We start from the raw sequence: 135,909 nt of genomic DNA, 5'->3' as shown, positions 1-135,909 counted from the left end.
AGGCCAGTAGGAAAGACTCCAGCAGAGCCAAGAGGAAAAGAAGGGCTGGTCTCCAGAGCCCCAGAGTCAGTCCAAGGCTCTGTGGGCTGCCAGGACGGGAAGCCAGCTGCCCCGCACCTAAGCACGCCACACATGCATGGCCACCCAGCCCTGGCCCTCCCCAGGGAGGAAGAGTGGCCCATCTGCAGGAGTGAGCAGCACCGCACCCAGCCCAGAAGGCCTACTGCTATGGTCTGTTCTGCTGACAGAGTTGCCCACAGAGAGGACACTTGGGCAGCTGTTCACAGAGGTGTCGCTGTGCAGGCTGGAGGAAGCACCTGCAGCCGTGTGCTGACCACAGGCTGGCACCTCCCCTGGCACACCTGCGCTCCACAGACACAGCTGGTTCCTCACCTGCCCCACCCCTCAGAGTCCCTCTCGGGGTGTCCTGTCGAGGGCTGGGCAGTGCTGGCAGGACAGGTGAGGGAACAGCTTGGCCACTGTGGTCCCCAGGACTCTCAGCAGTGTGGAGGCTGCGTGAAGGGCCTATGCACTGGCTATCCCATGCCTGTCTGACCACAGGCCATCCTACAGAGGGCTGCATGGACACGGGTGAACCCAGACAGAGGCGACTGGAGGGAACTCCCACCACTCCTGCTTCCAGGACACTGTACGGGGCACCTACTGTCCCTTCACTCTGAGGCCCTGCCCACACATGCATCCGAAGCTCCTCAGCAAGCCCAGGATGACAGTCCCTGACAGTCCCTGGCCAGGGGAGGAAGCCCTGGGCCTGCAGACCTCCAGGGCCTAGCAAAAGCCAACAAGTGAGAGAACCAGGAGGGCAGAGTGCTGACCTGTTGTCCCCCAGGGCGGCCTCTGAGCCCTGGTGCTCACCTGTGCACACATGGACGGCTGCCCTCGGATTAGAGGAGTTTCTGAGCTCCCAATGTTCATCTAGAATGTCTGCCTCCCCCCACCCCGAAAGGACCAGCTGTCAGAGACTGCCCAGTGTCTACATCTGGCCCCGGGCCTCCCTGGACCTGGATCCTGGAGGCTGCAGGCGCGGAGAGAGGGAGTGCCCAGGAAGTGTGGTGGGTGTGGAGAGCAAAAGCTGTCTGGGGCTGACAGTGGCTCTGCTAAGGAAGACAGGGTGCTGAACAGGCAGCTCCCTGGTGAGACTTAGACAGACGGGGACTCCCAGGGGTCACTGCCCAGGCCAGCAGCTGTCAAGGGCCACGTGTCAGCTGAGGGACAGGCACGGCCTGGCTGAGGGCTCAGGGCAGATGCCTGTGGCCTTCCCAATGTCATCTTCCCTCAGCTGGGCCACACTGCTGCCATGGAATCCCCAGTCGTGCTGAGGACGCCGTGAGGGGAGGAGTGGGGGTCAGCTCACCTGCCCCTCGCACTGGCCTGGGCTGCTGAGATGCTGGTGTCCACCACGGTGTGGGGGGTGGAGGCACCAGTGGTCTTTGCTTGGCCCTGGGGCTGGTGCTCCTGGAAGCCTTGCCCTGCTTCTGGGGAAAGGGCTTGAAAGGGCTGGGCTGCAGGTCAGCAGCACACCCTCAGGCCCTGGCCTGCTGCTGTATGCAGTTGGCACCATGCTGCTCATCACATGAGTGGTCACATGGAGCGGACGCAGACTCAGCAGTGGAAGCTTGTTCATAAGAGGTACCCACTCAAGATCCCTTTCACGTGGTCCCAGCATCGTTCCTGCCCCAGGCCCCCGCACTTCCCTTGCTCTGTTCACTGAGACCTCACCTCTCCTCCCCCTGGCTGTGGATGCACACCGGGTTGGAGATGCTGAGGCCCAGTGGGCAGCTCCTGACATGGCTCCCCGTCTCTCTCCTTCCCACGCTGGCCCACGTTTCCTGATGACCCCTCTTGTCTGAAAGGAAACCAAAGTGTCTTCTGCAGCATGTGTAACTGCAACGGAACCAGGTCTGGGTGCAGCCTGCTCTGTCCTAAGCTGTTTGACTGGGGTGGAGACCGGGATTTAACAGGCAGGTGTCACGTGTCAAGCCTAAAGGAGCCAGCAGGCTGGGGTAGCAGCCTGCTCTTTGGGGACTGACCCAGGCTGCCCTCAGGGAGCCTGCATTCATGAAGAACACAGTGGTGCTGGGAAGCCAAAGGCGCTGACTGCCCAGCAGTGGGAGTTTTGCCCCTAGAGAGGGATTCCATCTTGACTATGATTTCCATCATGATGTTTCCAATTTATGGACTCAACGAAGCAGCTGCCTCTCAGGGTCTTTAGGCCAACACACATGGAGAATCTGGGCTGCTGCTGTGTCTCTCATGGGCCTGTCCCGTGGCCGCCTGCATCTGGCCAGCAGGGCAGCTGTGAAGCGGGGGTGCCCAGTGCCTCACGCACACCAGCTCTTCAGACTTGGTGAGCACAGAAGGAGCCCATGCTGCAGATTCACAGCACCTGACGTGAATTCAGGCCACCAGCCCACACCGCACACCCAGACACGCCACGAGCACGTGCACACACCTGCCTGGCACACGCATACCTGCTGCAAGGAAGCCTCTGGAAGCCTGTTCCCTGCTGCCCAGCCCCACTTTCACGTCCCTGACCCTGTTTGGAGCCATCACAGGTATGTGGCTGGCTCCTGTGTTTTCTAGAAGCGCATTCATGGGTGCTGATGGACTGCAGAACATGGTCCCCTGTGGCCTTTCTAGGCATGTGTGTGTCTCGATGTCCATGGCCACCTCTCTGCCCACCTGGGCCACCTCTCCGTTCCCTACTAGTCCCTCTTTGACCTTCAGGTCATCTTTTTTCAGTTCCACATATGAGAGCAAACAGATGACACTTGCCGTTCTATGTCTGGCTTACTGCTCCACCGCTTTCCTGCCCCTGACGGGAATGTCGCTCCCTGTGTGGAGGGAGGCTCCACCAGCTCTCAGGCCTCACGCCCTTCACCCAGCGTCAGCATCTAGATGGTGCCCGGTTGACCTGGGGCTCAGTTGCAGTGGCAGAGCCACCCTCCACAGGGTGTCTCTTGTGTGCCACTTGGCCACTTCTGCAGTGTGCCCAGAGTGGGAAGGCTGGCTCTGTCCTCAGGCTGAGCTGATTTCCATCCCACCCACAGCTCTACGTGTTCCTCACCAGCATTTGTAAATTTTGCTTTGCTTTGTTTTTGGATATTAGCCATTCTGATTGGGGTGATATGGAATCTCAATGTAGTTTTGATTTGCACTTTCATAATAGCTGAAGGCATTGCTCAATTTTCATGTTTATTTTCCACCAGAGCCTCTCCTGTTCAGATCATTTGCCACTTACTGACGGGGCTGCTTGTTTTTTTGTCATTTTGTGTGCCTCTCTCTCTCCCCCCCGCCCCCCCAGGAATTGAACCCAGGAGCCCTCTACCACTGAGCTGCATCCCCAGCCCTTTGTGCTTTTATTTTGAGACAGGGTCTCGATAAGTTGCCCAGCCTGGCCTTTAACTTGCCATCCTCCTGCCTCAGCCTCTGGGTCACTGGGAGTACAGGTGTGGCCACTGTGCTTGGCCAGTTCTTTGTTTACTCTGGATATCAATCCTCTGTCAGGTGAGTAGCTGACAAAGATCTATCCCTCACTTTGTTGTGTCTACATGTGGGTACCCATTCTGTGAAGAACGTCATTGATGCGTTGACAGGGTCTGCATTGAATTATAGATTGCTTTTAGTATTGTCGCCATTTAATAGGGTCAATTCTCCCCATCCATGAACATGGGAGTCATTTCCTGTCCTCCTCAGTCTCTTCAGCATTTCTTAGTTTTAGTTGCAGAGGTTTTTCACCTCCTTGGCTAATTTCGTTTCATTCTGGGTATCTTGTTTGAATGGAATTGTTTTCCTGACTTCTTCCTCAGTAAGCTCATTATTGATATCTAGAAAAGCTACTGGTTTTTTTGTATGTTGATTTCGTATCTTGCTACTTTGGTGATTTGTAAGTTCTGATAGCTTTTTAAATTTTTTTTGGTGGCATTTTTACTGTCTTCTAAGTATAAAATTATCATCTGCAAATAGATAATCTGACTCACTGCTTTCTTATTTGTGTTCCTGGCATTTCTTTCTCTTGTCTGGTTGCTCTAGATAAGACTTCAAACACTACCTTGAATAAGAGTGGAGGGAGTGCATGCCCTTACCTTGCCCCTGCTTTCAGAGGACATGCCCTCGGTCTCCCCCATTCAGTGGGACATTGGCTTTGGATTTGACACACATCGCTTTTTATTGTATTGAGGTGTGATCTTCCTAGACCTACTTTATTTAGGGCTTTTATCATGATGGGATATTGAATTTTTAAAAAAAATTTTCTTAGGTGTAGTTGGAACAATACCTTTATTTTATTTACTTATTTTCATGTGGTGCTGAGGATCAAACCCAGAACCTCGCATGTGCTAGGTGAGCGCTCTACCATTGAGCCACAACCCCAGCCCCTGGGATGTTGAATTTTATCAAAAGCTTTTTCTGCATCTACTAAGATGATCAGGTGGCTTTTATCCTTGGTTTTATTTATGTCTCTGTTATCTCATATGCTGAACAACAACTTGCATCCTTGGAATGAAACCAGATTGATCATGGGGTATGATCTTTTCATTGTGTTGTTGAATTCAATTTATAAATATTTTATTGAGGATTTTTGCATCAGTGTTCATCAAGGACATTGGATTACAGATTTCCTTTTTGGTGTGTCCCTATGAGGTGTTGGAGGATAACACTGGCTTTGTATGATGAGCTTGCAAGGGTTCCTTCCCTTCCTAGTTTATGAAACAGTTTGAAAAGCACGGGTGTTGTTTCTTTAAAAGTCTGATAAAACTCAGCAGTGACCCCTTCCATTTCTAAGTGTCTTTGTTGGGAGTATATTATTTAATCTTTATGTGTTTATATAATTTAATCTTGCTTTTGACTTCTAGTTTCATTATAAGATGCCTTGGAATTATTTAGATTTTCAAAAATTGCTACAACTTGCTTTATGGTGTGATATATGATCTATATAGGAAAATGCTCCATAAGCTGATGAACAGAATGTATAGTTTGCCGCCATTGGGAGAAATAGTCTGTTAAGTACATTTGATCTGTAGTGGGATTTCACTCTGATGTTTCCTTGTTGATTTTTCGTCTGGATGGTCTCTCTGCTGGTAACCCCCTATTATTGTTTTGGGGGCCTATTCTCCCTTTATGTCCAGTAGCATTTGTTTTATAAAGTTGGGAGCTTTGACATTTGGTGCATATATACTTATAATTGTTGTAAATGTTTTTGATGAATTGTTTTCAATTATGTAATGACTTTCTTCTTCTTTTCTGACTGAGTTCAGCTAAAGTCTGTTTTTGCAGTGAGTGAGGACACTCTCACTTGCTTTGAGATTCCTTTTGCTTGGATCTGCATTCATCCTTTCGATCTGTGTGTGTCTTTACCAATGAAGGGCGTTCCCTGAAGGCATCATATTGTTGGTCTTGTTTTAATCCAGTCAGCTTACCAGGTCTTCTAATGGAGAAGTAAACCACTTACATCCATAGCTCTTGTTGAAAGGTAAAGAGTTGTTTCTATCATGTGCAACCTTTCATTGTTCTTCTGGTTGCTTTGAATATTCTATGTTTGCTTCTCCTTCTCTTCCTCATCTTAGAGGTCTGACTCTTTCCTGATTCTCACCTGCTCTTTTAGTGAGGTTTGTCTTTTCCTGCACTCTCCTGGCTGTGGGGTTGTTCTTCCTCTTCTGGGTGTAGGAGTCTCTTAAGTATCTTCTATAATGCTGATTCAGTGATCATGAATTATGCTTGCCTTCAAAGTCTGTATTTCTTCTCAATTTCAAAGATATACTTGCTGGGTAGAATAATATTAGCAGGCAGTTATTTTCTTTAATTACTTGAAATACATCATTCCATGTGCTGCTGGCCTTTAGAGTTTCTTCTCAGAAATATGCTGTTATTCTGATGGGTTTCCCTTTATATGTGAATCTGTGCTTTTCCTGATGGCCTTTAATATTCCTTCTTTGTTCTATATTTTCGGCAGTTTAAAGAGGTTCTTTTCTAGTCATGTCTATTTGGGGTTCTAAATGCCTCTTCTTCCTGGATGTCCATGTCTTTCCCAAGACAGCTTTGGAACGTGTTCTGCGATTATTTTGATAAATAAGTTTTCTGGGCTTTGTAGTTCTTCTCCCTCATCTATTCCAATTTTCCATATGTGTGGTCTTTGGATGGTGTCCCAGATTCCTGTGTGTTCTTTATTTTTCCTTCTTTACTGCCTGCAGGTGATAGTTCCTCAGTTTGTCTTCAAGTCTTGACATTCTTTTTTTCTGCTTGATCTAATCTATTGCTGAGACTTTCAACTAGGTGTGTTTTTTAATCTGACATATTGATCTCTTCATTCCCAATATTTCTGTTTGCTTTCTTTTAAAAATCTGTGTTATTAGTGAATTTCTTATTTCATATCCTACATTGTCTTCCCTAATTCATTCAATTATTTTCTTGGAATTCCTTCTGAATTCTCTATCTGGCATTTCATTCCCTCTGATATCTTGGGTGTTTGTTGCTATAAAATCATGAACTTTAGGAGGTGTCACATTGTCTTGTTTTTTGCCTATTTCTCCTGTTTCTGTGCTAACATTTGGGCATCTGCTGGATAAATATCTCTTCCACTTTTACGTGTGGGACTTCTTAGTGAGCTGTCTTCTCTTGGTGATACGTCTTTGGTGTATTGCTTTGTTGTCTTAATTCTGATTGGACTTATACTGTAATCTTCTGTGATTTTTTTGACATAATCTGTACTGTATCAGAGCCTGTGACCTGCTTTCTTGGTAGATCTTGCAAAATGAGGTCCCTCCACCATGGCACAAGCCTATAATCCCAGTGACTCGGGAGGCTGAGGCAGAAGGATCTCAAGTCAGCCTCAGCAACTTAGCAAGAACTTCAGTAACTTATTAAGAACATTTCTCAAAATATAAAATAAAAAGGACTGGGAATGTAGCTCAGTGGTAAAGTGTCCCTGGATTTAATCCCCAGTACCAGAGAGAGAGAGAGAGAGATCCCTCCAATGAATCCTGCTATTATGTATAACTACAATGCACTGATAAAAATATTAATAATAAAATAACTATCTTATTTGACTAAAAAAATAAGAATAGGGTCCCTCTGGAAGTTCTGCAGATATGTTGCACACAGCAGAACAGGGGGGTGCATCCCATGGTTGCTTCTTCGGTGGGAGTGGGAGCCCCCATCAGGGGTGGGAGCTGTGCACAGGCACTGGTGAGATGCTTGGTCACTTGGAAGCAGTTTTGATGTTGGCCATTCCAATCATGGAGAAGGCCCTGAAACAGACTGGGAGCTGACATCTCTCCTTTTCTTTGAGTAGACGTGTCCTTCAGGGTTCAAGCAAGACTAGGTTGTGGCCAGACTGGACTTAATTCCTCTCAACTGAACTCAGAGGAAGACTTGTGTGAAACCCTGTGCTTAATCCCCAGCACCAGGAAAAGAGAGAGAAAAGAGTCATTAAAAAAAATAAAGACTAAAAGTAGATAAGTAAAAAGGGGGAAATGAGAAAAGAGAGAAATAAAAGCTAGGATGATGGAGAAAAAGGGGTCACAGCTTCTCCCTAGATGCTGTGCTTGGAAGTCCTTCTCTCCAGCCTCCTCGGGGACCCAGCAGTGTGAGGGGGATGGCTACTGCTTGCTGTGCCTCCTCCCAGGTCTCCTTCAGGTCTCACCATCAGGCTGCTTTGTGCCTCTCTCACCAAACAAAACAGCTCAAGGGGGTGTGGATCCCATGTCGGAGGTGACTCTGCACGGAGGCCTGTGCTAACTACAGAGCCCTTTCTGCTCACCATGCTTTGGAGAAACGCTGACCCCTCTGGGCAGTCACATGTTCACTCTGGAGGTTTAAAGACTGCCTGGAGAGCAGGGCCAAGTCTGGAGTGCCTCCAAGGGGGCAGCAGAAGTGAGCACCATGTTCCTGCTGGAAAGGGCAAGGAGCAGGCCGGGGGGTGGGGTGGTACCCACCCCAGTGCCGCCAGATCCCACCTCTGCACCAAGCAGACCTCGGCTGGTATCTTCATGTCTCAGGGGGACAGCTGCTGGTTCACGCAGCATGTGCCTCTGTCAGCCATGCCCCAAGCTGACCCTCTCTTATGACTGCTACCTGCCAGTCGGGTTCAGGCTAACAGAGCAGGCCCTGAGACACGATGACGCCGGGCTTTCTGACCCCAGAGCAGGCTAGTCCCTAACTACAGGAGTCTTCTGAAGGTGGCTCACAGCCACAGGTGGTGTGCAGACCCCAGACCCCCATTCGTCCGGGCTGTGTGTCCCCAGGTGCAGCCTGCTGCCCAGCCCACTGCTCTTGCCTGGTGTTCTCCCTCACCTCTGAGCCCAGCAGCGCTGGCCTTCTGTGCCATCCATTTCCAGGCTCACTGTGGCCTCTCACCTCTGGGCAGTCGCATCTGTCCCTGGTGTATGTCCTGTGGAGGAGCCGTCTCGCTCCATCCTTAGACAGTCCCCTGCTGCTCCGAGTTGCCTCCTCAATTCCTACCCCCTGAGACCCACCTATGGATCCTGAGCCACCACAGGGTCCACAACCAGTTGTTTGTGACCCCACAGGAAGGATTTCAGGTGAGTCATACGTAGTGGCCAGTAGGAATCTGTTAGAGGAGAAAAGAAAAGGAGAGGGAGACTCCGTGGAGAAGGACAAGGGGCATCCTCAGAGGAGAGGGAAAGCGTGCCCTTCCTGCCCTCCAGGTTTTTATTAATTCTTTGTTGACAAACCTTTTCTTACTCTAGAGCAGTTTTTTTTTCACCAGCTTTTCTCACTTTTAATATTTTAATTCTTAACTGAAACATGTCCACTATTCATGCTCTTGGGGTGTCATGTGCTGTTGCCATCCATGTGTACCTCATGCATGTTAATCAATCAAGCACGCTGACCTCCCCCGTTAACACTCCTGCATGGTGAAAACACCCAGGCCTGCTCTGCTGGCTTTAGGAAACACATATGTACCAACAGCTATCCTTGTCCTCCAGATACCTCCTGTGCAGTAAAGCACAAGAGATTCCTTCTTCCAGCCGATTGTAACTTGGCACCCACTGGCCAAGCCTCCCTGTCCTTCTCTCCCCATGCCCTCCAGTTTCATTATGGGTCCAAGGGCAGTTTTGAGGGAGTCCCACCTAGGGCCACCTCTCAACTTCTGGCTGACAGCAGAGTGACATCAGAGTGACATCAGACTTCCGAGTCACCACAGAGCATGGTCTACCCCAGGAAGGGGGTGTCTTATTGTCACAATGACTACTGAAGATCCAAGGTCACTCCAGGGACTTTGGCCCATACTCACCAGCTTTAATTGGAACTGTTCTTACAGACTTTATGGTTGGGTACTTGCTTCCAAGTACACTGACCCCTTGAGCTCTGGAATCTGGTCTGTGTAAAGGTCTCAAAAGTCCCCCTCGGGTAACCCAGGTCCCATGGCAGGGAGGAGATGGAGCCTCTTTCCCCCGCAGACAGAAGTTGTTTGCTGAGGATGTAGCATGTCCTGTGACTTAAACCTGGCAGAGTGGCCTTGGCAAGTGGCTTTTTAGAATAAAACAGTCAGCACATCAGGCCCCACCTATAAAGGCCTCCCTTGGCCTCCTGCACCAGTGCCCCATCTGCCTGCACCTGTCAGTAATGCGTCTCTCCTCCAGCACATGGTGCTGATGCCAGAAGCCGTGGGGGTGGGGAGTCTTCCTGATGCGCTCTCCTCGGGCTCACCAACACAACCACGGGCAGGGATCCAGAGCTGGCTTAGTGTGCTGGCTTAGTGTCCCCGCCTCCTATGGGAGGGCCCTCGCCATCAGTGGGAGGAGCATGGCCCTTCCCCTCTTTCCCAGAGCTGCCTCTCCCTCCAACCTCTTCAAAGTCAGACCAGCCTGGACTGCTGTCCCTCGCCCTCAGTGACCTCATGTCAGAACAAGCACTGCACGGCCATGGGCCTGCTGGTAGGGTGGACAGGACTCCCTGGGCCCCACCAGTTCCCTTAGAGGAGCCTCGGCTCCACACTTGGTGCCAGGTGAGGGCCCAGGAGCCTTTCTCCACATCCTGTCGGCCACAGGGACAGCCAGAGAAGGCCAATCCACCTGGATGGTTCTGATGGCCTTGCACACAGCCTGTGCTCCACACAGCTCTTCTCACACAGCTAAGGTCCCTCGCTGACTAGTGAGGTCGGTGCATGCAGGGTGATGTGAGGACACGCAGCCTGGATTGAGCAGAGGTCAAGGGAGGGCCTTTTGGAGCAGGGAGCTGCCTGTGAGTGGTGGGACAGGGAACACCTCTGTCTGCTCCCTCCCTTTGGTGGCTTGAATTTGCTACAAGCTTGTATGGTATTTGTAGGCAAAAAGCAAACTTAAGGAAAAGTCAAAGAAAGGAGGGAAATGAATCTGTTCCTGCCTAACTCCACCTGTTTAGGCCTCTAGCTCTTGGAAAAATGTGATATTCCTGTGGAAACTCCAGAGATGAAAGACATGCCCAAGAGGAGCAGGAAGGGGCAGGAAGGAATGGCCAGTGAGCCACAGTCTGCCAGGCATTTGGCCTGGTGTGAGCCACAGCCTGTGACAGCCTAGCACCCAGGGGGCCTGAAGTGCTTGGCCCAAGGAAGCCCTGAACATGGCCTCCATGCTGCAGAGGGAGGAGGTCCAAGCCATCAGGGGAGAGTCAGGAAACTTCCCTATCTTTGGGCACACCCACAGTTGGCTGCACAACGGTATGAACACTGTGTGGAGGAGATGGAAGAGGAGGGTCAGGGAGGGCTGGCCACATTGGACAGCAGCTGCCAGTGGAGAGTCCTTGTCAGCCTGCCAGGTCCCCACCCTGCTGAGCCCAGGGTGCATGTCCCTGCCCCCACACCCAGGTTCTCTGAGCCAAGGCTCCAGTGAAGAGCACCAACTTCCCTCAGATCAGGCCTCGAGACCAGGGAAGGGACTGAGGGGCTCAGGAGCTAGGCAGTCACCAAGAGGAGGGTCTCCAGAGTGGGGCTCCAGGGGACCCATGGCTGGGGTGGTCTGGAGCCCGGATCCCAGCTCTGCTCTTCCACAAGGTATTGACTCTCAACCTTGGTGTGCTTGGCTAGGAAAGGGGTGCCAGTGGGGCTGTGCTGTGGGTCAGTGGCACCCAGAGATGCCCACCAGTGCTGGTGTGCAGGGAGGTCACCGCAGTGCTGGTCTTCCCCTGGTTCAGCAGGTCCCTGTTGTGACTCAGAGTGAGGAACCAAAGCCAGATGTCACTGTGTGATAGGGGACCCAAAGTGGGAGGGGCCTGAGAGGGCCCCCAGGGGCTTTCATTAGCAGAGAGACCTGCACCCAGCCCACTTCCCACAGCCAGGCCAACACTACACCCTCGCCATCTTTTTGGTGTCAAAACGAGCTTCATGAAGGAATATGGTGATGTGCTGATGTGACACAGGGAAAGTGGCCTCCAGGCCCATCGGGCACTGAGGTGGCTTTAGCACTGCCCCCCAGATGCCCTAACAGACCTGCCGAGAGCACGGGTCTTCCTTGCCACGGTGGGATGTGCAGCTGGTGAATCCAGTGGACTCCAGCACCGCCTGTCGGTGCTCCTGTAGCTGGCCTCGCGGCCTGAGTGTGCCTCTGTGTCAGTCTACACCTGACCGCTGCTGCGGAGCCAGGCCAGACGTGGGTTTCTGTTCTCCACGTGGCCTTTCCCCATGGAGCAGCAGTCGCAAGGGTGAATTTGGGGGTTTCCCAGGCAGGCGCTGGGCCACCTCCCTTCAGCCCAGAGCTGAAGCTTGCAGGAACTCTTTGGAAGACCCTTGGCACCATGAACTTTCCCTCTGGAGAGTCCCTGGGCTTCTGAGGAGGCAACATCCCTGCCCTCTCCTGGGATAGAGAGCAGGGCCATTGCCACCCACAGCCACCAGCTAGCCCAGCTTGCATGGGAGAAAGATTGGGTACCCTCCTCACCTCTGGCCACCAGCCCCAAGTCCTCAGAGCAAGTGCCATTGCTGCCACAACAGCTCCTCCACTTTTTTTGTAAATGAAGCCAGCCAGGCTCTGGAAAGTAGGTCTGCTGACCCCAAGGGTGCAGGTGCCTGGAGGCACCAGGCAGGCAGCTCCTAGAACAAGCCTGGCTAAGGGGAGCTGCAGCACAGATGGGGGGTGTTTCAGGTGGCATCTGTGTGCTGGCCGCTGACTTTGTTCCAGCAAGACCAAGCCAGATGACCTGGCTGGGAAAGGGCAGTACAGGACCGACACTGGGCCAGGTGATGCCTGCACTGCTTCAGTTCCACCCCACCTTGGGCATCTTCCTAAGCACCTGTAGTAGGAGCACAGAGATTTGGTGGCTTGGCTTTCTGTGCATCAGAACCACCAGGAGGACTGGGTTAAAACACAACATGGGCCACCCAGGTACCTGTGATCTGCCAGGACCTCAGGAGCCCATGGTTGGCTGCGGGCGTAGGCCTGCCCTGAAAGCCCTCGTACTCTACTGTTGGCAACGTTCAGTTCCAGTCATGAGAACAAGTTAAAGATGTGAGGCCTTTTTCTGGCTAGCACTAGAGGGCAGGAAAGTGAGTGGAGGCAGGAAAATGAGTTAGTTGGGGAAAGCAATGCTCCTCAACAGGAGTATGTGTGGCTTTTGCTTGGGAAGACAGGAAAATACACATGCTGACCCAGGAGGTCACCTTGAACAGGTGTGAGAAGCAGAGTGGCAGGCACCATGAATAAAATTCACAGGATGGGGCAGGACCGTAAGACCCCTCAATTGGGACCTTCCCTGGAGGGCAACCAAACAGAACCCTGACCAGGGAGGAGTGACCAATTCTGAGCTACAAGACAGAGTTGGATCTCCTGCTGTCCCATGGCCCCCTGCTGTCCTGGGGTCTCCTGCTGTCCTGAGGTCTCCTAATGTCCTGAGGTCTCCTAATGTCCTGAGGTCTCCTGCTGTCCTGGGGTCTCCTGATGTCCCGTGGCCCCCTGCTGTCCCGTGGCCCCCTGCTGTCCTGGGGTCTCCTGCTGTCCTGAGGTCTCCTGCTGTCCTGGGGTCTCCTGCTGTCCTGAGGTCTCCTGTTGTCCCGTGGCCCACTGCTGTCCTGGGGTCTCCTGATGTCCTGAGGTCTCCTGCTGTCCTGAGGTCTCCTGCTGTCCTGGGGTCTCCTGCTGTCCTGGGGTCTCCTGCTGTCCTGAGGTCTCCTAATGTCCTGGGGTCTCCTGCTGTCCTGGGGTCTCCTGCTGTCCCGTGGCCCCCTGCTGTCCTGAGGTCTCCTGCTGTCCGGAGGTCTCCTAATGTCCTGAAGTCTTCTGCTGTCCTGAGGTCTCCTAATGTCCTGAGGTCTTCTGCTGTCCTGGGGTCTCCTGCTGTCCTGAGGTCTCCTGCTGTCCTGAGGTCTCCTAATGTCCTGAGGTCTCCTAATGTCCTGAGGTCTCCTGCTGTCCTGAGGTCTCCTAATGTCCTGAGGTCTCCTGCTGTCCTGAGGTCTCCTAATGTCCTGAGGTCTCCTGCTGTCCTGGGGTCTCCTGCTGTCCTGAGGTCTCCTGCTGTCCTGGGGTCTCCTGCTGTCCTGGGGTCTCCTGCTGTCCTGAGGTCTCCTGCTGTCCTGGGGTCTCCTGCTGTCCTGGGGTCTCCTGCTGTCCTGGGGTCTCCTAATGTCCTGAGGTCTCCTGCTGTCCTGGGGTCTCCTGCTGTCCTGGGGTCTCCTGCTGTCCTGAGGTCTCCTAATGTCCTGAGGTCTCCTAATGTCCTGAGGTCTCCTGCTGTCCTGAGGTCTCCTAATGTCCTGGGGTCTCCTGCTGTCCTGAGGTCTCCTAATGTCCTGGGGTCTCCTGCTGTCCCAGGGTCTCCTACCCTGAGGTCCTCTAATGTCTCAAGGTCTCCTGCTGTCTGGGGTTTCCTCCTCTGAGGTTCCCGAGGTTTCTTGCTGTCCTGAGGTCTCCTAATGTCCTGAGGTCTCCTGCTGTCCTGAGGTCTCCTAATGTCCTGGGGTCTCCTGCTGTCCTGAGGTCTCCTAATGTCCTGAGGTCTCCTGCTGTTCTGAGGTCTCCTAATGTCCTGAGGTCTCCTGCTGTCCCGAGGTCTCCTAATGTCCCGAGGTCTCCTGCTGTCCCGGGGTCTCCTGCTGTCCCGAGGTCTCCTAATGTCCCGAGGTCTCCTGCTGTCCTGGGGTCTCCTGCTGTCCTGGGGTCTCCTGCTGTCCTGAGGTCTCCTGCTGTCCTGGGGTCTCCTGCTGTCCTGGGGTCTCCTGCTGTCCTGGGGTCTCCTAATGTCCTGAGGTCTCCTGCTGTCCTGGGGTCTCCTGCTGTCCTGGGGTCTCCTGCTGTCCTGAGGTCTCCTAATGTCCTGAGGTCTCCTAATGTCCTGAGGTCTCCTGCTGTCCTGAGGTCTCCTAATGTCCTGGGGTCTCCTGCTGTCCTGAGGTCTCCTAATGTCCTGGGGTCTCCTGCTGTCCCAGGGTCTCCTACCCTGAGGTCCTCTAATGTCTCAAGGTCTCCTGCTGTCTGGGGTTTCCTCCCCTGAGGTTCCCGAGGTTTCTTGCTGTCCTGAGGTCTCCTAATGTCCTGAGGTCTCCTGCTGTCCTGAGGTCTCCTAATGTCCTGAGGTCTCCTGCTGTCCTGGGGTCTCCTGCTGTCCTGAGGTCTCCTAATGTCCTGAGGTCTCCTGCTGTCCTGAGGTCTCCTAATGTCCTGGGGTCTCCTGCTGTCCTGAGGTCTCCTAATGTCCTGAGGTCTCCTGCTGTCCTGAGGTATCCTAATGTCCTGAGGTCTCCTGCTGTCCTGAGGTCTCCTAATGTCCTGAGGTCTCCTGCTGTCCTGGGGTCTCCTGCTGTCCTGTGGTCTCCTGCTGTCCTGGGGTCTCCTGCTGTCCTGAGGTCTCCTGCTGTCCTGGGGTCTCCTGCTGTCCTGGGGTCTCCTGCTGTCCTGTGGTCTCCTGCTGTCCTGGGGTCTCCTAATGTCCTGAGGTCTCCTGCTGTCCTGGGGTCTCCTGCTGTCCTGGGGTCTCCTGCTGTCCTGAGGTCTCCTAATGTCCTGAGGTCTCCTAATGTCCTGAGGTCTCCTGCTGTCCTGGGGTCTCCTGCTGTCCTGAGGTCTCCTAATGTCCTGGGGTCTCCTGCTGTCCTGAGGTCTCCTAATGTCCTGAGGTCTCCTAATATCCTGAGGTCTCCTGCTGTCCTGAGGTCTCCTAATGTCCTGAGGTCTCCTGCTGTCCTGAGGTCTCCTAATGTCCTGAGGTCTCCTAATGTCCTGAGGTCTCCTGCTGTCCTGGGGTCTCCTGCTGTCCTGAGGTCTCCTGCTGTCCTGAGGTCTCCTAATGTCCTGAGGTCTCCTAATGTCCTGAGGTCTCCTGCCGTCCTGTGGTCTCCTGCTATCCTGAGGTCTCCTAATGTCCTGAGGTCTCCTAATGTCCTGAGGTCTTCTGCTGTCCTGTGGTCTCCTAATGTCCTGGGGTCTCCTGCTGTCCTGAGGTCTCCTAATGTCCTGAGGTCTCCTAATGTCCTGGGGTATCCTGCTGTCCTGAGGTCTCCTGCTGTCCTGAGGTCTCCTAATGTCCTGAGGTCTCCTGCTGTCCTGTGGTCTCCTGCTGTCCTGAGGTCTCCTAATGTCCTGAGGTCTCCTGCTGTCCTGGGGTCTCCTGCTGTCCTGATAATCTGCTTGTGTCTTAAGAGTCTCTGGCCTCACTATATTGTCCATGAAAAAGGAATTAGGTAATGACACAGACAATTCTCAAGCCATCAGTGAGAAAACACAGGGATAAACTATGCACTTGTTTCCCAGGTAGCTTTTGAAACAGTTGCATTTCTGTCCTCTGGACACTGGAGCTTGAAACCCTCAGGTCTAGAACCTCTCACAGGCTGTCCCTCAAGACCAGTGATCTGTCACCAGAGGTTGACACAGGATCTGGCTCTTCCCAAACTCCCTCAGCTGCCTCCTGTATACGCAGGGATTCCTTCTCCTGGCCCATCCCAGGTGTGGAGTCAAGTGACCAGCACCAGTCTTGGTGGCCAGCCTCTGGAGTCCCCCATGGCCCTCCTCACTGCCTCTTAAGCATCCTTGGATCTGCACACTGTCCAACTCACAGCCAGGTGGGCATCCCTCATCCACCGAGGGAGTGCAGGCAGAACTCAGGACCCTCAGACAAGGTCTGGATGGTGAAGAAGAGGGGTCTGACCCAGAAGTGGCCACAGTTCTCAAACTGGCTCTCCCACGGGAGCTGTCCCGTGAGGACGTGGGGTGGGGGTGTATTCTGCTCCAACAGCTGCCATCAAGACTGACACAGAGCAGAGGCCCAGCAGGGACAGCTGCTTCAACTGTCTCAAGAGGTAGTGAGCCAGTACCCTGCAGGACAGTGGGTAGCAGAGGATGCTCTCCAGCCCTGGCCCAGATGCACCTCCTGGATTCCTGCAGGAGCCCTGGGGACCCCACCACCACAGAGATGCATACCCCATCTTGGCTGGAATCTCCTGGTATCCAGGGACTCAGGGTCTCTGGCCTCTTGGGCCAGGAGTTCCATGTTGCCAGGACCCTGACCACATTGGGGGAGTTTGCCCCTTCCTGACAGGCAGCTCTCAGCCTTCTGGTCCTGGTGTTCTGGACACGCCTCAGAGTGGAGACTCTCTGGAGAGTCAGCCCTGTGTGGTTGGAGCAGCACTGGCCATTCAACCCTGGATGGCACGAGGCCCCAGTTCATCCAGGTGAGGAGGAATGAGTGTGGTCAGGGCGCCATGGACTGGGCTGAGACCCCTGGCATTCCATCCTATTTTCAGTATAGCTTCCACCTCTCGTTGCCTTGGATGCTTCTGAAACACAGCCAGGGAGAGGCACCAGCGCCTCATCCCAGAACCGTCCTGCTAGCGTAGTCCAAAGATGCAGATGGGTGCTGTGGCACTCAGTCCCGGTGGCAGTCCCTGCTGCCCTCCCATCCACTCATTCCCTGTGTGCACTGGTACCTCGCCCAGGAGCTTGTGGCCAGGCCTGCCATGCTCTCACATTCAAACACACCCTCTCTGCACCTGAGCCCAGGGATCTTCTCAAAGTCCTGAGACTTTTGGAGGCCAACTTTCAAAATCCCCACTGCTGAAGAAGCAGGGTACCATGAGAAGCAGCCCAGAACGAGCGAGGGCCGACATAGGGCCCTCAGCACACCGCTGTTCCAGGGCAGCCCCAGGGTGGCCAGAGGTTCAGCAGCACCAACAGAGGCATAAGAACTGGCTGAGCCGAGATTCAGATGGAGAAAAGGCTTCCTCAACACAGGTCTTCCCAGGCAGTGTGTGGGACAGGCTTGCCCTAAAAAGTACCGCTGCTGCTTACCTGAAATTCAAATTTAACACTTTAGCTGCACACCTGCATGTTATCTGGCCGAGCTTCCAGATGGCTCCTGGGAGCGGGGTCCCCTTCCCCCAGGACAGGGTGTGACTTGGCCCCTCCTCCACCACCAGCACCAGTTTACCCCATTCTGCTGACCTTCTCACTTCTCCCAGGGCTTCCCTCTGCTAGCTGCGGGGAAGTCCTTGCTGTGCAAACTCTTCAGTTTTATATCACAGCCGTGAAGGTTCAGGGCAGGCCTGGCTTTGTGACTGGTCACATTTAACAAGGATGTGGGAATTGTCCCCAGGTGTCAGGGCCCCTGGAGCAGAAGGTCCAGGGCAGCTTTGAGCCAGGCGTCTCCTGGAGGCTGGCAGTCCTCCACGAAGGCACATGTGACAAGGGCCTTGGGGTCCCTTCAGAAGAGCAGAGTTGCAACATCCCTCTGTGACTTCGACACTTCAACCACCAACTTCACTCAACTTGGTGGCTGCCCGTGGTTTCTTTTCTCTGCCTGTATCTTTTCTTGATGCATGGAGGTCGTGTGTGGCTGTGGATCTGGGCCAAAGCTGCAAACCTGGGGAAAACTCGTATTTTAAAAAGTGAGGTTCCTGCATGACAGCCACCTGGCACCCAGGCTCCACTCCAGGAAAGAGCCCTGGCAGAGAGGCCCTCAGAGTGCCTGGTGGGCAGCAGGGGGAGGAGGGGCCAAGTGCCAGGGTCTCCAGCCCCAAGCCTGGAGCTGCCACGGGAGGTTTCTACTGATTGGGTGTCAGCATGGCCACTGGGGGCTTGCTGGTCAAGGGGTAGGGTCTGTAGAACCCATGTCCCCAGGCCAGGTCTTGGCTAAGGACAGAGGCCAAGAGGAGCTTCAGGGATTGTGGGTGGGCTCCTGAGGCGGGGCATTTTAGAAGCAAGTGGAAGGTGACCTGCCCTGGAAGTGACCCACCTCTGGAAAAGCCTGAACTAAGAAAGAAGGGCTGCACGCATGTTGGTCCCCGAGAAAGCCTGCACAACCAGTCTCTGTGCCACACACTGGGAAACCAAAGGAAAACAAGATGCCTCCTGCCCTCAGGAAGTGGTGTCCAGGGGGCAGACACGGAGCAATGAGCTCCTGTGAGATGCTCAAGGCCCCCTGGGAAATGCTGCAGCAGACGAACATGGCTGGTGGGGAGCAGTGAGGACAAGTGTGGTCTCCACCAGGTGGCACAGGTGCAGACCCAGAGGGTGGAGAGGCAGACAGAGCCCCATGGTGGAAACGTGAGACACCAAACCATGCAGACGAGGACCTCCCAGATGGGGGAGATGCAGACCTTCTGGACAGTAGAAAAGCTCTCAGACATAAAAATAAAAATCCAGACTAGCACATATTTACATATCACAGGGAATTTTAATGACAGCTTTTAAAATAAGGAACAAAGTTGTTTACTGACATAAGAGAATTTAGACTGGATTAGTGAAACAGATCTGAGGCAGACAGACGCCACAGGGGGACATTACTTTTAAAATAAAGTAACCCCTGGCTTCATTTTTCTGGGTAGTTCAACCGTTGTAATTCCTGAATGCCCATGTGTCGTGGTGTAACATGCAAGCAGTGTTTCTCAGGAGCACACCAGTGACCACCCTGGGACCAAGAGGGAACATCCCAGGTGCCCCAAGAGGCTCCCCACATTTTTACTGGAAAAAAAAAAAAAAGGATACAGAAAAATACAAAGAAACACACCAAAACTCACAAGGCGTTTGAAGTGACCCTTGGGTCTCATTGGACCCTGCAGAGCCACTAATGCCCGTGCATGGCATAAGGTGAGGGACAGGAAGGGTCACGCTCTCAGGTCCTGCTCTCAATCTGCATGGCAGTGCCCGCCCAAGCCCCATGCTGCCTAGCAGGAGATGCTCCTGCCTTGCTGCACCGTCACAGGCACCTGCACCACACACACACACACACACAGGTGCACGCACACGCACACAGGAAAATGCTGCTCAGGCACCCACCCCCTTGCGCAGGCACAGGCATAGGCACACGGGGACGTGCTGCTCAGGCACCCACCCCCTTACACAGGTACACGCACTCGGGGACATGCTACTTAGGCACCCACCCCCTTACACAGGTACACGCACACGGGGACATGCTGCTCAGGCACCCACCCCCTTACACAGGTACACGCACACGGGGACATGCTGCTCAGGCACCCACCCCCTTACACAGGCACATGCACTCGGGGACATGCTACTTAGGCACCCACCCCCTTACACAGGCACAGGCATAGGCATAGGCACACGGGGACATGCTGCTCAGGCACCCACCCTCTTACACAGGCACAGGCACAGGCATAGGCACACGGGGACATGCTGCTCAGGCACCCACCCCCTTACACAGGCACAGGCACAGGCATAGGCACACGGGGACATGCTGCTCAGGCACCCACCCCCTTACACAGGTACACGCACACGGGGACATGCTGCTCAGGCACCCACCCCGTTACACAGGCACATGCACTCGGAGACATGCTACTTAGGCACCCACCCCCTTACACAGGCACAGGCATAGGCATAGGCACACGGGGACGTGCTGCTCAGGCACCCACCCTCTTACATAGGCACATGCACATGGGGACATGCTATTCAGGCACCCACAGCCCTTACGCAGGCACATTCACACACACACGGGGTCATATTGCTCAGGGACCCACCCCCTTACACAGGCCCTTCTTGCAACATGCACATAAAATATATGTTTGTACACATGCATGTGCACACCCACCCATAAATGCTTGCACATATGTGCACACCATGTGCACAAGTTGCACATACACAATATGCAAGTGCATACCCACACATGCACATGGTGTGTGCACACGTGTGCAGGCCCCAAACTCTTGCACATTTGTGTATGACATGCACTCATATTTTTCCAATGATGAGGTCAAATGTATCCACTGGGTTGGTTTTGGCTCTGAATGCCACTGGCAAAACCACTTCTGGGCACCCAGAGAGCACTCTGCTCCTCAGCTTGTGTAATGTGCAGGGTGCAGATAAGCACTGGGCTTCTTGTAGTGCATTCCACGTGCTAATTAAATAAATAAGTGAAATTAAAAAGTGATAATAGGCCTAAGCAATGTCAATAGGCGATTATGGGCCATTGCTAAGGGCAACAATCTGGTGCCACACAGTGTTGGAGTGAAGACCTGGCCCTGTCACAGTCCAGAGAGATGGCAGCTCAGCATACCGGCTCCTGTGGACACTTGAGGAGGCTTTGTGTCCCATGGCAGCACAGTCTCCTCTCTCCTGCCGACTGCTGAAGCTGGCTCCAGAATCAGAGTTGGCATGTGGATGGGGCTCCCTGCTGCTCAGAGGGAGGGCGCTGCTGGGGGGGCCAGGGGCAAGACAGGAAGAAGGAAGTAGAGGCCTGGTCCTCAGATACTGCCAGCAAGGGCCTTCTAGAGAAGGCAGGAGGCTGGGGCAGGAGGCACAGACTGGCCTTGCAATGTGTCCTGGAGGATACATGGTGCGTCTTCCCTGCCACCTGGGCACACAGGCTGTCTCTGGCTGAAGGACAAAATCAGTTCACAGTGACCAATGCCCTGACCAGAGAGGGTGGCCAGAGGAGAGCAGATGTGAGCTTCTCTGCATTACTCTGCCTACCCACAGCCAGCCTTGGAGAAGGACTCAGCCTTCCTCCTTGATAAGGTCTGGCTCCTGGGGTGATTGCCCTGACCCAGACGTCAAGTTGAAGCTCAGCAGTGTGGACTCTGCAGGAAAGGTGGCTGCATACTGCAGGGGGCCTGGGAAGACCCTAAGCAGGCCCTGGGGACCTGGGGAAGGATCTAAGGGCAGGGCGAGCACAGGAACCTGCCCAGGGGTGTTCACCGTCAGACCCCTGAGAGGCAAGCTCTGTGTCCTCATCCTCGCTGACCCTGGCCCACAGAATTAGGGACCCTGAAGTCCAGAGCTGTGGCTGCCTGCCCTCTCTGGGGAAGGCTGGTGATTCCCCTGACAAGGCCCCAGCCCCTGAGAACTGAGGGATTAGGTGGAGCCCCCTGCTCACAAACAGCCCTCCAGGGTGCTGGAGATCAAGGGCCGGCTGGGCTGGGCCCCACCCCAGGAGGGTAGCTGGCAGGGGTGGGGTGAAGCTACCTCTCCCTCCCCACGGGGGGGTGGTCTAAGTATCCATGTCCAGCTGGCCTGGCTGGCTCTGCACGCCAGCCTCCCTGCTGCAGCCCTCAGGCCCTCCAGAGCACCCAGGCTGGCATCACACGTCACCAGAGGGAGCCAGGACTTGAAAGACAAAGACAGCTGGGCAGGGAGGGCGGTGAGGCTGGCCCAGATGCACCAGTGCAAGAGAGGTCCAGGGCAGAGGGGCTCAAGGGGATTTCCTGAGACACCGGTTTCCTGAAATTTTCCACCGAATGATCGTCGCTTCAATAAGAACAAGCAAAAGGGCCACTGAGTGAGCTGCCATGCCCTTGACGGGGGCAAGAGGGCAGTGCCAAGTGCTGGTCTGCTGGCTGTGCACTCAGAGCTCCACGCATGGAGTGTGGTGGTGACTGGGGAGCGACTTCCCGTCCTCGGCTGCTGTCTTGGCCACCTCCACCTCAGCTCTTTGTGGTTCTGCTCAGTTTGGCCGATGTTCTTGCAGTGGTGATGGACGAGCAGGTCTCTGTCCCACCCTCAGCTGTGGGAACAATGGGCTGCACGTGCCTGAGCTGCCCAAGGCCTGGAGAAAACACCCTGGCAGAAGCGAGTGGCCTGCAGTCTGTGCGTCATCTGAACAACTGGTCTGTACCCAGGAACCAGTGAGATAGTTGTCAGTGGGAAACTCTATTTCTATTAGAGAATTTGCCCACATAAAACTGTCCACAGCAGGGCTGGGGATGTAGCTCAGCGGTAGGGTGCTTGCCTTGCAAGCATGAGGTACTAGGTTCAATCCTTGGCACCACATAAAAAAAATATACAAAAATAAAGATATTGTGTCCATCCACAACTAAAAAACATTAAAAACAAAACAAAAAACAACTGTCCACAGCATAGCGGGGCCACCACTTCCCAGGAGCCTGGATAAAGCCAGACTGACACTTCATCCCTTATCTTTGCTCAATGCCTCCTTAGTGGTCCAAGATATGGTGACGAAACTTACAGTAAATCTACTCCTTCAAGCAGACACAACAATATACACAAATATACATGTTAGAATTATCCAGAAAACACCAGGGACAAGAAACTGTCTAGGTTCCAGAGCCTGCAGTGGGCTTCACTTCAGGAAGGAGAAAGTGCAGCTGGTTTACAAAATAGGCACAATTTGATGTGCACACAAAAAACTCCATTCTGCTGCAGCCTTGCAAATGTACACTGAGGGCTCCAGGCCATTCCCAGTATTGGAATCTGACTCCATCCTGCTGCCTTCTTGCAAATCTGCAACTGAGGACTGCAGGCCACTCCTGGAGCTCCATCCTGCTGCAGCCTTGTTCTTCTATCTGTCCCTTTTGGTGCCCAGCACAGTGCTTTGCTCAGAGTAGTTGTTTAGCAACAGAGCATATGAAAAAAATGGATGAATTAGTAAGTCATTAACTAGAATAGCCATACTGGACCTGGGCCCCTTGACTGATTCTGTCAACAGAAGTGCCACCCAAGAGAGAGGGCTCAGCCTGTCACACCTGTCCCTCTGGGCATTAAAAAGAGGCTAGACTCTTTTCATATCCCCCACCAAGCAGCTGTCAGGCGATAGGGGCTTTGGTCTCCATACCTGGTGAGGCAGATTCAAACAGGTGGTCTACACAGGGTAAAAATTCCCCTCTCTCATTACAGGTTCCCAGAGATATCCAGTTGCCCCTTCTTTCTTCTTGTGAACATTGTTTTGAATAGAAACCTTGAACCTGAAGGTGCTTCCTCTTCCCCTCCCTCCTCAGCTGCTGCTTAGCCTGTAGAAAGACCCCCAGATCTGACCCAGAAGGAGGGCTCCATTTACCCTGATCCCAGGAAGCCTCCGAGGAGGCCAAGAGAATAACACACTCCTGCTCTTCAGCTCTGCTTGTTGCCCTTGTGCCAAATACTGGGACCTTCTGCCTCGAGGCCCAGGAGTGGCTGCTGGCTGACCTCTGGTTGTCATGTGTGTGCCAGTGAGATCACTCTGGAGACTCGACCCTTACCTCTGCACCAAGTCCCCTGCAGCTTTATTCATTTAAATCAATTTAAACTATCTTCTGGAGAAGTTTTAACACAGACAAGACTGTTGGAGTTGGAAGAGAACATGAAGACCACCCGGTGTTCCTCCAGCGAGCCCAGAGGTCCCCTGTGCACCCTGAAAGCATCTGTGCCATGTGCTCCTGTGTGGTGACACAGGCCGGGAGGGACCTGGCAGTGTTTCAGGTGGATGGCCACCAGCATTGTGTGCAGCACCTGAGCTCAGCGCTATCCCACAGAGGGAAGGCCAGAGCCCTGTGCACAGTAGGTGTGCTGGGGGTTTAGTGGATCCCCACAGGCAGAAGGTGTTGCCCCAGTCCTGCGGTCCCCCAGGCTCTGCTGATTGTCCCCCAGTAGCGTGAAACCCACTCGTTGCCTGACTGTGCTAGTGGTCCTGTGCAACGTGAGCCATGCATGTCCAGTGATTTCATGCCCGACCCTGGACAATACAATGTGAAGGAAGGCCTCCTCCTCAGGAAGGATCTCAGGCAAGCGGACCCAGGATGGGGAAGCCCGTGGCACCAGACCACCGTCCTTGGTACAGTCAGCAAGTTCATGATGGGTGAGAAGAAGGGACTGAAAAGGGCCTGATGGACCCAGAGGACCTTCAGTTCTAAAGCTCTGTTACCTCCTCAGGTTAAATTGGTTCAGTACCCCCACATTCCCCAAAACCTCCAGGCTCTTCAAGGTGCGGAGTTGAGGGAACTCAGGGCCTGGGCATGAGCAGGCACCAGCTGTGTGACCTTGGACAAATTACTTACCCTCTCTGATCCTCAGTGTCCTACTCCCCAAAAGAGAGCTAAAGATGCTGACCTCCTGAGAAATCATTAGTGCCCTGGAGGGCTTGTCCTTCCAGCTGTCAGTTTTCCTTCATTCCTGGGTGAGTTTGTCATCTCCCCAGGTGTAGCAAAATCCATTGAACTCCAGAAACATGAAGCTCCTGCTGCCTCATTCAGAAAACACAAGTGGTGATTTTGAAACACCCTGCAGGTGCTTTTGTGGCCTGGATGGGACTGTTAAAAGCTTTGGACCTCTGGGGTGGGGCATGAATACCAGGGCCTTGTGGGCCTGCAGGGAGGGCAGTGCCACTCTCTGACAGCTGTGGGGAGAACGGGTGTTTGACCCGGCGTTTCTTTGTGTTTTTGCCTGTGGCAGCTTGTGTTTGGGGTCTCTCTTCCTCGCTGCCTTTTCTGAGCTCTGAGTGAGCCACGTCAGGGATATCTGGGTATCTGGGGACTAGGGGGGTGCGGAATCCACTGGCAGCAACTGCCAGCCAGGCAGGGCACGGGACCACTGCTCCAAGCTCAGCCCAGCTCTCCCCTGCGTGTCCTGACCCAGGGGCCCAGCTGACCCCTCTGTGACTGCTGGCCTGAGGCCCAAGACGGCAGGTATCAGAGAGGCTTCCTCTACCTCATGCCCCCAGAAAGGCCTAGGGAGGCTGGCGGCAGCACAGGTGGGCCTTTTGGGAGACTCCAGCTGGCCATCAGGACAGCAGCCTCAGACACACCTCTTGCTGCCCCTCTTCCAGGTAGGGCTGTGTTGCTGGCCCCCAACTCTAGCTAAGGCTTGAAAAAAGCCCCGCTCTGCCCACAGAAAGGGAAATGCCAGGACAAGCAAGGCTAGCCTGGGCCTCAGGCTGAGCGTGTCCTTGGTGGTGTGTCTGAATGCAGTGACTGCATCCCCCAAGACTCATGGGCAGAGAAGGCAGGAACCAAGGGCACAGTGACCCCTGGCCTCCCTCTGGCCTCCTGCTCAGCACCCGTGTGCACCTGCCTTCTTGTTATCTCCCTGAAAAACAGAGGGCAGCACTGCGCCCAGAGTTGGTGGCCCCACTGCGCTCCTCAGACCTGGGGCCTCCTCTGCACGGCTCCCTTGGCTCCAATCCAGAGCCAGGACACAGCACCTGGGCCAGAGCATCCTCAGCCTCACAGCTGCCCAGAGGAAACCGAGGGCCAGCTCAACTGATGACCTTGACGCTGAGTGGAATTCATGACCGCTGGGGGCACAGGAGGCTCTGGGTGAGTGGGGCCATCCCACCCTGACCCCAGAGGGCTGCACTCAGAGACCTGGAGAAGCACTGGCCAGTCAGGAGGCACCAAGGAGCCAGCCCACACCTTCCCCGGGCCCGCAAGACCCACTCAGCCTCAGACGCCAACAGCGCACGCATGTGGACGCATTCACGGTGCCGGCTGGGTGAGGTTAGGTGCCCGGTGACCGTGGGCAGTCACACTGGTCTGCATTCTACTCCAGTTACCAGGCCATTCTTCAGTGTCTCCATGAAATGGACATCTATCACATTAGGACCACGGTCACCCCCAGTGGCCAGGCAGTGAGGGAGGAGCCACTGGACAGGCACTGTGAGACCAGAGGCCGCTGGGAGGCTCAGAGGGACTGAGCTCTGCTGTCTATGCTCACTCTGTACCTGGACATGCTGCTGCTTACTCGCAGCCTGCAGCACACCAGGCCATCTACCTGCGGAGCCCAGCAAGTCCCCAGGATCAGTCCCTCTGCCAGCAGTCCTAGGGTAGGGCTCCTCAGGCCAGGTGTGCACTGTCCATAGGTCTCTGGACGCCTGGTGTCCTGGTCCTGAAGAGCAGCACAGCACTCTGCTCAGTCCCCACCCCCGCCACTCGTCCCCTGTAGCCTCCTGCTGGCCCCAGGCCCCTGCTGACTGGCACCTCTGGTCTGATCCACGGCCCCTGCTGACACCCTGGCCACATAGCAGTGCTGGAGTATTTCCAGCGAGGGACAGGAGGCTGCTGCGGTGCTGCAGAGGGTGCGTGGGCTCCCCCAGTGCTGCAGGGGGCCCTGGAAGCCTGGGGCAACTTCTCTTACCACAAAGGCTTTGGAGAAGGAAAACAACAGGAAACACTAATAGACACACTCTGAGTGTTGGTCATGTGCCACACTTAGACCTGCAGATTGCCTGGGACCCCACCTACAGTGGTTCCCCCCACCTGCCCACACTTGTCCACCTCACCTGCCCATACCTGTTCACTTCACTTGCCCACTTCACCTGTCCACCTCACCTGCCCACTTTACCTATCCACCTCATCTGCCCACACTTGCCCACCACACCTGTTCACCTCACCTGCTCACCACACTTGCCCACTTCACCTGCCCAGCTCTCCTGCCTACTTTCTGGCCAGCCTGGCAAGTCACAGCTAGGGTTGTACCTGCTCCTTGGTTTGGGTGTCCAGTTTTTCTGGTGTCATCTACAGCTTGGTCCCTGCTCCTGATGCCAATTTAATGAGGACACAGTTTGAGAAAAAGGAAGAAGGTTTATTGTTTTGCTAGCAAAGGAGAAGCACAGGGGACTCCTGTCCTGGAAGCTGTGGTTCTGCCCACAAGGGAGAGCAGAGGGCTTTTAAAGAAGCTCTTTGAAGGCTGTGCTCTGCCAAGTCCTAGGTGTGCCCTGAATTCACTTGTTAACTTGGGAAAGTTTCACTTCCTAAGTCCTCTGGTGACATCTCCTTCCTGTGGTGAGTGTGTGCTCAAGGACAGATAAACTCTGCCTGGGGTGAGAAAAGGTAATCCTGTCCCTGCCCCAGGTGAGGGAGGGTGAGAGAGAAGAGGAAAAGAAACCCCCGCTGAGCAGCATCAGCATCAAGAGGCCACCCGGGCCTCTGCCACCAGGAGTCTCCACCAGAGCCGGCCTCTGCTAGGCAGGATGGCTGCCTCATCACAGTGCTCTTAGACTGGCCAGAGCCACTTATCCCCTGCTTTATGGTCCCCCGTCTGCCATCCTCAGTGCTGGGCCTCTTTCCTTCCCTCTCTAAGAGGCCACGCCACCTGCAGCTGCTGCTCCCTGCTTTGCTTCCACCAGAGGTGGTGATTCCAGGGCAGGTGCTCGGCTCCAAGAGGAGGAGGAGTGAGGCCGGTGCTCATAGGAAATTTTGCACATAGGGAACTGCAAAACAGGAAGAGGACGAAAAAAGCAAGTCCCAAATCTCAGGGCTGTTTGTCACAAAGTGACCCCCAGACCTTGGGGAGTAGCCAGGGGCTGGCAGCCAGCTCTAAGGCGGCTGACAGGGCATCAAGCCAGACATGGGCAAAGCATTGAGGCCAATAGCAAGGCCCTGGTCAGCTGCACAGCGCTGTCCCAGTCCTCCCTGGCAGCTGCTGCTTCCTAAGCTCAGAAAAGAAACCCTTACCATGGAGACCAAGCTCCCACTGGGTGGGAAGGAGGAGCCAGCTCAGCAGTCCCTCAAGCTACCCCGAGAACTCTTTTTATCTCTTCTACCCCACTCCTATTGCACATTTGGAAAGTTTATTTTGCAAAACCGCATCTAGTATAGCAACACCTTCTTCAAGAAGCAAAGTCATTTATAACAGCCAGCCAAAGTTTTAGTCACAAAAAGACTACTGAATTAATCATAACAAGTAATTATTAAGCAATAATGGTAGCTGTGGAGCTAGCGTATGGAGGTAGTGAGGCCGTTGCCCTCTGGGGAATATGAGCACAGAGTGAATGTGCAGGGGTAGGGTCGGGAAAGGAGCAGGAGGCACAGGGAGGTGCCCCACAGACAGGTGCCAGGAGCTACTGTCTGAAGATGAGCAGTTTCCAGGCAGCTGGCTCATGGACGTGGTTTTCCCAGAGGCAGGGCTAGCACTCCAGGCTTGGTAGGAATGCCTGGCCCACCAAGAGCCTCCAGTCTATCTGACAAAGGCCCATTCCAGGATGCCCAGCTCTGGGGCAACACCACACAGGTGGCATGTGGGGTGCTTCCACCAAGCACACTGGATTCGAGGCAGCTTGGTTCTGCAAGAAACGTGACCGTCAGAAGACAAAGCAAGGGGACATCTAGCCCCAGTCCCCCTGGGCTCATCTCCAGGACCCTGGGTCGTGGAGACAGTGGAGTTGACTGCTGGCCTGTGCAGCCGTGCTCTGACTCAGGGTGACATTTCTCCAGTCCTCTCCTTTTAAGGCCACTGGGGATCTGAGACACAGGCAGGGAGCTGGCCAGGCAGCTGGAGCTTGGGAGTCATCACTAAGAATAGCTTGACTCTGAAGTTTCTAAAAGGAAACCTGGACCACCTGAATCTCCAGAGACTCCTGAGTCACAGTTACCCTGCTGCTGCCACTTACGTCAGGCAGAGCTGTCTGCATGGCTGAAGCACAAAGGGTCCCATGTGAGCCTTCAGTTGCAGGTTAAATGTGGGCCACAGCTGTCACTGGGATGCACCACCAGAAATAGTCTCAGCGCAGCAATAATGAAGATGATGGCCACAGGGGCAAGGACACAGACAGGGTGCATCATTGCTGCTGTCCCTTGGAGAAGACATGTCAATCAGGCTGCCAGCCAGTTAGGAGCATAGAAAATAGTGCTGATGCAGGGGCTTCATGAGCTGTAAGGGCAACCACAAGGACGAGAGAAACAGTCCTTAACTAATGGACCAGAAAATCTGGGAGATTTGTTGCTAGAGAAAGCCAGTGATATTTATACTAATGCAGAGTGGGGTAACACAAAGAGTAGAAAACATAGCCTTGAGGAGAAGCTGAGATGGGGAGAGGAGCTTCCCAGCCACTGTGACCCATCGGCAGGTGTGGGGATTCTTGTCCTAAGCTGTCTGCGTGAAGGTAGGTGCCACCTTGCAGGCAGGAAGGGCCCTAGAGAGGACAGCCAGCCCTGCTGCATCTGATTGGATGATCTAAAGTGCAGCTTCGGCTCTTCGTAAAAAATGGAGTCTGTGTCAGATTGGCAAACTCAAGACTCAGTGATAACACATCACAAAAAGATTTCTGTCTCCATACACTGTTATCTAACTAGTAGAAGCAGTTCTAATTTGCTCACTTAACCAGTGAGACTTATATGAACATAAAGTACTGCTGATGAGAAACTGAAGCCTCAAAATCTACTGACCTATGGGAAGATGGAGAAGAGACCACAGGACTACCATTGGTGACATCCAGTGTGGGGACTCACAAGTCATCTTGCTTCCTTAGCAAGTGGACTTCAAGTGAACTTGGCAAGCAATGAGAGAGAGGGAGAGACTGCTCCAGCTGTCAACACACTGTTCATGGATAGTTGAGACAAGATTTTAACATGGACTGGATATTTGATGTTTAGGAGTTAAGAGTTACTCCTGTGATTAATTAGGATTATGATACTGTGATTTCATTAAAATACGATCAGTGTCTTTTAGAGGCACTAAAATACTTGCAGATGGAATTACAGAAATTGGAGATTTGCTTCAAAATAGTCTGTGGGGAGGTAGTAGGTTGGGGAACACTGCAAGGTGGCTGTGGGTAGTTACTGTTAGGGCAAGGGGCACACAGGGGCCCTTGTGCTGGCCTCTCAGCTTCGTTTGTGTGCATGCAGCCATGCTTCATGGTGAAACACCAGAGTGAAGGAATGGAGTGATAGAGGAATTCAAGATGACAGTGGCTTGTGCTCCGCCAGGCACATCGGGCACCTTACATGAAGGGGAGATGGTGCCCTCTTGTCCCCTTGCTCAGGAGAACACGTGGCGGACCCTTGCCCATACAGACAAGTGGGTGGACTGGAACCTCAAGCTACTGAAGAAGCCACTCACACTCCAGATCTACTTTCCACCAGATTGATGAGGGACACGGGACAAGGCACACTTAAGAAAGGAGGTCTGTCCCAAACCCACACCAACATGTGACACGAGTTGGTGACAACCCCTTCAGGCTGTGAAGCCAGCACCCCTCTGTGGGGGGCTGCATGGCCTCACCGTCTCCAGTGGAGTGAAGAAGGCATCAGCTGTTTTCCATTTGCGTCTTTTTTTGGCCAGCTCTGTTTTCTGCCAGAGTTCCACGCCCCAGGTATCATCTGCTTTATTAGAGCTGTGCAATGTGCGCTATAGGTTAAAACTCCTCTTCAGCTTCACAAAATCTGAGAAGTCAATTCTCTATGGTTTTCTCCAGGCAACCGATCAAGTCTGTCTGAGAAGCCTAGGGCTATCCTTGTGAGTCACGTAGCTGTGGTGTCTTCTGCACCAAGAAACCACTCTCATCATCCCCAAACCATGCCTGTGCCCACCCTGTGCAGCTCAGAGGCAAGTCCACAGCCTCCTGGCAGCAGCCAGGAGGTCAGTACCAGTTAGATGATCAGATGAAGTGCTGATGGTGACGCGGGGCTAAAAGGAAAGAGCTGATCCTTTAAATGACTTCATATCAACTCCAACCAAGCTACCAGTTACATTTTTTCGTTGATTGCTAGACTGCAGGCACAATCAAAAGAAAATTTCATGAAATTTGGCTCATACTTTTGGAATCATACAAAAGTTTGAGTTATTAAATGTAGAATTCTAAATCTATGGTTTTGTCCTAAAATCTAAAAAATGATAAAACTCCATCACATGAGGCCTACAAAATAAGGAAAACCACCCATATCAGGCCACACCACGGTAGATTCGCTTTCAAAACCTGCATCCCTGTGAAGGGCTGGCCTTCTGTGGATCTCCTCGTTCTACCCTGCCCTCGTGCCACATTGCTGTGGGTGTTCCAGCTGCCTTCTGGGAGTGCTAGCTCACAGACCTCTCCACCATTTCCACTGTTGGTCCTTGGGGAATGTTAGCAGACACTGCTCTGTGATAGGCGTCTGTTTTATAGATGTACTCATATCACCCAGTAGCAAGGACTCTGTGAAGCGGTGTCCCAAGCCTGTGCACCAAGGAGCCAGAGACAGGCCTGTGAGGCAGCGCAGGCGCAGTGATTCCCTCCTGCTTGGAGGCACCCACAGCAGCACTGGCATGGTCATGGGCAGACAGTGCAGGCCCCACTGCTGCCCACCTGCAGGAGGATGCCCCAGGCCCTCACCATCCCAGGGGCCCTCTGCTCCCCACCCCTGGTGGTTGTCACATCTAACCTACATCATTGAACATTCACCCTGCTGCTCACCTGACTTCCCATGCAGTGAGACACAAGCTTGGAGTGAAGTGGGAGGGGTCTGCTTCCTCTGCTGCTATCTCCCGCTGCCCTACACAGAGCTGGCCAAGACCTCGACCACACTCTGGCTGTGGGGGGCCACTCGGGTCTTGCAGCCATGGAGATGGCCCACAGAGGAAACATACCTGCTCTGTGCATCTCACAACTCTCCCCAGGCCCAGGGGTATTCTGGTGTGCTTGACTGCTGTCTACCTCCAGAAATCAGGATTTAATCTCTTACTGGTGTGTCCCCAGAATTTGGGAAGTGTCTAAATACACCCTGCTCCTATTTCCAACTGAACATCAGAAATGAGCACATTCTGGTTTCCTGGAAAAGCACATCTCAGTCCCTAAGGTTCTCATAGCACAGCAAGGCCAGCCAGCTTCATGTCCTGTCCTTTCAGAGCCTCCAGGAATGGCTCAGTGAGCCCATGATTCTGACTCCAGTCGCCTCCTGCTCTGATCCTTCCTCTGTTCTGCACTGGCCCCTCGGGGCGCTGACCTGGAGGAGCTGCTGCAGGCAGCTTTTAAGAACTCTTCTCTGAGTAACTAAGAACAGAGTAGGGAGGAAGAGCAGGAGAAGAAGATTAACATTAAACAGGGATGAGAGGTGGGAGGGAAAGGGAGAGAGAAGGGAAATTGCATGGAAATGGAAGGAGACCCTCAGGGTTATACAAAAGTACATACAAGAGGAAGTGAGGGGAAAGGGAAAAATAATACAAGGGGGAGAAATGAATGACAGTAGAGGGGGTAGAGAGAGAAGAGGGGAGGGGAGGGGAGGGGAGGGGGGATAGTAGAGAATAGGAAAGGCAGCAGAACACAACAGACACTAGTATGGCAATATGTAAATCAATGGACGTGTAACTGATGTGATTCTGCAATCTGTATATGGGGTAAAAATGGGAGTTCATAACCCACTTGAATCAAAGTGTGAAATATGATATGTCAAGAACTATGTAATGTTTTGAACAACCAACAATAAAAAATTAAAAAAAAAAAAAATCTCCAAAAAAAAAAAAAGAACTCTTCTCTGAAGGGTTCACCAGGGTGGCACAGCTTCCCTGAGGCTTCAAAACCGGAGTGAGATGTTGGCAGGTCTCATTCCCCAAGCCTGAGAAGGGCCAGAGATCTGCAAGCAGCACTTCCAGGCCACGCTGGGAACAGGCTGGTGCAGCCCACAGCACGACTTCCGTGGAAGCTGGACAGTATTCAGGTTTTGTAGATGCGTGTTCTTCACATTTTTTAAAATTAGAGCATTTAACTGGATTCATTTTAACAACACCATACAGGCAAGGAATGTACTTTCCATCCTCATCTCCCTACCTCTGCTCTTGATGTCTTTAGAGAGGAAAAATGGTCTAACCATATGACAAAGTAGTAGCCACTTCCCTTTCCAGGTGCCTCAGAGATGCTCCACAGTCAAATCTAAGAAGCTAACAAAAGCTGCTAAAATAAGAGAGTCAGGGCAGAAAAAGAAAACAGTCTTCAGCTATAGCTATTAAGATAATGATAATATTAAAACAAAAACTAAATTAAATGAGGACTCTTGAATAAATATACTACAAGGGCTGGCGTTTCAGAGTCTTAGGTTCAATTGTTTGATCAGCCAACAACTCAATTCTGGTCCAGAAGATGGTGTCACACACACGTGGTTGGCCATGCATCCAAACTCTGGTTCAGGAGATGGTGTCACACACACAGTCACATTTGGCCTCTACTTAGGACATGGTATCACATATGTGATTGACCCCATATTCAGCCTCTGGTTTAGTAGTTATGATTACTATACTTCCCTTTTACTCCATATATGGCAGATTCACCTTGTACTTGACTTCTCTGAGCAAAAAATAGCAAAAGCAAAAGCACCGGTGATGTCCATGTCACTGTTTAAATATGCAGTGGCAGATCAGGGCAGCATTGCCCAACCCCAGGAAGCCAAAGGCATAAGTTCTACATGAGGAAAAAAAGACCTTTCTTGTACTTTCCTGAAGTTGCATGCCACATAGGACACCAGCCTGTCCCCTGGAACATATATCCTGGCTGGTCAGACTCTGCTTCTTGAGGGTGTGAGTGTTTTCTAGTATACCACGCAGACAAACTGCTCAACCAAGAAATCTCAGGGCACTTTTATAGACATGGGCCCTCCTATCATCTTAGCATAGGGTTTCATCTGACAGGATTTTATCAAAGTTCTAGATATTAAAAGAACATGGTAGCACAAAACAAAACCAAGAGAGAAAATGAGAATGAAACAAATACCGAGTCTTTATCTCTGTTCTGCCACTAGTCAGTTGGCTGGAAATAACATTTTAAAAATATTTTAAATTATAGATGGACACAATATTTTTATTTTTTTAATGTGGTGCTAGGAATTGAATCCAGTGCCTCACACATGGTGCAAGTGCTCTACCACTGAGCCACAACCCCAGCCCTGAAAAAGAATTTTAATGTATCTTATGATCAGTCATTCCCGCTTATGAAAGTGTACGGTTCAAAAATAAAATCCTGCTGGTTTTTGTCTCTCCAAACCATTACTAATCTCCTCCCCCTTCTCCTTCTTCTTCCTCTTTCCTTGGCACCTCTCAGGAACCCAGGATTCCTCTAATGCAGGCTATGCTAGATTCATCTTCGGCCCTCTGCACTCTGATGAGGGTGTCCACAAAAATGTCCCATCTTAAGTTATGAACGAGAGTTTTGGTTTGGCCCAGAGACACCTCCTAGAAACTCAGCTATTGAGCTCTAGAGAAGTGTGGGTAGCAGACTGCAGTCCTGAGGTGAGTGGTTAGATGAGTCCACACTGCCATCTGGAGGCCGCTGGGAGAGTGACATGGAGCCCTGGCGTTCCTTGAAGAGCGAGGGTCTCCCTTCCCATGCTTTCTGGGACCTCACCAAGTCTCCACAAACCTCAGGGAAGAGTTCTGCACTTGTCTAGTCAGGCCAAGATGCAGCCCACTCCTCAGATCACCCATGGTTCCTAAGCCTTCTTTATGGACATCAATCCACATTCCATATTTTAAAAAATTTTCCTAGCACAGAAGAAACGTTTTTCAGGATGATTCACAATCAGGAGACAGAACAATGTGGCTGCTGAACTCATGCCCAAGTGGTCAGAGGTAATGTGATGCCCCCGCTGGGCGTAAGGGTCCCAGGCCTGGAGTGCTCATGGCCAAATGGTCAGGCCTTTCCTTTCATCTGAGGCAGTGATGAAATCTGCCACCTCGAAAGGCACACACATCCACTAGGAAAGGAACTCGAATGCAGAGATGTGGCAATGACCCACAGAAGTCCTATGAGACCACATTCCCATACCCGTGCCTGATAAGGCCAGAGTGCCCCGACTTGTGCTGGCCTGTGGCCTTCGGCCCCACACACTCCGGACTATACATGGACATGGCTGCCACCCTCCCCAAGAGTGAAGCTCCTTCCTGTTGAGTCCACACCTGCTGCTAGAAACCCAGGGAGTGGGGAAGGAGTTTGAGCTACACCAGGTCTCAGTCTTTTTTTTCACAACTAGAAGCAGACAGCAGCACCTGATGGCAACATATTGTCCAGGTTCAAAGAATCCCTGAAGCAATTCATGAGGAGGTGTCAGTAGAGACAATAAAACTTCACCTAGATTCCAAATGGGATGAGTTCAAGTAGACATAAAACTAGACAGTATTAAAACTAATGATGTCACACCTACTTGGTAAAGCAGCCCAGCTACTCAAGGAAGCTTGGTAGGGAGGCAGGGTTTACTTGTGGAAGAACTGCAAGATATGAATATGAGGTGGCATGAAAACCATGGGTGGGTGCTGAGCAACTACATGGGCTGCACATGCAAAGTGTTTAGGCACCAGCCATCTTTTAGGTTCAGGTGGACAGCATTTGGTTGTGAGGTGTCCCCCGCAAAAGCTCATGTGTGAGACAATGTTAAGAAGGTTCAGAGAAAGCCTTAACCAAATCAGTGAATTAATCACCCAATGGGATTGACTTGAGTGGTTAACTGCAGGCGGGGGGTGGGGGTGGTGGTTGGAGGTAAGGCATTGGAGGCCTGGCTTTGGTGTATGCATTTTATATCTGGTGAATGCTTCCTGATCATCTTGTGAGCTGCTTCCCTCTGCCATGCTCTTGCGCCATGATGTTCTGCCTCACCTCGAGCCCCAAGGAATGGAGCCTACCTTCTATGGACCAAGACCTCTGAAACCATGAGCTCTCAAATAAGCTTTTCTCTTCTATAATTGTTCTGATTGGGTCTCTTAGTCCTAAAACAGCTGACTAAACCACAGGATGATGGGCTGTCACAGCTCCTTATGTTCTTTATCTTTTGGCTTACCTGGTGGTGTGATCATACCTGGGCTCCCAGTTCCCTCAGCTTCTAGGCCCTTTGTGTCTAGCCCACAGCACAGGAGTCTGGTATCTATTCACTAGAGGGAGGTCAGAACAGGTGAGACTGACTCAGGAAACTCAGTAGCGGCAGGCTCTAGTCCCATCTGTCCTTGTGTCCCCACCTCCATCCCATGGCCCATGCTGTGGATTTCAGCTCTAATACCAAACACAGAAAACACAGGCCTCACAGATTAACCCAGGCCCTCTTAATTTGGTAAGATCAAATTCTACAAGAGACCCATCTTATGTCTCCCAGGTGGCTTCTCTGGTGGAATCTGTCTGCTGAAGATGTGGACTTTCTCCAGCTGTGTCCACAGTGAGCACTTGTGTATCAGGTGGTTTTTCACTGCTGGGATCATAATACCTGATGAGAGGAATGAAGAGGAGAAAAAGCTCATCTTGGCTCACAGAGATTTTCTAGTTTTAGAGTTCTAGTCCCTGGTTGGCAGACTCCATAGCTTTGGACCCAAGGTGAGGTAGAACATCATAGCAGAAGGGTATGGTGGAAGAAAGCTGCCTAGCTTACCGCAGCCTGGAAGCAGAGGGAAGGGAAGGAGCTTCAGGGAAGATGCGTTCTTCCAAGGTCCCTTGTGGGCAGTTTAAAGGTTCCTGCAGGGGCTGGGGATATAGCCTAGAGGTACAGTGCTTGCCTTGTACTCATGAGGCCCTAAAAAAACTGCCTTAAAGGTCCCTTCAGGTGAGCAAAATAAATACCAAGAGCTCTATTCCTAAGATAAGCTGGCCAAGATAGATTTATCCAAATTCCTTGAAAGAATGCATTTTCCCTGCACATCCCCAGTGACCCACCTCCTCCAGCCATGTCCAACCTGCCTAGTTACCACCCAGTTAGTTCATTCAAATTAGGATGGACTACTGGGTTAAAACTATCATTATCCAATCATTTTGCCTCTGAATATGCCTCCATTAATAGGAACTTTTGGGGGCGCTTTCATCCAAATCGTTACACCTGAGTATTTCATTTTAAAAATGTAGATTTTCATGCCCTAACCCCATGGCAGGGATAGCCCAGGACCTGGTTCTGAGCAAGCACCCTTGTAACTGGTGTGAATTTAGGGAAGGAAGACTGAGAGTCAAAGCGCATTAACATATATATACTCCTGGGTCATGAAGGTCTCACCTGGGTAACAGGTACAGGAAAGCAGGAAGAAAACCTACCAGGGTAATTACTGAGACCCTTGGTAAAAAGACCATTTTCTGGGGCTGAGGATGTTGCTCAAGTGGTAGCGCGCTCAGCTGGGATGCGCGGGGCACTGGGTTCCATTCTCAACACCACATAAAAATAAAGATATTGTGTCCACCTAAAACTAATATATATATATATTTTAAAAGACCATTTTCCTGCTGACTTGTCATATTCTGCTCAGCTGTGCTGTGGGCCCCTGCACAGATCAGGCCTGCAGTTGTAAGAAATATCCAGGCTCAAGAGCAGTACATCTGAGCATCACAGGCTCAGCTCATCTTAAGATCTAGAGAGTACATTTCTATTCTGCTTGATAATCAGACATACATCTATGTATCCAAAGTCAGCCTGGAAGCAAGGAGTAATGACTACAAATTCCCACAATGAGCAGAGAGTAAGGGTAACACCTCCCATAGTGAGCAGTGGGCAGGGAGCAAGGCTAAGACCTCCCATGGTGGACAGCATCCCTCAGCAGTTCTCACATTGCCTCTGGTTGGCAGACCAGCCTCTGCATGACCACAGCATTGGCTATAGGTGAACTGCCCTTCTCATCTTCACTCAAGGCTACAAGGCCTCCCTTTTCAAGTAGGGAATGAGGCTGAGTCACCAAAAGGTCACCCAAATCATCTGGGCTTGGGAACCTCTACCAGCACCCATGAACTGCAGCATGGCAGCCATCTAGAGGCTACAAGACAGCTAGGTGAGTGTGACCTGGGAAGGTGGAAAAAAGACATCAACAAGCACAATTATACGCCACTGATCCCACTCAATTCATAGAACTCCCCTGGCAATATGGGTAGGTGAGGATCTTACAGAAATTTCTAGACATACAGATTAATGGAATTTAAGTTAGTGAAAAACCGAATCATGAACAATGGGAAATACTTTGGACAAAGAATAAAATAGATCTAGTTTATATAAAGATGACAATTATGTATTTTGCATGTAAGTCCACTGTTTTTAACTGTGATCTTGAATGCTGATATCAGGTGCCAACCTGAAAGTTTAACGGGAATCTGCAGGGCTGGCAAAGCACTGCTCTGTGTAGGCTGGGTATGGAAGATCCACCATGGATGCAGGCGCACCATCCTATGGGGCCCTGAGGGAACAAGAAGGCGGCAAGGGGAAATATGCCTCTCCGGGGCTGGAACGTCAGACTCCCAAGCTCTCAGGCTTTCAGATGGACTGGGTGAGCTTGGCGCCCCAGCCTTCTCCAGCATGCAAAATGCCTATTGTGGGACTTTCCCAGGCTCTGTAACCAAGTGCCAGTTCCCCTAGTAAGTCTCCATGTACATCCATCCCACTGCTCTGTCTCTCTGGAGAGCTACAATATGATGGAAGAGAAATGCAAACAAAACCTTCCTGCTGTATGCCAGTACTTGTGCAGACCAGTCCAGACCTGTTTGTAGGTTGAATGTTTATAATATGCATCTACCAAGAGTTTTTGGTAATCTGAATCAAATTCTATTTAGCAAAAGGTAAAATAAATGAAACTGGTTCCTAATATCAACCAACATTGTAAAAACCCCATCACACCATAGGCTGTCACAGCACCTAGGTTAACTGCACAGTAAAACTGTTCAACAACTGGGTGGGTGCAGTGTTGCAGCCTGTAATCCCAGCAATCTGGGAGACCGAGGCAGGAGGATTACAGGTTTAAGGCCAACCTCTACAACTAAGGAAGGCCCTGTCTCAAAGAATATCAAGGGCTGGGGGATGTATGGGTTCAATCCTCAGTACCAAAACAATAATAAAAAACCAAACCACCAAATAAAAACAAAGTTAAAATGCACTTTACAGTTCTTAGACAAAAAAGTCTTTAGCTCTATCAAAACCTAGGGTCCTCTCTCTCTTTGTGATACTGGGATTCTAGGTTTGGGCCTGTGGCATGCTAGGCAAGCATTCCACCACTTACCTCTACCCGAGCCTTCTCTCTATTGTAACATTACCAAAGCACTTGTGAGACTACTCCAAAATTGCCTTCTACTATTTGGGATTACTATTTAAAGTTTTTATAATTATTAGCCAAATAGTTATTTAATAAGATCTGGGGTAAAAAAAAAAAAATTATCCCAGATTTCTGGCTAAAGCCCGCGTAAAAGGCTTCTCACTTTTACAATTTTTAAGAAATTCTGGTTCAAGACTTTTTTTTTTTTTTTTTTTTTACAGCACAGCTTTCTCAGATTGCCTGCTTAATAGTCCCAGGCATGAAAATTTTAAGCTATATCACTTATATACACTGAAGTTTTAATAAAACCCTGATAAACAACATCCCTTCTGGGCAGTTTAAATATCCCTACAAGGGCTGGGGATGTAGCCTAGAGGTAGAGTGCTTGCCTTGCATGCATGAGGACTTGGGGTCAATCCCCAGCACTGCAAAAAAAAAAAAAAAAAAAAGTGTCTTAAAAGTTCCTTCAGGTGAGTGGGTAAACTAAATAAACACCAAGAGCCCAGTTCCTTAGATAAGCTAGCCAATAAGATAGATTTCTCCAAATTCCTTGCTGATAAATATGAGGGAAAATTCAGCAACACCTCTGGATGACAGGCAATTGTGGGGAGAATGAAGAAAATGAAAGAAGAAATTCTACTTTCTAAATCTGTCTCCTTAGATAAAGCACATTTTAACAGAACAGGTACTTTAGGGTTCTTTCACAATAAAAAGACCTTGCCCAACAGCCCCCAGGGACAGCCCATCATCAGTCCTTCCGCAGGGGAACAGTCTCCTCCCGGATTCCCTCTTTGGTCACAATGCAGATCCTGAGGGCATCCCCGGTGTATACGTCCCTCTCAGCTGCAGAAATGAAGACATCTTTCACCAGCCTCATGGCTCTGTCCAAAGACAATGGCACATGCTCCACATTCTGCATGTTCTTGAAACCAACCTGGAAGGACAGGAGGCTGGCATGAGTGTCCTGTGATGGTAAAGGCCAAAGGAAGGTTCCAGCCTCCCCCCAGTACTCTCTCAGGTCTGTAGATTCATAATAAAAATATCACCCTAGAATGCCCTTCAAACCAAGAACTGCCAGTCTTGGATGAATCACACACACCAGAAACCTGGGATGAACTCACTGGCAAAGCTTCCATTCTTGAGAAACTAAATCAAGCAAGGTAGAGACAGGTAAGCAGAGGAAGAGACAGTGTCATAACTAAGAAGAAAATGGGCCAGGACCAATTTCTACAGCCACCAACTAGGTCCACTGGAAGAAGGCAGCAGCAGAGTACCCAAGAAGTCAAGTGCTAAAGGACACACTGCAGGCTGAGAGCACCAGGCATTCCTAACTGTGGGGGAGGTACACGTGAAGAGTGTGTGGTTTTAGGGAAAAGCAGTGTCCAGTGGTGGGAAATGAGGCAGATAAGCAAGAACCAAAGGTATGGCCAAACAAATCATACTTGACAAGTGAACTAGGGAACACTGGAGGCAGAAGGGGGATTGGAAAGTAAATTCAGAAATGTAGGTTTGAATCTTGGCAGCTATGATGGTGGAGACAAATGAAAAACATCCCTGGAAGTTAGAACCAGAAAAGTGAAGGGGTAAAAAAGCATTTTCATGACCTCAGGAGGGCACAGACCAACTGCTGCAGAGGTCAGACCCCAGAGAGCTGGCAGAACAGACACGGCATGGTTTGGGCAGGGCAACCAACCAGATGAACTCAGCAGCTCCTTAGGAAAAGGAAGAGCACTAAGAGGGAGGTGCTGCATCTGGCCACAGCCAGACACAGGCTCCTTACCTGGTTGTCGAGCAGGGGCTGCAGCATAGCACTTGCTGAGCCTCCAGCCTTGAAGGAGTCTCTCTGGTAGGAGCCTACTGGGTCAAAGCTGTACACAGCTCCTTTTCCTTAAAGAAGAAAACAGTCTCCATAAGGACGGCACCCAATCACCACCCAGACCACGGTAAAAATGAAAATAAATCCAGTCAAAACATGATGTGAAATGCATCACCAACTAGGCTAACTTCAGCCAATGACCAGAACACATTCACTGCTGTGCCGGTGACACCAGTAGAAAGCATGGTCAGAGCAAGAGACCCAACCCTAGGCTCAGACACTGCAGGCAACCTACTTACTAGACACTTGACATGATCTGCAAGGTCATGCTGCTGGTATCAACCTGTGGCCCCAACATGCAGTGGGATGCAGATGCATCGGCTAATAGGTTACAGGGTCTGCTCTAATTTCTGACCAAATCCCTAATATTTCTAAATAGTATAGTTTTTATAATATTTCTAACTAGTATAGTTTTGGCATAGACCTGACAGTTGAAAATTTTTCCAGTGGTAAATGCATGAGTGATCATAAGGAATACTTGCTGTGTTTGAAGCATAAAACTAATCCTTCATAAAGGAGGAATTTCAGAAAAACATAAATGACACATGTAAAATATTAGGTTTGCCCAAACTATAACAACTTGAATTATTAGAATGATAAAAAAAAGCTTCTTTGGCTGGGGTTGTAGCTTAGCATGTACAAGGCACTGGGTTCAATCCTCAGCATCACATAAAAATAAATAAATAAAATAAAAGCATTATGTTCCTGTACAACTAAAAAAACAAAAAAAAAAATTTAAAAATATTTTTTAAAAAATAAAAGAACAGCTTCTTTGCTGGGCACAGTGGCATGTGCCTGCAATCCCAGCAGCTCAGCAGGCAAGGCAGATCACTAGTTCAAAGCCAACCTTAGTAATTTAGCAAGGCCCTAAGCAACTTAGTGAGATACTATCTCAAAAAATAAAAATAAAAAGGGAGTGGGGTGGGGTAGAGAGAAGGCCTGGGGATGTGGCTCATTGGTTAAGTGCCCCTGGGTTTAATTCCTGGTTGCTCCCCCAACAGAATAGCGAGAAGCTAAGAAAAACAGAATCTGAATCCACTTTCTCGCAACATGACAGAGACTTGTGGGACAATGAGGATGTGCCTGGCAGACTCCACTGAAGCAGATGTAAATGATGCCCTCTCTGGCCTAAGAACCTCCTGGTGTGAAAGCACACACACGACGACTCAGTCATGACTCCTTGTAAACAAGAAAGACACCTCTATATCACCCAAGAGTACAAAACTTGTCAGTAGAAAGAGCAAACCCTGGAGCCAGCCCCGCCCCTCAGTATCCCAATATGGCCTGCTCAGGCCATGTTTCAGTGATCAAAAACATTAATATCTGCTATCACCCCAGAGAGGTTATGAGGTTAATACACTCAAAATACTTAGGTAGTTTGCAGTGCACACATGTTCAGTGTGCACCTTGTTACTACTACTCAGCAGCCCTGGAAGAAGACTTACATGTATGTAACGGGACTATGGAAGACGGGACAATACAGAATGAATTGAGCTGGGTAACATGTACAAGACAATCCTGTTCTTTAAGACTTAAGAAAACTTATGCATATCTGGAGTCATCAGCTTAAAACTATACAATACATCCAATGTATGGTTACAGGAAAATACAGGTTGGACATCCTTCATCCAAAATGCTTAGGGCAAAACGAAAAAGAAGAATCCCCTGATCTGGTAATTCAACAATGAGAAATTTTATAGGTATACAAAAGCTTTCGGAAGAATAAATAGCAAGCTGTATTTGATTATCTTTTGAGTGTGGGATTGAAGGTAAACAACAAAAATGCTTCTCTATTGTTTGAGTTTTTAAGTAAAGAACACGTCACTCTGCAATTTTTGAAAAAGCTTTTTTTTAAAAAAAAATTATGGATGTGAGACATCATGGATCATTCAGAAGGCATGCCTAAAACTGCATGTAACTGACTGGAACAACACATGACACTAGAACTGGAGTACTCCAGCATCACCTGGGAGATGTGGGGTAGGGAAAATCTTCTTACCTTGTGTGCACAACTGCCACTGTTATCTTTGTGTACTTTTTCTGTTGCAGAAATATGAAGACTGAATTTCATGCTGGACAAGGCAACATGAAGTCCCCCAAGAGAATCTAGGGAAGTGTCTTTGAGGAAGCAAAGGTCCACTAACCTCAGCCTACCAAGAAGGAATGGAAAAGAGGCATAAAGGCAAAAGACAACCATAACTCGTACAAGCTGAGTGGCCACAAGCAAAATGAGACACAAAAGCTTTCCCTGAGGGTGGAACTAAGTTCAGAAAACTAGAAAGAACAGATCTGAGGAAAGCAAAGGAAAGGGTGAGATCTGCCACAAACAGACTTCAAGAGGCCCCTAGAGAAAGCAAGAGAGACTGGCAACATCTGTGCAGGGGCATAAAGCTTGACTGTGAAGCACTTTCCCTCAACAAAATTCAAAAAGCTCTATGATTTTCAAATAAATAAATTAATTAAAATAAAGCCAGATAAGTAAGTCCTTGAGAGATACAGATAAGTTTTGGCTTTCCTAACCAAGCAGGAAATGCTTAAGACTGACAGATTAACTAAGAACGTACATAAAATCAAGCTCTCACGTTCTCTGCTGGTAGAAGTGAACTGTACATCCTTTCTAGAGGACTGGGCAGTAATGAAAACAAAATGAAAAAGAAGAATCCCTGATCTGGTAATTTAACAATGAGGAATTTTTTCTGGAGGAGAAAAGCACAATTAGAGAAATACACAGAGGTATATTTCTTACAAGGATGTTTCTCATGTTGTTTACAGGAAGGAAAGCTGAACAACCTGAATGCCTGTGGAGGACAGTGAGGCACACCAAAGTACAGCCTCATAGCACGGAATCAGATGCTAAGAGTCCTTAGGCATATTTGGAGTCATCAGCTTAAAAATATACAATATATCCAATGCATGGTTACAGGAAAATACAGGTTGGACATCCCTCATCCAAAATGCTTAGGACCAGAAGAATTTCAGATTTTTAAATTTTGGAATATTTATATATACAATATAAGGTATCTTGGGATTGGGACCCAAATCTTAATGTGAAAATCACTTACGTTTCATACACATAGCCAAAAGGTAATTTCATAAAGTATTTTAGATAATTTCATTCACGGAACAGTTTTGCGGTGTGGATTTTCCCACCTATGGTGCTAGTCAAGTTTTGAATTACAGAGCATTTGAGGCTTCAGAGTAGAGATTCTCAACCTATACTACTGTCTTACTCATGCGCAACTACAAAAGTGTATAAGCATGTATTTATTGTTCTCACTACAGAAAAACTAAGGTTCCTTTCTGGGGAAAATGTTTAGAAAGCATGGCAGGAACAAAGAGACTAAAGGCACAGACTCAGGTAAAGCAGATGCAGAAGGGCAGCTGCTCACCTCATCGACAGGAAGCACTGCCTCCAGGTCGCCTCTCAGAAGGCAGGAAGGCTCTGGACTCAGGGCACCAGGCTCAGAGCAGAAAGGGTTCAGGAAGGAATGAAAATAGAAGCAACAAATAGAAAGCTGACAGAAAAGAGCAGACCTCTAGCTTTCTTCCCCTCTGAGGCCTTGAAGGTAGGCACCCAGCATTAAGAAACCTTCATCCAAAGGGGTGCAGGTCACCTAAGTACCCAGCTGAAGCCAGCTGGTGAGCGACACCAAGACCTTCTGGTATACCACTCTGAAAGACAAACGGTCACCCAGAAATAAAAAAAAATCTGAAGGAAGGCTCTGCTACAGAGACAGGCAAGGAAAATAAAACCACACAAAAAACAATCTAATGAAATGCAAACAATACAAGAAAATTTCAAATCAAGTACAAAATAAATAATAGAAGGATTGAAAAAAAAAAGCCATTAAACAGGGAAAAGCGCTTAGAAATTGAAGACACCAGAAACAAAAGTAATAGAGTGAAAAACTAAAGTTGTATGCTGGCCATACAGCTCAGTGGTAGTGTACTCGCTTAGCATGTGTGAGACCCTGGGTTCCTTCCCAGCACTGCAAAAAAAACCCAATAAATAAATTTGAGAAAAACTAAAAATTAGAATAAAAACAGAGAGATGGACAATATATAGGGCAAAAATAAGAAAATATGGGATAAAAATCCTCATGCTTGTAGAGAAAATAAGGAACAATAGCAGACAGAGAGAAGGGATAGGAGAGACAGGAGGTAGAGAAAGAGCACGTGAAGGAGACAAGGATCATCACCCTAAAATATCAGATTCTGAAAGCAAAATCTCAAAAAAAGGCCACTCTGATTTTTTTTTTCTAGAAATATCTGGGAGATGCATGCCACCCAAATAAGGAAATAAACCAAGAGGAAAGCCCGGGATCCAGCCTCTAATTGGTGGCATGCATCTGTCCTGGGAGACTGTGTTTTTGGAAGCAAATGATATCAAAATTGTAACTGGTAGAAAATAGCAGCACCATGTGGGGGTAAAGCAGCTGTGGACCAAAGACAGATGGAAATGTCAGGTGAAACACTTTCTCAGACATTGTGTCTTCTTCTGATAGAAAACCAAAGAGGTGTTTCAGAAAGGTTCTCAGAACACTGAGAAAGTATAGACAGTAAGTACACCAAATGACTTTAAAGACATCACTTTACAAAAACTTTTTGAGTCAACTACTAAATATGTCAATAATTCCTTGTGATCACTTAGGATCACATGTAGGTCAAGATCCCATAGGCCATATTTTTCTCTAAGAGATAAAAATGCAAAATTACTAACTTTATGGTATGCAAGACCCCCAGGAAAGAGCAAAATAACTGACTGCTAATGTGCACCACATGCAGTACTTGCTATGTGCCTTCTGAGGTCATTGATCCCTCTTAGCTTGAGATCTTTCTTGTGACCAGAACATGAATTGCTGGGTTAGAGGGAGTTTACGGCTCCTTTCCACTCCAAGCAAAAAGGGACATATCTGGGAACCACGCTCCCTCCCTTGCCAGAAATCAAGGCTCTACCTTCTTCATCAAGTCCACCGATGATGTTGTAGACATAGTATGGGAAGAAGCGCCTTGAGTACAGGATGGTAGACAGCATCGCAGCAATGGCCCCCGTTGTCATGGCCTTATTATTGGAATGCTTGTACATCTGCAAGATTTGGTAAAAACAGAAGGCATATGAAGGTGGAGCCTGCAAGTCTCTTTCACATCAAACACAACAATACCTACGTAAAGTGGTACTCTATTAGATCCCCAAAATCTCAAGGGAACAAATGCTAAGCTTGCCTTCCACTCTCTGGCCCTGTAAGAGGGCACATGAGGTAACCTAGGAAAGCCTTCCAAATCCACACCTCCCTTCACTGTGAACCTAGACCAGGGGCCATCAAAACCTAGCACAGGCCAAATTTCAGCCCACTGCCCGTCTCTGCGAATATAGCTATGGTGGAACACAGCCACACTCATTCATCACATACTATCTCCAGCTCTCTTTTCAGGACAACAGCAGAGTGGGGCAGCTGTGACAGAGGCCAAATAGCCCATGAGGCTGAAAACACTCGTCATCTGGCCTGCCACAGATCAGTCTGCTGACCCACATCAGAGCCAGATGTGGCCCTCATCTCTGCAAACACCTGTGAGAACAGGAGACAAAGGGCAGATCCTTAGTTTGCAAGATTCGGGTACAGAGAGTGGTCTCGCTCCTCGAAGCATCCCCAGTGGAGAACACAAGTAAAAAAACAGGCTCCTAAGATAACAATATAGTGTTTTCATAATCCTAGATTTGTCAGACTCTTGGGAATCCAGAATAACTCAACAGAAATTCTGCAAAACTCCCAAATATAAAATGGGTTTAGGTTGACTTAATTTTTGTCAATCATATAGCATCACTAAAGAGAAACCCAACACTATAAACCCAAACCATGACTTTCAAAATATAGAAAAATGAAAAGCTATGTAAAATACCATTAACAATCACTGTAGATACCTGCTAACATATCTGAAACCTTGAACATAAGGTCCTAAAAAGCGCAAACAACTCATGAACAGTGAAATCATTTCTATCCAGCCCAAGTCAGTGCCAGTGAAGCCAATATACACCTGCCTAGTGATGGTGTCACAACTGGTGTGCAATCAGCCTCAACTAATGGTCACAACAAGCAAAGCCACGTGACCACCTTGTTGGCACTTTCCTGTCATACCACCCCCTACCCCTGGTGGCCACCACTGAAGCCTGTCAGTGATGGCTACAGCTCCCACCCTCACTCCTGGTCTATTCCTTCCTCTTCCTGCTCATGTGTCTGTACACTAAGGTCAACAGTACAAAGGGAGAAATCCTTTCAGCTGACAGTGCTTCAAACCAAGTGCCTGCTAACACATTCTGGGGCACCTCCTGCCCCAGATTAATTTGTTTTGTTTTAGAGGGAAAAGTTTCCTACAAGCCCCTCTAAGGCTACCTGGAGAAAGAACTTCTCACGGTACAGAGATATCAGCATGTGAAGGATCTGCTGGTTCACAATGAGACCTCAACAAACCTGGTCAGCAGGATCACTTCACTTCTAGGATACAATGTTTTGCCTGTTAAATTCATGCCTCTCCAGCTGTTCTAAGCAACAGTCATATTGCAGGCCTAAGAATCTAATGGATTGTTTCTAATGTTCAATGGTGTAGACAAGTACAAAAGCACCTACCTTCAGTCTTGCTTCAATAATCTTTGTCAGGGTAAGGCAGTCTCCATGAAAACCGCTACATCCAATGACTGTTTTGTCTGTTCTGTAAAAAGCACATTTCAGCAAGGATGGTTAAAATCTGATGGTGTTATATCATTCTCTATCTCCATATCTTGTGTATTTTATTAAGACAAAGGAGAAAAGGGTGCTCACTTCAGCAGCACACTCATCACAACAGATGCTACCCAGGTGACAAAACTCACACTGGATGGTGTCTATAAAGCCAAGTTTAAAGCTTTCTTTTCAACATTTAGTACTCTCAAACTCTGAAAGGTACATCTTAGAAGGGGAAAGCACTGGCAGAAAAGAAAGCAGCATCCAAGGGCAGAAGGGACTGGGACAATGCTTCTTAGTTAAGACATGGGCCATGCTCAAACCAGGAAACAAGGCGCTGTCATCTTCCTCGCCTGCTCCCCACAGCACCACAAGGGCCTGTACAGAGGGCCCAGAAGGACCCACACCTTATCTGTCTCATTCCCACTCCAATTCACGCTTAGTAAGCTGTGACTCAACTTGGGATTAACAAAGATTCACAGCATTTCCCAAATGGTCAAATACATACCGCAGCTAATCACCAAGAGGCACTTCTGCGATATATACAGACAGTTCTATTTTGGTATATATGGCTTCATTTCATACATTTTAGGAAGAGAATTATTCAGCCCATTAAAACTTTAAGTTATTCAAGGAAAAAAAAAAAAACTAGGAAAATTTAAGAACACTTAGTAGATTTGGTGCTATGGTTTAGATGTTTGTCCCTTCCAAAACGAGCTGAGGTTTAACTGCCACTATGATGGCATGTTTCGGGTAGAGCCCTCATGAACAGACTAATGCTGTGCACCCCTTTCTCTCTGTCCTTCTGCCATGTTATGACACAGTACAGAGACCCTGGCCAGATGCTGTTCTCCCAAGGCTGGAATTCCCAGCACTATGAGCCAAAACATTTCTATTCGCATAAGTAGACTTACACAAATGAATAGAGGCATAGAAAGAAATGTTAACCAAATGTTCAAGGTAAGATCCTGGGGATGGCATATTGGTGTTCATTATGAAATTCCTTTGTTGAATAAAAGTTCTTGAATTTTTAATAGTGAGATGCTAGGATAAAAACACATAGGTTACCAAAAGCAGTGTGGGTACCCAGATACAGCAAGTATCAAAAACTCTGCAATGAATTTAGAAAATGCTTAGAAAATTGTTCTTTAGAGAAAATACAAGATAAGCTCCCAAGGCAGCGTAAAAGCTCACTAAACAAACTGCTTAACCGGTGGAATCTTTTGCAGCATTATGTCATCACAAAGACATTATGAAATATGTCCTTAGAAACATTTACTTACAACTTGTAACATTTGGGGCTGTCCCGAGTGTGAATAGAAAAGCCTTCACTGAGCCGAGTGTCAGAAGCAACAATCGAAAAGTCTTCACCAGCAATTGCCAATACAGTACTGAGGAAACAAAGAGAAAATTAATGCTTCAGGGTGGTAACCCTACCTTTCTTAATGGAAGGATGCTCCACAGGACAAATTTGGATGTGAACAAGAACAGGATTCCAATGGAAGAGGAAAGACTGGCTGTAGATGTCTTGAAAAAAACCCTAATCATCCCAAATTCAAGCAAAGGCTCCCTGACAGGAATAAATGAGAAAGCTACTGAATTATCATCATCATCAAATCAGAAACCTTACTAATGCAAGGTTGTAGATTAAAAACCCTGACATTATAAAATGATGAAATGAGGACCAGGTATAGATAGCGTCACAACAATACAACCTCAGTTCAGCAGAAGGGAGCAGTGCATCTTCATGTGCCAAGAGTATCTAATGTCTTGCACACAGCAGACACTTGGGTACTTGCTGACGAGTGGACAGAGAGCAAATTTCCCCTAAGATGCTTACAGCGCAAACTCCAAAAGCAGACCTGGGTCCTAATTCTGGCTCTCCAACTTAGCAGATACAAGGCTGCTGGGTATGTTATTTAGCTTCTCAAGGCCCCAATTTCCGTTCTTACAGCAGAGCTATAAGTCAGAGTCTTGTTGGGTATTGGCAAGGGTTAAGTGAGCTGACAGTTGTAAAGCCCTTATAACACTGACTATGCAGCACTGCTCCTCTACTCGATGTGAGCTATGACTGCAGTGGCATATGCTTGAATGAGAGTAAGATGACTAAGCACCTGGGTTCTGGAATTACTGGAGGCAGAGACCTTCACTTGTCACCTAACACTTCTGTGACCTTAGACAAATTCTCCAGGTTCAAGTTAATGACAACAGCAGTGTCTGTGTTACAGGGTATCTTTGAGAATTAAATGACAACAATCCACACTGAACACCTAGGGTTGAGGATGTAGTTCAGTGGTAGAGTGCTTGTGAGCAAGTGCAAGACCCAGTACTGACAAAAAATAAAAATAAAAAGTCACAGCACCTAGCATAGTGCCTTCCAGAATACAGTACTCAGAAAACTTGAGGTCCTATTTTACTGAGTAAGGTTTTCACCAAAGTTTCAAAGTAGAAAAGGATGCATTCCAGGGATTAGCAAGCAAAGGGAAACAGCTAATAGTTACATAGTACATGAAAACAACCATTCAGGTGGCCATTTTAGTGCAAGAGAGTGGAGAGACATATTCCTGCATGATGGACAGGGATCCTGCTGTGGAAGGGCCCAAATGTCAAGCTAAAGATTTATGGATTTATAAAAAAAAAAATTTTTTTGAATTTTAGCAAGGTACTGTGAAGATTATCTGAGCAAGAATGAAAAAAGTTCAATTTGCACAAAAGGGTTTGATGACTACTCTGACAACACCACAATGTAAAATGGGACAGAAACATGCTCCAGAACAAGTAATGCAATGGGAGGGAAGCAGGGTAAAGAGGAGAAAAGGGGATGCACCCCAAACAACACACACACACACACACACACACACACACACAAAATGGACTGAAATGCAGAGCTGGGAAAACCCATTATGACATCCATGATATTACAGAAGCAGAATAATGACATAACTATGCCGCACATCTAAAGGAGGTGATGTGGTTAAAAAGAATAATTAGCTTGTTTTGCTTACTCTCCTCAGATGGTGAGAATAGAAAAATCAAGGCATAAATGTTTTACAGGAAAACAACAACAACAAACAAATGGAATTGAGGAACTTATGAGAAGTAGAACTGGAGAAAAAGTCTTGGGAATTATACTCCCAGGTATGGGACATGTGACTGCTAAGGACAGACTCGGAGGCTAAAAATTAATAGAAATAAACCTCATTTTGTAGAAGCAGAGGCTGCCTGAAAGCCAGCCGCAATACATGCTAAAGATTGAGAATGGGTGACAATGTAATAATCAAAAGATTATAAATATTAGAAGAGTAATAGCTTTAACTGGATTACAAGTTAAACTGGATGACAAGGGGTAAAAAAGTGAATGAGAACTGAAATTCTATTATCAAGGATTTATGCAGGGAGCAGTGGCACATGCCTGTAATCCCAGCGGCTCAGGAGGTTGAGGCAGAAGGATCCCCAAGTTCAAGTCCAGCCTCAGCAATTTAGCAAGGCTAAGCAACTTGGCAAAAGCCTGTCTCTAAATGGGAGGGGGGCAAAAGGCTGGTGTGTAGAGTACAAAAAAAAAAAGAATTATAAAATGGGTCTGACAATCCACTTTATAATATGAATCATCACATGACATGTTAATGAGTGCAATGGAAAAGCAAACAAACCCAGTGATGACAGAATTCTGAATTCAAGTCCTGACTCAATTCACACAAGGTCTTTAACTTCCAAGAGCCTCACCGGGCTAAATATCATCTAATATTTACTGATCCTGAGAACTGAATATGATCATTGCTGGTACGTCACAAAATGTCTTTGATTCTCCCCAGAAATACTAAGTAGCTAAGGAACAAAAATAAATTTAAGTTCAAGAAATGAAAAGGTAGCCAGGCACCTATAATCCCAGTGGCTCAGGAGGCTGAGGCATGAGGACCCCAAGTTCAAAACCAGCTTCAGCAACCAGGGAGGCGCTAAGCAAACTCAGGGAGACCCTCTCTAAATAAAATACAAAATAGGGTGGGGATGTGGCTCTGTGGTCGAGCACCCCCACCCCCGAGTTCAATCCCTGGCAGTGCCCCCCACCAAAAGAAAAAAAAAAAAAGAAACGAAGAGGTACCCAAAGACCACATTGCTCTTCAGTAGCATGACCAAAACTAAAACTGATTCTTCACGGTCTTAAAACACTCTCACATTCAATATTTCAAGTTAATTAAGGACCTGATTGGTATTTTGTTTTTTTCTAAAGAACCATCTGCACGCCTGTCATCCCAGCGACTACGGAGACTAGGGCAGGAGGATCCAAAGTTCGAGGCCAGCCTGGGCAACTTAGCAGATCATACCAAAAAATAAACAGGGCTGGGGGTGTGGCTCAGCGGTAGAGCTCCTGGGTCCAGTGCCCAGCGGCAAAACCAAACCAAGAACCGTCGTCAGTGAGAAACGGCTGATACACTCAAGGCGGCCTCAATTTACAGCGAACGGCCGTCAAGAGACCCACGCCACCAGGGAAAGGACTGCTTAGGACCCAGCCGGCATTCCGACAGCACCAGGCCCGGAGCGCGGCACGAGAGCACACGCAGCTTTCCCCGATCCCGGGCCCAAGAGTCAGAGCTCCGCCGCGCGCCCTCAGGCCCACCGCTCCCGCCGCCGCCGGGCGTTACCCTCCGTTGAAGGCGTAGGGCGAGAAGCGCAGCCGCCAGGGACCCGCGGCGCCCAGCGCCTCCATCTCCGGCTGCCCGCCGCAACCCCAGGGCGAGACTGCGGACGACATCGCGCGGCACGGCTAGTGCTGTCTCACGACGAGATGGCGGCCCGGCCGGAAGTCGCGCCGCTTCCGGCTTCCGCGGGCGCCTCTACCCGGCGCATCTCTTTGCTCCTGGAGGTCCGCGCTGCCTGTCTTGCAAGGGCTGATGAGACTAAAATTTTTTTCCTTCAGAAAAAGAAAACATTCGAGTTCACTCTTGGCGGGCCAAATTGAGAGTCTGACCACACCAAAAATTTGGCCAAACTATGGAGCAGCGGCAACTTGAAGGCCCCCTTGGCGGTAGAGGACCCGGCCCCAGATGCACACGTAGTCAGGCCGCAGCTTTCTTAATGGCTTCAGACCGCACCAGCTGAAGGCCATGAAAAGCGGAGTGACTGATTAACCGAGGAGCTACCATAAAATGAGATATGTCACCCCAAATAAACGAGGCGACTTCGGCTAGTTGGGAAACACAGGAAAGACACACCTGCGCCCCGTAACCCTAACAATACGGGCAACACCACTGGCGTGCAGAGTAGGTGGGGCCGTTTGGCCGGCGTGTGGGAGGGTGTTGCGTGCCAGTAGTATTCTCTGCACACGTTCTTATGCACTTACGTATACAAATTATATTTTCAATCCTACATGCAACCCCACAAGCAAGTAATGAACTAATGTAGGATGGACTACCTAATAAGCACATGCAATTCTGGAACCAGAAAGATTTCTTTTTGGGACCAGGCGGGTCCGGGGATTGAACTCGGGGGCACTCGACCACTGAGCCACATCCCCAACCCTATTCTGTATTTTATTTAGAGACAGGGTCTCAGTTGCTTAGTGCTTCGCTTTTGCTGAGGCTGGCTTTGAACCCGCGATTCTGTCTCAGCCTCCCAAGACGCTGTGATAACAGGCGTGCACCACGGCGCCCTACCCAAAGATTTTTTTTTAAAAGTACTTGTTTAAAACCTTTTCTCATGTTTTACCATATAATAAAACAAAGGATTTTCCTTAATGGTCATGGCCCGAGAAGATCACCATTGTGCTTATTCCAGTCCTCCACAGGTTAACAAGGTGCCAGGTTCTGTCCTGGGTACTTATTTTAAGTACAATTTCTCACTCTTAAAGAACACACAACCTTACTGATAATTAGAAATACAAAGGAAGCAGATAAGCAAACAACATAATATATGAATATGCCTAGTATCAGGAAGCAGCAATAGATCATATCTTGTGACAACCACAAAGAGTGAGGAGCGCACGAGGTGGTAGTAGTAGAATTAAAATATAAATGAATGTGTGAGTACACGCCTTCTGCTTCTGTTTTTCCTCATTCTGCAAGCACGCATTTGCGAACTTGGTAAGGAACACGTGAGTGCCGTATGCCACGCACTGCTCATGATTCACGCAAACTCACAACTCTAACGGGCAAGTTCTATGATTATGATTATCCAACTTTGCAGAAGACCCCGAGTTGGAGTTGTTAGCTTCGAAAGGGTTCATCACTAGTTGGTTAAAAAAAAGAAAAGAAAGAAAGAAATCCAACATTTAAAAACCAGTATTCTTCCCGCGTCCGGCAAGGACCAATTAGAAAAGGCTCTGGCAAGACGATCCCGCCTCGCCCCGCCCTGTCCCGGAACTACCAAAGAGCTCCGCCCGGCGTTTCCCTTTCGTCAAACGCCCGGAGAAACGACGGAAGTGACCGACTCCCACGCCTCCCGTTGACGCCGCGCGCGCAACCCGCTGAAGCCGAAGAGGGGACTGGCGGAAGTGACATTATCAACGCGCGCCGGGAGTTCAGTGGGGTCGGCCAGGGTCGCCGTGGCGGGCGCCGGGGCCACCTGCGGCTGAACTTCCTTTCCGGAGGTGCGTCGTTGTCTCTGCAGTGACTCAGGTAACAGCCCGCTCAGCTTTCCCTCCTTCCCGAGGGCTTGGGCGAAGGCAACCCCGACAGCGAGGCCCGAGGGCCGCGACGGGCGTCTCGCCGGGCGGGCGCGCAGGCCCGCGGGGCCGTTGCTCCGCTCGTGCTGCCGCCCCTCCCGCCTGTACCGGCCGCTCGGCCGCAGCTGCAGCCCAGTACCGGCTCTGCTGCTATCCGTGGGCCGAGCGCGGGGTGCAGGGAGCATCGAGGACGCAGGTCTGCCTGCCCTCGGCTGCCGCCGGCTGGAGGGCAGATTCACCTGCCGGAGCCCGCCCGCTTTGCTGCCACAGGGTGGGTTTGTCACGAAGTCATGCTCCAGACCTAAACATCTGGTCAGAAGCCCGCGACTTGAGCGCGGAGGAGCTTGAGAAAGAAACCCGCCACTTTCTTCACAAGGTCTCCATCAAGCCAGCATGGGTTCTGAAAACATGGGGTAGGCTTGTTTGGGAAGAGATTTATGTCTGAGTTATCCAGACATAGCTAGAAGGCTGGGCAGAATTAATTTGATCACTTCCCAGAAATACCTAATTTAATACTCCGGTTTCCATGAGAAGATGACATTCCTTTCCAAGGATAAGTGCAGTACTCAACGTGCGATTGTATGGTACAGGTGAGGAAAAATGGTCTGTGCCATTGTTGAGAGGTGAGCTCTGAATAGTTTGCTCAGGTCCCTAACCTTCAGTAACCAAACCGTTCCTTCTGGAGACTTTTAGTGCGCAAAAAGTGGTCTGGAGACAGCAGAGGTTCCAGATAAGTGCATCATATGTAGGGCTTTAAATTCTGCTTTCATTACCTCTCTACTCAACCATAGCACTGACTCCTTGAAGTGAATTTTCAGTCTTCAGTTTTCTCTTCTCAGATTTATCCACATTTGCAAAGTAGATCTAATTCATGCTGCACTTTGAAATCCTTTAACTGTTCTTACGGCTTGTGTATGTAATAACATCTAAACTCTGGTACCGTGACCTCCTATGGCTGCTGTCTCATCTCCTGCAGTGATATTCCATACAGCCTAATGCTAACCTTGTCACTGGCACCCTGCATGCTTTTCTATCTTTGTCTCTGTGCTTCATTTCTTTTGACTGAAAAGTTCTACTTGCCTTGCTTGACACAGTTAGATGATCCCTGCTTTGTGAAAACAATGACCTCTCTTCAGAGTACTTGATTTTAGCCTATGTTGTCTTCTCTTCCACAGAGGACGTGCATTCATTCACAATTACGCACCATATGCGAGGCACAGAGATAGGTGTAGAGATTTCAAAGACATAATGTGCTGGTTTCTGCTCTCAAGAATCTTAGCTTACTTGGGGCATACTCTCTGCTGGGCTTACCAAGTTTTTATAGTACTTATTTGAATGCTCTTCATGTTGAACTATTTGATGCCAGGGCCTATGTCCCCTCCATCTTCATATCTTTTATGCAGCACTTTTATTGTGATAAAGTAACAAGTTCAGAAAACATAATTTTCTTATACCTCTGATGTATTCATTTTCAGAAGTAGAGCTCTTGCTTGCTTTCTTTGGTTTGATTTTTCAATGATGAGTTTGTAGGATAAGTAGTCTTTGGGGGTCCAATTTTTCATTGCTTTAGCAAGTATCTTAGTGCCTACTCTGTACCAGCACATACTTTAAGTGAATGTGGGTTGTATTAGGGTTCTCTAGAGGAAAAGAATCAACAGGAAGTATAATTATAAAAAAGGGACTTATTAGGTTGGTTCACACAATCAGAAGCTGAGTAGTCCACAATGCCGGAGAGCTGGAAGAACCAGTAGCCGCACAGTCCAAGAGGCTGAAGCCCCAGAACAAGAGGAATGAACAGTTTACCTCAAGAATGAAGGCTTATGGGTAATCACTAGCAGAACACAGCAGCAATCAAAAATCCATTCAAGAATCAAGCTTGCATATCTTGGTGATTCCTTGTTCTTCAAACTTTTATTCCATCTAAGCCATCATCCTATTGGTTGGTGGTGCCCATGCTTAGGGAGGATGTCCATTTCAGTTGGCTGTCTCACATGCCAGTCATTCCTAGACATACCCTCACTGACATACCCATAGTCCTCTCAATACTTGGCATCTCTTAAGCCAATCAATTTGACAATTCAAATTGACCATTACATGGGTCTTTGGACATACAGCTTTGAGACCTATAAGTTCTGTGCAAGAATATCTTATTAGATGATAATAAATGTTTGGACTGAATTATTGTAGTAGTAGTTAACATTTGATCTGGGCTTACTGTATAACTAGGTATATTTTGATCTGTTAACTCAGTCAATTCTGTGTTGATTCAATCAGTTCTCACAGCAACACTGGATAATTTGTGGACCCATCTAAACAGGCCTTAAGACTGGGAATGTAGCTCAATTGAGAGTGCTTCCCTGTCATGAGTGAGGCCTGGTTAAGATTATGACATTGATATCAATACAGTATTTTTACTTATTGATGTATCACACAATTTCTACAATCTTTGATTAAAGTTGGAGCTCAAAAAAAGACCCTAAAAAATATTGGGTTTAATTCAATATTTATTGGATCTTATGCCCAAGACATTGTGGAGGATATAAAATTGGGTAAAATATTTAAAAACCTGAACTTGAACTTGGCTTCTGTATACACTATATACTACACTTGCTATATATATATATAATGCTTCATAAATGTTCTGCTCTGATAGGACAGTTTGCTTAGCGATTTTTTTTGAGGTGTTTTTCCTCATTAGTTTTTAATGTTGGTTATGACGCCTTAATTTTGAGTACTGTCAGACTATTTAAATTAATCATGTAATAGAACAAAAGGCTGTAGGCTTGTGTTGGTTTTCTTATTTGTGTTTGGGTAACCACAGAACTGTGGTTATAAGACAAGACAGGTTACCTGTGCTCTTAACATTAAGCTTGAAACTTTTCCAAGGAGCATCGCTGTTTTTCCGTGTGTGAGAGTAACCCAGAGCATTGAGAAGTTGCCAAGAAGAGTGTGCTGGGAATGCTCCAGAAACAGATCCGGTGCTGAAGAAAGTGCGCATCATGGATCAGAACAGCAGCCTGCCACCGTATGCCCAGGGCTTGGCCTCCCCCCAGGTAATGCAGCAGGTAGGGGGTGGGGCGCATGTGCCCACAAGGGACAGCACAGTCCCAGGGCCATTTAACCACTGTTGCTGAAAATGAACTTGTGTTTTTGTTGGCAACTTCCTTTGGATTGTGAAAAGTTCTGTTAGGCTTTGAATGGGCAGAGGAGTGTTTTACTTGGGAGTCTGTTTGGAAGCCGAATTACACGTTTGTGTATAAACACTTTGTCTTTTGATGAACACTGAGGATATTACAAATGATTATAGGGTCACCCTCACCAAATTATTTCCTAGTTTTTTGTTGATCCTAAACTCTGCCTCTTTGCCCCCTTGTTCCTGCTCCTCAGCCCTGGTTGCTGCTCAGTCTACACTTCAGTGCTGAAGATCAGTTCTGCACTGATTGTTCTGCACTGATTTCATTGGGGTTTTAATGTGTTTTCCTGATGACTAATAATCTTGAGCATCATGTCAAAAATTCATTGGACAGTTACATATCTTTATTTATAAAATGTCCATCATATTTGTTGCCCAGTCCAGGGGCAACAAAGCCCAGATGCTCTAAAATCTCACATAAGTGAAGTCACACAGTATGTCTCTTTGGTTGGTCTCTTTTCTTTGCCCGGTGTATGGTTTGTGTATTGGAGAATGATCCCTTTTTATTGCCAAGCAGCACCCTTGTCTCTTTGCTAGTTGCTGCCGTCTGGTTGTTTCCAGCTTGGGGTGTTAAGGTGCCATAAACGTTCGTGTACACTTTTTATCTATCTTGAGTAGATACTCAGAGTCGCATTGTGTGGCCATGTATGCGGGTGTCCACTTTTACTCAGAGGCTGCCAGATGTGTGCTGAAGCACTGTCCTGCAGACCCCCAGCTGTGGGAAGAATTGTGTTTTTAATGTATTTTCCTGAAGACTAATAATCTTGAGCATCATGTCAAGTATTCATTGGCCAGTTATATACCTTTATTTATAGAATGTCTGTTGCCCAGCCTACCACTGAGCTACATCCCCAATCCTTTTAGTTTTTTTTTATGAGACACTTCTAACTAAGTTGCTGAAGCAGGCTTTGAACTTGGGATCTTCCTGCCTCAGCCTCCCAAGAGGCTGGGATTATAGGCTGCACCATTGCTCCACCTTGTTGACTATTTTTTTTTTTTTATGAGTTTTTTGTTATCTTTTATTGAGCTGTAAGAACTCCATGTATTCTGTGTGTCTTCCATTCTTTCTGAAGTACAATTTACCAATTTTTCTTTGTTATCACTTTTGTGTCCCAAGAAAACTTTGTTTACCGAAGTCGTAAGATTTTCTACTTACAGATTTAGCCTTACAAGTATGTCTGTTTGTTTCATGTTAACTTTTACATATGACTAAAAGTAAGGCAGACCTTCTAAGCCTTAGTTAGTCTCAGTGTTTTAAAGGTCTATAGCCTGGGTTTTTTTCAAATCAGCATTTTTATAGAAATAAGTGATAGTTGCAGTAGAATTACACTTGTACTGTTAAGGCCACAGTATAGATCTTGCCCTCTTCTGGTATTCTCTTCTTGCCATTATGTTGCTAAAACAATTTATTTTATGCTTTTTGGCAAATAAGTGGTGGAAATGAGAAAGAATTCTCATTTTGGGTCTCACATGTATTTGATAATCTAATAAAACCTGTGGACCCTCTCCACAGAAAAACACAGGGTTGCACATGATGTTGAGGTTTGGAAAGCTGTTCCCAGCTTTGTAGGCTCTATGGATCTTGGTGAGGGGAAAGCACTGGGCTGGGTCTCAGTGTTTTAAAGGTCTGTAGCCTGGGTTTTTTTCAAGTCAACATTTTTATAGAAATAAGTGATAGTTGTGGCTCATCTGCCTTTGAGGCTTAGACCTGGGTAAGTCGCTCACCTTCTCTGTTCTCATCTGCTTTCCTCTCCCTTTCTCAAAGGGTTGTTGAAAGACAGATAAATTAATAAATGTAACAATATCTGGAAAAGTTTGGCAGCATTGTAGAAAAGCAGACTGATAGTATTTGATAGATTGTACTGATTCACATTTTGGGGAGGGCAAATGATCAACCTTTGAGTAGTGTTCTAGTAATCCTCTCTGTGGTTGCTTAGTAAATACTTCAGTGTCTCTGGTGTGTGTGCCTGTCATGTGGATGCCTCTAAAATGACTATAATTGATCATGCATAGGGGAACAGATGCTCCCCAGGTGCTGGAGTGGCATTTTAAATAAGGGTACAGCTGTCTAATAATTGAGACCATTATTATTCCCTGGTCATGCTACAAAGGTTAAGCCACTCTCTCAGGTTCTCTTGTGGTAAGTGGTTTCCAAGTCCTGAGCTCTGGTCTGCTATGTCCAGGATTAAGGAAGAAAGCACATTTCTGAGAATAGCAAGTACCGTCCCTGTGATACTTGGCAGTTCACTCTTCTAGAGCATCTTGCTTCATGGTCTCCTGCAGCTCCACCAGGAAGGCTCACAGATGCTCAGCAATAGCAGCCTGACTCTCCCCACCTTTGTTCTCTGCAGGGTGCCATGACGCCTGGGATCCCCATTTTTAGTCCCATGATGCCTTATGGCACGGGCCTGACGCCCCAGCCTATTCAGAACACCAACAGCCTGTCTATTTTGGAAGAACAGCAGAGACAGCAGCAGCAGCAGCAACAGCAACAACAACAGCAGCAGCAGCAGCAGCAGCAGCAACAACAGGTGGTGGCCGCAGCAGCACAGCAGTCAGCACCCCAGCAGCCGGCACAGGGGGCCTCCGGCCAGACCCCACAGCTGTTCCACTCACAGACTCTTACCACCGCACCCTTGCCGGGCACCACACCCCTGTATCCCTCCCCGATGACCCCCATGACTCCCATCACTCCTGCCACACCAGCCTCGGAGAGCTCTGGGATTGTGCCGCAGCTGCAGTGAGTAATCTGTGTTGTGTTGCCCTAAGGTGGAGGAGCCTTTGACTGTGCTATGTCTGTGTCTCCAGTAGTTGCACAGTGGTGCTGTGCTCCCCAAAGAGAGCGGAAGTGGCCTGAGTCAGCACCCTCCACCCCCCATGGAGGGCTTTCCTAGCATCCTCAGAAACTGCCCTTGTCCTGCACGTGGGCCTCACACTGGAGCTGGGTGTGGTCGCTGTTGTAGACGTCACCTCCAGCTGATGCACTGTGGGTTAGGCACAGTTCAGCAAGGTCCTGGTGGTCCCAGTTTTCCATTTTATTATGAGGAATGCATACAAATCTGTGGTCTTCCCATAAGGTGAGAATGACTATTATTGTCCTAAGTGAGTTTTTCTAACTTGTAGTGGGTCCTATATGTAATAGGATAGGGAGGCAGGAAAAATTTCCTTTTCCTGAAAACCAGGCAGATATTTCCAGGTAGTTGTCCATGAGAAGCATGTGATTTTACCCTTAGGAAGCTAATGAGCTATAAACTGCAGACGCTCTTGTATGGCTGCCCCCTCCCTGTGCTGTTCAGAGCTGATGGTCTTTCTGTGCTTAGTCATTTTGTTTCTTGCATGACTGTCATTTGTAAGCCATTGCTGATCATTTTTGGAACTAAGTAGTGTGTGATCATAAATCCTGCCTGTTACCCAAAGTCCTAAATCTGGGTTCTCTATCTTTTTGACCCCACAGAGTTTTAAAAACAAAATCATGTTTATTTTTGTGGCTTTGGAGTGATAAGCCCTGCTAGCTCACTTTTCTCCTTGTTGCTCCCATAGTCCTGAATGCTGTTGACTTCCATGGGCATTCAGGATTGCTCTGTGGCTGAAGTCATAAATGACACCTGTTGGGGGTGGGCAGTGGTTTCTGACATTCCCTGGACATTCAGTCAGCTAAGTTACTTAGTTTTCACTGTCTATTCAGAGCCCTATTCATCTAAATGTTGTAGGTTTGTGAAGAGTTGAGGTAAATATTTAATGAAAACATATAAGAATGCATTTACTAAAGATATGACTGAATTTGTGATAGATGCACCAAAGTTTATTTGACACAGTTTGTAGATGGATTCATTTTGAAGGCAGGTCTGTACGCAGAGTGACAGGAAGGAAGATCTCATGTAGAAATGAAAACATAGCCTAACTGGCTTTAGGAGTGTGTATCAGAAAAGACTACTGTCCTCCTCTTAGTAAATTATGAGCCATCCTGTTTCAAGAGAACTGCTTTCTGACAGTGATGCTTTTTCACTTCAGCAGTGAAGGTAGGATCTCTCCTTCCTGAACTCTGGAATCAGAATTCTTAGGTGGTAAAGATCTAGGTCCTTGGCGTTGGTCGTTTCAAGTCTATATGCTTTCAAATCCAGGAAAATATGGAACAAAAATTCTGAGTTTGCCATGTTTCCCTTTTTATTTAAGTTTCTAATGAAGTTGATTTTCAAACCTGTCTTTATTCTTTTGTGAGTTATTCATGAAACAATTCAAGAATGCTAAAAAGTGGAAAGGGTTCCTCAGTCCCAGAAGGTTATCTTGATTTACTGAGGCTAATCAGAAGAGAAATCAGGCCCCTTTGCTTTGCTAAAGAAACTGAATTCTTGTCCTTCCAAAAGATAACTTACTTGTAAAGGACTGAGGAAGTCCTTGCCTGCCTGTTTTCATTACAGATAGTGATTTAGGATGGGCTGGTGCTGGCTCTCTGGGAGCAAGCCCAGGAAGGGGTAAGTGGAGGGCAGGGGTGGAAACAGGCTCAGGTTCTGGCTCCACACTTGGAGCCTCCATTCTTTATCTGAATGTGTGGTGTTGGCAGTTGCTGCCTGCAGGTGTGCTGTGAGTTCTGAGGCCAGTGTGTGAGGTGCTCAGCATGCCATGGGATCCTTGATAGACACTCAACAGGGTCAGCAGTTCCTTAAAGCCTAGTGAAAGAACAAGGCTCCTAGATCAGCATTTAATACTTCATTGTGTAAAAGTTAAATAATCTAAATCATCATGTTTTCTTTTCAAATTTCTTCCAGAAATATAGTCTCCACAGTAAATCTTGGTTGTAAACTTGACCTGAAGACCATTGCACTTCGTGCCCGAAATGCTGAATATAACCCCAAGGTCAGAGCATTTTCACATATTTCAAACTGTTTGGTAAAACTGAATTTCCTTATAGTTGTCTCTGGGTCAGAAAGTTTGTGTTGTGCTTAAGGTTCTTGATAGCAGCAAAATGAGGCTCTAGGGGAAAAGGTAGCATTTTAATCTTTGAGGTTCAGTGAATAGAAGAACTTCATTCTATTCACATTTTACTTTGTAGCTACTAAATGTGAGTCCCTTGGGATTTAGCATTGTGCAAGGTGAAGCAAGTTTATATACACTTGTCGGACCACTTGAAGCTGGAGAGCAGAATCTGAACCCATTTATTACATTATGAACCATTAAGAATGGCAGGGGTGTGTTTCCTTCATTAATCCTGTGGGAGGGGTGTGAATGAAGCAAGGTAAGCCAAGAATTGGTAGTTATGAAGTTGATAAGGATAAGACAGCTTATTGTGATATGGTCTTCTACCTTCTATCACTTTTACATTTTTTTGTAGTAAAGAGATTATAGGAGAGATTACTGTGCCAGTGGAAGTATTTTCTAACATAGTAAACCTTTGCATTAAGAAATGAGTGGTCGTTGGAAGGAAGTGCCCAGGTGGAGGAGCTCGTCCTGCAGAAGCAGGGCCCTGCAGTGGAGCATGTACACCAGAGAGGCATCAGGTGCCTGGGAGACCAGTGTTGAATCAAATGCCTCTAACAAAAGAAAACAAATTTTATGTAAGGAAAAGAAGAGAGAGGAGAAGGAGAAACTGGGACTGTTTTAAAATGTGGTCTCTGTTTTTCATCCTTAGATAGATGCTGGCCAGTCAAGCTGTTCTGTCCTGTGCAGCTGGGCAGATCAGCAGAGGACACATTGAGTTACTCTTGGAATCTCAAGAAGCCCTGGGAGTTTGCCTGAGTTATGCGTGTCTGCTGGAGTCACTGCCCACCTGAGTTTGCCCAGTTCGCGAACACCTTGCGGGTGTGCCTCAGCTCTCACCTTTGGGTCAAACTCCCAGTGCAGGTTGAACTTGGGTATTGTGCTTTCTCCTGTGATTTCCTTGGTCAAATGTCTTGAAGCAGTAGCTGTGTAGCAGCATCTAAGCAGCTGGTTGTTAGGAGGTAGCAAAGGGCAGGGCAGTCGTAACTATCAGTAAACATGTGGAACTGACTTTTCATCTAATTGGCTGAAAGCTAACCAGGAGAATAACCACCACAAATCAGCTTGGTTACTTTCAGCTAACCAGCTTTTTTTTTTTTTTTTTTAATTGGTTAGTTGAAGTATTTATCCAAATAATACAAGGTGAACAAACTTCTATGCAGATTCTCGTGTTGGGCAGTGAAAAGTTGGGAAAGTTCTCTTACCTGGACCTCTGTTAGCCAGTCAGTTTTGATAATTTGTTGGACTTCTAAAGTTCAAATTCTTTCACTGTGTTTTGTTTATTTTTTTGCGGTGGTGGTGGCGGCTTCTGTGTTTTTCTACACATGTATAAGTGAAATTCAAAGGTAATTTTGGATGAGATTGGCCATTTTGAGATATTTAGATAAAATATAAAATATATTTTATCTAAATATAAAATATGTTTAGATAAAATATAAAGCAAAGATGATGACTGACTTTCTGCTTCTCCCCTGCAACCTGGAAGAGTAGCAGACAGATTATCTTTTTGATGCCTTGGCAGCAAAACTGAGAGCGAGAGTTCGAATGCAGGCTTGTGTTCTCCGGAGACTGCTCAGAAGTCTGGTTTCCTCCAGCAAGTCCTTGGTTTTTAGTACTTTAATTGGGGTAACATTTTATTTTTATGATGACATACTGCAAAGGCTCATCTATAATTAATGCAGCTATTTATTTGTGAACATCTAATAAGATGACTACCTTAGAAGACCTTCATATGCAGAAGTTATACTGTATCAACATAGTTGCATCTTGATAATTGTAGGTCTATGAATGAGAAGAGTTTAGTTTATTTTGATGGTCAACCCCTTTTCAGGCAGCAGAAGGGAAATAAAGGAGCTGGGTTTAGTACTACTAGGAGTAGTACTTCCTAGTGCAGATGTTCCTTAGCTTGTGAGGGCATTTCATCTCCTCCTGGGCCCACCACCTGCCCTCAGATGACTGCCCTACCAGTTTCCCTCACCATGGCATGGCTTGGGGACACTGCCGGCTGCTGTCACCCAGCAGCTTGATAGTATTGTACTGTGTATGAACTGTGGTGTATGCTGAATGTGTGTTGCTTTCACAACACTGTAACACTGACGATCCTGAGCCAGACCTTGGTGAGTTGGACATGATCTGTGCACAGGAGGCAGATGAGGGTTGTTGCCAGCTGTGGCAGATATGCACTGTGGGTGAACAGCCTGTTGGACTTGGGTGCGTCCCAAATCCCCAAGACATCACGAGACCTGGACCTTTAGTACAGTGAGAAACCAGGCATAGGTGGAGGTTAGAGTTGCTGTGCTAATCAGTCAAGAAAGAAAACAGTTTTCAGATTTGGGGGTGTTTTAGTTAACTAAAGTAAGTTGGGCTACTTAAAATATGGAATACATTAAATATGCCTAATTATTTTAACCTCTTTGGGTCTTCTAAGTGTCCATTTAGGAAAATACAGAGTTGTTTAGGTGTAAAAGGGATCTAACAATTTTATTTTGAATTGAGCAAAGAATTTTTTTTAAAAAATAAGGTATATAATAGGTAAATATATAAATATATATGTACATATTATGTTGAATTAAAACAAATATTAATAAACTAAGAGTTTCCTTAATAAGAAAACAAAAATATCTCCTTGACTATTGTACCTCATATGGTCTCAATCATTTTTGCTAGTTATAACATAAAAAATGAGATAAAAACTGTTCAGTGACAGGAATTTGTGTCTTTGTCTTAAATTGTCCAGTAGCCGAAGATGTTTGTTCTTGGTCTTAAGCTCTCAGGGAGCTAAGCTGAGGCACCGTCCACCATTATCCTGTCTGTGAGTCTGCATCACACCCAGGAGTCTTGGCTCATCGCAGTCTGAGTTCAGTGCATCATTTTTCAATCTCTAAGGAAGTGCTGGTAGTTATTTGACCAATTAAAAATATAGAGGAAACTTAGGGGATTCTGAGTAATTGGGCTTATCTTGGGAGTCATGCGATCTAGAACATACTGCTAGCATTTTTGTGGGTAAGGAGGGGGGAAGATGCAATAGTTTCAAATCAAAAATGTCAAAGCAATCTAATTTGTCAGTGAGTTATCTTGGGGGTTGGGAGCATAGCTCAATGGTAGAGTGTTGTCATGCCTGAGGCATTGGGTTCAGTCTGGGGAGGGAGTCATCTTGATTAGAAATATTAAGGATCTTTTCTTATTTAATTATTAATTAAATTAAATATCATATTTCAGCTGATACGATGGTGCGATGGTCACACCTATAATTCCATCTACTTGGGAAGTGTAGGCAGGAGAATCGCCAAATTTAAGACCAGCGTGAGGAATGTAGTGAGACCTTGTCTCAAAATAAAAAATACAAAGGACTAGGGATAGAAGGCCCCTGGATTCCATCCCCAATCCCTAGTACCAAAAGAGAAAATATCATATATTAAAAATTTAAGCTATTTGAAAATAAAGTTTTGCCTTGTTTTTTGTAACTGAGGCCATTAACTCAATCCACCATTGAAAGATTTTCCCTGTGAATTAAAATGTTAGCAAGAAAATGTTTTAAAAGAGCCAACATGTTTAAAACATAAATAAAAGTAAAAAACTTTTTTTCCCTCACTTTGCATTTATAATTGTTTAATATTTTAGTATTTTAAAGGCCAGCTCTAAATAGGATCATACTTCATTACATATTGATATACTTATAATCTGGCTTATTAATCCTCTGAGGAAGTAGAAAAGGCTTACTAGTTTATTTGACTAAAAGTTTGTATATAAACTGAAAATTTATATTTACAGATGCTAGTCATGATAAACAGCAAATATAAGATAGAAAGAGTTTCTGGTATTTATTGAGAATATAAAGAACTGGGTTGAGAGTGTAGCCTGGTGGCACAGTGCCTGCTTTGCATGCACGAGGCCCTGGGTTTCATCCCCAGCACTGCAAAACAACAGACAATAAAACAAAAGCAGAATACACAGAGCCAATTTGTGTAACTGTGGTGGGATGCATGTGTGAAAGAACATGGCAGACCTTGGTGTGTCCTGGTCTCATGGTGGCTGTTCTGTTGCCTTGACCTATACAGAAATTCAGAACAGATAATCGTATGTGCTGGATCTTTCCTATTTGTTGTGATATTCTTTGCCACTTTCTAGTTCCAGCAAAACCCAACAGTTTGCATGATCCCACTAATGCTTCTCTCTGACCCTTTTAGCGATTTGCAGCCGTAATCATGAGGATACGGGAGCCGCGGACCACAGCACTCATCTTCAGCTCTGGGAAAATGGTGTGCACAGGAGCCAAGAGGTAGCTGAGGGTTTCCTCTCCTGTCGCACAGTCTCGTGCTTCTTGTTATTGAGCTCACACTTCAGCAGGTTACTTTCCAGTGCCACCACATTATGGTTAACCTGGCATGTGGTTCTACTCACTTCAGATAGCATTGGTTTCCTTTTGTTAACATTATTATGAGTTTAGACACATGTTGCAGCACTTATTCATCCATGCAGTTCAGTTGCATTTGGGGTAAGATAATGCAACATCAAAACTGCTGATGAAAAAAATCCCTATGTAAAAAGTTTCTGCCTATCAAATTCATGAAGAACTATGGGTTAAGAGAGACAGATGGTAGAAATCTGTGGGCCAGAATGCAGGAATGCAGCAGTTCTGGCAGTCTGGCTGGTGGAAAGACTGCTTGGTAGGCCTGCAGTTTGTGAGCACACAGCAGTACTCGATGATGTTGTCAATGAGGGTTGATCTTTCCCTCCTATTAGGAAGAGAGTGAAAGGTTTAGTTAGTTTGCTAATTTGGACTTTTTGTGTTACTCATCTAAATAATTATTGCAGCTGGCTTCAATACAAATAACTCGCTTTCCCCCTTTGTCTAGTGAAGAACAGTCCAGACTAGCAGCAAGAAAGTATGCCAGGGTTGTGCAGAAGTTGGGTTTCCCTGCGAAGTTCTTAGATTTCAAGATCCAGAACATGGTGGGGAGCTGTGACGTGAAGTTCCCCATAAGGCTGGAAGGCCTCGTGCTCACTCACCAGCAGTTCAGCAGGTAAGTCTAAGGTGTGCTGGGTAGCCTTCGGCCAGAGTTCATTCATAAGCCACTTAAACCTGGTTCAGGGGAAGTCCATGCCGAGGTAGTGTGTGAACACAGGTGTAGTACTGGACTGCTGCTGCTGCATCTGCCTCTTAACCTCCCACGTTACTGAGATGACTCAGTCGCTTTAATGGAATGAACTGTATTCCACTTGTGTGTCCTTATCATTTTGTTGCTCAGTCAATACATTTTAAACACATGGATTGGAGCTACAGTCCCTTGTGTTGCTTTTCCTGCAATTTGATGCTCTTCTTTTCATCAGCATTACATCAGACCTACGAGCAGAGTCACCTCTAGTTGTCCCTGCTGCTTGCTGCTGCAGACTCATGGGGCAGCCCATCATGCAGCCTCATCTCCCTGCTATCATCTTCTCTTCTCCATTGACCACCACACCACTCGTGCTCCGCCCCTTGTGCCCCAGGGGCACACGCCACTTTTATCCCTGGTACAGTTTCACTTTTCACCTGGGAAACTCCCCACTATGCCACTCAACACACAGACACAGGGTGACATCCTACTTTCATTCTCTGAAGCAGCAAATGTGAGAGACCAAGTTCATTGGGTAGCCAGCGTTGCTACGGGTAGGTTCCTTCTCAAGCTGCCTGGCCAGTACTGACAGCTTAAGGAGGCGAGATACCATCAAAGGCAGTTGTCACTCTCAGCTCCTAGAAGTACGTAGAGACTGTAGTAAGTGGAGATAGCTTGCCCAGGATGAATGTGGACACAGATCAGGGAGCAGAATATAGACACAGCTCCTGTCTTACACAGAAAATCCAATTCAGTAGAAAGGGACAGGCACAGGAGGATGGCCAGCTGGGCTTCCATGTTGGACACGGTGGCCTTGCCCTGAGAAGGCTCTATGGCCTGGTTTGTGCACCTATTCAATGTTTCCCTTATTCAGTCCTCATTCCATCTGGAAATAGGAAGCTCACGACTTCTAACTTGTTTCTGCCATTTTCCTTCTAGTTATGAGCCAGAGCTATTTCCTGGATTAATCTACAGAATGATCAAACCCAGAATTGTGCTCCTTATCTTTGTTTCTGGGAAGGTTGTGTTAACAGGTAAGGTGCAGTGGGGAGCAGTGTCTGCAAATGTGAGTTTCGAGGGTGGCTTTTCTGGTGGTCCTTAGCAGTTGCCTTTTCCCTATTCCTCTTTCTCCCACCCTAACGCTGCCAAGAAGCGTGTGGACCCTTTGGAGGGGAAGCGCAGCAGCCTCCAGCAGGGAAGGGACAGGATGCCTATCTTTTGTTATTGGTGTTAGCCCTGTGACTTGTGACACTGAGGCTTGTAAACAATACCATTTTGAGGCAGCAAAGGAAGACAGAAGAACCTGGCTGGAGGCAGCCATCGAGGTGACAGTGGTTCTCCCTGCCTGCCTTGTGCCTGGCGTCATCTCTAGCTGCATTGCCTAACAGTGCATATTGTTTTAGAAATAAACTTAGGACCGCGGCAAGGGACCCTGCCAGTAGTGTTTTGATGTCTGCATCTGTTAATTAACTGGGTTTGGAGAGGATGGTACTTGGAGTTTTAAGGAAGTGATTTTTCTGTCTCACACTGCTGAGAGATGCCATTTCACACTCTCTGCTCCAATATGTCCTTTGTAGGTGCTAAAGTCAGAGCAGAAATTTATGAAGCGTTTGAGAACATCTACCCCATTCTGAAGGGATTCAGGAAGACTACGTAGTGGCTGCCACCACCATACTTGCCCCACCCACTTGCTTTTCAGCGAATCAGCTTGGTACTGTTCCTGGGCTCTTTCAGGTGCAGCCTGCTACACCAGGCCGATCTTCTGTGGCCCTCTGCAGGATGTGGGAGGGGCTGCTGCTGCTCTGGGACTCCCGCAGCACTGCTGAGAGTTGCACGCCTGTGCTGCTATGTGGGTGACGCTGCCCATTTATTTATATTTAGATTTCAAACACTGCTGTTGGCAAGTTGGTTGGTGTAAGGGGCAGAAGTGTTAAAGCCACCTGTACAATTGGACTTCTTATTTGTTTAATTCCCCTGCCCCCATAAACCACAGTTTTTATATTTCTACCAGAAAAGTAAAAAATCTTTTTTAAAAGTGTTGTTTTTCTAATTTGTAACTTTAGGGGTTATTTTTTGTGCCAGACACATTCCGCCTTTCCAGTATTGCAGGACAGAACAGATGTATTAATGAAAACAAATGGCTGTACATATTTTTCTTTCTTCAGAGTACTCTGTATAATAAATGCAGTTTATAAGAGTGTTAATTGTTGTTATGAATGATACCTTCCAAGAGTCATGTGGTCTCACTGTTTAAAACACCTACTTTAGACACAGTTCCTGAGATAGCTTTGGCATCTGCCTCTGTCTGCACTTGGCAGTGCATTCCTGTGCACAGGGCCCGAAACCCACAGTTCTTCAGGCCTGTTCCTCCTCTAGAGGTGGGGCTGCCTCCTGCAGGACCCACCTCAGCTCACAAAGCTGCTGAGGGGCAGAAGGCCTCATCCTCCAGGCGTGGGGCTGGTGCTTGGTGCGTCGTTTCTATTGAGGGCTTTTTATTTTTCATTTTGAGACAGGGTCTTGCTAGGTTGCTAGGGCTGACCTTGAACTTGTGATATTCCTGCTGCAGCCTCCTGAGCCAGTGGGGTGACACCACGTCCAGCTAGTGAAGGCTTTTATTTGTTCTTTTCAGATGGACATAAGTTCTTGGGTTTCATTCCATATTATTTTTTTCCCTTTTGTAAACCAGAGTATGTATAGTAAAAAATACATCACACACAGCTCAAGGAATGTAATCAAAGAGACGTCTGTCCTTCCTTGCCCCTCTGCCTGTTTCTCCGGGGTAACCACCAGATTACTGGCTATATTCCAAGCCTTGCCCTCTGCAAGTCTGTCCTTTGAGGGTGCTATGATACCACTTTTGGAGAAATATATTAAGGTATGTGTTTGGTTTTGTGCCTTTACAGTCTATCGAACACATCTCCAACCTGCATTAGTTGCACCATGGTCATTCCTGTTGTGTCCAGAGCTCACTGCTATACACAGGGCTTCAGGGAGTGCCCCTGTTTTGGACAAAACTCTCAGATGAGAACTGCCATGTTGAAGGTCATTTATACATTCTTAGTATTGATAGGTCATACCAGGTTACAGCCCAAAGGCAGCAGTGTATAGAATACCCTTTGCTTGTATTTCTGTCACATGGCACATTTGGAAAGATTATCTGTCCAAGAAAGCAATGCCTCTCCCTATAAGTAGATCCTCTCTGTTCTTTCTTGAGCAAAAGTTCCATGATTTTTTCATACATGGCTTCAACATTTCACAATTCCTCAATTCCTAAATACATTATGGTTTCTGTTGAGTTCTTAGTGAAATTTTTTCATGAAAAGTTTAAAAAGTAGTAGTCATATTACTAAACTTAGTAGTGTTGTTGATTCTGTAGTTGGTTGCACCACATGTTCTAGACATGCAGTGGTCTTTAAATAATAATTTTATTTTTTCAGTGCTTATCTCAAGAGGCCGGGGACTCTTGAGATTTAAAATCTTGTATGAATGCTCAGCTTAAGGTGCAAAGTGGCCCAGAGGCACTCCTCACACTTGTCTAACCAGAGTCCACAGAAACTCCTAGACACTAACACTGGCTAGATGTACATTTAAAGTAGCTGGTTTTACATTCTACCTCTTCTAGTGTACTGGTTTTGAGGCTTGTAGCGCTTGTCTGGGTTTTGCCAGCTGTAGACTCATGCTCTAGTTTAGCATATATTTACTACAGATACAGCTGTGTAATTCCTAGGGCTATAATTCATTAGTGGGTTGCAAAATGATGGAATTTTAATCTTTCATTTATTAGCTAGAATTTGGTGTGGGGGGGTGGGTACTGAGGATTAAATTTGGGCACTCAATCACTGAGCCACATCCCCAGCCCTATCTTGTACTTCATTAGAGAGTTGCTTAGCACCTTGATGTTGCAGAGACTGGCTTTGAACTTTGTTCCTCCTGCCTCAGCCTGATGAGTTTATGCTGTTATGTCCAGTAACTTTCAATTGCTCATTTACTTCACCCACAGCCTGTGTGACTCCCCAAAACATCTCTGAAACTGTCAAAGGATTGTTACACCAGCACTAAGATATCTGAGATAAAAAGGCAGAGTGGAGCACGTTACTCTCTTGAGTGAGTAGGCAGTGTGTGTGCCAGGCAGGGCACTTGAACACGAGCAGTATGTCAGATGGCAGTGATTGACACCTGTAGGAGCATGGCAATGTGGCGATGTGCTTATTTTACGGTGTTTTCAAATGTCTTGACGTTGTGAGTGGCAATGAAGTTGCTTAACATATTCAAAATTTTTATGTGGTATTATTAATTTTTCATGTCCCTAAATAGCAGCTCTTACCATTTAGACCCTAACACATTCTAAGTAATTATTTCTTTTGGGACACAAAGACCCAAACCATTGCCTTTCCCACCAAGTGCTGTGACCAACTTTTGCCACTAGCTGATGACAATAACCTCTAGCAGCATGTGGTGGCTGTTGCCTACTGAGCACCCAGCTTGAAAGCCACCACCACCCTGTCCCTCTGAAGCCACTCTGGGCTAAAAGGAATGTGAGCATGAAACCAGCCTTGGCTACTTGTCTACAGATGGACCAGAAAGAACGTGGCCCACCTGAAGCCAACCTTTGCTTGCCTTCAGGCTGCTCCCTGGCAGGCACTCACTCTGTCCCGTTCCTTGATGAAGGCAGACCATGGCGTCTGTCTTCTCTGTAGGCAGGGCCCCTGGCTGACAAAGGTCAGTCCTGGATGGTGCCACTTTCCTTTCAGGCTCTGTTGCTACTTTAGTTCCTGGGTATCTCAATGTGTTCTGTCCTCAAACAATAAGTCCATTAGAATTTTACCTAACTCTCTCTTTGCCTTTGCAAATTACAGGTGGAAAAGTGCTCTGAGAGAGATGGTTTGACTTAAAAAGGCACAAAACCCATTTTATTATACAAGAATAGTACACAGTAAAAAGACTATTTCACTTAGTCCCACTGTTCATAGATAAACCAGTTCATAGTTGGTGTGCAGCTTTATATTTATATTCAAATTTATATTTTTGTACATATACATGTATAAATATTTTTACAAAAACACCATGATATAATGGTCTCTTGGTATTAATTTAGACCTCCCGCTCATTTGGTATCCGTGTTAAGTGTGTATCATTAATAACCTTTCACTTGGATGTACCCAAATTCACGTAATTCCATTACTGGACACTGTTTTAGAAATATTTAACACTAAACAAGGCCCCAAGCCACATCTTTGTTCCTCCATCTCTGGTACAGTTACTTTCTTAGGGATAAAATCAGAGATGGAATTGCAAGGCCGTAAGATGTTGGTAACCTTTTTTAGGGCTTGAAGATGTCTTTAAGGTGTATCTGTTACATCCTGCTTCCATACAAATTCCTCTGTGTAGCCAGTGCCCAAGCTACAGTTCTCGGCGCAGGTGAAGACAGCCAGGATACCCCAGTCAACACTCTTGCCCAGTCTGTCTGCCTTGAGGTGGTTCAGGAGCTGTGGCATGACCTGAGGAGAGTGACATGGGGGTGAGTAAGATGCCTCGTGGCACAGAACACCATCTGTTCCCATCACCACAGGGCACTTTCTGTATTACTACTGTCCCATGGGCACCTGCTATTTTGGTAAAGTTTCTAAATGTTCAAAAACAAAGCAGGGTGATTATACACTAAAATAGTCCTGATTTAAGGCCATACCTGGAATTCAAATATTCTCTTGGCACCACAGGGACAGTTGGGAATATCCTCCTCTTGAGGGATGTTTTCACCAGAAATCCAGATGGGCTCAGTACCCCTGCCGTATCTGAGAATCTAAAATCAGCAAGGACCACATTCAAACAGGAACACCTCACCCAATGGTTTCCAGTGGTAGAAATTTCTGATTCATCATCTAGGGGGCTGCACAGGCTCCACAGTGTGTGATGTGGCTCTGACCTGAAAGGCAGTTCACGGTGTGCACGGTAATGCTGCCTCAACTGGCTCAAAGCCACTACTTCAGCTACTTTCCTACATGGTGCCTTCTCTTCCTAGCCCATCAGAATCCTCATCTAGGAAGTACATTGTGAAGGGACTAAAGCTTGTGACTCCCCTTCCTATACAAAATGCTGCCTGAGTTGGTACTTACCTTCAAACATATGTAAGGAACTTGAAGCATTTCCAAAAGGACAAATACCTAGTGAAACACGGCGCCTATAATAAACTCATTGAAATCAGCTTCCGAAAACAATCAAGTGGCTATCTTGTTAAAAGCAGAATCAGTGCTAAAAACCACCTTCTTGGCGTTTGGAACATAGGTCAAGGTCAAATCCTTCCTATAAATTGATTCTGTGACTGGTTTTTAGGAATATAGCTGAGTTATCTTAGGTATGTATTTGTGGTGAAGGAAGTTATAGAGGAAAGTGTGTTTATCTGTTGGAGAATTGGCTGTGTGTGTGTGTGTGCGCGCGCGCGTGCGCACAGCCAGTGGTGCCTAAATGTCATGTATCTTAGGCAATACTGCATCTCTCATGGCTGATGCTTTCTTTAGAAAATGAATCCTGTGTGATAAACAGTATACCTTTAGGAGTTCAGGAATGTGAAGTGGAGAATAACTGCAAAAGCACCTTTCTATGTGCCCCATCTGTGCAAATACCACAGTAGCAAGATGTCTGTGGACTTTGAAGGAAGAGACTAGCTTAGGAGTCACTTCTCAGGGACCACACTCACCAAACAAAACAGAAAAATAAAGTCAAGAGGTATAAATTCTCTTTTACCTGCTCTGGTTCAAGGGCTATCTGAGCTTTGAACTTCTGGAAAATGTTATCTTCCCTGGATTCATGCTTTGCCATGGAATCCAGTTCTTCCTCAAGAGCTTCATCTGGAAAAACAACAGTGACTTTACAGAAACAGGAAAAATCCCACATGGCAACAATTCACACATGTGAAGGGAACCCAGTTCTAACCAACAGCTTTCCCTGTTAACTCACACATTAAAATTGGTGCTTATTTCTAGGTGCTTCATGTAGTAGTACATCATTACTATGCCCGCTCCCAAATTATAGACCCAAGCCAAGCACCCTGCCCAACACACAGGACACCTAACCAACGTGCACCCTCCTTATGGCTACTCTCACTCAAGTCTCCTTGCACACACACTCAGTCACCCAACACCCACTTTCTGTTGCACATTCATTCTTGGGATTCCAACCACCCTGAGACTGGTGGCTGCCAAGGCAACCTTTTGTCTGTAATGTATCAAAACACTCTGATCAATATTGACTTACATAGGCTGAAATAACACTTCACCACTAATAAAATCACAAGAGCACTAATTAGTGGTACTCACTGGCACAGCCAAGATGGAAGGAGGAACCAGAGCAGCCTATATCCAGTGTAGGAGAAAGCTTCAGTGTGACCTTATATGACATTTTGATGTTCCCTCTGGCTTCCTGCCAACCTCTTCCACTAAGGAACTCCAAACCTAGGTTCAGGATGACATCCCCCCATGGGACACTTTTTTCTTTTCTTTTTTTGCATTTTGTTATGGAAAATGTTGAACATGTGTAAAATTAGAAATACTATAGTGAATCATCGCCAACTAAAATTTCAAGGCCCCAACTCAGTTACCCTGAAGTGAACTCCAGACATCTCACTGTGAATATTTCAGCTACACACCCCCTTGAAAGACACAAATTTTCCTTTATTTACAAATTTCAACTTGGATGATTATTTTTTAAAGTATCATTCTTGAGCCATGCAAAGTGTTTTAATACTGGTTAGTATTCTTATGGATGTTCAGATTATCCTGTGCCACTTGGAGCCTTTTCACATTAGTTCTTGAGTTCTGACACGGCCCTATTAGTCTTTGTTTCCTTGATCTCTGGAAGACTGTTCCAACACTATTTGAACCTAGCATCTTGTGCTTTTTTCCCCTATTCTGGAACCAACCACTTGTCCAAAGAAACTAGTGTTTGTTTTAAAGAGAAATAGTATTTATGCATCAAGAATGCCTATTGCTGGGCTGGGGTCATAGCTCAGTTGTAGAGTGTTTGCCTAGCATGTATAGGCACTGGGTTTGATTCTCAGCACCACATAAAAATAAATAAAGGTTCACCAACAACCAAAAACATATTAAAAAAAAAAAAAAAAAAAAAGACTTCCCACTGCTACTGAGTTGATTGTTTTATTTCTAAGCCTTTGTAGCAGATTAGATGAATCAGAAATTCACAGCCATGCTTTCAGTATAAAGTCAGACCTACAGGGTGTTCATTTAATCTTACATTTTCCATCTTTCTTCCATGCCCAGCAGACCAACATGGTGACTCATCTGCTTTATTCCCTAATACACAACCATCTCAAAGTAACAGTAACACCAAAGCTGTCTTTTCTCTATTGAGGTAGATCCTATCAGGGAGGTACTGCTGAATCACTGTTTCCCAGGAATGTAACACAGTGATAAAGCACTTGAGTAGCACACATGAGGCTCTCGGCTCAACAGTACCGAAACAACAACAACAACAAAAACCCCACTATGTTTCTAAGTAATTTAGAATAGATTTAGAGTGGTTATGAGACTAATTCATTTATTTTTGATTAGTGACTACTTTTAAAATTTAGTTTCACTTCATGGTTATATAAATCCTTACATGCAATCCTTACATAGTGGCAGCTACATGAAACAAGATGCCAAGCCCAGCCTTTGACTTCCACTCCTCCGATTTTTCTGAAGGAAAGCATTTTCATGACTCAACGTTTAACATATCTAAAACCACAAGCAATAATGAACACACATACAAATAGATGCACCCCCACCCCCGCATTTTTCTATACCATCATCACAGCACCTGAACTTGCTTTGGTCGTCACAGGGAACCTGACCTCCCTAAGCAGTATCTGGGCTCCTCCACAAGACAACCCAACATTGGAGGTTGCTGCTTCCCACTGTATTCAACAGCAGAAGCAAAGCACAAAGCAGGACTCTCAATAAGTGTTCTGGACTGTATGAGCCGACTGAACTGTAAACCAGAAAGCTGACATTCTTAGTTTCTGTAATCCTGTTGAAGTGGATAAGAGTTCAGGTTTTAGAGTTGGCAATAACTAGGCTCCAGCTTGAATGATAACACCTATCAGTTATTTTGACCAGAGCATGTTATACTTAGAACCTCAACTTCCTCACTAGCAATGTGGGACAGCTTCAGGATGTCATTGAGAATGTGTACAGATGGCCCCTCAGCTGAGTAAGTGCTGGGTACTCATCAGCACAGACACTACCCAGAGAATGAACTCCAGAGAAGCTGATACGAGCATGCATATAAAGCTGGCAAGATGAAAGAGAAACCAAACACCACCAGGTACTCTTACTATTTCCATCTGGGGGACAGATCTGGAACCCAAGATAACCCTCCAAATTTCCAGCACCCAGCATCTTGGTTTTTTTTTTTTTTTTTGTAGTATCGGGGATTAAACCCAGGGGTGCTCTACCACTGAGCTACATCCCCAGCCCTTTTTATTTTTTGAGACAGGGTCTCATTAAGTTGCTGAGCCTATCCTTGAACTTGCAGTCTTCCTGCCTCAGCCTTCCAAGCAGTTAGGATTCCAGGGTTTTGTTGTGGTACCTGACTCACTTCCCAGGTTTTTTAGGAAGCAGAATGTACCTGACACACGCCAGGGAGGTACAGGAAGGGTATTTTCACTCGACAGCTTATGGTCTCCAAATAGAGTCCATTCCTCTCAGGACCACTTTTCTTGATGTACTAAGCCCTTTCTACCATATTTTATCATGAGTGCCGATGCCGACTCCTTACCCATGCTTCCTGTGATCTCAAAGTCTTCTTCCTTTTCCACAACTTCAGGCACAATCTCCTCCTCTGTTTCTATGACAATTTCGAATTCAGGAAAAAGGAAGTTGTGGTCTGGAACTGTATGGTCCAAATGATCTAAGACAAATAATATCAACAACATCATAAGTAACTATTTGGTTTTGAAGACAATCTATAAATTTTCCATTTCTAAAGTATCGCCTCATGTCCTTGAGTGATTTCATTGTTAAGCCAGGACAGGATGTGCTCACAGACCTGGGTGGGCAGGTCAGTTGGCTGACAGCCTCATCATGCGTCAAAAGTCATGACAACATAAGAACATGAGGCTACTGCTGGCCTAACTCAGCATACTGTTTTATGGTAAGTTGCTTTTTTAAATAGGAGTGTGCTGTAAGACAATAAGAAGTAAACTCATAAACAAGTTACTTGTTATCAAGCAGTCTGTACTGTACATGATCACTGCAATGCTGTTACACAACAGGAAGCACAGTAGGCATATTTACACCAGCATCACCCCAAACACAGGAGTCTTGTGTTGACCACTAAGCAAAGTTTTAAGCTCCTGTAGACTTAAGGGATCACTGTTGCAGGTTGCCTGTTGTTAACTGAAATAATGTGTGACTATATTATGTTTTGCATAGTAACAGTTTTCCCTACTAAATTTTGGTATATGTAGTGCTGGTATTTTAGATTAGGATCACAGATTGTGATTAGAGCAAGGCTGGTCACACAACATTGATGAAGACTTTACTGTCACTATTATGAAAACATTCCTATTACCAGCAATGAAGTTTTTGAACTGTACTCTGTTTTCCAATTTAACCTGGAAATAAAATATTTGTGTTGGATGAAACTAAGAAACAGCCGAGATTAAAAAAGAAAAAAAAGGACTTACCTTGGGTACAAGCCTGCTTGTGCCCCAACCTCCAGTCTAGCGTCTGATGCTCCTTACTGCAATAGTGTGCTTGGTGGCATCTGGAACACGTTTTAGGGCCTAAACAGCCACAAACCCTGCAGAGATGAGCGCCCGACCTAAGTTGGAGACACACAGATTCTGTTTCTGGGGAAGGGTTCTCAGATGGTGGCTCATAGGAGTAAAACTCATTTTTCCTGGGTAGCTGATTCCTAAAAACTAAGAATAAAGAGAAAAGGTATAAAAACGTCCAGCGACACAAAACAGCAATCCAAACATATGAGTCTCTATGCCATATGCCTTGTAAAATGATTTACTTATTTATAGAAAGGCATTCATTCATAGCTGGAGAATTTAAGTTTTTGCTCTTAGGGAGCTTATTTCCTAGACAGAAATCAAAAATGAAAACGAACGAGCATTTAAAACTCGAGACGGCATTTCGTCGGGTACAGACAGCGGAGCTGAGTGAAGCCAGCACGGACCGCGATCGCCACTCGCGCGTGGGCCCCGCCGCACCTCGTAGGCCGGCGCAACAAGGCGGCTCGCGGCAGCAGAAGAGGAAGAGGCAGCGGTGGAAGGCGTCGGCGCGGCCCGGCAGCGGCGCGTACACCTGCAGCAGGAAGGCGAGCGGCCGGCCGCAGCGCGCGCAGCCCAGCGCCGCAGGCCCGGGCAGCGCGGCCTCGCCCAGCCACGCCGGGCGCCCGCCCACCTTGCTGGGGAACTGCTCGCTGCGCAGTCGCCACGCCGGCGCCGGCTCCGCGAAGCCCAGCTCCACCCGCCGAGCCGGGGCTGCCGCCATTGGGGCGAGCGCGGGCCGCTGGGCCGGAAGCGGAACTCGCCCAGACCGGAAGCCGGAAGTCTGGCACCGCTCGCAAGGCGGAAGTGAGGCAGGACCGGAAGCGAAGGTCGGCCTCCCTTCGGAAGGCGCTAGTGGTGTTGGGGTACCGAAGTGTACCTGAGTATGGGGCGTGCTTTTTCATGAGTTCAGCTGTGATGCAGCAGGACTTTTTGGTCACCCAGTGGACCCTACAGCCATGCCCGGTGGTGGGGCGAGGCCTTCAAGGAGTAGTATTAATAAGCCCGGGCGCTCAGCTGTGGAGGAAAGTAGGTTAGGTAACCACGTGGGAAACTCATCCACTCGCAGAAGGATCTAGCCAGTTCCCTGAGAAGCCCTGGAATACCGTATATAATAAATATTTTCAGCGGAGGAAGGCATGGACAATCCAAATTAAGTGATTTTGTTTAAAATTTATGTTGCTCTTAATTCTTATATGATGCACTTCAGCAGCACAATGTTTTTAAAGCATCAGGTTCATAGTCTTTCAGAACTGGGATCTAAGAAACAGAGGCAACTCGATTTTAATCAGAATTGTCAGATCAAGCTGGGCGGGCAGCGACCAAAGGAGGCAGATTTAAAAGGGCCGCTGAACAGGCTTTATTGAGTTATCACTCCCCGGGGGAACTCGATCAGACCCACAGAGAGGACAGGAGAAGGGTCTGAGGAGAAACTGCTTGGAAGCTCGACTGGACTGGACTTTTATGGGGCTTACAGCAGGAAGGGAAGGGCTCAGGACAGGAAAAGGTGTTCCTAGGGTCTCTTGCCCCCTTGGAGTTGGTCAGGGGAGTTGGCTGAACTCCAGGATTGGTGAGGGGGTCCTGCTGATTGACAGGCATTAGTCAGGAGATCTGGCTGATTGATAGGCATTTCCTCCTGCATCTGATTGATGTTCTTTTCCCATGCGGGCTTCTTTGTTCTAAGTCGCCACCACCGACCTAACAGGAGTCAGTGGTCTTTTCTTGTGTCCTGGTCTAACAGCCCCCTCCCTTTCCCTCCCAACCCCTATTCAAACTCTGATTCTTGCCATCAAGTCAGAAAGGTTTCAGATGTGTCACTCAGAGTAATGGAAATGAGTTTATTGAAGGGATAGAAAAGGGGACACTCTCAAGGGAAAAAGTGGGTCCTTTCAGAGAGGAGAGGAACAGCTGCCTCTCCTGCAGTCCACAGTTTTATTGAAGATCCCAGGGAAATTCCTAGAGAGTCCCACCCAGATCCACTTTTGATTGATAACAGGGTGACCTCGTTCTTGTCTCCACTGCCATGACAACTGTAGGTCACCTTGGCCCATGCTGAATTATTCTAATTGGATTCTTAACCATACACTCTCACAAATTAAAAGGGTCTCTCCATTCAAATGGTCTCTCCATTCAAAGTAACTTGGAGTCCTCTTAATGTTTCCTGTCCTGGATTTCCTTGTAGATAACAGATTGTTTGCTGGAAAATGTGGCATAGCCTGCCACTTAGGCCAGTCAGGGATGCAGGCAAATTGCTTTTTCGCAAAGAAAGCATGTGGGGGTCGGTATAGTGGGCTCATTTTATAGAATTATTCTCTTAATCTCGTATACCTGATACCACCAGTCACCGAGTTCTGCTTCCTCAAATGTTTAAATTTGAACAGAAGAGAAGCATGCAGAGGCAAGGGTAGAAAGCAAATTTTATTTAAAAAACAGTGACACAGACTTCTTCCAGGAGAGAGAAACAGGCCATAGCTGTTGTTCTGGTATCCCAAGAAATGGGAGCATCTTACCCCTTTTATACATCTTAGGTTTTCTTTGTTCTCCTGTCTTCTTCCCCCTTATCTCTCTCCTTCTTGCTTAGGAGATACCTGTGTGATGGCCAAAAGGTGAGAAGCGGGAGGAAGGGCCAAATAGAGTGATCCAGGCAGGTAACAGCCCAGGGGGCATTAATTAGCAGCTCCCTGTCTGCTCTGGGGGTGTTCATTAACAATCTGTGGTAGGGACAGTATAAGCAGGTAATCTTGATAATCCAAGGGCTCTGGAGGCATTACATTCCAACCTCCCAGGGGTGGTCTCCATTTTCGTGATCTGACCCAATTACCTATCTACACCGACTGCCTGTCTTTTTAATTCTTGCTTCATTTCCGTGATCCTCATATATCTCCCCTCTAATAATAGGACTAATAGAATATAACTTTTAAAAAACTTTAAAAATATCCTTTGTAATTTCATCATCTCAGTATAAAAAGCCCTCCCCCCCCAAAAAAAAAAAATGTTTAGGACCTTAAGGTTTAAGATTTTAGGACCTTAAGACAAAGTAACTCCATTTTGAAAATCAGCACTCACCATGTTAAGAAGCCCACCCCGGCATGACCTCATTAATCAGCCTCATAGAGTTTCTAACTACTGAAACCACAACAAAGACACCAAGTTACAATCAGAGGACCAGATGGGTTATTTTATAGCTACTTCATCTTACATGACTATATAAGAAGTTTTTTCAGCAGGCTACTGCACCTTGTAGAAAGGCAGCCTGGCAGATATTCTCTGTCAATAAAGCTTTGGTTTACTCTCATGGATATAGGGTCAGACAAATGTGAGCGGTGGGAACATGAGGTTCAGAGTATAATTCCATAAACTGGGCCCAATGTGCTAACCCCCATGTGCTTTCTTTTCCAAGAAGCAAATCACCTGCAGCCCCCACCTGGCCTAAGTGGACAGGATATGTCACATTCCTCAACAAACTACCTGTTATCTGCAGCAGAAATGCAGGCCCTGAATAACATTGATAAGAGAAACTCAAGTTACCATGAAGGGGGAGAATTTTGTGACCATTTTCACAAACCAGATCCTGAAACTCAGGGATATAAGGATAATTCCTCCAGACCAGAAAATCTGTAAGTATTTATGGTTCAGAACCAGTCAGCATGGGTCAAATTAGAACTGGTCACTAGCTGGGTGTGGTGGCACAATCCTGTAATCCCAGCTGCTCCAGAGGCTGAGGAAGGAGGATCATGAGTTCAAAGCCAGCCTCAGCAACAGCAAGGCACTAACTCAGTGAGATCCTGTCTCTAAATAAAGTACAAAATTGGGGGGCTGTGGTAGTGGCTCAGAGGTAGAGTCGCCTAGCATGCATGAGGCACTGGGTTCAATCCTCAGCACCACATAAACAAAGATATTGTGTCCACACAAAACTAAAAAATAAATATTAAAAAAAGTACAAAATTGGACTGGGGATGTGGCTAAGTGGTCCAGTGCCCCTGAGTTCAATATCCAGTATCCCCCTGTCCCCCCCAAAATTAGAACTGCTCAGCATAAACCAAAGTAACCTAGAGTTGTCATGGCAGTGGAGACTTGAAAGTCTGATGTCATACTGCTGTCAGTTGAAAGTCAAGAGGGGGACCTGGGTGGACCTTTCTTGAAAATTCTCTGGGATCCCCAATAAAGTTGGAATGCAGAAGAGACACATAGCTGAACCTTGCAACCAGCAAATGAATAATAATGCAGAGACAAAGTTATTTGAAGCTGGGGGAATCAGAGGACTTCAACCAAAATGAAGTGAAGTCCTAGGCTTTCTGTCTCCTTTGGTAACCAAAAGTGTAAGGGTAAAAGAAATTGAAGTTAGTGTAAAAGTTAAAGTGTAAAAGACCGGGCATTGTAAAGTTTCTAAGCTGCAAGGCCTGAGTTAAAATGTAAAGGATTAGGTATTGTTAGGTTTCTATGCTACATGCAAAACCTGAAATTCCTGTAGCTGTTAAGACAATGCTTGGAACCGCCCAGTAAATATTCCCCCTGACCGCTTGGTTGTCTAATAACTCAGGGCTCTGTATGATCTTGCACGTAGGCATTGCAGGGCCTGGACCAATCAGTTCGAATGTGTACCCCGTTTAGAACTGACCTATCACCCCCACCCGACCTGTTCCCGCCAATAAATGAACTAATCATGTTTAGGAATTGTTGTTTGATTTTCCCACGGTGTATGATGATTTGTTAAAGGAGACTGTGATGTATGTAAAATCCCCGCCCTCCCCCAAAAAAGTGTACTTAAGCAGTGCTCAGCCCCTGCTCGGGGCTCTGGGCTGTTCTCCCTTCTTGAGTGGGCACGGAGCCCTAGCATGCTAGATCAATAAATCCCCTTCTGCCAATTGCATGAGTGGTCACTTGGTGGTCTATTTCTCCGACGCTTCGCCGGACCCTTACAAAAGCTCTATTCTTGTCCCTGATGCCAATACAATAATGAGGACTCTGTTTTGAGAAAAGGGAAATGTTGTATTACTTTGCTAGCAAAGAAGAAACACAGGGCTCCTACCCCAGAGGCTGTGATTCTGCCCATCAGGGAAAACAGAGGGCTTTTAAAGGAGCTATTCAAAGGCTACTATCCAGGTGTGCCCTGACAGAGGTCTCAGGGCATGCTGATAGTGTATTAGGATTCATTTGTTAATTTGGGGAGATATTCACTTCCTGGATCCTCTGGCAGACAACTCCTTCCTGTGGAACACTGATAATTCCAGGTAATCTTGTTTCCTACCCCCAGGTTAGGGAGAGGGAGAGGGAGAAAGGAAAAAAAAATATGTCCCTTTTAAAAATAAGCCTCAGAGCTCTATTCAAAAGGTGAAGTGGCCACTGTTAACAATTTTGTTAGGGGGAATGAACAAAGGTGTGGTGTTCTTAGGAATGCATAACTAGATATAAGATGAACGAGGGTGCATGTTCTCAGAAACAGAACCAGGCATAGGATTAAAAGTAAACATGAATTATGAGCTGCTTGAGTTTATTACATCAGCAAGCTGTTCTCCATGCCAGCAAGCTGGAACTCTAGGTAATAATAAAAAGGAATGAAGACAATATTTTTGCAAATAGCTGAGGGAGTAGCCTGTGCTTCTTTGTCTCTCTGATGCTCTTGTCAGAGCATCCATCTTCAGAACACTTCCTTTCAGACTAGCGGTTTTCTGCTTTTCTCACTCAGATGTCCTGAAGCATCTTCTAAGTGGGCCAAGGACCTCCACAATAAGTTTTGTGTCTACTGGAACTGTTGTAGGGACAAATGAGGCAAGGCATCAAAGACAGCAGGAAACAGTTTTATTTGGCTGCAGCCAGGTTCAGAGGGTACAGCTTTTGCTGTAATCAATCAATCCCCTGAACCCCAAGTTCAGGAAATTTCAGTTTTATACCCAGCATGTAAGGGGAGGGGCTCAGAAGTTCACAGTCTGCAGAAGTTCACATAAAAGCAGCTTTTTCTTTCACTATTCTGGGTAAGTTAACTCTTCAAGGACAACACCTGAGAAGGGGAGAGCTTCTTCTCCCCTTTCTTTCCTCCCCCTGCCAGCTGTTACCATGGAGCCCAATTGTAACTTACCTTAAAAATGTAGACATCTCTGTGAAGCCCAGCTCAAGGCCAGAGGCCTTGTTTGCACATTTCTTCAAAGTACTATACTGGATGCATTTGTGATAACTAGTAAGAGGGTGTCCAGCACCTGGAGTGCTGGTATCTTCTTGGCCAGTGGCCAAGTAAACAGGGTGACATGAAAATAGGAAGTTTATCTACATTGGACTTTTTTGCAGAGACTCTTTTGCTGACAGTCCTAAAATCAGCCATGGTGAAGAGGGCTTTTCTGTGGAGAAAGGGGTGCCACTTCAATTCCCCTCTTTAATGATGCTCCCCATAATTTAATCCTTTAAATTTAAGATCATCATTACCATTATCTTGGCTTAAAGCCTTATATAATGCCAAAACCTTAGTTGTTGTCATCCTTTCAACAGCAGCTTCTACAGTGGACCCAATAGTTTTAATGCACAGTAGAGCCAAACATAGGAGCAATGAACAGGTTAACAGCAGAATACCCATTACACCAATTAAGCTTTTAAATCTACCAAGAGTTGAAAACCATTTTCCAAAAGCATGTTTGGTACCCAAACTTTAATGCCCTTCTAGGTATGAACTAACACATGTGCTAGTTCTCTTGTTTTGTTGGCTGTATTCTTAACTGCTTGTTTATTGTCATCCATTTGGATGTAACAATCTGAGCTGTTGAACTCTCCACATACTTCTTTTTTCTCAACCTAGGTAATCTAGGTAATCTAATGCCAAGCGGTTTTGATAGTTAGCTACTCGCATCTGGTCTGTTGTATGGCTAGGAGGTCAAAGGCTGTGGCAGTCTGATTAATAATAATTTCTAGTATAGCTTGTAAGTGAATAATTCTATTTAACAAGTAAATAGGAGTTCTATAACTCCAACTGTCATTTTGTGCCCAGGTAGCGGGACCATAGGTTGCAATAATCATCTGGGGTGGCCAGTTACCTTCCCCCAAGATTGGTGACCTCCTAAATCAAGTTTCTTTCCAATGAACCTCTTAAGGTTATCAAAGGAAACCAAACTAAATAATAGACTAACATTTCGGTTAGCATAGGTTAAATAGCATAAGTTAACAAAGCCAAACTAATAACACCAAACAAATCCTAGAAAACTTATATAAGCAAGATAAAAAAATATAAGTGAAATTTTGTTACCCAGAGTTCAGTCAGTAGGAGTTAAATGTTATCAAACCAGCAGCAAAAAACAAACAGAGAACTGTGTATATATCTAGAAGCAAGGGGTGGCAATGCATTACAGTATAAGAACTATCTCAGAGGTTGAAAGAGTTCATTAGTCCTGGTGGGAAGTTTATCTTTCACCATGCATTGATCAGCCAGTCCCTCCTGTGTGGCTGAAACAGGGCCGAAGTCTCCTCAAGCTTCGGCCATGTGTAGACCAGTCAGCTTCCGGTGTGACTGGAGCAGGGCTGTTGTCCTTCTGATCCTCAACCTTCTCTGGTGCTCCTTTTTCTTCAGGATGGACAGCTTCAAGGGTGTAGCAGCATCTGGAGAGCACTCCCAGTCTGCAGCTGCAGGCATGAGTCTGGTGTAGTGAACCCAGGGACCTATCTCTGCAAATTTTACTGCAGTTGGGTGGATAAAATAACATTGAAAGGGCCCTTCCAAAGAAGTTCAGGGGTTGAATAATTCATTCTTTGACCCAGACTCAATCTCCAGGCTTGAAGGAGTGTGCACCTGGGTCAAACTTACTGGCAATCTTTCTCTAACCCATTGGTTGAGAACTTGTAAAGTTTTCCCTAAGACCTGAAGCTGTCATCTCAGGGTTAATTCTCCAATCTCTTTTAAGTCTCCCTGTAGTCCCCTAATAAGAGGGGGCCTCCCATATATTATCTCAAAAGAAAAGAATCCGTTCCTCCTAGTGGGAGTGGATCTAATCCTCAACAATGTAATAGGGAGAAATTCATCCCAATGTGAGTGTGTCTCCTGACACAGCTTACCCAAGTGAGCCTTAAAGGCCTGTTCATCCTTTTAACTTTGCCAGAACTCTGCAGCCTATAGGCAGTATGTAACTTTCATCTGATGTTTACACTCTTGGTCAGTAATCATATTATCTTTGCCCAAAAGCTGGCCCATTGTCTGAGCCAATAATTATTGGGACACCAAATCTGGGAATAATTTCCCAGAGAAGCATCCTAGTATCTCTTTAGCCTTTTAGTGCAGGTAGGAAAGGCTTCCACCCATCAGAGTAGGAACACACAAAAAACAAAAGTTACTTATAGCCCCGTGAGCGTGGTAGTTCACTGAAGTTTACTTCCAAGTCTTCAAAAGGTGCTCCTCCTATAGTTTAGATTCCTGGTGGGAGCTTTGGCCCCTGACAAGAATTGTTGTGAGCACAAACCTCATATTGTTTGCAGATCATCCAGGTGTTGCTTGTGAGCTGGGGGTCATAGAAATGTTGACTCAGAACTGTCTCAAGTGCTGTATGTCCAACATATTTTTCTGCAAAAGTGTTTGATAAAGGCTGGGAATCTCCGGGAAATCTATTCCAGCCATCAGAAAATCTCCACCATCCACCTGGGAGAAGAAGTCAGTGATGTCTAGTCTAGGTTTAAAAAGAGCGTGTTGGGAATTTCTGGAATGCACTGAATCTTCAGATCAGGTTTGAGGTAGTTTCATGTTGATTATATTGAGACCTGAACAAAGACTATCTCTGTATTTATTTATATTTCATTTGATTTCTTTATAAACATTTCAAGATTTTCTGAAATATGATTGTACTTTAATACTTACATGTAAGTACTTCAAATTTGGGGTCTCTATTTTAAATATTAATGCTTTAAAATTTTTCTTATTCCAGTTTATAAATTTCACTGTTTCCCCTACATTATGGCTGAAATATAGGAAATCAATGAAATTTTGTCTATGGGCCATGTACTTTGCTGCTTGCTACCTCCATCCATTCTGATCAAGACATAGGAGGTAGGCTCTGTTTCTTTTCGATTTCCAAAATCATGACCTGGAATAGTCAGAACTATGAATTTAAGAGCTTCATTGTGCTTAGCACAAGGGGGTGCAGCTCTGAACAGTGAACACCCAGCATCCTTCACTGCCCACAGTGGCCAGCAGGGGGCACTCGGAACAACTTTCTCTGATCAACTGCTTTTGTGGGCTGTGTTCTGTGCCCTAATCCAACTTCCTTCTCCTGGGGATCCACCTGAGAGATGCCACATCTAGGGACTTCTAGAGGCTCTATCTAAGGTGTAGACCAGAGGTTTTTTTTTTCTTTCTTTTTTTTTAAATCCTGGGGAGACACCTGGATAGATACCATGGACTGCGGATGCCTGGTGGATATGTCTACGATGATGACCAGAGCTTCCTTCTCCTTGGCACCTACCCATGGAGGCTCCACTGTGGATTCAGGATGACTGAGGTCCATGTGAGGAAAACATGAGGAAGAAGCTTCCTGTGCACTTCCTGGTGGGCTGAGAAGTAAGTTCTGCCATGTTCTTTACTTTCTCAGGTAATATTTCAGGAGAACTTATTTTACAACAGTATTTCTTACAGAGGCTTTGGCTGCTCATTATCATGGTATGTCAATGTATTTTGTGTGGCTTGAGTGTCTGAGGACACAAATGCCCCCTCAAGATGGTGCAGGGAGGACCCAGTGCCTGGACTCTCACTGGGGCCTGAGGGTAAGGGCTCATGAAAATGCAGCAAGAAGCTCTCAGGAGCCTCTAGGGTGAGAGATGCAAAGATTATGATGGATTGTACTACCTGAATCCTGGGTAACTGCAGAATCTTCATTGCAGTTACCAGAGCCTTCTACAGTGAGGGCAACATAGTTCAAATGACAGAATGTGCTACCCATAATTCTTGGGGACCTGCAACTTGCAGAGACCTCTGCAGAGAGGGCTGTACTGACAAAAAAATCAAACTATGCTGCCAATTACTTTTGGGTGCCTGCTCTGCCCAGGAGCCTCTGGGGGTGAGAATTGTAAGGGCAGAATACCAGACTTCAATGCTCAGAATCTCTGGGGATGCCTACATACCCTGTAACCCTGTAAGTCCCAGAGGATTTGGTGGTGATGGTTTTGTTGGTAGAGCTCACTTCCTAGAATCTCCAGGGTCCCAGGGAAAGCATGGGGTCTTCAGCTCCTGTGATCCTCAGCAGGAATGTGCAGGCCAAACACTAGACTGCATTATCCAGAACCCTCATGGACTGCAGCTTCCAGAATCCTCTGTGGTGAGTGGGCAAACCACTGAACTGCATTACCCACAATCCTAAGGGGGAACTTTAGTTTCAGAAATTTCTGCAGTGAGTAGGAAAAACACAGGACTAAATTACCCACAAACCTCGGTGCCAGTAGCTCTCAGGATCCTCTGTTGTGAGGACTGTTGGACTGAGAGCTTAACTACAGTATCTAGAATCCTTGGTGGGGTGTGTTGCCCAGGTGAGTATGCAGCCTGCAACTCCCAGAGGCCTCCCAAGTGAGAGCTGTGCATTATGCAGGTCAGACTACACTACCTACAATTCCTGGGGACACACTGGTGAGTGTGCTGCTTGCAATTCCAGGAGCCTACCACCGTGAGGTCTTCAGTACCAAGGCAAGCATGTGGCCTTCAGTTCTCATGGCCCTTGCAGTAGGGGCATGTAGGCAAAACACTGGACTACCTTCTCCAGAATGCTCAGGGGGAATTGCAGTTCCCAGGATCTGCAATAGTGAGGGCTTCAGGGTAGGGAGCTGAACTATACTACTTAGAATTCTTGGAGGTGCCCCGTGTCCATGTGGCCTAGAACTCTCAGAGGCTTCCACAGTGAGGGCTATGGAGGTAGAGGGCAAGACTATACTACCCAGAATCCCTGGGGGCCTGCAACTCCCAGACACCTTCCTTTTGAATACCGCCGGGGCAAACTTTGTTTTGCACTACACCGACTCCTCAGGGGTGTCTAGGTAGGCTTATGCTACACAGATCCCAGAGCCATGATGGGGGTGAAATCCACTTAGGTAGGATGGATTGCACCACCCAGAATAATCAATGGCCCACAGCTCTCAGTGACCTCTGCTGTCAGAGCTGACGGAGTAGAACTGACTACAATACTCAGAATTCCTGGAGGCTCTTAGCTCTAAGTAGTCACTGTACAGTTGAACATAGCACCAGGCTATAATTCCCATGATTCTTGGGGGCTTGCAGCTCCCAGAATCCACTGTAGTGATGCTGCATGGGCAGAACACCAGAATACACTGTCTAGAATCCCTAGGCATGCCTGAGTTACTGTGTAGCCTGCAATTTCTAGAGACCTCTGCAGTGGGGGCTGCATTGTAGAAGACTGGATTACACTTCCCAGAATCCTGGGTGGGGGTATGAGGTTGAATGTGCTACTAGAAGCCCCCATAGACTTCTGGAGTGAGGGCTGAGTGGGCACAATGCCAGTCTACACTGTTCAGAATCACTAGGGGTGTCTGAGTAGCCTGCAGCTCACAGAGACCTCTGCAGCTGGGCTGCAATGTGGAATTTAAGACTGCACTACCCAGAATCCTGGTGGTATGAGGGTGAATGTGCTACTTGCAACCTCTAGACTTCTGGGGTGAGGGCTGCATGGGTAGAACACCAGAGTCCACTGCCAGGGTTCTCCAGGGTGTCTGGGCCAGCATATGACACACAGCTTCCATGGTCCTGAAGGGCAAAGACTGTGTGAGCAGAGCACCAGACTACACTGTCCAGAAACGCTGAGAACCCTGAATCTGTGTGGCCTGCAGCTCCCAGAGGCATCCATGGTGAGAGCTGGACAGGCAGGACAGACTGAATGATCTAGAATGCTGTCATAGGCTACTGGGAATTTGGTCTGAGCTCAGGTTCTTCTACCCTCCTACAGTGATCACCCTGGGCTGGGAATTAACAGATTTTCTTAAAACCCCTGATTCTGAATTGGAGCAGTCCCTGGCTAAGTCACTCTGTCTCAAAGACTACACATCCCAGAAGCCTCTGAGGTGGTCTGTTTCTAGCCTTTGCCCTCGGGCTGAGGGTCTAGACTCCCTGTAGCTGCCTCCCTCTGTGCCTCTGCCTGCGTGTCTCAGGCTGCTGCAGCACTTGGCCTGGTGGAGTGCAGGGAGGGGGTCTCCTGGACTCCATTTCTCCTCTTCTGAGATTCCACTCCTCAGGTGCCACAGCCAGACCTAATTAGAGCAATGGGAACATACTTTATTAATTAACTGCTGAGGGTGGAAAAAGGTGCTGACATTCACCAGGGAGCCAGGAGAGGCCCGGCCTCTGATCTGGGAGGAGCTCCTGCACAGCTCATGGCCAAAGGGGCGTGGTCAATAAGGGGCAGGGCCTTGCCACCATCTTTAATGCTGCCTCCTTGAGAGTGAGGAGCTGGCTTCCTCCTCAGGACCAACCTGGGAGAGCCTCATTCCTGGGAGTGTTGGATCACTCCATAGGGAGGGGCAGAGCTCCCTTCTCAGAGCAGATTGAGAGAGACACCCAGGTTGCGGACTCTCATGGGTCATGCCTCCAGGGGCTCACAGAGCTCCCTTCTCAGAGCAGCCTCAGCGTTGATTCTTGGCTTAGGGACTTTCGTGAGTCGTGTCTCTAGGGATGCCTGGGGTTCCCTTCTCCTCAGCAGCCTGAGAGAGACACTTGGTGTGGGGACCCTCGTGGGCCACATCTCTAGGGGTGCCTGGGGCTCCCTTCAACTCAGAATGGCCTGAGGGAGATGCCTGGTGCGGGCACCCTCTTCGGTCATGTCTCTAGGGACGCCCAGGGTTCTGTTCTCCTCAGAGCAGCCTGAGGTAGATGCCTGGTGTGGGCACCATTTTGGGTCACATTCTAGGGACACTGGGGGGGCTCCCTCACCCTTACAGCAGCCTGAGGGAGATGCCAGGCCTGAGGAGCCTCGGGGGTCATGTCTCTAATTAGGCTGGGGGTTCCCTTCTCCTCTGAGCGGCCTGGGGCAGACGCTAGGGTTGCTGTGCGCCGGGGTTGCTGTGCGTGGCCGAAGGGGGCATGGCCAACCAGGGGTGGGGCCTCAGCGCCATCTTTAAGGCCACCTCCTTGAGAGTGAGGAGCTGGCTCCCCCCTCAGGACTAATCCAGGAGAGCCCCAGCCCTCGGAGTGTTGGGTCACTCCACAGGGAGGGGCAGAGCTCCCTTCTCAGAGCAGATTGAGAGAGACACCCAGGTTGCGGACTCTCATGGGTCATGCCTCCAGGGACTCACGGAACTCTCTTCTCCTCAGAGCAGTCTCAGTGGACTCTTGGCTTAGGGACTTTTGTGAGTTGTGTCTCTAGGGATGCCTGGGGTTCCATTCTCCTCAGAGCAGCCTGAGGGAGACGCCTGGTTTGGGGACCCTCTTGGGTCACATTCTAGGGACACTGCGGGGGCAGCCTCATCCTTACTGCAGCCTGAGGGATATGCCAGGCCTGGGGAGCCTCGTGGGTCACGTCTCTAAGTAGCCCTGGGTTCCCTTCTCAGAGCTGCCTGGGGGGGGTTGCCAGGGTTGCTGTGCTTGGCCAAAGGGGGCAAGGTCAATAAGGGGTGGGGCCTCGCCGCCATCTTTAATGCCGCCTTTTTGAAAGTGAGGAGCTTGCTTCCCCCTCAGGACCAACCCGGGAGAGCCCCATTCCTGGGAGTGTTGGGTCGCTCCACTTGGAGGGGCAGAGCTCCCTTCTCAGAGCAGATTGAGAGAGACCCAGGTTGGGGACTCTGGTGGGTCATGCCTCCAGGGGCTCACGGAGCTCACTTCTCCTCAGAGCAGCCTCAGTGCGGACTCTTGGCTTAGGGACTTTTGTGAGTCATGTCTTAGGGATGCCCGGGGCTTTCTTCTCCTCACATTGGCCTGAGGGAGAAGCCAGATGTGGGGAGCCTTGTGGGTAACAATGCTATGTAGTAACAACGCTTTTCTTCTCCTCAGAGTGGCCTGAGGGAGATGCCTGGTGTGTGGACCCTTGTGGTTTATGTCTCTTTGGATGCCTGGGGTTCCCTTGTCCTCTGAGTAGCCAGGGGAAGATGCCTGGCTTGGGGACCCTCATGGGTCATATTTTTAGAGAAGTCTGGGGTTTTCTGCTCAGAGCAGCCTGAGGAGATGCGTAGCATGGGGACCCTCATGGGTCATGTCTCTAGGGACACCTGTGATTCCCTTTCCCTCAGAGCAGCCTCAGAGATGGCTCAGAAGTTTCTGGCAGCTCTGGCAGCCGCCCGTGAGGGGATGGTGGGAAGCATGAGGAGCAAACCCTGTCCTGGACCTGAGAGCTGAGGGCATCCTTGGCTGTCAGCCCCTCTCTGTCCTTCACAATTTCATCCTGGCTCCCTGTGCAGCAGTGACCCTTCCTTAGGCTGTGACCCTCATCATCTTAACATAGTGACCCACGGTGGTTTCTAGGGAACCTGGCAGGGAGGAAGGAGGAATGTGTAGGGAGGGAGGAATGTACAGCCTAAGGGAAGGGGGACCCCAGTCCACTTCCTTGTTTTCCTTAGTGTTTAAATGGTTTGCTTTTTCTTGCAGTGTTAAAATAGTAGAAAAAAATTGAAAAGTACGTATGTTAACAGCCCACTATGTTATTTAAAAAAAAAATTAATTTTTATTTTTGGGTACTGGGGATTGAACTCAGTACTTATCTTTTTTGTTGTTGTTGCATGTGACCACTGAGCCATATCTCCAGCCCTATTTTGTATTATAGAGACAGGGTTTTACTGAGGTGCTTCACACCTTGCTTTTGCTGAGGCTGGTTTTGAAGTTGAGATCCTTCTGCCTCAGCCTTTTGAGCCGCTTGAGTTTAAATATATTACTTCAACAAAGCCAGAATTTATTAAAAATACATCTCATGTTTTTTGTGGAACCGAACTCATGAACCACATTTTTCTTTTTCTTTAATCTCTGCTTAGTTTTTTTTTCAATTTTTTTTTTAGTTGTAGAAGGGCACAATACATTTATTTTATTTATTTATTTTTATGTGGTGGTGAGGATCAAAACCAGTGCCTCACACATGCTAGGCAAGCGCTCTACCACTGAGCTACCACAGCCACACTTTTTCTTTTGGTGGAAGGTTTAATTAGCAAGAAGCCAGCCCTCCAGGACCCTCTTGCTAAGGCCTTCCCCTCCATACCCTGCCTCTCCTCTAAACCCCACCTATATTCTATGGCACTGCTTGTCCTCCTGAACCACCCTTCCCCCTCTTTCCTACCCTGCCTCTCCTCTAGGTCCTACTCATGTTCCAGGGCCTGTCCCTTTCTCAGGTCCCACCCTTCTGTGAAGCCCTGCCCCCATGTTACTCATTCTCCCCCTCCTTCAGACCCTGTCTCTCCTCCAGATCTTTCCCTTCTTCCTGTCCTGCCCCTCCTGCAGACCTAACCCCTCCTCTTTAAAAATTTTTTTGTGGTTGCACATGGACACAATTCCTTTATTTTGTTTATTTATTTTTATGTGGTGCTTAGGTTTGAACCCAGTGCCTCACACATGCTAGGCAAGTGCTCTACCACTGAGCCATAACCCCAGCCCAACCCTCCTCCTCTTTAAGACCCTGACTCTTCTCCAGACCCCACTTATCTTCCAGGCTCCCCCCTCCTCCTGACCTTCCATCCCCCTCCTCTAGACTCTGCCGCTGCTCGTCTAGGATGAGCAGCTCCCTGGCTGCTGTGCTAATTGGCAGTATATTTGTAATGGTGCACAAATAACATCTGTTGTATAAACACTGACATCCTGCATTGGATGAATTATCTTGACTAGTGTCAAAATTTGACATACCATAAAATAAATTTAGAAAAGTCACCTTTCTCTCTCTTTTATTCTCTATAGATCATGAACATTTGAAATAAAATCAGAATTTGTTAAAGGGCAGATGACAGCCAGCCCTGAGCCCTGATGATTCCAGGATCCCATCCAGTGGGAGAACTCTAAGTATCAGTCCAAGCTTTTGTATGCTAATTGATTTATTTTTCTTATTTTAGAGTTATTTTGCTATGTAATTCCCCATAGCCTTCAGTTCTGTGTAATAGGTTTTTGCTATTCAATTTTTAATTAATATTCTTTCAATTTTCTATAGAATTTTTAAAATTTTTTTTTAGTTGTCAGTGGATCTTTTTATTTTATTTATTTATTTTGTTTATTTATATGTGGTACTGAGGATTGAACCCAGGGCCTAACACATGCCAGGCAAATGCTCTGCCTTTGCGCCACAACTCTAGCCCTGTATAGGATTTTTAATTCTGTGAACTTCTATTTTTTATTCATTTTCTATTTGATTACACCAATAAGGAATATTTTAATAATTTCTTTTAGCTTACTTTGTTTTTGATTGAGAGAATTGTTTTGTTTGAGAGAATTGTCTTGTTTGGAAGGCTCATGATCAAATGATTTTAATTAATTTCCATTTATTAAGACATGTTTGAGACTGGGTGTGCAGCTCAGTGGCAGAGCACTTGCCTGGCATGTGAGAGGCCATGGAGTCCATCCCAGCACCACACACACAGAAGATGTCTTTGACAGGACTCAAGCATGAGAGATAGTTTCAAAAGATCATGTATTGGGGCTGGGGTTGTGACTCAGCAGTAGAGCACTCGACTAGTATGTGCGAGGCCATGGGTTTGATCCTCGGCACTACATAAAAGTAAGTAAATAAAACAAAGGTATTGTGTTGAACTACAACTAAAAATAAAGAAAAAATTTTAAAAAAGATTATGTATTTACACATATACACATATACCAAAGTGCCTCTTCCAAATTCATATGAAATTATTCTTAGAAAATTTCAAATCAGTTTTAAAAGAGAAGAGGGATGATGATATTTTTAATGTTAACTATTGATATTTCATGATATTTAAAACCACTATAGATGAAATCTCCTAAGATGCAAATCATTACAAAATGTAAGAGACAAGTCAGTAGCTGCTTTTTTGTAATTCAGATACATTTACTAAAAATAAGCTTTTTAAAAAACAGATATTTTCTTCTTTTCAAATTTAGAAAGCATTTCCATATGTCCTATTAAAGTTCTATATTCATCAGAAAGTTCTCTTATTCCTTGCATACAAAGGGGTGGGCCTTCTAATGAGCATGATACTTTATGTTGTCAGGAATTCTTGTGGGAGAACTCTTTAAGTGTTTTGCCTCTGTTCAAAATATCATTTAAAAATGTATCAATTTGCTTTTGATTTCAGAAATTTGTCTTTCTTTTGAAATTACGTATTTATTAATATTTAGGGTTATTTCATGTAGGAAATGCCATGATTACATTTTATCCTAATGTTGGTGCCCCTATGTGCTTATAAGGTGGCTTTCAGAATGCAGTTGAGTATCTCTCTCATATTTGTTGGATTCATTAGAAAAGTACATGCACTTTTGATCATATTTAAATGGTTGCATTTGAATTATTAGAAGCAGAAATCAGACATGTTAGTATTGTGAGCTGAACAAAGTGCAGGTTTACTTTAATCATTTTGAGGAGGTTGACATAATGGCTTCTGCCTTGTTCTGTACCTGCCATAGTTGTCAGATGTCTCACCTGGAGAATTTTTTTTTTGGCACTGGGGATTAAACCCAGGGCCTTGCTTGTGCTATGCAAGCTCTGAACTACATATGTCCCCAGTCTTTGTTACAATTTTATTTTGAGGCAGGGTCTAGCTGAATTGCTAATGTCAGCTTCAAATTTGTTATCCTTCTGCTTTATCCTCCCAAATAGCTGAGATGACAGGCATGAGTCAAAGTGCCTGGCTTGTCCTGGAGGATTTTGATGTCAGTATCATATGTTTCCAATGTGTTAATAATTTCCTAAGTTAGATTATGTTCATTTTTCTTATTAACATTCAATAAAGCCTTTTTGTTGTTTTTTGATGGTATGCTTAATGTGAACATGCTTTATGATGTGACACCACTGTTCATGATGGTCTAGGTATGCAATACACTGTAAGGAGAGTATTTTGATTCTGAGAGTCTCAAGTGTTTTAGGTCCAACATGTTTCCTTAAGAGGAGTGATTATTCATTTTCTATTTGATTACAAAAATAAGACACAAATTCTCTTTTTTTTTTGTGGTTCTGGGGGTTGGTCCTAGGGACTCCTGCATGCTAGAAAATCTTTCTACATCCCCAGTCCCATAGATCCTTTAGTTGTCATTAGCTTCATGATGAGCTAGTGACAATAAAATTACTTAGAAGTTCAACTAGATTTAGACTCATACAAGAGTGTGGGCATCCATAGCTCCTTGTGATTTCTAAAAGGTAGAGTGTTTTCTCACAACACAGCAGCATCTAATATAATTTCTGGACCAAGCTGACACCTCTGCTTCTCTTGGCTCAACACTTCCTGCAGAGTTCTTGGAGGAGATGACTATTTCTTTGACTATTTGTCCCAGTCACAAATATTTGATTATATTGCTGTTAAAAAGGTATGCATAGAAATAAAATAGAGACAAGGATTCTTTGGGATAAATGATTCAGTCACAGTGAGTCAGTTTGCATTAGGACTTTTTTTTAATATAAAGTCACTCTTTCAGGAAAGTTAAACCAAGAGTTGAAATAGAATCTCTAAAATGTCATTTTTTTCTCCTCTAGTGATCAAGTTTTAAGAAGGCAAACCTAGAACCTAGTGACAGCATAAAAATATAAGGAGTTTACTTATGTTATTACTCCAACATGAAATATGTAAAAGAAGCACATACTTTGAATTTTATATTAGTTTGAACTATTTGATTTTTGTGTTACAAATGTTCATAATAAAATACAGAACTAGATAAGAGTGTCAGTTACCAGTAATTAACTGTATGAATAATTAAACAAGTAAGTGTTTGAGAAAATATAACCATGTCCTAAGGTTTACTTTAGAGTAGTTTAATGTTTTTTTTTTTTTTTTTTTGGTGTGGGGGTATTGGGGATTGAATCCAGGGGTGCTTAATCATTGAGCCACATCCCCAACCCTTTTTTATATTTTATTTAGAGGCAGGGTCTCACAGAGTTACTTAAGGCCTCACTAAGTTGCTGAGGCTGGCTTTGAACTTGAAATCCTCCTGCCTCAGCCTCCCAAGATGCTGAGATTACAGGCATGTGCCACCATGCCAGGCTTAGTTCTATCTTTATACAGAAATTGAAAAGAAAATGCAGAGATTTCCCAGGTAGCCTCAACCTGGTTTCTTCCCTTGTTATGACTTAGATGAGCTGTCTCTAAAGTGTTAACATCTTAGACCATTTGTCATGAAGAAAAAAAATAATGGTATGTTAACATTAACTGAAGTACATATCCTTTGGATTCTCAGTTCTGTGTCTTCCTGTTCTAGGATTCCATGACATCCAGTCATCATGTCTCCATAGACTTCTCTTGGGGTGACAGTTTCTATGAACTTCCTTCTTCTGATGACCTTGAGAGCACTGAGGATGACGTGTCAGGTATTTTTTATAATTTTTTTTTGAATTTTCCTTTTTTCATATTTAAACTGGAGCTGTGGGTCTGGGGGAGGCAGGTCACAGAGGTGAAGAGCTGCTCTGTCATCTCTCGTCCTTATTGTCATATTAGTATTGACTGTGCTCACCTGGCTGAGGCAGTACTTTTCAGGTTTCCTTGTGTTTCTCATATGTAGCCTGGGGCTATTGGACTGGGGAAGCTGGTCACTGACATGAAAAGCAGCTCTATCATCTCATGCCCTCAAGGTGAAATGGTAGTATTGATTGTGCTCACCTGCTTGAGGAAAGGCCTTTCAGGTTTCTTATTGTGAAGTTACTCTTTTTTTTGCATGTCCACATTGTCTGTTCTTCTGGAGGAAGTCATATTGCAGAGCCCACGCTTAGGGATCAGAGAGTTAGCTCTACCTCCTTGATGACTGTGTCTCTCTCAATTATATGGAATTCTTCTGCACAAGAGGTTTCTACTCAACCTCATTTGTTTGTGTATTCAGTCATTTATATATATCCGTCATCTGGATATTTTGCTTAAAAAAATTAAGTTTTTCTGTCCCCCCCCCCCCCACCTTTTAAATAATACTTTGCTGCTCAATTCATCCCTACTTTAACCATTGGGAATTCTTTCCATTGGAGATCTTTCCATTATCTCCTGTTGTCCTTTAACATATTTTCTGGTTTTGTCCCAAAGTTTTTTCTTTCTGATATTTAAATTACCCTGACTTATATATTTACTGTCTTACTCTTAGTATCAGCCATTTCTTCAAAGAGTCATGGCTCCTTTGATTGGAGAGTGATATTAAAATCTTTCATCTGGCAGGGGCTGGGGTTGTGGCTCAGTGGCAGTGTACTCATCTGGCATATGTGAGGCACTGGGTTCAATCCTCAGCACCACATAAAAATAAACAAATAAAATTAAGGTCTTTAAACAAGTGTATAAAAATATTTCATCTTGCATCTTGATCCACACAACTGACAATGCAAAGAAGTTTATGAGTGTATTCTAATCTTTTCATACCCCCTAGTTATATAATACATTCACAGATGGTTCCTAGTGGAACCATCTGTGAATGTATTAAGCAAAATGTGAGTTTATACTGATCTGCAGTCAGTGGATTCTGACCCATTATGACATAGATCCCTCTGCCTTCACCCCTTGTTTATCTTAACTTCTCACCCTATCAGTGGGAAATCTAGCTCCCAGTTTCTGCCATATAATTAATTCATTGTTCCATTATGGGAGCAATGAATTCATTATTGCTCCAGATTATGGGCTGTGACATACTAAGAAATACACATTCAGCCTCTGCACCCAGTTCCTGGTGCTGTACTCCTAAAATCTTCATATTTGCTGAGTGACAGAGGTGTTCGGAGCATTTTTTGTCCTAATAGTGATTATTTTACCTTGGTTATTTGCACAGAGCTCCTAAATCCTGCAGAATCGCCTGGGGGCCTAGGAAGGGCTTGTGCTTTAATAAGGACTTTTGGTGGGCTATAGGGAAGCTTCAGGATGGAGGATGGTCATGAGAAAAACCAAAGGAAGGGTGGTGCACCGCAACTCCATGTAGATGGAGACTCCTGTGCTGGGAGGCACCTGGGCCTCATCCTGCACAAGTCTTCCTCTGTAATTTTGTCTTTTCTAGAATGTCATAAAATGTAAACCATACAGCATGTAGCCTCTTCAGCCTGGCTTATTTCACTTAGTGTACCAGGTAGAATTTATCTATTTCTCTGTGTAGGGTGGTAGTTCCTTCCTTTATATTCTGTGTTGGTTATGCATTCAGGTATGGGAGGACATTTTTTTTTGAATTTTAATATTCATTTTTTAGTTTTCGGCAGACACAACATCTTTGTTTGTATGTGGTGCTGAGGATCGAACCTGGGCCGCATGTATGCCAAGCGAGCACACTACTGCTTGAGCCACATCCCCAGCCCTGGGAGGACATTCTTATTTATGATCTGATCAGCATCATAGAGCTGCTATTCATAATTACATGCTAGTTTTGTTTTGACATACTTTTTCAAAGAATTTCTCTAAAAGAAGATGATTTATAGGGACACCTCTGGGTTATAGATTGGACTTTTTTGCTTTGGGAAGAACTGGCACATCATCTTCCAAAATGGCCATGCCACATGTTCTCCTAGTAATGCCTGAGACTGCTGGTATCTCACATTCTGCAGCTGTTGGTGCACTGCTATTTCTTTAGTTCAGTAGTTCTAAAAGATGTGCCATACTACCTCACTATCATTTTAATTTATGATTCCCTGATGATATGGGATGCTGAGCATCATTTTGTATAACTATGTGCCATCTTTTACAGAGTAGGAAAAAAGTGTGTGTGTGTGTGTGTGTGTGTGTGTGTATGTGTGTGTGCATGTGTGCATGTATGAGTGTGTGTGTGTGTGGTGCTGGGGATTGTACCACAGGCCTCACATAAACTAGGCAAGTGCTCTACCACTGAGCTAATCCCATCCTTTAAAAAATTTCCTAGGCTGGGCTCAAGTTTGCAATCTTCCTGCCTCAGCCTTTTCAGTAATTGGGGTTGTTGGCATGCAACAGTGCACTTCGTAAAAAATTGAACTTTATTATTTTTTAAATTTTTTAAATATTTATTTTTCAGCTTTGGGCGGACACAACATCTTTGTTTGTATGTGGTGCTGAGGATCAAACCCGGGCCGCACGCATGCCAGGCGAGCGCACTACCACTTGAGCCACATCCCCAGCCCCGCCAAAAAAATTGAACTTTATAAAGTCCATGTTATTGGTATTTTTTTTCAGTCAGTTGGTATTTGGTATTGTGAGTTAAATCTCATCAGCAAGGACTGGTGAAGTAGCTCAGCATTAAAAAGTTTGTACAGCATGTGTGAGGCCCTACATTCAAACCCCCCAGAAACAAATATACACTACCATTACTAAACCTAAGGTTACATAGATTTTCTTATTTCTTTCCAGAATTTTTTTTTAGTTTTATCACATTTTAGTTGTGGACTATTATGAGTTAATTTTTGTAGGAGTTTCTGTTTGTGTCTACATTCATTTCACTTAATAAGGTTTGAATAATTTGTTCAATTACCATTTCTTAAAAAACAAGGATACTGGGTTTCATTTTAGTTTGAATTTCCAAAATCATGGCCTTGAGTAATCTAGATACAGTACTGAATTTCATCCATTTCTCAGGAATGTCATGGGGTGCCCATACACCACTGAATTGAAGCATTCTGTGCTGGGTCCTAATGACCACCAGAGGGTATGTGCCACCTTCCTGGATATGGCAGTGTCATAATACTGTTATGGTGGAGTGATAATGCTAACATGTTGTCTGTGTGCAGCCTCTAATGCTAATGTATTATCCATAGTAGCCTTTGATGCTATTGTGACCATATGTGGCCTCTAATACAAATATAGTGTCCATAGAGTAGCCTTGAATACTAATATAACAGCTTCCATATTAATATAATGTCCACATCATGGCCTCTAATACTAAAATAATATTCACAACATGATATAAAAAACTAATATAATAGCTGCCCTGTGGTCTCTAATCCAAATATAATATACATACTATAACATCTAAAGCAAAATAGTATCTCCCTGTGATCTTTAATACTAATATTATATCCATAGTGTAGCACCTAAGGCTAATATAATAGCTGCCCTGTGTCCTTTCTTGTTTTTATGGTATCCATAGCTATTATGGTTTAGATATGAGTTATCCTTTAAAAAACTCATGTGAGTCAATGAGATAAAATTTAAATGTGTAATGACTGGATCCTGAGAACATTAACCTACATCAGTGCACCAATTTAATGAAAGCATTAACCTAATTATCCACTGATAGGGATTAACTGGGTGGTAACTGTAGGGTGTAACTGGACAAGGTGGGTAAATGGTGGCATTCCTTTGAGGTTAATATTTTCTCCCTGGGGAGAAGATATCTCTCTCTCTCTCTCTCTCTCCCCCCCCCTCTCTCCCCCTCTCCTTATTTGCCAGTTTTTCTTCTCTACAGTTTTGGCAATGATGTTCTGCTTCAATTTGGACCAAGAGCTTAGTGGTAGAGTGCTTGCCTAGCATGTGTGAGGCACTGGGCTCAATTCTCAGCACTGCATATAAATAAATAAAAGTCCATTGATTACTAAATTTTTTTAAATGAGCAATTGAGTTGTGTGTCTTTGGAGTGAGACCTCTGAAACCATGAGCAGCAAATAAGCTTTTCCTTTTTAAAAATTTTCTTGTCAGATCTTTTGGTCACAGTGGTGAAAAAGCTGACTAAATCAGTGAGTGGGTTTTTGCTATGAATAACTTATACGATTCAGTAGTCTTTGGAGATGGTTTTTTTGGGGAGGAAGTTTGAAATATTTAGAGATAAAGCTGGGAAAGGTTTAGTATGTTGCAGGTGGAGCTTAATTTGAGGGATTCTGGTGGGTTCTCAGAAGTCTAAAATGCCAATAGGATTGTAAGAAACAAAGAATGGAGTTGTAAGGTTTCAGAGGAAGAGGACTGTATTGAAATACGACTAGAGGGCATTCATATTACACTCTTGCTAGGAAGTTGTCTACATTTTGCCTGTGTCCTGAGACATTCTATGAGGTTGAATGAAAAGGTGATGAACTAATTAATCTGGCAAAGGAAATTTCAAGGCAACACAGCATTCAGGTAGTGAGATGGATGTTGCTGGTGACCTTTAGTCAAATTTACTGTGGATCAGATCAGAAAGCAGAACAGAAAGATTTTAACAATTTCCAGTTTGCCCAGAAAAATGTAAAACTGGGGTGAAGGAAGTTGTTATTGTTCAGGACATTACCACCACTGCAGAGATGCTAAATTACTTTACCCAGAGACAATATAAAAGATGGCTTGTGGGCATCTTAGGAATTGAAAAGATCTCACCTATCTCTGGCTCAAGGTTATAAAAGTAAAAATTCTTTGAGACCATTTGTGCACCTGCTTGAATAAGGGGGTTGGGAAGTTGTTTCACCATGCCAGGCACTCAGAGGATACTACAGCCATAGTCATAGAAATCTTGCCTACTGGTTGAGATGGTAAAAGAACTTGGCATCAACCACATGGTGCTTTTTCTATTATCTTTTTTTTTTTTTTTTTTTTTTTTGATTGGTGGACATTGGAGTTAGGGAGTTATGGAGGCTTTCACTGAGATTTCAAAGGAAACCTGGGAGGCCAGGAAAATGGTTAGTTGCTGTGGGCAGCCTCTGAGAGTGTGATGTATGAAGTGAGAAGGCAGCTGGAACTGTAGTGGAGACCCCAAAATTAAAGATTCCAGCTCAGAGACACCAGTGCCTCCATTGCATAGATTCATAGCAGTTATGCTATTTGTTCACCCATTGAAGCACATCCTGATTGCTGAAGGTATTGGGGCATTGTGAATAGAACTACTATATGTAATTGCATGCTGTTATCTAGATATACATTTTTGAGGAAGTTGTCTATATTTTTAGGATTGTGTGGTGACACCATGTCTCACTTTAAGGAAAATGCCCAGTTTTTTGATAGTGTTGAACTGTTGTGTGCTCTTCCAGCAATGCACAAGAGTGCCTGTGGCTGCTCATCATCCTCATGGTTGATACTACACTTAGTAAAGACCTTAGCAGCTCAGTAGGTGTGCAGTGCACCTTGGGGTCTTAGTTTGTGCTTTCCTCATGACAGGTGATACTAAGAATCATTTCTATGCTTCTTTGCCATGTCATATATTTCTTGTGAGTTGTCTGTTCATGTCTTTACCCATTATGTTGTCTTATTGTTGAATGTCTCAGTATATTTTTTACACAAGTTTGTTTTAGACATATATCTTCCAAAGATTCCCCCAGTGTTTGACTTGTCATTTCATTTCCTTTATATGATTTTTTAACAGAGAAATTTACTACAGTCCACATCAGGTTTTCTTTCATGGATTTCTTATTGTTATTCTTTGTTTGCTTGGTAGCTGGGATTGAACCCAGAGCTTAACCACTGAGCCACATCCCCATCTTTTATGGATTTTTTTTTTTTGCAGGGGCTACATATAAAACCTTATCATGAAACATGTGGTCATGCACATCTTCTGGAGTTTTACAGTTTCACATTTTAAATTCAAGTCTAGGGAGTATTTTGATAGGTTCTGGCATCCAGATATGTGGCTCCTTGAAGTGTGTTCTTTTGCAGTCAGTGCTGTCTAGTCTAGGTTTATAAATAGCTTGTTGGGAATTTCTGGAATGCACTGAATCTTCAGATCAGATTTGAGATAATTTCATCTTAATTATATTGAGACCTGAGCAAAGACTATCTCTGCATTTATTTATATTTCATTTGATTTCTTTATAAACATTTCAAGATTTTCTGAAATATGGTTGTACTTTAAGATTTACATGTAAGTACTTCAAATTTGGGGTCTCTATTTTAAATATTAATGCTTTAAAATTTTTCTGATTCCAGTTTATAAATTTCACTGTTTCCCCTACATGATGGCTGAATTATAGGAAATCAGTGAAATTTTGTGTATGGGTCATGTACTTTGCTACTTGCTATCTCCATCCATTCTGATCAAGACATAGAATGGTAGGCTCTATTTCTTTTTGATTTCCAAAATCATGACCTGGAATAGTCAGAACTATGAATTTCAGAGCTTCACTTTGCCTAGCACAAGGGGTTATAGCTCTGAACAGTGAACACCCACTCCCAGCATCCTGCACTGCCCACAGTGGCCAGTGGGGACACTCAGAACAACTTTCTCTGATCAACTGCTTTTGGGGGCTGTGTTCTATGCCCTAATCCAACTTCCTTCTCCTGGGGATCCACCTGAGAGATGCCACATCTAGAGACTCCTAGAGGCTCTATCTAAGGTGTAGACCAGAGGTTTTTTTTCTTCTTCTTTTTTTTTTAATCCTGGGGAGACACCTGGAAAGATACCATGGACTGCGGATGCCTGGTGGATATGTCTAGGGTGAGCACTAGAGCTTCCTTCTCCTTGGCACCTACCCATGGAGGCTCCACTGTGGATTCAAGATGACTGAGGTCCATGTGAGGAAAACATGAGGAAGAAGCTTCCTGTGCACTTCCTGGTGGGCTGAGAAGTAAGTTCTGCCATGTTCTTTACTTTCTCAGGTAATATTTCAGGAGAACTTATTTTACAACAGTATTTCTTACAGAGGCTTTGGCTGCTCATTATCATGGTATGTCAATGTATTTTGTGTGGCTTGAGTGTCTGAGGACACAAATGCCCCCTCAAGATGGTGCAGGGAGGACCCAGTGCCTGGACTCTCACTGGGGCCTGAGGGTAAGGGCTCATGAAAATGCAGCAAGAAGCTCTCAGGAGCCTCTAGGGTGAGAGATGCAAAGATTATGATGGATTGTACTACCTGAATCCTGGGTAACTGCAGAATCTTCATTGCAGTTACCAGAGCCTTCTACAGTGAGGGCAACATAGTTCAAATGACAGAATGTGCTACCCATAATTCTTGGGGACCTGCAACTTGCAGAGACCTCTGCAGAGAGGGCTGTACTGACAAAAAATCAAACTATGCTGCCAATTACTTTTGGGTGCCTGCTCTGCCCAGGAGCCTCTGGGGGTGAGAATTGTAAGGGCAGAATACCAGATTTCAATGCTCAGAATGTCTGGGGATGCCTACATACCCTGTAACCCTGTAAGTCCCAGAGGATTTGGTGGTGATGGTTTTGTTGGTAGAGCTCACTTCCTAGAATCTCCAGGGTCCCAGGGAAAGCATGGGGTCTTCAGCTCCTGTGATCCTCAGCAGGAATGTGCAGGTAAACCCTAGACTGCATTATCCAGAACCGTCAGGGACTGCAGCTTCCAGAATCCTCTGTGGTGAGTGGGCAAACTATTGAACTGCATTAGTCACAATCTTAAGGGGGAATTTGAGTTTCAGAAATTTCTGCAGTGAGTAGGAAAAACACAGGACTATATTATCCACAAATCTAGGTATCAGCAGCTCTCAGGATCCTCTGTTGTGAGGACTGTTGGACTGAGAGCTTAACTACAGTATCCAGAATCCTTGGTGAGGTGTGTTGCCCAGGTGAGTATGCAGCCTGCAACTCCCAGAGGCCTCCCAAGTGAGAGTTGTGCATTATACAGGTCAGACTATACTACCTACAATTCCTGGGGACACACTGGTGAATGTGCTGCCTGCAATTCCAGGAGGCTTCCACAGTGAGGTCTTCAGTACCAAGGCAAGCATGTGGCCTTCATTTCTCATGGCCCTTGCAGTAAGGGCATGTAGGCAAAACACTGGACTACCTTTATCCAGAATCCTCAGGGGGGAATCACAGTTCTAGGCTCTGTAATAGTGAGGGCTACAGGGTAGGGAGCTGAACTACACTACCTAGAATTCTTGGAGGTGCCCGTGTCCATGTGTCCTGGAACTCTCAGAGGCTTCCACACTGAGGGCTATGGAGGCAGAATACAGGACTATGCTACCCAGAATCCCTGGGGGCCTACAGCTCCCAGACACCTACCTTTTGAGTACTGCTGGACAAGCTTTGTATTGCACTACACAGACTCCCAGGGGTGTCTAGGCAGGCTTGTGCTACACAGATCCCAGTGCTTTGATGGTGAAGTCCACTTAGGTAGGATGGACTGCACAACCCAGAATAATCAATGGCCTACAGCTCTCAGAGACCTCTGCAGTCAGGGCTGACTGAGTAGAACTGACTCCAATACTCAGAATTCCTGGATGCTCCAAGCTCTAAGTAGTCACTGTACAGTTGAACATAGCACCAGGCTATAATACCCATGATCCTTGGGGGCTTGCAGCTCCCAGAATCCACTGTAGTGATGCTGCATGGGCAGAACATCAGACTACACTGTCCAGAATCCCTAGGGATGCCTGAATGACTTTGTAGCCTGCAATTTCTAGAGAGTTCTGCGGGGGAGGGGGGGGGCTGCATTGTAGAAGGCTGGTTTATACTGCCCAGAATCCTGGGTGGGTGTATGAGGGTGAATGTGCTACTTGAAGTCTCCATAGGCTTCTGGAGTGAGGGCTGAATGGGCAGAATGCCAGACTACACTGTTCAGAATCACTAGGGGTGCCTGAGTAGCCTGCAGCTCACAGAGACCTCTGTAGCTGGGCTGCATTGTAGAATATGAAACTGCACTACCCATAATCCTGGCACTATGAGAGTGAATGTGCTACTTGCAACCCCTAAGCTTCTGGGGTGAGGGCTGCATGGGTAGAACACCAGAGTCCACTGCCAGGGTTCTCCAGGGTGTCTGTGCCAGCACATGACACACAGCTTCCATGGTCCTGAAGGGCAAAGACTGTGTGAGCAGAGCACCAGACTACACTGTCCAGAAACCCTGAGAACCCTGAATCTGTGTAGCCTGAAGCTCCCAAAGGCATCCATGGTGAGAGCTGGACAGGCAGGACAGACTGAATGATCTAGAATGCTGTCATAGGCTACTGGGAATTTGGTCTGAGCTCAGGTTCTTCTACCCTCCTACAGTGGTCACCCTGGGCTGGGAATTAACAGATTTTCTTAAAACCCCTGATTCTGAATTGGAGCAGTCCCTGGCTAAGTCACTCTGTCTCAAAGACTACACGTCCCAGAAGCCTCTGAGGTGGTCTGTTTCAGGCGTCTGCCCTTGGGCTGAGGGTCTAGACTCCCTGTAGCTGCCTCCCTCTGTGCCTCTGCCTGCATGTCTCAGGCTGCTGCAGCACTTGGCCTGGTGGAGTGCAGGGAGAGGGTCTCCTGGACTCCATTTCTCCTCTTCTGAGATTTCACTCCTCAGGTGCCACAGCCAGACCTAGTTAGAGCAGTGGGAACACATTTTATTAATTAACTGCTGAGGGTGGAAGAAGGTGCTGACATTCACCAGGGAGCCAGGACAGGCCCTGCCTCTGATCTGGGAGGAGCTCCTGCACAGCTCATGGCCAAAGGGGGCGTGGTCAATAAGGGGCAGGGCCTCGCCGCCATCTTTAATGCTGCCTCCTTGAGAATGAGGAGCTGACTTCCCTCTCAGGACCAACCCGGGAGAGCCCCAGTCCTGGGAGTGTTGGGTCACTCCACAGGGAGTGGCAGAGCCCCCTTCTCAGAGCAGATTGAGAGAGACACCCAGGTTGGGGACTCTCATGGGTCATGCCTCCAGGGACTCACGGAACTCCCTTCTCCTCAGAGCAGCGTCAGCGTGGACTCTTGGCTTAGGGACTTTTGTGAGTCATGTCTTAGGGATGCCCGGGGCTTTCTTCTCCTCACATTGGCCTGAGGGAGAAGCCAGATGTGGGGAGCCTTGTGGGTAACAACGCTATGTAGTAACAACGCTTTTCTTCTCCTCAGAGTGGCCTGAGGGAGATGCCTGGTGGGTGGACCCTCCTGGTTTATGTCTCTTTGGATGCCTGGGGTTCCCTTCTCCTCAGAGTAGCCTTGGGGAGATGCCTGGCTTGGGGACCCTCAGGGGTCATATTTTTAGAGAAGCCTGGGGTTTTCTGCTCAGAGCAGCCTGAGGAGATGCGTAGCATGGGGACCCTCATGGGTCATGTCTCTAGGAACACCTGTGATTCCCTTTTCCACAGAGCAGCCTCAGAGAGATGGCTCAGAAGCTTCTGGCAGCTCTGGCAGCTGGTGAGGGGATGGTGGGAAGCATGAGGAGCAAACCCTGTCCTGGACCTGAGAGCTGAGGGCATCCTTGGCTGTCAGCCCCTCTCTGTCCTTCACAATTTCATCCTGGCTCCCTGTGTAGCAGTGACCCTTCCTTAGACTATGACCCTCATCATCTTAATATAGTGACCCAGGGTGGTTTCTAGGGAACCTGGCAGGGAGGAAGGAGGAATGTGTAGGGAGGGAGGAATGTACAGCCTAAGGGAAGGGGACCCCAGTCCACTTTCTTGTTTTCCTTAGTGTTTAAATGGTTTGCTTTTTCTTGCAGTGTTAAAATAGTAGAAAAAAATTGAAAAGTACATATGTTAACAGCCCACTATGTTATTTTAAAAAACTTTTTTAATTTTTATTTTTGGGTACTGGGGATTGAACTCAGTACTTATCTTTTGTTGTTGTTGCATGTGACCACTGAGCCATATCTCCAGCCCTATTTTGTATTATAGAGACAGGGTTTTACTGAGGTGCTTCATGCCTTGCTTTTGCTGAGGTTGGTTTTGAAGTCGAGATCCTTCTGCCTCAGCCTTTTGAGCTGCTTAAGTTTAAATATATTACTTCTAACAAAGACCAGAATTTATTAAAAATACATCTCATGTTTTTTGTGGAACCGAACTCATGAACCACATTTTTCTTTTTCTTTAATCTCTGCTTAGTTTTTCTTTCATCTTTTTTTAGTTGTAGAAGGGCACAATATATTTATTTTATTTATTTATTTTTATGTGGTGGTGAGGATCAAAACCAGTGCCTCACATATGCTAGGCAAGCGCTCTACCACTGAGCTACCACAGCCACACGTTTTTCTTTTGGTGGACAGTTTAATTAGCAAGAAGCCACCCCTCCAGGACCCCTTTTTTTAAAAAAAAAAAAAAGAGAGAGAGAGAATTTCAATATTTATTTTCCAGTTTTCGGCGATACAACATCTTTGTTTGTATGTGGTGCTGAGGATCAAACCTGGGCCGCATGTATGCCAGGGGAGTGCACTACCGCTTGAGCCACATTCCCAGCCCCCTCCAGGACCCTCCAGACCCTGCCTCTCCTCTAGACCCCACCTATATTCTATGGCCCTGCTTGTCCTCCTGAACCACCCTTCCCCCTCCTTCCTACCCTGCCTCTCCTCTAGGTCCTACTGATGTTCCAGGGCCTGTCCCTTCCTCAGGTCCCACCCCTCTGTGAAGCCCTTCCCCCTTGTGACTCATTCTCCCCCTCCTTCAGGCCCTGTCTTTCCTCCAGATCTTTCCCATCTTCCTGTCCTGCCCCTCATGCAGACCTCACCCCTCCTCCTTTAATTTTTCTTTTTATTGTTGCACATGGACACAATGCCTTTATTTTGTTTATTTATTTTTATGTGGTGCTTAGGTTTGAACCCAGTGCCTCACACATGCTAGGCAAGTGCTCTACCACTGAGCCATAACCCCAGCCCAACCCTCCTCCTCTTTAAGACCCTGCCTCTTCTCCAGACCCCACTTATCTTCCAGGCCCCCCCTCCTCCTGACCTTCCATCCCCCTCCTCTAGACTCTGCCCCTGCTCATCTAGGATGAGCAGCTCCCTGGCTGCTGTGCTAATTGGCAGTATATTTGTCATGGTGCACAAATAACATCTGTTGTATAAACACTGACATCCTGCATTGGATGAATTATCTTGACTATTATCAAAATTTGACATACCACAAAATAAATTTAGAAAAGTCACCTTTCTCTCTCTTTTATTCTCTACAGATCATGAACATTTGAAATAAAATCAGAATTTGTTAAAGGGCAGATGACAGCCAGCCCTGAGCCCTGACGATCCCAGGATCCCATCCAGTGGGAGAACTCTAAATATCAGTCCAAGCTTTTGTATGCTAATTAATTCATTTATTTTTCTTATTTTAGAGTTATTTTGCTATGTAATTCCCCATAGCCTTCAGTTCTGTGTAATAGGTTTTTGCTATTCAATTTTTAATTAATATTCTTTCAATTTTCTACAGAATTTTGAAAATATTTTTTTAGTTGTCAGTGGATCTTTTTATTTTATTTATTTATTTTGTTTATTTATATGTGGTACTGAGGATTGAACCCAGGGCCTAACACATGCCAGGCAAATGCTCTGCCTTTGCGCCACAACTCTAGCCCTGTATAGGATTTTTAATTCTGTGAACTTCTATTTTTTATTCATTTTCTATTTGATTACACCAATAAGGAATATTTTAATAATTTCTTTTAGCTTACTTTGTTTTTGATTGAGAGAATTGTTTTGTTTGAGAGAATTGTCTTGTTTGGAAGGCTCATGATCAAATGATTTTAATTAATTTCCATTTATTAAGACATGTTTGAGACTGGGTGTGCAGCTCAGTGGCAGAGCACTTGCCTGGCATGTGAGAGGCCATGGAGTCCATCCCAGCACCACATACACACAGAAGATGTCTTTGACAGGACTCAAGCATGAGGGGTATAGTTTCAAAAGATCATGTATTGGGGCTGGGATTGTGACTCAGCAGTAGAGCACTCGACTAGCACGTGCGAGGCCATGGATTTGATCCTCAGCACCACATAAAAATAAGTAAATAAAAAAAGGTACTGTGTTGAACTACAACTAAAAATACAGAGAAATTTTAAAAAAAGATCACGTATTTACACATATACACATATACCAAAGTGCCTCTTCCAAATTCATATGAAATTATTCTTAGAAAATTTCAAATCAGTTTTAAAAGAGAAGAGGGATGATGATATTTTTAATGTTAACTATTGATATTTCATGATATTTAAAACCACTATAGATGAAATCTCCTGAGATGCAAATCATTACAAAATGTAAGAGACAAGTCAGTAGCTGCTTTTTTGTAATTCAGATACATTTACTAAAAATAAGCTTTTTAAAAAACAGATATTTTCTTCTTTTCAAATTTAGAAAGCATTTCCATATGTCCTATTAAAGTTCTATATTCATCAGAAAGTTCTCTTATTCCTTGCATACAAAGGGGTGGGCCTTCTAATGAGCATGATACTTTATGTTGTCAGGAATTCTTGTGGGAGAACTCTTTAAGTGTTTTGCCTCTGTTCAAAATATCATTTAAAAATGTATCAATTTGCTTTTGATTTCAGAAATTTGTCTTTCTTTTGAAATTATGTATTTATTAATATTTAGGGTTATTTCATGTAGGAAATGCCATGATTACATTTTATCCTAATGTTGGTGCCCCATGTGCTTATAAGGTGACTTTCAGAATGCAGTTGAGTATCTCTCTCATATTTGTTGGATTCATTAGAAAAGTACATGCACTTTTGATCATATTTAAATGGTTGCATTTGAATTATTAGAAGCAGAAATCAGACATGTTAGTATTGTGAGCTGAACAAAGTGCAGGTTTACTTTAATCATTTTGAGGAGGTTGACATAATGGCTTCTGCCTTGTTCTGTACCTGCCATAGTTGTCAGATGTCTCACCTGGAGAATTTTTTTTTTGGCACTGGGGATTAAACCCAGGGCCTTGCTTGTGCTATGCAAGCCTTGAACTACATATGTCCCAGTCTTTGTTACAATTTCATTTTGAGGCAGGGTCTAGCTGAATTGCTAATGTCAGCTTCAAATTTGTTATCCTTCTGCTTTATCCTCCCAAATAGCTGAGATGACAGGCATGAGTCAAAGTGCCTGGCTTGTCCTGGAGGATTTTGATGTCAGTATCGTATGTTTCCAATGTGTTAATAATTTCCTAAGTTAGATTATGTTCATTTTTCTTATTAACATTCAATAAAGCCTTTTTGTTGTTTTTTGATGGTATGCTTAATGTGAACATGCTTTATGATGTGACACCACTGTTCATGATGGTCTAGGTATGCAATACACTGTAAGGAGAGTATTTTGATTCTGAGAGTCTCAAGGGTTTTAGGTCCAACATGTTTCCTTAAGAGGAGTGATTATTCATTTTCTATTTGATTACAAAAATAAGACACAAATTCTCTTTTTTTTTTGTGGTCCTGGGGGTTGGTCCTAGGGACTCCTGCATGCTAGAAAATCTTTCTACATCCCCAGTCCCATAGATCCTTTAGTTGTCATTAGCTTCATGATGAGCTAGTGACAATAAAATTACTTAGAAGTTCAACTAGATTTAGACTCATACAAGAGTGTGGGCATCCATAGCTCCTTGTGATTTCTAAAAGGTAGAGTGTGTTCTCACAACACAGCAGCATCTAATATAATTTCTGGACCAAGCTGACACCTCTGCTTCTCTTGGCTCAACACTTCCTGCAGAGTTCTTGGAGGAGATGACTATTTCTTTGACTATTTGTCCCAGTCACAAATATTTGATTATATTGCTGTTAAAAAGGTATGCATAGAAATAAAATAGAGACAAGGATTCTTTGGGATAAATGATTCAGTCACAGTGAGTCAATTTGCATTAGGACTTTATACATATATATATATAGTCACTCTTTCAGGAAAGTTAAACCAGGAGTTGAAATAGAATCTCTAAAATGTCTTTTTTTTTCCTCTAGTGATCAAGTTTTAAGAAGGCAAACCTAGAACTTAGTGACAGCATAAAAATATAAGGAGTTTACTTATGTTATTACTTCAACATAAAATATGTAAAAGAAGCACATATTTTGAATTTTATATTAGTTTGAACTATTTGATTTTTGTGTTACAAATGTTCATAATAAAATACAGAACTAGATAAGAGTGTCAGTTACCAGTAATTAACTGTATGAATAATTAAACAAGTAAGTGTTTGAGAAAATATAACCATGTCCTAAGGTTTTACTTTAGAGTAATTTAATGGTGTTTTTTTTTTGTTTGTTTGTTTTTGGTGTGGGGGTACTGGGGATTGAATCCAGGGGCACTTAATCATTGAGCCACATCCCCAGCCCTTTTTTATATTTTATTTAGAGGCAGGGTCTCACAGAGTTACTTAAGGCCTCACTAAGTTGCTGAGGCTGGCTTTGAACTCGAAATCCTCCTTCCTCAGCCTCCCAAGATGGTGAGATTACATGCATGTGCTACCATGCCAGGCTTAGTTTTATCTTTATACAGAAATTGAAAAGAAAGTGCAGAGATTTCCCAGGTAGCCTCAACCTGGTTTCTTCCCTTGTTATGACTTTGGTGAGCTGTCTCTAAAGTGTTAACATCTTAGACCATTTGTTATGAAGAAAAAATAATGGTATGTTAACATTAACTGAAGTCACATATCCTTTGGATTCTCAGTTCTGTGTCTTCCTGTTCTAGGATCTCATCTAGGAGCCAACATAACATCCAGTCATCATGTCTCCATAGACTTCTCTTGGCATGACAGTTTCTATGAACTTCCTTCTTCTGATGACCTTGAGAGCACTGAGGATGACTTGTCAGGTATTTTTTAGAATTTTTTTTGAATTTTCCTTTTTTTTTCATATTTAAACTGGGGCTCTGGGTCTGGGGGAGGCAGGTCACAGAGGTGAAGAGCTGCTCTGTCATCTCTTGTCCTTATTGTCATATTAGTATTGACTGTGCTCACCTGGCTGAGGCATTGCCTTTCAGGTTTCCTTGTGTTTCTCATATTTAGCCTGGGGCTATTGGACTGGGGAAGCTGGTCACTGACAGGAAAAGCAGCTCTATCATCTCATGCCCTCAAGGTGAAATAGTAGTATTGATTGTGCTCACCTGCTTGAAGAAGGGCCTTTCAGGTTTCTTACTGTGAGGTTACTCTTTTTTTGCATGTCCACATTGTCTGTTCTTCTGGAGGAAGTCATAATGCAGAGCTCACGCTTAGGGATCAGAGAGTTAGCTCTACCTCATTGATGACTGTGTCTCTCTCAATTATATGGAATTCTTCTGCACAAGAGGTTTCTACTCAACCTCATTTGTTTGTGTATTCAGTCATTTATATATATCAGCCATCTGGATAGTTTCCTTAAGCTGTTTTTTGTCCCCCCCCCCCCTTTTTAAATACTACTTTGCTGCTCAATTCATCCCTACTTTAACCATTGGGAATTCTTTCCATTGGAGATCTTTCCATTATCTCCTGTTGTCCTTTAACATATTTTCTGGTTTTGTCCCAAAGTTTTTTCTTTCTGATATTTAAATTACCCTGACTTATATATTTACTGTCTTACTCTTAGTATCAGCCATTTCTTCAAAGAGTCCTGGCTCCTTTGATTAGAGAGTGATATTAAAATCTTTCATCTGGCAGGGGCTGTGGCTCAGTGGTAGTGCACTCATCTGGCATGTGTGAGGCACTGGGTTCAATCCTCAGCACCACATAAAAATAACAAATAAAAAAAAGGTCTTTAAAAAAGTCTATAAAACATATTTCATCTTGCATCTTGATCCACACAACTGACAATGCAAAGAAGTGTATATGTATTCTAATCTTTTCATATCCCCTAGTTATAACTATGTTTATGTGGAACCATCTGTGAATGTTTTAAGCAAAATGTGAGTTTATACACATCTGCAGTCAGTGGATTCTGACCCCTTATGACATAGATCCCTCTGCCTTCACCCCTTGTTTATCATAATTCTCACCCCATCTAGCTCCCAGTTTCTGACATATAATTAATTCATTGTTTCATTATGAGCAATGAATTTATTATTGCTCCAGATTATGGGCTTTGACATAATAAGAAATACACATTCAGGGCTGGGGATGTGGCTGAAGCGGTAGCGCGCTCTCCTGGCATGCATGTGGCCCGGGTTCGATCCTCACCACCACATACAAACAAAGAAATTGTGTCCACTGAAAACTAAAAAAAGAAAAAAAATACACATTCAGCCTCTGCACCCAGTTCCTGGTACAGCACTCCTAAAATCTTCATATTTTCTGAGTGACAGAGGTGTTAGGAGCATTTTTTGTTCTAATATTGATTCTTTTACCTTGGTTATTTGCACAGAGCTCCTAAATCCTGTAGAATCTCCTGGGGGTCTAGGAGGGGCTTGTGCTTTAATAAGGACTTTTGGTGGGCTCTAGGGCAGCTTCAGGATGGAGGATGGTCATGAGAAAAACCACAGGAAGGGTGGTGCACCCCAACTCCATGTAGATGGAGACTCTTGTGCTGGGAGGCTCCTGGGCCTCATCTTGCACAAGTCTTCCTCTGTAATTTGGTCTTTTCTAGAATGTCATAAAAGGTAAACCATACAGCATGTAGCCTCTTCAGCCTGGCTTATTTTACTTAGCAGTGTACCAGGTAGGATTTATCTATGTCTCTGTGTAGGGTGGCAGTTCATTCCTTTATATTCTGTGTTGGTTATGCATTCAGCTATGGGAGGACGTTCTTATTTATGATCTGATCAGCATCATAGAGCTGCTATGCATAATTACATGCTAGTTTTGTTTTGACATACTTTTTCAAAGAATTTCTCTAAATGAAGATAATTTATAGGGACACTGTTGGGTCATAGATTGGGCTTTTTTGCTTTGGGAAGAACTGGCACATCATCTTCCAAAGTGGCCATGCCACATGTTCTCCTAGTAATGCCTGAGACTGCTGGTATCTCACATCCTGCAGCTGTTGGTGCACTGCTGTTTCTTAGAGTTCAGCAGTTCTAATTGCTGTGCCATACTACCTCACTATCATTTTAATTTATGATTCCCTGATGATATGGGATGCTGAACATAATTTTGTATAACTATTTGCCATGTTTTACAGAGTAGGAAAAAAAATTGTGTGTGTGTCTGTAGAGCTGGGGATTGAACCCCAGGCCTCACATAAACTAGGCAAGTGCTCTACCACTGAGCTATATCCCATCCTTTAAAAAATTTCCTAGGCTGGGCTCAAGTTTGCAATCTTCCTGCCCCAGCCTTTTGAGTAATTGGGATTGTTGGCCTGCAACAGTGCACTTCGTAAAAATTGAACTTTATAAAGTCCATGTTATTGGTATTTTTTTTCAGTCAGTTGGTATTTGATATTGTGAGTTAAAACTCATCATCAAGGACTGGGGAAGTAGCTCAGTATTAGAAAGTTTGTATAGCATGTGTGAGGCCCTGCATTCAACCCCTCATACCAGAAACAAATATACACTACCATCACTAAATCTAAGATCACATAGATTTTCTTATTTTTTTTTTTTCAGATTTCTTTTAGTTTTACCACATTTTAGTTATGGACTATTATGAGTTAATTTTTGTAGGAGTTTCTGTTTTTGTCTACATTCATTTCACTCAATATGGTTTGAATAACTTGTTCAATCACCATTTCTTAAAAAACAAGGATATTGGGTTTCATTTTAGTTTGAATTTCCAAAATCATGGCCTTGAGTAATCTAGATACAGTACTGAATTTCATCCATTTCTCAGGAATGTCAGGGGGTGCCCATACACCACTGAATTGAAGCATTCTGTGCTGGATCCTAATGACCACCAGAGGGTATGTGCCACCTTCCTGGATATGGCAGTGTCATAATACTGTTATGGTGGAGTGATAATGCTAACATGTTGTCCATGTGCAGCCTCTAATGCTAATGTAGTAGTCTTTGATGCTATTGTGTCCACATGTGGCCTCTGATACAAATATAGTATTTGTAGAGTGGACTTGAACACTAATACAACAGCTTCCATGTTAATATAATGTCCACATCATGGCCTCTAATACTAAAATAATATTCACAACATGGCATCAAAAACTAATATAATAGCTGCCCTATGGTCTCTAATACAAATATAATATCATATATATATATATATATATATATATATATATATATATATATATATATATATATATATATATATTATAACATCTAAAACAAAATAGTATCTCCCTATAATCTTTAATACTAATTTGATATCCATAGTGTAGCACCTAAGGCTAATATAATAGCTGCCCTGTGTCCTTTCATGTTCTTATGGTATTCATAGCTATTGTGGTTTAGATATGAGTTGTCCTTTAAAAATCTCATATGTGAGTCAATGAGAGAAAATTTAGATGTGTAATGACTGGATCCTGAGAGCATTAACCTGCATCAGTGCACCAACCTAATGAAAGCATTAACCTAATTATCCACTGATAGGGATTAACTGGGTGGTAACTGTAGGATATAAAGATAAAGATTAGGGTATAAAGATAAGATTCTGATGGATGAAAACATGGGATGATGGGCTCTATTTTAGCTAAAATATGCAAACGTATGTTGAATAACGAGAAGAGTGAATTTCTGAGGTTGTGCATCAGGACTAGGTAGTGGCACAGCTCTCTGCAACACTAAACAAGCTAATCAATCCATAGAATCCAAGCTCAGGATGCATTTGCAACCTGAGGAAAGAGGAAATTAAAATTGGGACGGAGATATGAAGCTGTAGCATAGTGTCCTCTAAGCTAATCAGAGGTGGGTCACAGGGGCCCTAATGACAGCCACCTCCAGGTTCTCCCCTAGATGTGGTTCTGTGGGGATCCTGGAGTTGCCTCCATGTTTGTTGTTCCCCAGGAAGCTCCTATGAACAAAGATGCAGGCCTGGGTTGTTGTGCTTGCATTTTTCTGAGTTTACTGCCCACATCCAGAACTTTTTAATCTCTTTCCATAGGCAGCAACTGCATACTGAGCCTGAGTTTATCAGCTGCATTTACAGGTGTTTCTATTCAGAATTCACTTTTCCCTCTGTGAGGTGTGCAAAGGTAAAGGCAGTTCAGGGTCCAGACCAGAGTAGAGACCTGGGGGAGCTCAGAGACACCAGGGCCTCCATGGCATGGATTCATAGCAGTTATGCTATTTGTTCACCCATTAAAGCACATCCTGATTGCTTAAGGTATTGGGGCATTGTGAATAGAACTACTAAATGTAATTGCCTGCTGTTATCTAGATATACATTTTTGAGGCAGTTTTCTATATTTTTAGGACCATATGGTGATACCATGTCTAACTTTGGGGAAAATGGCCAGTTTTTTTGACAGTGGTGAGCTGTTGTGTGCTGTACCAGCAATGCATAAGAGTTCCTGTGGCTGCTCATCATCCTCATGGTTGATACTGCACTTAGTAAAGACCTTAGCAGCTTAGTAGTTGTGCAGTGCACCTTGGGGTCTTAGTTGGTGCTTTCCTCATGACAGGTGATACTAAGAGTCATCTCTATGCTTCTTTGCCATCTTATATCTTTCTTGTGCATTGTCTGTTCAGATCTTTACCCATTATGTTGTGTTATTGTTGAGTGTCTTACTATATTTTGTACACAAGTTTGTTTTAGACATATAGTTTCCAACGTTTCCCCCAGTCTTTGACTTGTCTTTTTATTTCCTTAATATGATTTTTTTTACAGAGCAGTTTAATACAGTCCACATTATCAGGTTTTTCTTTCAAGGATTTGTTGTTGTTATTGTTTGTTTGTTTGGTAGCAGGGATTGAACCCAGGGGTGCTTAAGCACTGAGCCACATCCCCAGCTTTCATGGATTTTTTTTGGTGGGGCTGTATTTAGAACCTCATCATGAAACATGTGGTCATGCACATCTTCTAGAGTTTTACAGTTTCCCATTTTAAATGCAAGTCTAGAGAGTATTTTGATAGGTTCTGGCATCCATATGTGTGGCTTCTTGAAGTGTGTCCTCTTGCAGTCAGTGCTGTCTAGTCTAGGTTTAAAAACAGTTTGGTGGGAATTTCTGGAATGCACTGAATCTTAAGGTCAGGTTTAAGATAATTTCATCTTAATTATATTGAGACCTGAACAAAGTATATCTGCATTTACTTATATTTCATTTGATTTCTTTCTAAACATTTCAAGATTTTCTGAAAGAATGATTGTACTTTAAGACTTACATGAAAGTACTTCAAATTTGGGGTCTCTATTTGAAATATTAATGTTTTAAAATTTTTCTTATTCCAGTTTATAAATTTCACTGTTTCCTCTACATGATTGCTGAAATCAATGAAATTTTGTCTATGGGCCATGTATTTTGCTGCTTGCTGTCTCCATTCATTGTGATCAAGACATAGGATGATAGGCTCTTTTTCTTTTTGATTTCCAAAATCATGACCTGGAATAATCAGAAGTATGAATTTTAGAGCTTCACTGTGCCTAGCACAAGGGGGTTCAGCTCTGAACAGTGAACACCCAGCATCCTGCACTGCCCACAGTAGCCAGCAGGGGACACTCAGAACAACTGTCTCTGATCAACTGTTTTGGGGGCTGTGTTCTGTGCCCTAATCAATCTTCCTTCTACTGGGGACTCACCTGAGAGATGCCAAATCTAGGGACTCCTAGGGGCTCTATCTAAGGTGTAGATCAGATAGTTTTTTTTTAACCTGGGAACAAACCTAGAAAGATACCATGGCCTGGGGATGCCTGGTGGATATATCTATGGTGAGGACCAGAGCTTCCTTCTCCTTGGCACCTACCCATGGAGACTCCACTGTGGATTCAAGATGACTGAGGTCCATGTGAGGAAAACATGAGGAAGAAGCTTCCTGTGCACTGCCTGGTGTGCTGAGAAGTAAGTTCTGCCATGTTCTTTACTTTCTCAGCTAATATTTTAGCAGAACTTATTTTACAACAATATTTCTTTTTTTTAATATTTATTTTTTAGTTTTTGGTGGGCACAACATCTTTATTTTTTTTATGTGGTGCTGAGGATCAAACCCAGTTCCCCAGGCCATGCCAGGCGAGTGCGCTACTGCTTGAGCCACACCCCCAGCCCCACAACAACAACAGTATTTCTTACTGAGGCTTTGGCTGCTCATTATCATGGTATGTCAATGTGTTTTGTGTGGCTTGAGTGTATAAGGACACAAATGCCCCCTCAAGGTGGTGCAGGGGGGGCCCAGTGCCTGGACTCTCACTGGGGCCTGAGGGTAAGGGCTCATGAAAATGCAGTAAGAAGCTCTCAGAAGCCTCTAGAGTGAGAGATGTAAAGATTATGATGGATTGCAGTACCCTGAATCCTGGGTAACTACAGAATCCTCATTGCAGTTACCAGAGCCTTCTGAAGTGATGGCAGTATGGGTCAAATGACAAACTGTACTACCCATAATTCTTGGGGACATGCAGCTTGCTGAGACCTCTGCAGAGAGGGATGAATTGACAAAATATCAAACTATGCTACCAATTACTTTTGGGTGCCTGTCTGCCCAAGAGCCTCTGGGGTGAGAATTGCAAGGGCAGAATACCAGACTTCAATGCTCAGAACTTCTGGGGATGCCTATATACCCTGACCCTGTAAGTCCCAGAGGTTTCTGTGGTGACAGTTGTATTGTTAGAGCACACTACCTAGAATATCTAGGGTACTGGGAAAGCATGGGGTCTTCAGCTCCTGTGATCCTCAGCAGGACTGTGCAGGCAAACCCTAGACTGCATTATCCAGAATCATCAGGGACTGCAGCTCTGTGGTGAGTGGGCAAACTATTGAACTGCATTACTCACAATCCTAAGGGGGAATTTGAGTTTCAGAATTTTCTGCAGTGAGTAGGAAAAACACAGGACTATATTACCCACAAATCTCGGTGCCAGCAGCTCTCAGGATCCTCTGTTGTGAGGACTTTGGACTGAGAGCTTAACTACAGTATCCAGAATCCTTGGTGAGGTGTGTTTCCCAGGTGAGTATGCAGCCTGCAACTCCCAGAGGCCTTCCAAGTGAGAGCTGTGCATTATGCAGGTCAGACTACAATACCTACAATTCCTGGGACACACTGGTGAATGTGCTGCCTGCAATTCCAGGAGGCTTCCACAGTGAGGTCTTCAGTACCAAGGCAAGCATGTGGCCTTCAGTTCTCATGGCCCTTGCAGTAGGGGCATGTAGGCAAAACACTGGACTAACTTATCCAGAATCCTCAGGGGGGATCACAGTTCCCAGGATCTGCAATAGTGAGGGCTTCATGGTAGGGAGCTGAACTATACTACCTAGAATTCTTGGAGGTGCCTGGTGTCCATGTGGACTCAGAGGCTTCCACAGTGAGGGCTATGGAGGCAGAAGGCAAGACTATGCTACCAGAATCCCTGGGGTCCTGCAGCTCCCAGACACCTACCTTTTGAGTACTGCCGGGGCAAGGTTTGTATTGCACTACACAGACTCCCAGGGGTGTCTAGGCAGGCTTGTGCTTCACAGATCCCAGAGCTTTGATGATGAAGTCCACTTAGGTAGGATGGACTGCACAACCCAGAATAATCAATGGCCCATAGCTCTCAGAGACCTCTGCAGTCAGGGCTGACTGAGTAGAACTGACTACAATACCCAGAATTCCTGAGGGCTCTGAACTCTAAGTAGTCACTGTACAGTTGAACATAGCACCAGGCTATAATACTCATGATCCTTGGGGGCTTGCAGCTCCCAGAATCCACTGTAGTGATGGCTGCATTGGCAGAACACCAGACTACACTGTCCAGAATCCCTAGGGATGCCTGAATGACTGTGTAGCCTACAATTTCTAGAGACCTCTGCTGGGGGTTGGGGCTGCATTGTAGAAGACTGGATTACACTACCCAGAATTCTGGGTGGGTATATGAGGGTGAATGTGCTACTTGAAGCCCCCATAGGCTTCTGGAGTAAGGGCTAAATGGTCAGAATGCCAGGCTACACTGTTCAGAATCACTAGGGGTTCCTGAGTAGCCTGCAGTTCACAGAGACCTCTGCAGCTGGGCTGCATTGTAGAATACAAGACTGCACTACCCAGAATCCTGGGGGTATGAGGGTAAATGTGCTACTTGCAGCCCCTAGGCTTCTGGGGTGAGGGCTGCATGGGTAGAACACCAGAGTCCACTGCCAGGGTCCTCCAGGGTGCCTGGGCCAGCACATGGCACACAACTTCCATGGTCCTGAAGGGCAAAGATTGTGTGAGCAGAGCACCTGACTACACTGTCTAGAATCCCTGAGAACCCTGAATCTGTGTAGCCTGAAGCTCCCAAAGGCATCTATGGTGAGAGCTGGACAGGCAGGACAGACTGAATGACCTAGAATGCTTTCAGAGGCTACTGGGAATTTGGTCTGAGCTTAGGTTCTTCTATCCTCCTACAGTGGTCATCCTGGGCTTGGAATTAACAGATTTTCTTAAAATTCCTGATTCTAAAATGGGGCAGACCCTGGCTAAGTCTCTCCGTCTCAAAGACTACATGTCCCAGAAGACTTTGTGGTGGTCTCTGCCCTTGGGCGCCTGAGTGAGGGTCTAGACTCCCTGTGGAAGCTTCCCTCTGTGCCTCTGCCCACCTGGCTCAGGCTGCTGCAGCCCTTAGCCTGGTGGAGTGCAGGGAGGGGTCTCCTGGACTCCATTTCTCCTCTCCTGAGATTTCACTCCTCATGGTGCCACAGCCAGACCTAGTTACAGCAGTGGGAACAGATTTTATTCATTAACTGCTGAGGGTGGAAGAAGGTGCTGACATTCACCAGGGAGCCAGGAGAGGCCCCGCCTCTGAGCCGTGAGCAGCTGGTGCACATGCACGTGGCCAAAGGGGCGTGGTCAATAAGGGGCAGGGCCTCGCTGCCATCTTTAATGCTGCCTCCCTGAGAGTGAGGAGAGCTGGCTTCCCCCTCAGGACCAACCCGGGAGAGCCCCAGCTCACTGGAATGTTGGGTCACTCCACAGAGAGGGGCAGAGCTCCCTTCTCAGAGCAGATTGTGAGAGAGACCCAGGTTGGGGACCCTCGTGGGTCATGCCTCCAGGGACTCCCGGAGCTCCCTTCTCCTTAGAGCGGCCTCAGAGGACTTTTGGCTTAGAGACTTCGTGAGTCATGGCTCTAGGAATGCCTGGGGTTCCTTTGTCTTCAGATTAACCTTATGGGGATGCCTGTCTTGGCGACCCTCATGTGGCATGTTTCTAGGGTTTCCTGAGGGAGATGCCAAGGTTGGGGACCCTCACAGGTCATGTCTCTAAGTAGGCCCGGGATTCCCTTCTCCTCAAAGCAGTCTGGAGGAGACGCCAGTGTGGGGACTCTCTTGGGTCACGTCTCTAGGGATGCCTGGGGTTCCCTTCTCTTCAGAGTGGCGGAGGAAGACTCCTGGTGTGGGGAGCCTCGTGGGTCGTGTCTCTAGGGATGCCCGAGGTTCCGTTATCCTCAGAGAAGCCTGAGGGAGATTCCTGGTGTGGGGCAACCCTATTTTGTATTATAGAGACAGGGTTTCACTGAGTTGCTTCATGCCTTGCTTTTGCTGAGGCTGGTTTTGAACTCAAGATCTTTCTGCCTCAGCCTTTTGAACCGCTTAGGTTTAAATATATTACTTCTAACAAAGACTGAATTTATTAAAAATACATCCCCTGTATTTTTAATAATGAACCACATTTTTATTCTTTAATCTTTTCTTAGTGTTGTTTAAATTTTTTTTTAGTTGTAGAAGGGCACAATACATTTATTTTATTTATTTTTATGTGGTGCTGAGGATCAAACCCAGTGCCTCACACATGTTAGGCAAGCACTCTACCACTGAGCTACCACTGCCACACATTTTCTTAATTAGCAAGAAGCCACCCCTCCAGGACCCTCTTGCTAAGGCTTCCCCCTCCAGACCCTGCCTCTTCTCCAGACCCCACCCATATTCTTTGGCCCTGCCTGTCCTCCTGAACCACCTTCCCCCTCCTTCCTACCCTGCCCCTCCTCTAGGTCCTACTCATGTTCTATGGCCTGTCCCTCCCTCAGGTCCCATCCATCTGCCAAGCCCTGCCCCCTTGTGACTCATTCTCCCCCTCCTTCAGACCCTTTCTCTCCTCCAGATCTTTCCCTTCTTCCTGTCCTGCTCCTCTTGCAGACCTCACCTTCCTCTCTCTTTCTTTTTCATTTTTGTTTTGCACTTGGACGCAATGCCTTTATTTTGTTTGTTTATTTTTATGTGGTGCTAAGGTTTGAACCCAGTGCCTCACACATGCTAGGCAAGTGCTCTACCACGAAGCCATAACTCCAGCCCAATCCTCCTCCTCTTTAAGACCCTGCCTCTTCTCCAGACCCCACCCATCTTCCAGGCCCCCTCCTCCTCCTGACCTTCTCTCCACCTCTTCCAGACTCTGTTCCTGCTAGTCTAGGATGAGCAACTCCCTGGCTGCTGTGCTAATTGGCAGTATATTTGTAATGGTGCACAAATAACGTTCGTTGTATAAACACTGACATCCTGCATTGGATGAATTATCTTGACCAATCAGAATTCGATATACCATAAAATAACTTTAGAAAAGTCACCTTTCTCTATAGATCATGAACATTTGAAATAAAATCAGAATTTGTTAAAGGGCAGATGACAGTCAGCCTTGAGCCCTGATGATCCCAGGATCCCATCCAGTGGGGGAACTCTAAGTACCAGTCCAAGGTTTTGTATGCTAATTGATTCATTTTCTTATTTTAGAGTTATTTTGTAATATAATTCCCCATGGCCTCCAGGTCTCCAGTTCTGTGCAGTACGTTTTTCCAATTCAATTTTTGATTAATATTCTTTCAGTTTTCTACAGAATTTTTAAAATATTTTTTTTTTAGTTGTCAGTGGATCTTTTTATTTTATTTATTTATTTTGTTTATTTATATGTGGTGCTGAGTATTGAACCCAGGGCCTGACACATGCCAGGCAAATGCTCTGCCTTTGTGCCACATTCTAGCCCTTTATAGAATTTTTAATTCTGTGGACTTCTATTTTTTTATAAGGAATATTTTTAAAATTACTTTTAGCTTACTTTGTTTTTGATTGAGATAATTGGCTTGTTTGAGAGAATTGTATTGTTTGAAAATGCTCATAATCAAATGATTTTAATTAATTTCCACTTATTAAGGTATCTTTGGAGACTGGATGTGCAGCTCAGTAGCAGAGCACTTGCCTGGCATGAGAGAGGCCATAGAGTCCATCCCAGCACCACACACAGAAGATGTCTTTGACAGGACTCAAGTATGAGAGGTATGCTTTGAAAAGATCATGTATTGGGGCTGGGGTTGTGGCTCAGTAGTACAGCACTCACCTAGCACATGCAAGGACCTGGGTTTGATCCTCGGTACCACATAAAAATAAGTAAATAAAACAAAGGTATTGTGTCCAACTACAACTAGAAATAAAGATTTTTAAAAAAGGTCATGTATTTCCACATACATACATATACCACAGTGCCTCTTCCAAATTCATGTGAAATTATTCTAAGAAAATTTCAAATCAGTTTTAAAAGAGAAGAGGGATGATATTTTTAATGTCAACTATTGATATTTCATGATATTTAAAACCACTATAGATGAAATTTCCTGAGATACAAATCATTACAAAATGTAAGAGACAAGTCAGTAGCTGCTTTTTTGCAATTCAGATACATTTACTAAAAATAAGCTTTTTTTAAAAAAGATATTTTTTCTTCTTTAAAATTTAGAAAGCATGTCCATATGTCCTATTAAAGTTTTACATTCATCAGAAAGTTCTCTTATTCCTTGCATACAAAGGGATGGGCCTTCTAATGAGCATGATACTTTATGTTGTCAGGAATTCTTGTGAGAGAACTCTTTGTTTTGCCTCTGTTCAAAGTCTTATTTAAAAATGTATCAGTTTGCTTTTGATTTCAGAAATTTGACTTTCTTTTGAAATTATGTATTTATTAGTATTTAGAGTTATTACATGTGGGAAATGCCATGATTACATTTTATCCTAATGTTATCCTAATGTTGTGTTAATAATTTCCTAAGCTAGGTTATGTTCATTTTTCTTATCAACAGTCAATAAAGCCTTTTTTGTTGTTTTGATGGTATGCTTAATGTGAACATGCTTTATGATGTGACACCACTGTTCATGATGGTCTAGGTATGCAATACACTATAAGGAGAGTATTTTGATTCTGAGAGTCTCAAGTGTTTTAGGTCCAACATGTTTCCTTAAGAGGAGTGATTATTCATTTTCGATTTGATTACACAAATAAGATCCAAATTCTTTTTTTTTTTCTTTTGTGGTTCTGGGGGTTGGTCCTAGGGCTTCCTGCATGCTAGGAAATCTTTCTACCACTGAGCTACATCCCCAGCCCCATAGATCCTTTAGTTGTCATTAGCTTCATGATGAGCTAGTGACAATAAAATTACTTAGAATTTCAACTAGATTTAGACTCATGTAAGAGTTTGGGCATCCATAGCTCCTTGTGATTTCTAAAAGGTAGAGTTTCCCACAACACAGCAGCGTCTAATATCACTCCTGGACTGATCTGACACCTCTGCTTCTCTTGACTCACCACTTCCTGTAGAGGTCTTGGAGGAAATGAATGTTCTATGACTATTTGTCCCAGTGACAAATATTTGATTATATTGCTGCTAAAATGTATGCATAGAAATAAAATAGAGACAAGGATTCTTTCGGATAAGTGATTTAGTCACAGTGAGTCAGTTTGCAATTAGACATCTTTTTTTTTATAAAGTCACTCTTTCAGAAAAGTTAAACCATGATTTGAAATAAAATCTCCAAAATGTCATTTTTTTCCTCTGTAGTGATCACGTTTTAAGAAGGAAAAACTAGAACCTAGTGACAGCATAAAAATATAATAAGTTAACATATGTTATTACTTCAACATGAAATATGTAAAAGAGGCATATACTTTGAATTTTTTTTAAAAAAATTTTTATTTGGACACAATTCCTTTCATTTTCATTTATTTATTTTTATGTGGTGCTGAGGCTCAAACCTAGCACCTCACACATGCTAGGTGAGTTCTCTATCACTGAGCTACAACCCCAGCCCACATACTTTGAATTTTATATTACTTTGAACTATTTGATTTTTGTGTTATAAATGTTCATAATAAAATACAGAACTAGCTAAGAGTGTCAGTTACTAGTAATAACTGTATGAATAATTAAACAAGTAGGTGTTTGAGAAAATATAACCATGTCCTAAGGTTTTACTTTAGAGTAGTTTAATCTTTTTGGAGGGAGGGTACTGGGCATTGAATCCATGGGCGCTAACCCTAATCCTTTGGCCTTTAATATTAATATTTACCCATACTATTGCATCAAAAAGTGATATAATAACTGCCCTGTGGACTTTAATACTAGTATAAAATCAATACTATAAAATGTAAGTGATATAAATGCTACCTTGTGACTTTAAATACTTACGTGATATCCAACTATTATAAAATTGATAAAATAGCTTCCCGGTGGCAATTCATACTAATGTAATATCCTTATTCTAGAATCTAAAGCTAATATTGTAGCAGGAAAGTGACATTTAACATCAATGTGGTATCAGTACTATAACATGACAAACTAGTGTAATAGATTCCCTGTGGAATTTAATACTAATATAATATCCTAATACACCATGTAAAATAAATATGATTGCTCTACTGTAACCTTTAATACTGATGTTATATCCATTCTATAGTATTTTATACTAATATATTAGCTGTGCTGTGAACTTCATGCCAACATGATATCCATATTGTAGCATCTAATGCTAATATAATAATATCTTCCCTGTGACCTTTAATATTTACCCATACTATTGATATTATAATGTAATATCCAGATTATAGCATCTAAGACTAATATACTATCAGCCCAGTGAATTCCAGTAATAGTAAAATCTCCACAGAGAAGCACATAAACTTAATATAAGAGCTGTTTTGTGTCTTTTCATGATAATATGATATCTATAATATGCAATCTAAAAGTAACAGTAGCTGACTTTGGTTTTTAATATCAATGTAATATGCATACTATAGCATCCTAAAGTACTATAGCAGCTGCCCTGTGGTCTTTAATACTTTTTTAATGTCCATACTATAGCACATAAATCCAATATAATATCTGAATTTTGGTCCTTACTACTAATATCCATATTATAGCATCTAAAAGTAATAAAACATGTGCCCTGTGGCCTATAAATGTCATATGATAGCCATACTATAGTATCTAATACTAATATAATGGCTGCCCTGTAGCCTTTGACTTTAGTATAATATCAATACTTTGTCCTCTGAAACTAACAGAATAGCTGTCCTGTAGCCTTTTAATACTAATTTTATCCATATGTAGCATCATTATAGTCTCCATGTAGCCTTTTATTCTAATATTATATCCATACTGTAGACTCTAAAATGAATAAAATAGCTTCCTTTTTGCCTTCAAGAGTAATATGATATGCACTATGGTACCTAGAAAATATTATAATAGCTTCCCTGTGGTCTTAAATACTAATAATATCCATGCTATAGTACCTAAGACTAATAGGTGCCTGTTGTGTTTAATATTAAAGATGTCCATATTATACCTTCCAAAAACTAATATAATAGCTGCTCTGTGACCTATAATATTAACATAATATCCATACTGTAGCATCTGAAACTGACATAATAGCTGCCTGGTAGCCTTTAATATTGAGATAAAATCTGTGGCCTCTGAAATAAGTAATAACTTCAAGTGAAGTTTTAATACTGATAGTGCATACATACTATAGCACCAAAAACTGATAATATAGCAGCGTTGTAGAATTTCATAGTAATATAATAATTATAACAGAATATAAAAGTTTAATATTAATAAAATATCTATACTGTTGATCTAAATCTGATGAAATGGCTGCCTGTAATCTATAATAACCATACAATATCCATACCAAAGCTTCTAAAACTAGAATAATAGTGCCCTGTGGCCTTTAATGTTAATAGGTATTCATACTACAGTATTTAAAGCTGATACAATAGCTGAATTGTGGTCTTCCATATCAATGCAATGTCAATATTGTAGCATATTGAACTAATTTAGTAGCTTCCCTATGACATTTATATGCCAATATAGTATCTAACCTGTTCACTTTAATACTAACATATTTGTACTGTAGCCTCTGAAACTGATACAATAGCTAATTTATCATCTAAAACTAATATAGTAGCTGCCCTGTAACTCTAAACCTATTACAATTTTTATAGTATAGCATCAAAATTAATATAATAGCTTCCCAGTGGCTTTTATATTAATATGATATCTGTGCTACAGTATATCCAATACTAATAAAATAGTGTCACTGTGGCTTTAAATACCAATGTGATATCCATGCTACTGCAACTCAAGCTAATATAATAGATGATTTGTGTCCTTTAATCTTACTATAATATCCATATAATAGCATATATTACATAATAGATGATTTCTGGCTTTAAATATTAATATTATATCCATAATATAGCATCTTAAATTAATATTATATATGTCCTGTGTCCTTAGGACAAATATTATATCCATAGTGTTGGATTTAAAACTAGTATAAAAGATACCTTGTGGACTTTAATACTAATATGCTATCCATACTATAGCTCCTAAAGTTAATATAGTAGCTGCCTGAGCCCTTTAATATGATATGTAATATGATAAACATATTGTGCTCTTTAAAACGAAAGTAATAACTGCTCTGTGGCCTTCAGTGCTAATATGATATTTATAATATACCATGTAAAACTAATGTAATAACTTCCTTGTGTCCTTTAATATTGATAGTATAGCATCCAAAACTAATATGATAGCTGCCCTCTAGACTTTAATATCATAATATTCATACTGTGACCTCTAAATTTAATACAATAGCTGTCTTGTGGCCTTTATTACTGGTTTGTTATTCATACTATAGCATGGAAAACTGATTAAATAACTGTTCTGTGGCCTTCAGTATTAATATGATTTCCATATTATAGCAAAAAAAAACTGATATTGGAGGTCTTTATTACTAATAGATGCAAACTATAATATCTAAAACAAGTAAGTAGCTGTGCAATAGAATTCAATACTAAGTGACATCCATGCTAAAGCATGTTAAACTAATAGCTCCCCTGTAGCTTTTGATAATAATATTATAGCCTCCAAAACTGATGTAATAGATGTCCTGTGGCCTTTAATATTAATGTTACATTATTCCTATAACCTGTGAAGCCAATTTAATAAGTTTCTTATGAAATTTAATTATTCATTTAATATCCATATTATAAATCTAAAAACTGATAAATAGGTGCTCCATATAAAACTGGTAAATATGTCCTATAGTATTAATATGATATTGTATCACCTGAAACTAATATAATATCAGCTTTGTGGCCATTAAACTAATATGATATTTATAGGATAGTATTAAAATCAATATACTGCCATGTTGACTTTAATGCTAACATGATATTCATACTTGAGTATCTAATAGTACATAATTATTGACCTGGAGTGTTTAATTCTAATACGATATTCATATTGGAACATCTGAAACTGATGCAATAGTTGTCCTGTGGCCTTTGATATTTATATGATATCCATCCTATAGTATTCAAAGCTAATATAATATAATAGCTGCCCTGTGGCCTTTAATATTAATATAATATCCATACTGCAGCATTTAAAATAATAGATGCACTGTGGCCTTAATACCAAATAATTGGTTCGGATATGCTCATGTGTGAGACAATGTAAGGAAGTTTAAAGGTGAAATGATGGGTTATGAGAGCCTTAATCCAAATTAGTAATACCCTGACAGGAATTAACTGAGTGGTAACTGCAGGATGATAGTGTGTAGCTGGAGGAGGTGGGTCATTGGGGCTGTGCCTTTGGGGTACATATTTGGTGAGCTGAGCTTAGGTTCTCTGCTTCCTGATCACCACTTTCCTTCGCCACACTCTTCTGCCCCACCTTAAGCCCCAAGGAATGGAGTTGGCCATCTATTGGCTGAGATCTCTGAAACGGTGAGCCCCTAAATAAACTTTTCCTCCTTTAAAATTGTTCTTGTCAGGTCCTTTGGTCAAAGCAGCGAAAAAGATGACTGAAATAATAACATACATGTCATAGATCTAAAACAAGTACAATAGTTGCCCTGATGCCTTTAATACTAATATGATATTACAAGTGTAACATCTAAAACTGATATATAATAGTTTATTCATGCCATAACATCCAAATCTAACATTATAGCCTCCCTATAGCCTTTTATACTAAAGTAATATCCATACTATAGCATTTCAAGCTAATATAATATCTTCCCTGTGGCCCTTAAAGCTAATGTAATACATACTATTGCATCTAAAATTGATATAATAGCTGCTCTGTATTCTTTAATATCAATAGACTTTCTTATTATAGCATCTTAACTTGATATAATAGTTGCTCTTTGGCCTTAACATTTATATGATGCTCATAATAGCATCTAAAACTGATAAAATATTAGCCCTGTGGCCCTTAGAGATAATATGATACCCAAACTATATCTCCTAAAACTAATATAGTAGCTAGACTGTGGCATTTAATATTAATATTTTATCCATATTATGCCCTCTAAAACTAATAAAATAGCCCCCTTGTCATTTTAAGTAAAATATCCATATGATAGCAATAAACCCTATAATATAGCATATCCATATGATAGCATATAAAGTTAACATAATAGCTGACCTCTGGCATTTAATAGTAATCGGTTGGGCTGGGGATGTGGCTCAAGAGGTAATGCACTTGCCTGGCATGCTTGATGTGAAACTACAGATTTTGTTTGCCCAGCTGGATTTTGGTCTTGTTTTGGTCCCATCTCTTCTTTCTATGCCCCTATTTATCACTTGTAGAATAGAAATGTTTAATCTATGCCATTATATATTGGATTATGTAGCTTGCTTTGATTTTTATGGGGTCTCATGCTGACTTTTCCTTAAATTTCAGAAGAGGTTTTGGACTTTGACTTTTGGGGAATATTGGAACTGTTAAGAACATGTGGACTCCTGGATATGAACTCAATGTATTTTGCATCATGAAATGGACATGAACTTTTGGGGGGGCAAGGGCACAATGTTATGGTTTAGATATGAAGTGTTACTCTAAAGTTCTTGTATGAGAAAAGGCAAGAAAGATTTAAAGGTGAAATTATTTGGTTATGAGAGCCTTAACCTAGTGAGTGCATTAATCCACTGATAGGGTTTAACTGGATGGTAACTGTAGGAAGGTAGTGTGTAGCTGGAGAAGGTGGGTCACTAGGGGCATTTCTTTGGAGTGTATATTTGTCTCTGGTGAGCAGAATTCTCTATCTGCTTCCTCTTTTCCATGTCTTGATTTGCTTCCTACCTCTGTACCATTTGGGCAAGAGCCATGGAGTTGGTCTTCTATGGACTGAGACCTGGAAAATATAATTGTCAAATAAAATTTTCATTCTCTAAAAATTGTTCTTGTCAGGAATTTTAGACACAATGGCAAAAAAGCTTACTAAAACAATACTGTACTATCTAGAAATAATAGTGGCCCTTTGGCCTCTTATATCAATAATATAGCATCTAAAATTAATAGTTACCCTGCGGTGTTTAATCATATTATGATATAAATAGTATAGCATCCAAAACTAAGATAATACCTTCAATGGCTTTTAATACTACTATGATATCCATAATATTGCAACTAAAACTAATATTATAGCTTCCCTGTGGCCTTTAATATTAATGTAATATCAATAATGTGGTCACAGAGTAGCTATTACATTAGCTTTATAGATAACTGTATGGATATTAATATTAAATGTAAGGAAAATAAAAAGAGACAGAGAGAGAAGATGCAAAGTCAGAATGACAGAATGGCAGAATGGTCAAGCTGCCAGGTTTATTTATATCAATAGGTTGTATTTGGTCATTGGCATCAGTAATATACTGTTGTTTATTGTGTCATTTGGAAGGTTATAGAGTTAGCAACGTTATGCAGCTTATTCCTCAGTTACATTCTACAGTTACAATATGCAATGTTAGAAGATTTGTGTAGCTATCAAGAAACTTTATGGTTTACAGTTACTGTTAGGTGGGCAGGTCCAGGAGTATGGGAGCTTGGTGAAACATTTTTATTGTATAAAAAGAGTGTTTCTTTATTCCCAGGAGCTGTGTGCCTGTGATCAAGGTCAAAGCCGGTAAGACTCTAGCGCAAAGCCTTCTAATGCAGCGCATTGCTACAGCAGGTAGGCATCCCGTGTCTTTGCACAGAAGTTTTCCTAGCATCCAGACATTCCTCGTCTTGGCACAGAAACTTCCTAGCCACCAAGCATGCCACATTCATGAAGCCATCAGAGACCCCAGTCCTAAACACAGAACCCTTGTGGGCCAAAGGGAAGCTTTAAGGCCAAAGGAAAGCTGTTATATCAGCTTTACATGCTATAATGTGAATATAATATTAGTTTTAAAACTGAAGAGCTGCCTGTGACCTTTTAATACAAACATGTCATCCATACTATGAAATTGTAATGGATATAATAGCTCACCTGAGAACTTTATAACTAATATGATATCCATATTATGGTATGAAAAACTGACATAGTAGCTGAAATGTGTAATTTAGTATTATATCCATACTGTGGACCTAAAACTAATAACATACCTTTCCTGTGGCCTTTCATATTAATACAATGTCCATATTATAGCATCTAAAACTAATATAATAGCTGTCCTGTGGCTTTTAGTACTAATATGATATCCATATTATAACATTTGCCAAGGTCTGTTAATATTAATATGATATTAATAAACTAGCACCTAAAACTAATAAAATATTTGCCTGTGGGCTTTAATACTTTTTAAAATTTAATATATTTAAATATATATATTAAATATATATATTCATATATACCATCTAAAAATAATATATTAGCTTCCCTATGGCCTTAAATATTAATATAATATTCATACTGTGACATATAAAACTAATATAATAGCTACACTGAATTTTTAAAAAATATTGTTTTAGTTGTATATGGAAACAATACCTTTTTTTTAATGTGGTGCTGAGGATTGAACTCAGTGCCTCACATGTGCTAGGCAGGCACTCTACAAATGAGCCACAACCCAGCCCAACTACACTGTGACTTTTAATAATAATATAACATCCATAGAGTAACCTATAAAACTAATATCATAAATTCCCTGTATATTATATTAATATAATCATTATATTATTATTAATTATTAATATGACATCCTGGTTATAGTATCTAAAACTGAAGATCTCTTCTATGGCCTTTACTATAGCTATTAAAAGTGGCATAATACTTTTCTTGCAGCCTTTAATACTATACTAACATGATATCCATACTCTACCATCTAAATATAACAAAATAGCTTCCCTGGAGTCTTTAATAATAATATAATATAGTACTACAGCATCTAAAACAAATAGAATAGCTGCCATGTGGCCTTAAATAGTATCTTATTCATATTATTAGATAATGCTGACAAAATAGCTGCACAGAATAGATGCTATAACAGAAACATGATAGTCTCATTAAGGCATGTAAAACTGATACAACAGCTGCCCTGTGACCTTTAATACTAACATTATCCATATGATCGCTTTGAAAATTGATGAATTACCTGCCTGTGGATTTAGTGATAATATTTTATCGTTACTGTAGCATCCTTATTATAGCATCTAAAACCAATATAATAGGTTCTCTGTGGATTTTAGTACTAATATAATATTCATATTATAGAATCTTAATCTAATATCTGCCTTGTGATCTTTAATACTAATAAGATATCCATATAATATAACCTAAAATTAATATTATAGCTGTCCTGTGGGCTTAAATACTGTTATGATATTCATATTATAGCTTCAAAATTGAATATAGTAACTGTCTGTGTTTTTTAATTCTAATATGATATGCATATTATTGTATCAAAACTTAAGATAATGTATGCCATGAAGCTTTTAATAATAAGATATTCACATTATAGTATGTAAAATGAATAGCTGCACTGCCTCATTTATTACTAATATAATACTCATCCTATAGCATCTAAATCTGATATAATAATAGTCTTGTGGCCTTTACTACTAATATATAATAATATCTAATTACTACTAATAAAATATCCATAAAATAGTGTATAAGTGTAATGTAAGAACTGCAAAGTGGCTTTTATTATTAACTGAAACTCCATTCTATAACTCCTTAAAATAGCTTGTTGTTTATTAATATTAATAGAATAAGTATCCTGTGGCTTCTAGTACTAATATAATAGGTAGCCTTCAATATTAATATAATATCCATATTATGAACTCTAAAACAAATATACTAGCTGCCCTGTGACCTTCAATATTAATATATAATCTGTACTATAGCATATAAAACAAATATAATAGCTGCTTTGTGGTCTTTAACTAAGAAGATATCCAAACTATAGCATTTGAAGCTTACATAATTGTTGCCCTGTGCCATGGAATATTAACAGGATATCCATACCAGAACATCTAGAACTAATATATGCCCTCTTACCTTTAATACTAATACAGTATTCCATTGGTATTAAAGATCACATTATGTGTGCTATATTAATATTGAAGGCCACAGTTCAGCTATTCCATTGGTATTAAATGTGACTGGGTGGGTGTGTATATACTAATATTTATGACCTCTATTACTAACTTAAAATCCAAAATATAGCATCGGAAATGGACATAATAGTTTCCCTATGGCCTTTAATACCAATATAATGTACATAAAAGAATATGTGAAACTGATATAATAACTACCCTGTGCCTTTAGTATTATCCTGATATTCACATTATATCATTTAAAGCTAATGTAATAGCTGCTCTGTGTTTTCTAATACTAACATTATATTCACATCATATTATCTGAAACTGACATAACCACTGCCTTGTGCCTTGAATACTAATACAATATTCATGCTATAGCCAATAAAATAATGGCTACCCTTCAGCCTTTAATAATCATATGATGTGAGTATACTAGCATCTAAAATTGATAATAGCTGCTCCATGGCCTTTAATATTGATATAACATCCATACATGGCTTATGAAACTGAAATAATAGCTGTCCTTTGTTCTTTTAATACAAATACAAAATTCATACTGTAGTATCTGAAACTGATATAACAGCTGCTCTGTGGCCTTTATAACTAATATGATTTCCATACTATAGTATCTAAAATTAATAGAATTGCTGCTCTGAAGAATTTAAGATTAACACAATGTGCAAACTGTAGCACCT

General features: G+C 44.8%; 3 protein-coding genes across 6 annotated transcripts; 1 reads left to right on the top strand and 2 right to left on the bottom strand.

Moving 5' to 3' along the window:
• Positions 1–38,633: 38,633 nt before the first annotated feature.
• Positions 38,634–52,205, bottom strand: Psmb1 (proteasome 20S subunit beta 1). The gene is made up of 6 exons (XM_027939431.2): positions 52,043–52,205; positions 48,686–48,793; positions 47,310–47,391; positions 45,643–45,772; positions 40,591–40,697; positions 38,634–39,744 (listed from the first exon to the last, which is right to left on the bottom strand). The coding sequence occupies exons 1-6, from the start codon at positions 52,150–52,152 to the stop codon at positions 39,559–39,561; spliced, it is 723 nt and encodes a 240-aa protein (XP_027795232.1). The 5' UTR covers positions 52,153–52,205; the 3' UTR covers positions 38,634–39,558.
• A 1,708-nt stretch (positions 52,206–53,913) lies between these two features.
• Positions 53,914–69,527, top strand: Tbp (TATA-box binding protein). Of its 2 annotated transcripts, none has more exons than XM_027939511.2 (8): positions 53,914–54,013; positions 56,947–57,113; positions 59,605–59,993; positions 62,020–62,107; positions 66,415–66,506; positions 67,084–67,251; positions 68,263–68,357; positions 68,901–69,527. In XM_027939511.2, the coding sequence occupies exons 2-8, from the start codon at positions 57,060–57,062 to the stop codon at positions 68,978–68,980; spliced, it is 966 nt and encodes a 321-aa protein (XP_027795312.1). In that variant the 5' UTR covers positions 53,914–54,013; positions 56,947–57,059; the 3' UTR covers positions 68,981–69,527. The 2 variants fall into 2 exon arrangements, with proteins under 2 accessions (XP_027795312.1, XP_071468941.1); XM_071612840.1 differs by lacking the exon at positions 53,914–54,013 and adding an exon at positions 54,306–55,948.
• A 2,779-nt stretch (positions 69,528–72,306) lies between these two features.
• Pdcd2 (programmed cell death 2) lies at positions 72,307–78,840 on the bottom strand. 3 transcript variants are annotated; one of them, XM_027939498.3, is made up of 6 exons: positions 78,539–78,840; positions 78,005–78,241; positions 77,095–77,226; positions 74,065–74,168; positions 73,010–73,123; positions 72,307–72,821 (listed from the first exon to the last, which is right to left on the bottom strand). In XM_027939498.3, exons 1-6 carry the CDS (start codon positions 78,819–78,821, stop codon positions 72,663–72,665), a joined length of 1,029 nt encoding a protein of 342 aa, XP_027795299.1. In that variant the 5' UTR covers positions 78,822–78,840; the 3' UTR covers positions 72,307–72,662. The 3 variants fall into 3 exon arrangements, with proteins under 3 accessions (XP_027795299.1, XP_071468939.1, XP_071468940.1); XM_071612838.1 differs by lacking the exon at positions 73,010–73,123; XM_071612839.1 differs by lacking the exons at positions 72,307–72,821; positions 73,010–73,123; positions 74,065–74,168 and adding an exon at positions 74,175–74,771.
• Between the last annotated feature and the right edge of the window lie 57,069 nt (positions 78,841–135,909).

Source organism: Marmota flaviventris, chromosome 6 (genome assembly GCF_047511675.1).
Source record: "Marmota flaviventris isolate mMarFla1 chromosome 6, mMarFla1.hap1, whole genome shotgun sequence".
NCBI classification, from domain to species: Eukaryota; Metazoa; Chordata; class Mammalia; order Rodentia; family Sciuridae; genus Marmota; species Marmota flaviventris.
Note: the sequence above shows the minus strand (reverse complement) of the source record. Positions and strands in the feature narration are given on the sequence as shown.

Excerpts from the sequence above, each read along its gene's own strand:
- Psmb1 (XM_027939431.2), bottom strand. The coding sequence starts at position 52,152 with ATGTCGTCCGCAGTCTCGCCCTGGGGTTGCGGCGGGCAGCCGGAGATG. Across the intron at positions 45,773-47,309 it reads TTATTGAAGCAAGACTGAAG|ATGTACAAGCATTCCAATAA; the intron begins GTAGGTGCTTTT and ends CAAATCTTGCAG. Across the intron at positions 40,698-45,642 it reads CGGTGGACTTGATGAAGAAG|GAAAAGGAGCTGTGTACAGC; the intron begins GTAGAGCCTTGA and ends TTCTTCTTTAAG.
- Tbp (XM_027939511.2), top strand. The coding sequence starts at position 57,060 with ATGGATCAGAACAGCAGCCTGCCACCGTATGCCCAGGGCTTGGCCTCC. Across the intron at positions 62,108-66,414 it reads ATGCTGAATATAACCCCAAG|CGATTTGCAGCCGTAATCAT; the intron begins GTCAGAGCATTT and ends TGACCCTTTTAG. Across the intron at positions 67,252-68,262 it reads ACTCACCAGCAGTTCAGCAG|TTATGAGCCAGAGCTATTTC; the intron begins GTAAGTCTAAGG and ends TTTTCCTTCTAG.
- Pdcd2 (XM_027939498.3), bottom strand. The coding sequence starts at position 78,821 with ATGGCGGCAGCCCCGGCTCGGCGGGTGGAGCTGGGCTTCGCGGAGCCG. Across the intron at positions 78,242-78,538 it reads TTGTTGCGCCGGCCTACGAG|TTTTTAGGAATCAGCTACCC; the intron begins GTGCGGCGGGGC and ends CTTTATTCTTAG. Across the intron at positions 77,227-78,004 it reads CAAGCAGGCTTGTACCCAAG|ATCATTTGGACCATACAGTT; the intron begins GTAAGTCCTTTT and ends TATTTGTCTTAG.